Genomic DNA, 134,593 nt, shown 5'->3' with positions numbered 1-134,593 from the left:
GCATTTGGCAGCTCCCCTACCAACTTTTGTCGCATGATTTATCGGCGGGTGGGGTCGTTTATCACTTGTCATCTCGCCGGAATGTGTGACAAAGGGTATCATTATAGACAGGAGTAAATAAAAAAGTCGTTTTGATACTTGTTGTCTATGAATCCGTCTTGATTTTCGAAAACAGACTAAAAACCGATTTTTCACTTTTTTGATTCTTCGATTGTTATTCGTAAAATTCCTTTTTCAATTTTTTTATTTTGTAATTTTCGAATTTGCAAATTTTCGAATTTTCAGTTTTAGATTCTAGAATTTTCAATTTTTCGATAATTCAGTTTCTCGATTTTTCGACTTTTCGATTTCGGGGTTTCTGATTTTTTCGATTTTTTGCGTTTTCAATTTTTAGATTTTTTAATTTTCAAGTCGAAAAACAGAGAAACTGGAAAATCGAAAAGTTGAAAAACGTAATTTCTCAACTCCCAACCTTTCGATTATCCCAATTTTCGATTTTTCAATTTTTAGATCTTTCAGTTTCTCGATTTTTCCATTTTTGGATTTCTCGATTTTTCAATTATTTATAATTTTAATTTTTCAATTTTACGAATTACACAGGAGTAAATAAAAAAGTCGTTTTGATACTTGTTGTCTATGAATCCGTCTTGATTTTCGAAAATAGACTAAAAACCGATTTTTCACTTTTTTGATTCTTCGATTGTTATTCGTAAAATTCCTTTTTCAATTTTTTTATTTCGTAATTTTCGAATTTTCAAATTTTCGAATTTTCAGTTTTAGATTCTAGAATTTTCAATTTTTCGATAATTCAGTTTCTCGATTTTTCGACTTTTCGATTTCGGGGTTTCTGATTTTTTCGATTTTTTGCGTTTTCAATTTTTAGATTTTTTAATTTTCAAGTCGAAAAACAGAGAAACTGGAAAATCGAAAAGTTGAAAAATTCAAAAATCCACAAATTAAAACCGGAAAATCTAGAAACTGATAAATCGAGAAGTTAAAAACGTAATTTCTCAACTCCCAACCTTTCGATTATCCCAATTTTCGATTTTTCAATTTTTAGATCTTTCAGTTTCTCGATTTTTCCATTTTTGGATTTCTCGATTTTTCAATTATTTATAATTTTAATTTTTCAATTTTACGAATTACACAGGAGTAAATAAAAAAGTCGTTTTGATACTTGTTGTCTATGAATCCGTCTTGATTTTCGAAAACAGACTAAAAACCGATTTTTCACTTTTTTGATTCTTCGATTGTTATTCGTAAAATTCCTTTTTCAATTTTATTTCGTAATTTTCGAATTTTCAAATTTTCGAATTTTCAATTTTAGATTCTAGAATTTTCAATTTTTCGATAATTCAGTTTCTCGATTTTTCGACTTTTCGATTTCGGGGTTTCTGATTTTTTCGATTTTTTGCGCTTTCAATTTTTAGATTTTTTAATTTTCAAGTCGAAAAACAGAGAAACTGGAAAATCGAAAAGTTGAAAAATTCAAAAATCCACAAATTAAAACCGGAAAGTCTAGAAACTGATAAATCGAGAAGTTAAAAACGTAATTTCTCAACTCCCAACCTTTCGATTATCCCAATTTTCGATTTTTCAATTTTTAGATCTTTCAGTTTCTCGATTTTTCCATTTTTGGATTTCTCGATTTTTCAATTATTTATAATTTTAATTTTTCAATTTTACGAATTACACAGGAGTAAATAAAAAAGTCGTTTTGATACTTGTTGTCTATGAATCCGTCTTGATTTTCGAAAATAGACTAAAAACCGATTTTTCACTTTTTTGATTCTTCGATTGTTATTCGTAAAATTCCTTTTTCAATTTTTTTATTTCGTAATTTTCGAATTTTCAAATTTTCGAATTTTCAATTTTAGATTCTAGAATTTTCAATTTTTCGATAATTCAGTTTCTCGATTTTTCGACTTTTCGATTTCGGGGTTTCTGATTTTTTCGATTTTTTGCCTTTTCAATTTTTAGATTTTTTAATTTTCGTCGAAAAACAGAGAAACTGGAAAATCGAAAAGTTGAAAAATTCAAAAATCCACAAATTAAAACCGGAAAATCTAGAAACTGATAAATCGAGAAGTTAAAAACGTAATTTCTCAACTCCCAACCTTTCGATTATCCCAATTTTCGATTTTTCAATTTTTAGATCTTTCAGTTTCTCGATTTTTCCATTTTTGGATTTCTCGATTTTTCAATTATTTATAATTTTAATTTTTCAATTTTACGAATTACACAGGAGTAAATAAAAAAGTCGTTTTGATACTTGTTGTCTATGAATCCGTCTTGATTTTCGAAAACAGACTAAAAACCGATTTTTCACTTTTTTGATTCTTCGATTGTTATTCGTAAAATTCCTTTTTCAATTTTTTTATTTCGTAATTTTCGAATTTACAAATTTTCGAATTTTCAATTTTAGATTCTAGAATTTTCAATTTTTCGATAATTCAGTTTCTCGATTTTTCGACTTTTCGATTTCGGGGTTTCTGATTTTTTCGATTTTTTGCGTTTTCAATTTTTAGATTTTTTAATTTTCAAGTCGAAAAACAGAGAAACTGGAAAATCGAAAATTTGAAAAATTCAAAAATCCACAAATTAAAACCGGAAAATCTAGAAACTGATAAATCGAGAAGTTAAAAACGTAATTTCTCAACTCCCAACCTTTCGATTATCCCAATTTTCGATTTTTCAATTTTTAGATCTTTCAGTTTCTCGATTTTTCCATTTTTGGATTTCTCGATTTTTCTATTATTTATAATTTTAATTTTTCAATTTTACGAATTACACAGGAGTAAATAAAAAAGTCGTTTTGATACTTGTTGTCTATGAATCCGTCTTGATTTTCGAAAATAGACTAAAAACCGATTTTTCACTTTTTTGATTCTTCGATTGTTATTCGTAAAATTCCTTTTTCAATTTTTTTATTTCGTAATTTTCGAATTTTCAAATTTTCGAATTTTCAGTTTTAGATTCTAGAATTTTCAATTTTTCGATAATTCAGTTTCTCGATTTTTCGACTTTTCGATTTCGGGGTTTCTGATTTTTTCGATTTTTTGCCTTTTCAATTTTTAGATTTTTTAATTTTCGTCGAAAAACAGAGAAACTGGAAAATCGAAAAGTTGAAAAATTCAAAAATCCACAAATTAAAACCGGAAAATCTAGAAACTGATAAATCGAGAAGTTAAAAACGTAATTTCTCAACTCCCAACCTTTCGATTATCCCAATTTTCGATTTTTCAATTTTTAGATCTTTCAGTTTCTCGATTTTTCCATTTTTGGATTTCTCGATTTTTCAATTATTTATAATTTTAATTTTTCAATTTTACGAATTACACAGGAGTAAATAAAAAAGTCGTTTTGATACTTGTTGTCTATGAATCCGTCTTGATTTTCGAAAATAGACTAAAAACCGATTTTTCACTTTTTTCATTCTTCGATTGTTATTCGTAAAATTCCTTTTTCAATTTTTTTATTTCGTAATTTTCGAATTTTCAAATTTTCGAATTTTCAGTTTTAGATTCTAGAATTTTCAATTTTTCGATAATTCAGTTTCTCGATTTTTCGACTTTTCGATTTCGGGGTTTCTGATTTTTTCGATTTTTTGCCTTTTCAATTTTTAGATTTTTTAATTTTCGTCGAAAAACAGAGAAACTGGAAAATCGAAAAGTTGAAAAATTCAAAAATCCACAAATTAAAACCGGAAAATCTAGAAACTGATAAATCGAGAAGTTAAAAACGTAATTTCTCAACTCCCAACCTTTCGATTATCCCAATTTTCGATTTTTCAATTTTTAGATCTTTCAGTTTCTCGATTTTTCCATTTTTGGATTTCTCGATTTTTCAGTTATTTATAATTTTAATTTTTCAATTTTACGAATTACACAGGAGTAAATAAAAAAGTCGTTTTGATACTTGTTGTCTATGAATCCGTCTTGATTTTCGAAAATAGACTAAAAACCGATTTTTCATTTTTTTGATTCTTCGATTGTTATTCGTAAAATTCCTTTTTCAATTTTTTTATTTCGTAATTTTCGAATTTTCAAATTTTCGAATTTTCAGTTTTAGATTCTAGAATTTTCAATTTTTCGATAATTCAGTTTCTCGATTTTTCGACTTTTCGATTTCGGGGTTTCTGATTTTTTCGATTTTTTGCCTTTTCAATTTTTAGATTTTTTAATTTTCGTCGAAAAACAGAGAAACTGGAAAATCGAAAAGTTGAAAAATTCAAAAATCCACAAATTAAAACCGGAAAATCTAGAAACTGATAAATCGAGAAGTTAAAAACGTAATTTCTCAACTCCCAACCTTTCGATTATCCCAATTTTCGATTTTTCAATTTTTAGATCTTTCAGTTTCTCGATTTTTCCATTTTTGGATTTCTCGATTTTTCAATTATTTATAATTTTAATTTTTCAATTTTACGAATTACACAGGAGTAAATAAAAAAGTCGTTTTGATACTTGTTGTCTATGAATCCGTCTTGATTTTCGAAAATAGACTAAAAACCGATTTTTCATTTTTTTGATTCTTCGATTGTTATTCGTAAAATTCCTTTTTCAATTTTTTTATTTCGTAATTTTCGAATTTTCAAATTTTCGAATTTTCAGTTTTAGATTCTAGAATTTTCAATTTTTCGATAATTCAGTTTCTCGATTTTTCGACTTTTCGATTTCGGGGTTTCTGATTTTTTCGATTTTTTGCGTTTTCAATTTTTAGATTTTTTAATGTTCTAGTCGAAAAACAGAGAAACTGGAAAATCGAAAAGTTGAAAAATTCAAAAATCCACAAATTAAAACCGGAAAATCTAGAAACTGATAAATCGAGAAGTTAAAAACGTAATTTCTCAACTCCCAACCTTTCGATTATCCCAATTTTCGATTTTTCAATTTTTAGATCTTTCAGTTTCTCGATTTTTCCATTTTTGGATTTCTCGATTTTTCAATTATTTATAATTTTAATTTTTCAATTTTACGAATTACACAGGAGTAAATAAAAAAGTCGTTTTGATACTTGTTGTCTATGAATCCGTCTTGATTTTCGAAAATAGACTAAAAACCGATTTTTCACTTTTTTCATTCTTCGATTGTTATTCGTAAAATTCCTTTTTCAATTTTTTTATTTCGTAATTTTCGAATTTTCAAATTTTCGAATTTTCAGTTTTAGATTCTAGAATTTTCAATTTTTCGATAATTCAGTTTCTCGATTTTTCGACTTTTCGATTTCGGGGTTTCTGATTTTTTCGATTTTTTGCCTTTTCAATTTTTAGATTTTTTAATTTTCGTCGAAAAACAGAGAAACTGGAAAATCGAAAAGTTGAAAAATTCAAAAATCCACAAATTAAAACCGGAAAATCTAGAAACTGATAAATCGAGAAGTTAAAAACGTAATTTCTCAACTCCCAACCTTTCGATTATCCCAATTTTCGATTTTTCAATTTTTAGATCTTTCAGTTTCTCGATTTTTCCATTTTTGGATTTCTCGATTTTTCAGTTATTTATAATTTTAATTTTTCAATTTTACGAATTACACAGGAGTAAATAAAAAAGTCGTTTTGATACTTGTTGTCTATGAATCCGTCTTGATTTTCGAAAATAGACTAAAAACCGATTTTTCATTTTTTTGATTCTTCGATTGTTATTCGTAAAATTCCTTTTTCAATTTTTTTATTTCGTAATTTTCGAATTTTCAAATTTTCGAATTTTCAGTTTTAGATTCTAGAATTTTCAATTTTTCGATAATTCAGTTTCTCGATTTTTCGACTTTTCGATTTCGGGGTTTCTGATTTTTTCGATTTTTTGCCTTTTCAATTTTTAGATTTTTTAATTTTCGTCGAAAAACAGAGAAACTGGAAAATCGAAAAGTTGAAAAATTCAAAAATCCACAAATTAAAACCGGAAAATCTAGAAACTGATAAATCGAGAAGTTAAAAACGTAATTTCTCAACTCCCAACCTTTCGATTATCCCAATTTTCGATTTTTCAATTTTTAGATCTTTCAGTTTCTCGATTTTTCCATTTTTGGATTTCTCGATTTTTCAATTATTTATAATTTTAATTTTTCAATTTTACGAATTACACAGGAGTAAATAAAAAAGTCGTTTTGATACTTGTTGTCTATGAATCCGTCTTGATTTTCGAAAATAGACTAAAAACCGATTTTTCATTTTTTTGATTCTTCGATTGTTATTCGTAAAATTCCTTTTTCAATTTTTTTATTTCGTAATTTTCGAATTTTCAAATTTTCGAATTTTCAGTTTTAGATTCTAGAATTTTCAATTTTTCGATAATTCAGTTTCTCGATTTTTCGACTTTTCGATTTCGGGGTTTCTGATTTTTTCGATTTTTTGCGTTTTCAATTTTTAGATTTTTTAATGTTCTAGTCGAAAAACAGAGAAACTGGAAAATCGAAAAGTTGAAAAATTCAAAAATCCACAAATTAAAACCGGAAAATCTAGAAACTGATAAATCGAGAAGTTAAAAACGTAATTTCTCAACTCCCAACCTTTCGATTATCCCAATTTTCGATTTTTCAATTTTTAGATCTTTCAGTTTCTCGATTTTTCCATTTTTGGATTTCTCGATTTTTCAATTATTTATAATTTTAATTTTTCAATTTTACGAATTACACAGGAGTAAATAAAAAAGTCGTTTTGATACTTGTTGTCTATGAATCCGTCTTGATTTTCGAAAATAGACTAAAAACCGATTTTTCACTTTTTTCATTCTTCGATTGTTATTCGTAAAATTCCTTTTTCAATTTTTTTATTTCGTAATTTTCGAATTTTCAAATTTTCGAATTTTCAGTTTTAGATTCTAGAATTTTCAATTTTTCGATAATTCAGTTTCTCGATTTTTCGACTTTTCGATTTCGGGGTTTCTGATTTTTTCGATTTTTTGCCTTTTCAATTTTTAGATTTTTTAATTTTCGTCGAAAAACAGAGAAACTGGAAAATCGAAAAGTTGAAAAATTCAAAAATCCACAAATTAAAACCGGAAAATCTAGAAACTGATAAATCGAGAAGTTAAAAACGTAATTTCTCAACTCCCAACCTTTCGATTATCCCAATTTTCGATTTTTCAATTTTTAGATCTTTCAGTTTCTCGATTTTTCCATTTTTGGATTTCTCGATTTTTCAGTTATTTATAATTTTAATTTTTCAATTTTACGAATTACACAGGAGTAAATAAAAAAGTCGTTTTGATACTTGTTGTCTATGAATCCGTCTTGATTTTCGAAAATAGACTAAAAACCGATTTTTCATTTTTTTGATTCTTCGATTGTTATTCGTAAAATTCCTTTTTCAATTTTTTTATTTCGTAATTTTCGAATTTTCAAATTTTCGAATTTTCAGTTTTAGATTCTAGAATTTTCAATTTTTCGATAATTCAGTTTCTCGATTTTTCGACTTTTCGATTTCGGGGTTTCTGATTTTTTCGATTTTTTGCCTTTTCAATTTTTAGATTTTTTAATTTTCGTCGAAAAACAGAGAAACTGGAAAATCGAAAAGTTGAAAAATTCAAAAATCCACAAATTAAAACCGGAAAATCTAGAAACTGATAAATCGAGAAGTTAAAAACGTAATTTCTCAACTCCCAACCTTTCGATTATCCCAATTTTCGATTTTTCAATTTTTAGATCTTTCAGTTTCTCGATTTTTCCATTTTTGGATTTCTCGATTTTTCAATTATTTATAATTTTAATTTTTCAATTTTACGAATTACACAGGAGTAAATAAAAAAGTCGTTTTGATACTTGTTGTCTATGAATCCGTCTTGATTTTCGAAAATAGACTAAAAACCGATTTTTCATTTTTTTGATTCTTCGATTGTTATTCGTAAAATTCCTTTTTCAATTTTTTTATTTCGTAATTTTCGAATTTTCAAATTTTCGAATTTTCAGTTTTAGATTCTAGAATTTTCAATTTTTCGATAATTCAGTTTCTCGATTTTTCGACTTTTCGATTTCGGGGTTTCTGATTTTTTCGATTTTTTGCGTTTTCAATTTTTAGATTTTTTAATGTTCTAGTCGAAAAACAGAGAAACTGGAAAATCGAAAAGTTGAAAAATTCAAAAATCCACAAATTAAAACCGGAAAATCTAGAAACTGATAAATCGAGAAGTTAAAAACGTAATTTCTCAACTCCCAACCTTTCGATTATCCCAATTTTCGATTTTTCAATTTTTAGATCTTTCAGTTTCTCGATTTTTCCATTTTTGGATTTCTCGATTTTTCAATTATTTATAATTTTAATTTTTCAATTTTACGAATTACACAGGAGTAAATAAAAAAGTCGTTTTGATACTTGTTGTCTATGAATCCGTCTTGATTTTCGAAAATAGACTAAAAACCGATTTTTCACTTTTTTCATTCTTCGATTGTTATTCGTAAAATTCCTTTTTCAATTTTTTTATTTCGTAATTTTCGAATTTTCAAATTTTCGAATTTTCAGTTTTAGATTCTAGAATTTTCAATTTTTCGATAATTCAGTTTCTCGATTTTTCGACTTTTCGATTTCGGGGTTTCTGATTTTTTCGATTTTTTGCCTTTTCAATTTTTAGATTTTTTAATTTTCGTCGAAAAACAGAGAAACTGGAAAATCGAAAAGTTGAAAAATTCAAAAATCCACAAATTAAAACCGGAAAATCTAGAAACTGATAAATCGAGAAGTTAAAAACGTAATTTCTCAACTCCCAACCTTTCGATTATCCCAATTTTCGATTTTTCAATTTTTAGATCTTTCAGTTTCTCGATTTTTCCATTTTTGGATTTCTCGATTTTTCAGTTATTTATAATTTTAATTTTTCAATTTTACGAATTACACAGGAGTAAATAAAAAAGTCGTTTTGATACTTGTTGTCTATGAATCCGTCTTGATTTTCGAAAATAGACTAAAAACCGATTTTTCATTTTTTTGATTCTTCGATTGTTATTCGTAAAATTCCTTTTTCAATTTTTTTATTTCGTAATTTTCGAATTTTCAAATTTTCGAATTTTCAGTTTTAGATTCTAGAATTTTCAATTTTTCGATAATTCAGTTTCTCGATTTTTCGACTTTTCGATTTCGGGGTTTCTGATTTTTTCGATTTTTTGCCTTTTCAATTTTTAGATTTTTTAATTTTCGTCGAAAAACAGAGAAACTGGAAAATCGAAAAGTTGAAAAATTCAAAAATCCACAAATTAAAACCGGAAAATCTAGAAACTGATAAATCGAGAAGTTAAAAACGTAATTTCTCAACTCCCAACCTTTCGATTATCCCAATTTTCGATTTTTCAATTTTTAGATCTTTCAGTTTCTCGATTTTTCCATTTTTGGATTTCTCGATTTTTCAATTATTTATAATTTTAATTTTTCAATTTTACGAATTACACAGGAGTAAATAAAAAAGTCGTTTTGATACTTGTTGTCTATGAATCCGTCTTGATTTTCGAAAATAGACTAAAAACCGATTTTTCATTTTTTTGATTCTTCGATTGTTATTCGTAAAATTCCTTTTTCAATTTTTTTATTTCGTAATTTTCGAATTTTCAAATTTTCGAATTTTCAGTTTTAGATTCTAGAATTTTCAATTTTTCGATAATTCAGTTTCTCGATTTTTCGACTTTTCGATTTCGGGGTTTCTGATTTTTTCGATTTTTTGCGTTTTCAATTTTTAGATTTTTTAATGTTCTAGTCGAAAAACAGAGAAACTGGAAAATCGAAAAGTTGAAAAATTCAAAAATCCACAAATTAAAACCGGAAAATCTAGAAACTGATAAATCGAGAAGTTAAAAACGTAATTTCTCAACTCCCAACCTTTCGATTATCCCAATTTTCGATTTTTCAATTTTTAGATCTTTCAGTTTCTCGATTTTTCCATTTTTGGATTTCTCGATTTTTCAATTATTTATAATTTTAATTTTTCAATTTTACGAATTACACAGGAGTAAATAAAAAAGTCGTTTTGATACTTGTTGTCTATGAATCCGTCTTGATTTTCGAAAATAGACTAAAAACCGATTTTTCATTTTTTTGATTCTTCGATTGTTATTCGTAAAATTCCTTTTTCAATTTTTTTATTTCGTAATTTTCGAATTTTCAAATTTTCGAATTTTCAGTTTTAGATTCTAGAATTTTCAATTTTTCGATAATTCAGTTTCTCGATTTTTCGACTTTTCGATTTCGGGGTTTCTGATTTTTTCGATTTTTTGCCTTTTCAGTTTTTAGATTTTTTAATTTTCGTCGAAAAACAGAGAAACTGGAAAATCGAAAAGTTGAAAAATTCAAAAATCCACAAATTAAAACCGGAAAATCTAGAAACTGATAAATCGAGAAGTTAAAAACGTAATTTCTCAACTCCCAACCTTTCGATTATCCCAATTTTCGATTTTTCAATTTTTAGATCTTTCAGTTTCTCGATTTTTCCATTTTTGGATTTCTCGATTTTTCAATTATTTATAATTTTAATTTTTCAATTTTACGAATTACACAGGAGTAAATAAAAAAGTCGTTTTGATACTTGTTGTCTATGAATCCGTCTTGATTTTCGAAAATAGACTAAAAACCGATTTTTCACTTTTTTCATTCTTCGATTGTTATTCGTAAAATTCCTTTTTCAATTTTTTTATTTCGTAATTTTCGAATTTTCAAATTTTCGAATTTTCAGTTTTAGATTCTAGAATTTTCAATTTTTCGATAATTCAGTTTCTCGATTTTTCGACTTTTCGATTTCGGGGTTTCTGATTTTTTCGATTTTTTGCCTTTTCAATTTTTAGATTTTTTAATTTTCGTCGAAAAACAGAGAAACTGGAAAATCGAAAAGTTGAAAAATTCAAAAATCCACAAATTAAAACCGGAAAATCTAGAAACTGATAAATCGAGAAGTTAAAAACGTAATTTCTCAACTCCCAACCTTTCGATTATCCCAATTTTCGATTTTTCAATTTTTAGATCTTTCAGTTTCTCGATTTTTCCATTTTTGGATTTCTCGATTTTTCAATTATTTATAATTTTAATTTTTCAATTTTACGAATTACACAGGAGTAAATAAAAAAGTCGTTTTGATACTTGTTGTCTATGAATCCGTCTTGATTTTCGAAAACAGACTAAAAACCGATTTTTCACTTTTTTGATTCTTCGATTGTTATTCGTAAAATTCCTTTTTCAATTTTTTTATTTCGTAATTTTCGAATTTTCAAATTTTCGAATTTTCAATTTTAGATTCTAGAATTTTAAATTTTTCGATAATTCAGTTTCTCGATTTTTCGACTTTTCGATTTCGGGGTTTCTGATTTTTTCGATTTTTTGCGTTTTCAATTTTTAGATTTTTTAATTTTCAAGTCGAAAAACAGAGAAACTGGAAAATCGAAAAGTTGAAAAATTCAAAAATCCACAAATTAAAACCGGAAAATCTAGAAACTGATAAATCGAGAAGTTAAAAACGTAATTTCTCAACTCCCAACCTTTCGATTATCCCAATTTTCGATTTTTCAATTTTTAGATCTTTCAGTTTCTCGATTTTTCCATTTTTGGATTTCTCGATTTTTCAATTATTTATAATTTTAATTTTTCAATTTTACGAATTACACAGGAGTAAATAAAAAAGTCGTTTTGATACTTGTTGTCTATGAATCCGTCTTGATTTCCGAAAATAGACTAAAAACCGATTTTTCACTTTTTTGATTCTTCGATTGTTATTCGTAAAATTCCTTTTTCAATTTTTTTATTTCGTAATTTTCGAATTTTCAAATTTTTGAATTTTCAGTTTTAGATTCTAGAATTTTCAATTTTTCGATAATTCAGTTTCTCGATTTTTCGACTTTTCGATTTCGGGGTTTCTGATTTTTTCGATTTTTTGCCTTTTCAATTTTTAGATTTTTTAATTTTCGTCGAAAAACAGAGAAACTGGAAAATCGAAAAGTTGAAAAATTCAAAAATCCACAAATTAAAACCGGAAAATCTAGAAACTGATAAATCGAGAAGTTAAAAACGTAATTTCTCAACACCCAACCTTTCGATTATCCCAATTTTCGATTTTTCAATTTTTAGATCTTTCAGTTTCTCGATTTTTCCATTTTTGGATTTCTCGATTTTTCAATTATTTATAATTTTAATTTTTCAATTTTACGAATTACACAGGAGTAAATAATAAAGTCGTTTTGATACTTGTTGTCTATGAATCCGTCTTGATTTTAGAAAACAGACTAAAATAGTATATTATTAGCCAAGGTTGCAGAGCCAAGCATTCTAGACCGAGCGCAAATTAGAACCCGAGACGCGCAGCGTCGAGGGCTCTAAGGGCGAGGTCTAGAAGTGGCTTTGCAACCGTGGTTAATATACTATTTTTTTCACTAGTAGAAACCATAAGACAATAAACTGAAAAATAAACGTTCAATTTTTTGACACAACATGATTTTGTTTTGATTTCTAATCAAACTTAATCTAAATCTTCAACACAAAGAAAACCGTTTATATTTGTCGCTGAGTTAATCATTTTATCTTGTACCATTTACCAACTACCATGCGTATGCTCAAGTAATGTTTGTAGCACACATTTGTTCATTTTTTAAGAAATAATCACATCAAACATTGCGTACATAACCTCAATTTTTCTTTTTGAACCGGTGGTAGCAAAAGTTGAATTTGCTCCCTCTAAATGAGTCGACATTTGCATGCGTCATGGCTGCTAGTGAAAAAACTATTTTTCGTGTTTGTGACAATTATTGCGTCGCTATGGTAATAGCAAAAACAGCGTGCTAATTTTCCCCCGAATCAAAATCCACTTCCCTCTGCTTTTCTGACAGGTGCCAAATAAAATTCAAGTGTTTGTAAAAATTCCCCACGATGGTCTGAGAAAATGCTCTCCTCGAACTTTGCAATTGCGGTGATCACTATCGTCCTCCGAGGACTGTTGGACAGAATTTTGGCTGCCGTAAGTTAGCTTGTTGTCTCGACGTTTCTAATCGCCCTTCAGGTACAGACGCCCATTGTCAAAACTTCGTCCACCCCATCGTCCACCTCCATCGTCGTAATCTCTGGAATCCTGTTGTTTCTTTACAACCGTCTGGTCAAATCCCGGAAAATCCAAGTCACCTATCCGTCCACCACCCGAAGGAAAATTCTAGATGGACGCCTTCACCAAAAAGAGTAATTTTAGCGCCTATTGTGCTTCGTTACTCAAACTAGGTTTTGCAGCTCCAGGTCTTCCTCTGGAAGCGCTATAAGAAACCATCAAACATGGTCCCCGAGGAGGTTCAGACGCCGGTCTAGAAGCCAGTGCAGGAATAACCTCCTCCAGACCGCGAAAGAGTCTCTGGAGATGCTTCACGGCGACGACGTTTCTTCGTCCTCCATGTTTTCGAAGAGCGGCTGCTCGGAGAAGTGTCGCTGTAAAGACAGCAGTGTGCCTAGGACGGAGATGCCCGAGGCGTCTCCGAGCGTCTACAGCATCAAGTCCGACGGGGAAGTCCCCGACAAGGTCGAAGACAAGAGGGACGACCCCGCGAACCAGTTCCAAGGTTTCGGGGATTGCCAGTGGCAGGAGCACCAGAAGAATCCGCGACGAAGGAAAAGAACGCGGTCCACGAGGAAAACGAGGAGCGGGAAAATTTATTCCTCTTACTTATGATGGTGTTACTAAAATAAATTGTAATGACTGGTCTATAGCTGTTTTTTTTACAATAATAGCGTACGAGTAGCGTGTAGGAAAGTTGGTATTCACGTTTCGGAAATAAGTTTGTCCTTTTGTTGAAAAATTAAAAATTCGAGATTTTTAAATTTTTGTTTTTTTTTAATTGTTAATTTTTCGATTTTTCCGTGTTTCATTTTAAAATTTTTCGATTTCTCGATTTTTTTAGTTTTCGATTTTCATTATGATTTTTATTTTTCAGTAAAATTTTTATATTTTTCGATTTTCCACGTTGCTTTTTAATTTTTCGATTTTCCATCTTTTATAATTTTTCGTTTTTTCGATTTTTCAATTTCTCAAATTTTAATTTATCACTTTTTCAGGTTTCAATGTTACACATTTTCGACTTTACGTTTTTTTTTTTTTGGAATTTAGAATTTTGTAATTGGTTCATTTTTCAATTTTCCGATTTTTAATTTTCACTTTCTTCAGGTTACATTTTTTCTTTTCCAATTGTTAACCTTTTAATTATTCGATTTTGAGTTTCTTTATTTTTCAATTCTTCGATATCTCAATTTTTAAATTGTTCGGTTTTTCACTGTCTCTTTTTCATTTTTTAATTTTTCAATTTTTCAGTTTTACAATTTTTCGATGTTTCAGTGTTACAATTTTCAGATTTTTTGATTTTTTAAAATTTCACTTTTAAGAAGTTCGTCCTTTTTTCGAAAAATTAAAAATCGAAAAATCGAGAAAATGAAAAATTAAAAATAAAGTACTTCCAAGTATGTAATTCCAGGTTGTTTCGTTTCTTCGATTTTTTATTTTCTCAGTTCGAGATTTTTAAATTTTTGTTTTTTTAATTGTTATTTTTTTTATTTCTCCGTGTTTCGTTTTTGCATTTTTCGATTTCTCGATTTTTTGGTTTTTCGATTTTCATTATGATTTTTATTTTTCTGTAAAATTTTTATATTTTTCGATTTTCCACGTTGCTTTTTAATTTTTCGATTTTCCATCTTTTACAATTTTTCGTTTTTTCGATTTTTCAATTTCTAAAATTTTAATTTATCACTTTTTCAGGTTTCAATGTTACACATTTTTGATTTTACGTTTTTATTTTTTTTTGGAATTTAGAATTTTGTAATTGGTTCATTTTTAAATTTTCCGATTTTTAATTTTCACTTTCTTCAGGTTACATTTTTTCCTTTTCCAATTGTTAACCTTTTAATTATTCGATTTTGAGTTTCTTTATTTTTCAATTCTTCGATATCTCAATTTTTAGATTGTTCGGTTTTTCAATGTCTCCTTTTTGATTTTTTAATTTTTCAATTTTTCAGTTTTACAATTATTCGATGGTTCAGTGTTACAATGTTCAGATTTTTTGATTTTTTAAAATTTCACTTTTAATAAGTTCGTCCTTTTCTCGAAAAATTAAAAAACGAAAAATTGAGAAAATGAAAAATTAAAAATAATTTATTTCCAAGTCGTTTCGTTTCTTCAATTTTTTATTTTCTCAATTCGAGATTTTTAAATTTTTGTTTTTTTTTAATTGTTAATTTTTCGATTTTTCCGTGTTTCATTTTAAAATTTTTCGATTTCTCGATTTTTTAGTTTTTCGATTTTCATTATGATTTTTATTTTTCAGTAAAATTTTTATATTTTTCGATTTTCCAAGTTGCTTTTTAATTTTTCGATTTTCCATCTTTTACAATTTTTCGTTTTCTCGATTTTTCAATTTCTCAAATTTTAATTTATCACTTTTTCAGGTTTCAATGTTACACATTTTCGATTTTACGTTTTTATTTTTTTTTTGGAATTTAGAATTTTGTGATTGGTTCATTTTTAAATTTTCCGATTTTTAATTTTCACTTTCTTCAGGTTACATTTTTTCCTTTTCCAATTGTTAACCTTTTAATTATTCGATTTTGAGTTTCTTTATTTTTCAATTCTCGATATCTCAATTTTTAGATTGTTCGGTTTTTCAATGTCTCCTTTTTGATTTTTTAATTTTTCAATTTTTCAGTTTTACAATTTTTCGATGTTTCAGTGTAACAATTTTCCGATTTTTTGATTTTTTAAAATTTCACTTTTAATAAGTTCGTCCTTTTCTCGAAAAATTAAAAAACGAAAAATTGAGAAATCGAAAAATTAAAAATAAACTATTTCCAAGTAGGGTAATTCCAAGTTGTTTCGTTTCTTCGATTTTTTTATTTTCTCAGTTCGAGATTTTTAAATTTTTGGTTTTTTTAATTCTTAATTTTTTTATTTTTCCGTGTTTCGTTTTTGCATTTTTCGATTTCTCGATTTTTTTGTTTTTCGATTTTCATTATGGTTTTTATTTTTCAGTAAAATTTTTATATTTTTCGATTTTCCACGTTGCTTTTTAATGTTTTGATTTTCCATCTTTTACAATTTTTCGTTTTTTCGATTTTTCAATTTCTCAAATGTTAATTTATCACTTTTTCAGGTTTCAATGTTACACATTTTCGATTTTACGTTTTTATTTTTTTTTTGGAATTTAGAATTTTGTAATTGTTTCATTTTTAAATTTACCGATTTTTAATTTTCACTTTCTTCAGGTTAAATTTTTTCCTTTTCCAATTGTTAACCTTTCAATTATTCGATTTTGAGTTTCTTTATTTTTCAATTCTTCGATATTTCAATTTATAGATTGTTCGGTTTTTCAATGTCTCCTTTTTGATTTTTTAATTTTTCAATTTTTCCGTTTTACAATTTTTCGATGTTTCAGTGTTACAATTTTCAGATTTTTTGATTTTTTAAAATTTCACTTTTAATAAGTTCGTCCTTTTCTCGAAAAATTAAAAACGAAAAATTGTAAAATCGAAAAACTAAAAATAAACTATTCCCAAGTATGTAATTCCAAGTTGTTTCGTTTCTTCGATTTTTTATTTTCTCAGTTCGAGATTTTTAAATTTTTGTTTTTTTTAATTGTTAATATTTCGATTTTTCCGTGTTTCATTTTAAAATTTTTCGATTTCTCGATTTTTTAGTTTTTCGATTTTCATTATGATTTTTATTTTTCTGTAAAATTTTTAAATTTTTCGATTTTCCAAGTTGCTTTTTAATTTTTCGATTTTCCATCTTTTACAATTTTTCGTTTTTTCGATTTTTCAATTTCTCAAATTTTAATTTATCACTTTTTCAGGTTTCAATGTTACACATTTTCGATTTTACGTTTTTATTTTTTTTTTGAATTTAAAATTTTGTAATTGGTTCATTTTTAAATTTTCCGATTTTTAATTTTCACTTTCTTCAGGTTACATTTTTTCCTTTTCCAATTGTTAACCTTTTAATTATTCGATTTTGAGTTTCTTTATTTTTCAATTCTTCGATATCTCAATTTTTAGATTGTTCGGTTTTTCAGTGTCTCCTTTTTGATTTTTTAATTTTTCAATTTTTCGGTTTTACAATTTTTCGATGTTTAAGTATTACAATTTTCAGATTTTTTGATTTATTAAAATTTCACTTTTAATAATATAATATAATAATATAATATAATATATATATTTGGTCTCCACAGATACATATATGTATAACAGTATATAAGACAAGTCAAAAAGAAAAAAAAAAAAAAATACAAACAAAGAAACACTAAAACTAAAAATTAAAAACTAAACATTTAACAAGCAAAATAACAAAAAGACAAAATGATATTGTCAACATGCCATCAACCTTGAAAAAATTCACCTAGGGAATAATAACATTTATCTGTTAAAAATACTTTTAAATTTTTCCTAAATGATGATATTAACTGACAATTTTGAATATTCACTGGCAAGTAATTGAAAATTCTAACTCCCATACAATCAGTTGCTAACACACCAACATTACAACGTTTAAACGGAACATGAATCTGATGTTTTTGTCGGGTATTTACTTTATGTACGTTATGGACATACGTTAGATTATGTCGGTTTTTATAAATGTGAACACTCATTTCAAATATGTATAATGACGGAAGAGTCAATATATTTAATTTTTTAAAAAGGCTTTTGCAGCTTGTATGTTTACTTGCACCGGCAATTGTTCTGATGGCACGTTTTTGACTAATAAACACATTGGCTGCGCTTGGTGACCCACCCCATAAACAAATACCATACCTAATTCTGGATTCCACATGAGCATGGTATATATTAACCAATTGATCAATATTTAAAATTATCTTTAAATTTCTTAGAAGATAACACAGTGAGTTTAATTTTGGAACCAGTATTTTGGCATGTGACTTAAAGTTGAGGTTTGTATCTACCATAAGACCTAGAAATTTTATGGTGTCGACAGTGTTATGCTGTAGATTTGAACATTTGAGATCTATATACTTACAGGTGTTTTGGCGATTACGAAATCTTATAACTTGTGTTTTTTCAGAGTTTATATAAATGTTGTTGGTGGAAAACCAGGATTGGAGATTCGTCATTAAAATATTAACCTCTCTTTCTAATTGAACTTCATTGCGATCTGAAATTATAATCGACGTGTCATCAGCATATAAAACAGGTGATACATTTTTAAAGATGCTTTCAATGTCGTTTACGTAAAGAAGGAAGAGAATGGGTCCCAGAACTGATCCCTGGGGCACACCTACATCTATGTCAATTATGTTAGAACTGATTTGATTTTTAAAATTTTCTTTATTGGTATTCGGAATTACAACGTACTGATGCCTGTTCTCGAGGTAGGATACTACCCAATCCAAGCTATTACCTCTACATCCATAAGAGAATAATTTGGTTATCAACAGATTATGATTTACGCAGTCGAATGCCCTGCTGAGATCACAAAAGATAAGTTCGTCCTTTTCTCGAAAAATTAAAAAACGAAAAATTGAGAAATTGAAAAATTAAAAATAAACTATTTCCAAGTATGTAATTCCAAGTTGTTTCGTTTCTTCGATTTATTATTTTCTCAGTTCGAGATTTTTAAATTTTTGTTTTTTTTTAATTGTTAATTTTTTTTTATTTTTCCGTGTTTCGTTTTTGCATTTTTCGATTTCTCGATTTTTTGGTTTTTCGATTTTCATTATGATTTTTATTTTTCAGTAAAATTTTTATATTTTTCGATTTTCCAAGTTGCTTTTTAATTTTTCGATTTTCCATCTTTTACAATTTTTCGTTTTTTCAATTTTTCAATTTCTCAAATTTTAATTTATCACTTTTTCAGGTTTCAATGTTACACATTTTCGATTTTACGTTTTTATTTTTTTTTGGAATTTAGAATTTTGTAGTTGGTTCATTTTTAAATTTTCCGACTTTTAATTTTCACTTTCTTCAGGTTACATTTTTTCTTTTTCCAATTGTTAACCTTTTAATTATTCGATTTTGAGTTTCTTTATTTTTCAATTCTTCGATATCTCAATTTTTAAATTGTTCGGTTTTTCAATGTCTCCTTTTTGATTTTTTAATTTTTCAATTTTTCAGTTTTACAATTTTTCGATGTTTCAGTGTTACAATTTTCAGATTTTTTGATTTTTTAAAATTTCACTTTTAATAAGTTCGTCCTTTTCTCGAAAAATTAAAAAACGAAAAATTGAGAAATTGAAAAATTAAAAATAAACTATTTCCAAGTATGTAATTCCAAGTTGTTTCGTTTCTTCGATTTTTTATTTTCTCAGTTCGAGATTTTTAAATTTTTGGTTTTTTTAATTGTTACTTTTTTTTTATTTTTCCGTGTTTCGTTTTTGTATTTTTCGATTTCTTGATTTTTTGGTTTTTCGATTTTCATTATGATTTTTATTTTTCAGTAAAATTTTTATATTTTTCGATTTTCCACGTTGCTTTTAAATTTTTCGATTTTCCATCTTTTACAATTTTTCGTTTTTTCGATTTTTCAATTTCTCACATTTTAATTTATCACTTTTTCAGGTTTCATTGTTACACATTTTCGATTTTACGTTTTTATTTTTTTTTGGAATTTAGAATTTTGTAGTTGGTTCATTTTTAAATTTTCCGACTTTTAATTTTCACTTTCTTCAGGTTACATTTTTTCCTTTTCCAATTGTTAACCTTTTAATTATTCGATTTTGAGTTTCTTTATTTTTCAATTCTTCGATATCTCAATTTTTAAATTGTTCGGTTTTTCAATGTCTCCTTTTTGATTTTTTAATTTTTCAATTTTTCAGTTTTACAATTTTTCGATGTTTCAGTGTTACAATTTTCAGATTTTTTGATTTTTTAAAATTTCACTTTTAATAAGTTCGCCCTTTTCTCGAAAAATTAAAAAACGAAAAATTGAGAAATTGAAAAATTAAAAATAAACTATTTCCATGTATGTAATTCCAGGTTGTTTCGTTTCTTCGATTTTTTATTTTCTCAGTTCGAGATTTTTAAATTTTTGGTTTTTTTAATTGTTAATTTTTTTATTTTTCCGTGTTTCGTTTTTGCATTTTTCGATTTTTCGATTTTTTGATTTTTCGATTTTCATTATGATTTTTATTTTTCAGTAAAATTTTTATATTTTTCGATTTTCCACGTTGCTTTTTAATTTTTCGATTTTCCATCTTTTACAATTTTTCGTTTTTTCGATTTTCCAATTTCTCAAATTTTAATTTATCACTTGTTCAGGTTTCAATGTTACACATTTTCGATTTTACGTTTTTATTTTTTTTTTGGAATTTAGAATTTTGTAATTGTTTCATTTTTAAATTTTCCGGTTTTTAATTTTCACTTTCTTCAGGTTACATTTTTCCTTTTCCAATTGTTAACCTTTTAATTATTCGATTTTGAGTTTTTTTATTTTTCAATTCTTCGATATCTCAATTTTTAGATTGTTCCGTTTTTCAGTGTCTCCTTTTTGATTTTTGAATTGTTCAATTTTTCAGTTTTACAATTTTTCTATGTTTCAGTGTTACAATTTTCCGATTTTTTGATTTTTTAAAATTTCACTTTTAATAAGTTCGTCCTTTTCTCGAAAAATTAAAAAACGAAAAATTGAGAAATTGAAAAATAAAAAATAAACTATTTCCAAGTATGTAATTCCAAGTTGTTTCGTTTCTTCGATTTTTTATTTTCTCAATTCGAGATTTTTAAATTTTTGTTTTTTTAATTGTTAATTTTTCGATTTTTCCGTGTTTCGTTTTTGCATTTTTCTATTTCTCGATTTTTTGGTTTTTCGAGTTTCATTATGATTTTTATTTTTCAGTAAAATTTTTATATTTTTCGATTTTCCAAGTTGCTTTTTAATTTTTCGATTTTCCATCTTTTACAATTTTTCGTTTTTTCGATTTTTCAATTTCTCAAATTTTAATTTATCACTTTTTCAGGTTTCAATGTTACACATTTTCGATTTTACGTTTTTATTTTATTTTTTGGAATTTAGAATTTTGTAATTGTTTCATTTTTAAATTTTCCGATTTTTAATTTTCACTTTCTTCAGGTTACATTTTTTGCTTTTCCAATTGTTATCCTTTTAATTATTCGATTTTGAGTTTCTTTATTTTTCAATTTTTCGATATCTCAATTTTTAGATTGTTCGGTTTTTCAATGTCTCCTTTTTGATTTTTTAATTTTTCAATTTTTCAGTTTTACAATTTTTCGATGTTTCAGTGTTACAATTTTCAGATTTTTTGATTTTTTTAAATTTCACTTTTAATAAGTTCGTCCTTTTCTCGAAAAATTAAAAAACGAAAAATTGAGAAATTGAAAAATTAAAAATAAACTATTTCCAAGTTGTTTCGTTTCTTCGATTTTATTATTTTCTCAGTTCGAGATTTTTAAATTTTTGGTTTTTTTAATTGTTAATTTTTTATATTTTTCCGTGTTTCGTTTTTGCATTTTTCGATTTCTCGATTTTTTGGTTTTTCGATTTTCATTATGATTTTTATTTTTCAGTAAACTTTTTATATTTTTCGATTTTCCAAGTTGCTTTTTAATTTTTCGATTTTCCATCTTTTACAATTTTTCGTTTTTTCGATTTTTCAATTTCTCAAATTTTAATTTATCACTTTTTCAGGTTTCAATGTTACACATTTTCGATTTTACGTTTTTATTTTTTTTTTTGGAATTTAGAATTTTGCAATTGTTTCATTTTTAAATTTTCCGATTTTTAATTTTCACTTTCTTCAGGTTACATTTTTTCCTTTTCCAATTGTTAACCTTTTAATTATTCGATTTTGAGTTTCTTTATTTTTCAATTCTTCGATATCTCAATTTTTAGATTGTTCGGTTTTTCAATGTCTCCTTTTTGATTTTTTAATTTTTCAATTTTCCAGTTTTACAATTTTTCGATGTTTCAGTGTTACAATTTTCTAACTTTTTGATTTTTTAAAATTTCACTTTTAATAAGTTCGTCCTTTTCTCGAAAAATTAAAAAACGAAACATTGAGAAATTGAAAAATTAAAAATAAACTATTTCCAAGTAGGGTAATTCCAAGTTGTTTCGTTTCTTCGATTTTTTATTTTCTCAGTTCAAGATTTTTAAATTTTTGGTTTTTTTAATTGTTAATTTTTTTATTTTTCCGTGTTTCGTTTTTGCATTTTTCGATTTCTCGATTTTTTGGTTTTTCGATTTTCATTATGATTTTTATTTTTCTGAAAAATTTTTATATTTCTCTATTTTCCAAGTTGCTTTTGAATTTTTCGATTTTCCATCTTTTACAATTTTTCGTTTTCTCGATTTTTCAATTTCTCAAATTTTAATTTATCACTTTTTCAAGTTTCACTCTTACACATTTTTGATTTTACGTTTTTATTTTTTTTTTTTTGGAATTTAGAATTTTGTAATTGGTTCATTTTTAAATTTTCCGATTTTTAATTTTCACTTTCTTCAGGTTACATTTTTTCCTTTTCCAATTGTTAACCTTTTAATTATTCGATTTTGAGTTTCTTTATTTTTCAATTCTTCGATATCTCAATTTTTAGATTGTTCGGTTTTTCAGTGTCTCCTTTTTGATTTTTTAATTTTTCAATTTTTCAGTTTTACAGTTTTTCGATGTTTCAGTGTTACAATTTTCAGATTTTTTGATTTTTTAAAATTTCACTTTTAATAAGTTCGTCCTTTTTTCGAAAAATTAAAAAACGAAAAATTGAGTAAATGAAAAATGAAAAATAAACCATTTCCAAGTATGTAATTCCAAGTTGTTTCGTTTCTTCGATTTTTTATTTTCTCAGTTCGAGATTTTTAAATTTTTGGTTTTTTTAATTGTTAATTTTTTTATTTTTCCGTGTTTCGTTTTTGCATTTTTCGATTTCTCGATTTTTTGGTTTTTCGAGTTTCATTATGATTTTTATTTTTCAGTAAAATTTTTATATTTTTCGATTTTCCAAGTTGCTTTTTAATTTTTCGATTTTTCATCTTTTACAATTTTTCGTTTTTTCGATTTTTCAATTTCTCAAATGTTAATTTATCACTTTTTCAGGTTTCAATGTTACACATTTTCGATTTTACGTTTTTATTTTTTTTTTTGGAATTTAGAATTTTGTAATTAGTTCATTTTTAAATTTTCCGATTTTTAATTTTCACTTTCGTCAGGTTACATTTTTTTCCTTTTCCAATTGTTAACCTTTCAATTATTCGATTTTGAGTTTCTTCATTTTTCAATTCTTCGATATCTCAATTTTTAAATTGTTCGGTTTTTCAATGTCTCTTTTTTCATTTTTTAATTTTTCAATTTTTCAGTTTTACAATTTTTCGATGTTTCAGTGTTACAATGTTCAGATTTTTTGATTTTTTAAAATTTCACTTTTAATAAGTTCGTCATTTTCTCGAAAAATTAAAAAACGAAAAATTGAGAAATTGAAAAATTAAAAATAAAGTACTTTCAAGTATGTAATTCCAAGTTGTTTCGTTTCTTCGATTTTTTATTTTCTCAATTCGAGATTTTTAAATTTTTGGTTTTTTTAATTGTTATTTTTTTTATTTTTCCGTGTTTCGTTTTTGCATTTTTCGATTTCTCAATTTTTTGGTTTTTCGTTTTTCATTATGATTTTTATTTTTCAGTAAAATTTTTATATTTTTTGATTTTCCAAGTTGCTTTTTAATTTTTCGATTTTCCATCTTTTACAATTTTTCGTTTTTTCGATTTTTCAATTTCTCAAATGTTAATTTATCACTTTTTCAGGTTTCAATGTTACACATTTTCGATTTTACGTTTTTATTTTTTTTTGGAATTTAGAATTTTGTAATTGGTTCATTTTTAAATTTTCCGATTTTTAATTTTCACTTTCTTTAGGTTACATTTTTTGTCTTTTCCAATTTTTAACCTTTTAATTATTCGATTTTGAGTTTCTTTATTTTTCAATTCTTCGATATCTCAATTTTTAGATTGTTATGTTTTTCAATGTCTCCTTTTTGATTTTTTAATTTTTCAATTTTTCAGTTTTACAATTTTTCGATGTTTCAGTGTTACAATTTTCAGATTTTTTGATTTTTTAAAATTTCACTTTTAATAAGTTTGTCCTTTTTTCGAAAAATTAAAAAACGAAAAATTGAGAAATTGAAAAATTAAAAATAAACTATTTCCAAGTATGTAATTCCAAGTTGTTTCGTTTCTTCGATTTTTGATATTCTCAGTTCGAGATTTTTAAATTTTTGGTTTTTTTAATTGTTAATTTTTTTATTTTTCCGTGTTTCGTTTTTGCATTTTTCGATTTCTCGATTTTTTGGTTTTTCGATTTTCATTATGATTTTTATTTTTCAGTAAAATTTTTATATTTTTCGGTTTTCCAAGTTGCTTTTTAATTTTTCGATTTTCCTCGGAGAAGTGTCGCTGTAAAAACAGCAGCGTCCCCAGGACGGAGATGCCCGAGGCGTTTCCGAGCGTCTACAGCATCAAGTCCGACAGGGAAGTCCCCGAGAAGGTCGACGACAAGAGGGACGACCCCGTGAACCAGTGAACGAGGAGCGGGAAAATTTATTCCTCTTACTTATGATGGTGTTACTAAAATATATTGTAATGACTGGTCTATAGCTGTTTTTTTTTACAATAATAGCGTAGGAGTAGCGTGTAGGAGTGTTGGTATTCACGTTTCGGAAAAGTCGGGCTCCACTCTCTCTAATTCCGTTTTTTCCGCTCGACTGATCGCACTTTTATTTCGCACATAAATCTTTTAACGTGAATATTGGATTAGGCCTCCTACAAGGTCCCTAAATAATTGTGCGTTGCGCTATGTCGGTATATGAGGGTCGGGATTCCCCCAGAGACGGCACTGTTGAGCCGCTGCAGCAGGTCCTGCGGCTGACTTGACGTTCGACACCATGTTTACGATGGGAAGGAGTCGGGAGCTCCGGTCACAGATCCGGAATTCTCTGGAGGTTTGTGAATAGTGTAATTAGGGCCGGCCGGATTTTTTTAGCGCGAACTATGTGCGATAAATTCCGGTTTTGCGATAAAAAGGGGAATCGCGCCACTAAATCAAAACCGTAAGAAGTCGGCGAGAATCGGGCCGAGACACAAATAATGAAATAATAAAGCTTATTAAAAGCAGTACGTCGCATCGATTCAGGCTCCGGCCTCATCATCTGTTTATTGTTACGTGAAGAGTTTTCTCCTCGATTGCGCAGATATCCGTTTGGAGGATGGAGCGTACAATAACTTAATGGCACATGACTGGATCAAGCCGATAATTGAACATTTCGACGACATTAACGGATTATTATTGAAATTAGGACGGAATTATTTTGGGCTGGGATGGGTGACGCAACAAGTCGGGAGGTGCCGGATGGAGGACATTTGAATATGGAAATTCGACATGCAGGGGGTTAACTTTAAACAGCGCGGAATTTAGCATGCACATACATAATTATTCCGGAGGAGCAAGTGGAAATGGTTCGAGTGTGCAGCATAGATACACATAATTCAAACATTTTTCTCTCGTTGTGAATAAATAAAGTTGCTTGTTAGAAATCATTAACTGGGACAACCACATGACAGAAAAGCAAAGCGGCCGTCCCTCACTGTCTCCACTTGATTACATCGCAGTTCCACTGCTCAAAAATTTATATTTACCGACAAGCATACGTGCGATGTATCAAAACATAGTGCACGAAAAATTATTTTAAAAATCGAACGACATATATACGACCAAATTTATTAAATTATTTTTACTTTTTACCAGAGCGCACATCTGACAGTGAAATATTGCCAGCGGTGTGGCAGCAAATATGTCAGTATCGATAGCAAATCACTTTTAAACTCGCGTAAGCAGCGACAAATTTATAAGATAATAAAAATTTTGCGGCGGGTTTGAGCATGGGCTTTTATATATATAGAATTAATTAAATGGCGTCATAGGGTTTTTGGAGAGAAATTGTAGCGTTTGCGCTAAATCTGTGTTTTTTGAGAAAATAATTGGTTTAACGAATTTATGCAGTACTTGCCTCACACTCAGCGGTGATCTGGTACTTGTCAGGTTATGATGGGTCAGGTCAGGTCAGGTCAGGTCAGGTCAGGTCAGGTCAGGTCAGGTCAGGTCAGGTGGATTTTCCTTTTTGATTTTTCAGTTTCTCGATTTAAAACTTTTCAATTTACCAGTTTTGCAATTTTTTGATTATTAGTTTTCTCTCGATTTTTCGATTTTTGTATTTCACAACCTCGATTTTTTCCATTTTTGATTTCTATATTTTCAGTTATTTACATTTTCTAGTTTTTAATTTCCCGATTTTTTACTTTTTCGATTCTTTGATTATTATTCATTTTTTAATTTTTCAATTTCCCAATTTTTCGATTATTTAAATTTTTGAATTTTGAATTTTAGATTTTCAGTTTCTCGAATTTCCAATTTTTCGTTCACGATTTTTTGATTTTTCAACTGTTCGATTTCAGACTTTCTGATTTTTCCGATTTTTTGGTTTTTCGATTTTTCGAATTTCCAATTTTTAGATTTTTCATTTTTTTTAAGTCGAAAAATCGAGAGATTGAAAAATAAAAAAGTCGAAAAATCCAAATGTCCATAAAATGAAAAATCGCAAAATCTACAAATTGAAAATTCCAGAAATCGAAATTAGTGACTTTTCAATTTCTCGATCCTTCAATTATTCGTTATTGATTTTCCCATTTCCCAACTTTTTGATTATACAATTTTTAGATCATTCAGTTTCTTAATCTTTCAATTTTTTGATGTTTCATTATTCGTTGTCTCGGTTTTTAATTTTCCATTTCCCAGCCTTTCCATTATACAAATTTTATACAGTTTATAGATCTTTCAATTTCTCGATTTTTCCATTTTTTGATTTCTTTATTTTTCAATTATTTAAATTTCCCGATTTTTCACTTTTTCAATTCTTCAATTGATATTCGTAAAATTCCTTGTTCAATTCTTATATATTTCGCAATTTTTTGACTTTTCAAATGTTCGAATTTTCAATTTTAGATTTTCAGTTTCTAGAATTATCAATTTTTCGATATTTCAGATTCTCGATTTTTCGATTTTTCTACTTGTCGATTTCGGGGTTTCTGATTTTTTTAATTTTAAGGTTTTTCGATTTTTTGTGTCTTCAATTTTTAGATTTTTTAATTTTCAAGTCGAAAAACAGAGAAATTGGAAAATCGAAAAGTTGAAAAATCCAAAAATCCACAAATTAAAACAGGGAAAAGGCTTCAGTTTCTGGAATTTTCAATTTGTTGATATTTCAGTTTCTCGATTTTTTGATTTTTCGGCTTCTCCGTTTTATATATACATATTTGAGATTTACAATTTTCTGAATTTTACCATTTTTCATTTTTCGGTGTTTACATTTTTCGATTTTCATTTTCTCGATTTTTCAGTTTGTCGATTTCTTGATTTATGGAGATTTCCATTGTTCAATTTCTCGAATTTTTTGGACTTTTTCCTATTTAGTCTTAAATTTTTTATTTTTTTTTAATTTTTATCTTATTGATTTTTGGATTCTGGGCACTTTCGATTTCTCAATTTTTCGATTTTTCAACTTCTTGAATTTTCGATTTCTTGATTTCTCGATCTTTTATTGTTTCATTTCTCGATCTTATAGTTTTTTGATTCAATTTTTTAATTTTTCGATATCCCAATTTTTCGTCATTTCAATTTTTCAGTTGTTCAATCCTTCAATTTTCAAAATGTTGCGATTTTTTGATGTTTTAGTTCTTCAGTTTTTCATTTTTCGATATTTAAATTTTTTGTTTTTTTAAATTTTCTCCATTTGATTTTTCGGTTTTCAATTCAATTTTCAAAATTTTGATTTTTGTTTCATTTCTTGATTTTACATTCTTTAATATTTATTTATTTTTTTAATTTGAAGTACCTACATATTTCGATTTCTCGGAAATTCCTTTCGATTTCTGGGTTTCTGATTTTTTCGATTTTTAGATTTGGCGATTTTTCCTATTTTCAGTGTTTGGGTTTTTAATTTTTCAATCAAGAAATTGAATAAATCGAAAAGTTGAATTATCCACAAATTGAAAAACCGCAAAACCTAGAAATTGAAAAATCGAGAAATTGAAATTTGTGATTTTCCAATTTCTCAATTCTTCAATTATTCCTTGCCTCGGTTTTTAATTTCTCATTTTCCGATCTTCTGATTATGTAAATTTTCAATTTTTCAATTTTTAGATCTTTCAGTTTCTCGAATTTTTTCAATTTTTTGATATTTTGCGACTATTCGATGTTTCAACTTTTCAGTTTTTCGATTTTTACATTATCTGATTTTTGGTTTATCGATTTTTGGATTTTTCTTTTTGATTTTTCGATTTTTCAAATTTTCGATTTTTCAGTTATGTTATTCGTTGTTTGGGTTTTTAATTTTTCCATTTCCGAGCTTTTCGATTATATCCAACATACAAATGTTCGACTTTTCAGTTTCTCAAATTTTTTGATATCTCATTGCCACAATTTTTCGATTTCTTAAATTTTCGACCATTCGATGTTTCAACTTTTCAGTTTTTCGATTTTTCGATTATTAAATTTGTGGATTTTCCATTTTGATTTTTCGATTGCTCAGTTTTTGATTTTCCAGTTTTCAGATTTTCCGATTTTTGATTTTTCAAATTTTCGGTTCCGTCTTTCTCGTTTTCGGTTTTTCAATTTCTCTATCTTTCAGTTATTCAAGTTTTCAATTTTTCACTTTTGTTATTCATTGTCTTGGTTTTTAATTTTTCCATTTTCCAGCTTTCCGATTAAATAAAATATACAAATTTTCGAATTTTAAATTTTCAGGCCTTTCAATTCCCGAATTTCATTTCTCCAATTTTTCAATTTCTAACTTTTCGACCATTCGATGTTTTAAATTTTCAGTTTTTCGATTTTTCGGTTATTATATTTTTGGTTTATGGATTTTTGGATTTTCCTTTTTGATTTCTTGCTTTTTCAGGTTTTTGATTTTCCAATTTTTCGACTTTTCGATTTCTCAATTTTTCAAGTGTTCCTTTTCGTCTTTCTTGTCCTCGATTTTTCGAATTCTCTATTTTCCGATTATTATACAAAATTTCGATTTTTCGCTTCTGTTATTCGTTGTCCCGATTTTAAAATTTTCCCATTTCCCAGCTTTTCGATTACATACATGATACAAATTTTCGACTTTTCAATTTTTAGAGCTTTAAATTTCTCGAACCTTTTGATGTTTCATTTCCTCAATTGTTAGATTTCTTAATTTTTCGACTATTCGATTCATCAATTTTCGATTTTTTGATTTTTATTTTTGTTTTTTCCATTTCCCAGTTTTTTTGATTTTCCAATTTTCTGACTTTCCTATTTCTCGATTTCCCGATTTTTTAAATTTTCGATTATTTATTTTTGTTAGTGGTTGTCTTGATTTTTTAATTTTTCAATTTTCCAGCTTTTCGATTACATACAATATACAAATTTTGGATTTTTCAATTTTTCGACCATTCGGTGTTTTTCGATTTTTCGGTTATTAGATTTTTGGTTTATCAATTTTTTGATTTTTCTTTTTGATTTTTCAATTTGTCAGTTTTTCAAATTCTCCGTTTTTCAACTTTCCGATTTCTGGATTTCTTGATTTTTCAAATTTTCGATTTCGTCTTTCTCCTTCTCGATTTTTCGATTTCTCTATCTTTCGATTACTCAAATTTTCGATTTTTCATTTTTGTTATTCGTTGTATCGGTTTTTTAACTTTTCCATTTCCCAGCTTTTCTATCACATACAACATTCGATTTTTCAATGTTTAGACCTTTCACATTCTCGAATTTTTTGATATTTCAGTTCTTCAATTTTTCGATTTTTCGGTTTTTCAGTTTTTAGGTTTGTTAATTTTTTTATAGGTAAACCCGAAGAATTAGAAATTGAAGAATCGAGAAATTGAAAAAGCGCCAAACTGACATATCAGACAATTGAAAATTCGATAAACCGAATAGTTGAAGAAAAAACAAATTGAAAAATCAAGAAATTGAAAACTCGAAAATTGGAATAATCCAAAAATCCTTTAAAAACTTGCTAAAATATATTTAAAGCAGATAACCAACGGATAAAATGTCCTCTCAGCACTAAAACAAGCTTAATTCAAGTGTTTACATCGAAAGAATGTCACGTAGAAATTAGTTTGATTTGAATGAGTTTGTCTCCACAAAGCAGAGGATTAAGATTCATTCAATAAAGACGTATAGTCTCAATTAGTGGTAAAAACTATTATATGCTGTTAATTTTTTTGGAAATTTCGACGTTTGGGAAAAAATTCAAAACGGATTCGTACACCACAAGTATAAATGTATATTGTTATATAACATTTAAATCAAATAAACACAGAATTCTTTGAAATGACGTCATCAACTTGTAGGTTTGTATAATTACCTAGCCATGTACTATTTCTAATATACTACAAAATTTGCCAACAATCGGTCCAGTAATTTCGGATATTATGTGTCTAATATAAATTGATACAGATATACAGATAAACAGACGGAAATGGCAGATCACTTTTTTCGTGCTGTAGGGGTCATGAAACGTCAAGAAAATATGTATGGGTTATAGGGTCTATATAAGGGAAGTAGGTAGACATTTAGAGTAAGCGCAAGAAACACACTTGAGGGTAATTCGTTAAGAACTAGTGCAAATGACGCTAAATAGATATTTTTTAGAAATCTAATTAGCCCTTGATATTGAGGGGGTTAAATCTAGGATTAAGGTTTGTTTCCAAGATGTGTTGAATATGTTTGAATATTAAAAAGCGATGCACGTAATAGAATAAAATAATAGCGTTTGGGGGTTTCTTTTCGTTCGTAGGGTAGTTCGCCGCCCGCGTTTCGCTTTTCCACCCCAAACAGAGACACAACAGCGTCGCATTTGTTTACAAAGCATCCGGCGCCGTTTCTGTCCTACAGGTGTCAAAAAATCGTCCCGGAATCCTTCCAGTCCGTCTCAGCTGTTGATGTGGAGTCGCAAAAACCCCTGATGAGCCTTCCGAATACAAATTTAATATGAAACAGTAGCATTTTAATATTCAGCGTTCATATGTGTGCGACTTGTCACTCCGAGTCGCGTGCTCCAAGGGTTGATGACGTAAGACCCTCCGTCCAATCGGGCGCAAGCTCTCGCAGCGCGCCCTCTTCGCATTGGCCGCCCCCCGCGCCATGCAGGGCGGCCCCGCCCCGCGCCTTCCGCACCCCATTTCGGTCCTCCCCTAGCGGAGTTATTGAATTAAGCTTATCATTTGATTTCGACTTTGCAGACAGTCGGGTCTTCCGCGGTGCGCTGTTCTGGGAGCTCGCTTCGCTCGCTTCGCTCGAATCGCTCGCTGCGCTCGCGGCATGGACTACTCCTACCTGAACCAGAGCTTCGACTCCATGGGCGGCGGCATGGACCCGGGGCTCAACATGCCCTGCTCCTACGGGGACCTCACCTCGTGCAGCCAGATGTCGCAGGCGGCGTACCGCTACACGGCGGCGGCGGCGTCCATGGCGCGCTCGTACAACCCGCCCGGCGGCGGCATGGTGCACCCGGGGGCGGCGGGCTCGCAGTGCGCCGTGATGGGCGGCAGGCCGCACGTGCAGGACGTCCACCGCGCCTCCATGTTCCCGTCCTCGATGAACCTGCAGAGTAAGTACAGTTTCCGGGCAGCGCGACGCTCGTAGCGAAAACGGCACTCGGACGCCGCCTCCGGGAGCGCTCCCGGAGCCCGCTGGAGGCAGACTGACGGATGCCGAAGCCGTGCGAAAGCTTCTTTTTCTCATTCCGGCCATTATAAGACCATAACTCAGTTGTGCTTCGCTAACAAGGTTACACCGAGACCTTAGCCACTACGGCGGCCCCCACCACCGTTCAAATTAAATAATTTAATAGCAGCGAAAGTTTATTGTGAATAATCTAGTTTGCCGGCTGAGGATCGCCCTTCAGCCGGAGACGGAGAGGGACGAAGAAGCGGCTTTATTTGCTTGGGGAGCGGGGGCGGCGGACTTGTGTTTTGGATTTTTGAATCGGTTTTGGGGGGTTTAGTTTTTTGAAATTCGGTCGGGGGGTGAAAGGGAGACGACTGCCGACGCGTCGGATTGAGAACTACGACTTACATTTCTAAATTTATTATCAACAATTTTTCGACAAATTGTACGATATTTTATCGTTTTTTTGAATTAAATACTTAGTTAAAAATCCGGACGTCATAAATCGGGCGATTTTTTAAAAATTCATTGCTATTTTTGTCGTTGAATATTTTTAGTACCAGAATTTCGATGGTGGCGGCTATATTTAACGAAGACAAACGTGTCTGGTGGCTCTAAATTTTAACTTTGTGTTAAATTTTTCATACTAGTTTATAACCACGTACATGAAAATATTGGTGGATGCGCCGGGTGCACATAGTGCATACTTGTGTCCAAATTTACGTAAATGCTACTACTTTAAGTCATCGTAATTCTTCTAGAACTTGGAATTTTTAACGATAAATACTTTTTTTTGAAAAAATATTTTGAGATTTTGCGGCCGGTTTTTTCAAGATAAGACAAGTTTACGTGATTTTATATTATATAAAATTAAATTTATGAATCACAATTATATTGCACCGTTTTATTTTTAACCAGTTTTTAGTAAATTATGATTATAATAAATTTTTTGTAATATTTTTCTTAGCCGTCGCTTACTAAAGTCAAATTTTCTTTAATGAATTAGTGTTGAAACAGTGAATGCTTTTAGCATAAATAGTTAGATAAATTTTGTAATCACTAATTGAAAAGATTAATTATTTAAAAATGTGAATTTTTGATTTTTAATTATTATTAATCTATCTATAACTAGAAAATTAAATTTTAAAATTTGTGGGACTAACAAACCAGGAGGATATTTATTTTAAACTATTACAAATTTTTGAAAACTGCGTTTCTATTAGTTACTTAGTGGAAATATCTTCAAAATTTCGAGTTAGCTGCTTACCTGCATTTTTTTTTAATCTGGTACCACCTATACTTTTTTTGTAATTTTTATTTCGCTAATCTTATCTGCTACAAAATTATTTTATTTTAAGCGCAAAATGTCTTTGTTTTATGTTGTTTAGTAGAAATTATCAGTGAAAATATCGGATACGAAACTGTAAGTTTCTGGCTTCCGTCGGACCCAAAATAAATTAAACTTCAACTTTACGGATTATTTAAGATATTATACAAAGCTTTTTCGCAGCGATTTTAATATTACGATGACATAGCAAAATTCAACTATTTTTTTTAATAATTTTTTAAATTTCTATTAAAGTGATATAAAAAAATCTTATTTATGAGTTATTAGTATTACAGCAAAATTTAATATACAAGGTGAGTCATAGACCAAAATTGTACGGTTGTTTGAGGACTCTAAAATTATTTTTAACTATGCACTCTATATATTTTTACATATATTGATTGACTTTTCCTCAAGCTTACAATCATAGTTTATTTTTGAGATTTTGGTGCGATGTTGCCACGTTATTCCAATTTTCTAGAACTTTTGTAATAATAGAAATGTTCGAAAAAGAAGTGTCGTTAAGGTTATTTTTAACATCCGTGTTACAATATTTTGTGGATAGATGAAATTCACTTAAGATATGTTAATAAAACACAAGGTCTCCTATTGGAAAAAACCTAGAAATTGAAAAATCGAAAAATTGAAATTTTAATTTTATTATTTCCCGATTTTTCACTTTTTCGATTCTTCGATTGTTATTTGTAAATTCCTTTTTCAATTTTTCGACTATTCAAATTTTCAAATTTTCAACGTTAGATTTTCAGTTTCTCGAATTTTGAATTTTTCGATATTTCAGTTTCTCGAGTTTTCGTTTTTCAACTTTCGATTTCAGGGTTTCTGATTTTTTCGATTTTTAGATGTGTCGATTTTTCCGTTTTTCGATTTTTCGTATTTTCAGTGTTTTTCAATTTTTTTTAAAGTCCAAGAATTCAAGAAATTGAAAAATCGAGAGAAATTGAAATTTGTAATTTTTCAATTTCTTGATACGTTACCTCGGTTTTTTAATTTCCCATTTTCCAGCCTTACTATGTAAAATTTCGGTTTTTCAATTTTTAGATCTTTTAGTTTCTCGAATTTTTCCAGTATTAGAATTTTGGTTCATCGATTTTTGGATTTTCCATTTTGATTTTGCCATTTCTCAATTTTTTGATTTTCCAGTTTTTCGATTTTTCGATTTGTCGATTCCGTCTTTCTCGTCCTCCAAGCTTTTCGGTTACATAAAATCTACAAAATATCGAGTTTTCAGTTTCTCAAATTTTTTGATATTCCATTTCCCCAATTTTTCGATTTCTTAGCTTTTCGACCATTCAATGTTTCAACTTTTCAGTATTTCGATTTTTCGATTATTAGATTTATTTTCCAATTTTTCGACTTTCCGATTTCAGGGTTTCTGATTTTTTCGAATTTTAGATTTGTCGATTTTTCGGTTTTTTGATTTTTCGATTGTTCGTATTTTCATTGTTTGGATTTTTCAATTTTTTTTAGTCGAAAAATCAAGGAATTGAAAAATCGAAAAGTTGATAAATCCAAGAATCTACAAATTGAAAAACCACAGAACCAAAAAATCAAAAAATCGAGAAATTGAAATTTATGATTTTTCAATTTCTCGATTCTTTAATAATATTTATTCGTGGCCTCAGTTTTTTAATTTTCCATTTTCCAACCTTATTATGTAAAATTTCGATTTTTCAATTTTCAGATCTTTCAGTTACTCGAATTTTTCGATTATTAGACTTTTGGTTTATCGATTTTTGGATTTTCCATTTTGATTTTGCCATTTTTCAGTTTTTTGATCTTCCAGTTTTTCGATTTTTCGAATTGTCGATTCCGTCTTTCTCGTCCTCCGAGCTTTTCGATTACATAAAATCTACAAATTTTCGATTTTTCAATTTTTCAAATTGTTTGATATTTCATTTCCCCAATTTTTCGATTTCTTAACTTTTCGACCGTTCGATGTTTCAACTTTTCAGTATTTCGATTTTTCGATTATTAGATTTATTTTCCAATTTTTCGACTTGATTTCAGGATTTCTGATTTTTTCGAATTTTGGATTTGTCGATTTTTCGGTTTTTAGATTTTTCGATTGTTCGTATTTTCATTGTGATTTTTGAAACGATGTGATTGGTGTTGTGATGAATATATCAAAATTAACATATTCAACCCTTGAAAAAGTTGATGACGTCATCACAAATCGAAAATGTTAAATCAATTGTACCTTAGATTTAAAAAAATTAAAATTTCTAAACGTTTAGATAACAATAAAGTATGCATTTGCGTTAAAAGAAAATGAAATTATATTATTTTGGAAAAGTTGTTATTATGAGTATTTTTGATTTTTTATCAAAATTCTGGATGCCTAGGCAAAAAACTCAATACGGATTCATAAATTGCACATGTTATGTTTTTCTAATTTTCATTTTATTTTTAAATTTTTAAAATTTCTCAACTTTTCAGCTTTACGATTTTAGAATTCTTCCATTTTTTAATTACTGGATTTTAAAACTTTTTCATTTATTCGATTTTTCAGTTTCTCGAAATTTAATTTATCAGTTTTTCCATCTCCAATGTTACAGTTTACAATTTTGACGATTGCACAATTTTTGGTTTTTCCAATTTTTCGATTCGTGTCGTTTTTTCTTGTTTTCAATTTTTTGTTTCTTCAGTTTTTCGATTTTCCAGACACAGATACGTAAATTACACACATTTTTTATTTATCATGTTTCTTTCAACCTTTAAACGTTTGCAAGATTTCAGAACATTCGGTTTCGAAATTTCGAAGTTAAATTGTAAAATAATGTTGTTATATAATTTTGATTTTTTGCAAAAATCTGGATGTCTAGGGTAAAAATGCAACACGGATTCATAAACCACAAGTGCAGGAGTACCTTATTTCATAAAATTTTAATAATATTTACTATCGTAAATTAACCTTTGACAATTTTTAACATATAAACATAAAATTTGACAACAATCAGCCCAGTAGTTTGGAAGATTTTCCGTCTAATATAAATTGGTAGACAGACAGATGACCGATAGACGACAGACAGATGGAAACGCAGGACCTACTTTTTCGTACTCTAGGAGTCAAGAACACAGTCATTCGTCTTTAAAAAACAACTCAGTTTCCTCGAAAGTCACATATTTACTTGTTACATTCTTCTTCCGCATCTCTCATTTCCTATTTCTTATATCGCATTTCTATTTATCATTTTTCGTTTTACATTTCGCATTTTTCATTTCCGATTCTTCATTTCTCATTTCCCCTTCTTTTTTAATTCTCATTTCCGGCTGCGCATTTCTTATTTCTCATTCTGCATTTGGCTTTTCGCATTCCTAATTTCTAATTTTGCATTTCTTATTTCTCGTTTAGTATTTTTCATTTTTCATTACGCATTTCTTATTTCTCATTTCTCATCTCTTATTTCGCATTTATAATTCTATTTCGCATTTAGCATTTCTAATTTATCACTTTTCAAGTTTCATTTTGCATTTTTCATTGCCTAGTTCTCATTTCTCATTTCTAGTTTCTTGTTTCCCATTTCGCATTTTGTTTCTCATTTCGCATTCATTTGGCATTTCTGATTTCTTATTTCGTAGTTTTGTTTTATTAATTTTCATTGCACATTTCTTCTTTCACATTTCTCGTTTCTCGTCTGTTACTTCTCATTTCGCCTTTCGTATTTTTCGTTTTTGCATTTCTTTTTTCTCATTTGTTCTCTTTCCTCACTCCCCCTTCTTTTTCGTTTCTCATTTCCGATTTCGCATTTCTTATTCCTCATTACGCATTTCGCCCTACGCTTTTCACATTACGCATTTCGCATTTTTCATTACTAATTTGTAATTTCTCATTTCGTGTTTCGTATTTCTTCTTCCGCATCTCTCATTTCCTATTTCTTATTTCGCATTTCTATTTTATCATTTTTCGTTTTACATTTCGCATTTTTCGTTTTACATTGCGTATTTTTCATTTTCGATTCTTTATTTCTCATTTCCCCTTCTTTTTCAATCCTCATTTTTGGTTTCGCATTTCTTATTTCTCATTCCGCATTCCTAATTTCTAATTTTGCATTTCTTACTTTTCGTTTAGTATTTTTCATTTCTCATTACGCATTTCGCATTTTTCAGTTCTCATCTGTCCTTTCCCATTTTGTGTTTCGTATTTCTTAATTACGCATTTCTTATTTCTCATTTCTCATCTCTTATTTCGCATTTCTAATTCCATTTCGCATTTAGCATTTCTAATTTATCACTTTTCAAGTTTCATTTTGCATTTTTCATTACCTAGTTCTCATTTCTCATTTCTAACTTCTTGTTCCCATTTCGCATTTTATGTTTCTCATTTCGCATTCATTTGGCATTTCTGATTTCTTATTTCGCAGTTTTAATCTATTAATTTTCATTGCACATTTCTTCTTTCACATTTCTCGTTTCTCGTCTGTCACTTCTCATTTCGCCTTTCGTATTTCTCATTTTTGCATTTCTTTTTTCTCATTTGTTGTCTTTCCTCACTCCCCCTTCTTTTTCGTTTCTCATTTCCGATTTCGCATTTCTTATTCCTCATTACGCATTTCGCCTTACGCTCTTCACATTACGCATTTCGTATTTTTCATTTCTAATTTGTAATTTCTCATTTCGTGTTTCGTATTTCTTCTTCCGCATCTCTCATTTCCTATTTCTTATTTCGCATTTCTATTTTATCATTTTTCGTTTTACATTTCGCATTTTTCGTTTTACATTTCGTATTTTTCATTTTCGATTCTTTATTTCTCATTTCCCCTTCTTTTTCAATCCTCATTTCCGGTTTCGCATTTCTTATTTCTCATTCCGCATTTGGCTTTTCGCATTCCTAATTTCTAATTTTGCATTTCTTACTTCTCGTTTAGTATTTTTCATTTCTCATTATGCATTTTGCATTTTTCAGTTCTCGTCTGTCCTTTCCTATTTTGTGTTTCGTATTTCTTGATTACGCATTTCTTATTTCTCATTTCTCATCTCTTATTTCGCATTTCTAACTCCATTTCGCATGTAGCATTTCTAATTTATCACTTTTCAAGTTTCATTTTGCATTTTGCATTACCTAGTTCTCATTTCTCATTTCTAACTTCTTGTTTCCCATTTCGCATTTTATGTTTCTCATTTCGCATTCATTTGGCATTTCTGATTTCTTATTTCGCAGTTTTAATCTATTAATTTTCATTGCACATTTCTTCTTTCACATTTCTCGTTTCTCGTCTGTCACTTCTCATTTCGCCTTTCGTATTTCTCATTTTTGCATTTCTTTTTTCTCATTTGTTCTCTTTCCTCACTCCCTCTTCTTTTTCGTTTCTCATTTCCGATTTCGCATTTCTTATTCCTCATTACGCATTTCGCCTTACGCTTTTCACATTACGCATTTCGTATTTTTCATTTCTAATTTGTAATTTCTCATTTCGTGTTTCGTATTTCTTCTTCCGCATCTCTCATTTCCTATTTCTTATTTCGCATTTCTATTTTATCATTTTTGGTTTTACATTTCGCATTTTTCGTTTTACATTGCGTATTTTTCATTTTCGATTCTTTATTTCTCATTCCGCATTTGGCGTTTCGCATTCCTAATTTCTAATTTTGCATTACTTACTTCTGGTTTAGTATTTTTCATTTCTCATTACGCATTTCGCATTTTTCAATTCTCATCTGTCCTTTCCCATTTTGTGTTTCGTATTTCTTAATTACGCATTTCTTATTTCTCATTTCTCATCTCTTATTTCGCATTTCTAATTCCATCTCGCATTTAGCATTTCTAATTTATCACTTTTCAAGCTTCATTTTGCATTTTTCATTACCTAGTCCTCATTTCTCATTTCTAACTTCTTGTTTCCCATTTCGCATTTTATGTTTCTCATTTCGCATTCATTTGGCATTTCTGATTTCTTATTTCGCAGTTTTAATCTATTAATTTTCATTGCACATTTCTTCTTTCACATTTCTCGTTTCTCGTCTGTCACTTCTCATTTCGCCTTTCGTATTTCTCATTTTTGCATTTCTTTTTTCTCATTTGTTCTCTTTCCTCACTCCCTCTTCTTTTTCGTTTCTCATTTCCGATTTCGCATTTCTTATTCCTCATTACGCATTTCGCCTTACGCTTTTCACATTACGCATTTCGTATTTTTCATTTCTAATTTGTAATTTCTCATTTCGTGTTTCGTATTTCTTCTTCCGCATCTCTCATTTCCTATTTCTTATTTCGCATTTCTATTTTATCATTTTTCGTTTTAGATTTCGCATTTTTCGTTTTACATTGCTTATTTTTCATTTTCGATTCTTTATTTCTCATTCCGCATTTGGCGTTTCGCATTCCTAATTTCTAATTTTGCATTACTTACTTCTCGTTTAGTATTTTTCATTTCTCATTACGCATTTCGCATTTTTCAATTCTCATCTGTCCTTTCCCATTTTGTGTTTCGTATTTCTTAATTACGCATTTCTTATTTCTCATTTCTCATCTCTTATTTCGCATTTCTAATTCCATCTCGCATTTAGCATTTCTAATTTATCACTTTTCAAGTTTCATTTTGCATTTTTCATTACCTAGTTCTCATTTCTCATTTCTAGCTTCTTGTTTCCCATTTCGCATTTTATGTTTCTCATTTCGCATTCATTGTGCATTTCTGATTTCTTATTTCGCAGTTTTAATCTATTAATTTTCATTGCATATTTCTTCTTTCACATTTCTCGTTTCTCGTCTGTTACTTCTCATTTCGCCTTTCGTATTTCTCGTTTTTGCATTTCTTTTTTCTCATTTGTTTTCTTTCCTCATTCCCCCTTCTTTTTCGTTTCTCATTTCCGATTTCGCATTTCTTATTCCTCATTACGCATTTCGCCTTACGCTTTTCACATTACGCATTTCGTATTTTTCATTTCTAATTTGTAATTTCTCATTTCGTGTTTCGTATTTCTTCTTCCGCATCTCTCATTTCCTATTTCTTATTTCGAATTTCTATTTTATCATTTTTCGTTTTACATTTCGCATTTTTCGTTTTACATTTCGCATTTTTCGTTGTACATTGCATGTTTTTCATTTTCGATTCTTTATTTCTCATTTCCCCTTCTTTTTCAATCCTCATTTCCGGTTTCGCATTTCTTATTTCTCATTCCGCATTTGGCTTTTCGCATTCCTAATTTCTAATTTTGCATTTCTTACATTTCGTTTAGTATTTTTCATTTCTCATTACGCATTTCGCATTTTTCAGTTCTCGTCTGTCCTTCCCCATTTTGTGTTTCGTATTTCTTAATTACGCATTTCTTATTTCTCATTTCTCATCTCTTATTTCGCATTTCTAATTCCATTTCGCATTTAGCATTTCTAATTTATCACTTTTCAAGTTTCATTTTGCATTTTTCATTGCCTAGTTGTCATTTCTCATTTCTAACTTCTTGTTTCCCATTTCGCATTTTATGTTTCTCATTTCGCATTCATTTGGTATTTCTGATTTCTTATTTCGCAGTTTTAATCTATTAATTTTCATTGCACATTTCTTCTTTCACATTTCTCGTTTCTCGTCTGTCACTTCTCATTTCGCCTTTCGTATTTCTCATTTTTGCATTTCTTTTTCTCATTTGTTCTCTTTCCTCACTCCCCCTTCTTTTTCGTTTCTCATTTCCGATTTCGCATTTCTTATTCCTCATTACGCATTTCGCCTTACTCTTTTCACATTACGCATTTCGTATTTTTCATTTCTAATTTGTAATTTCTCATTTCGTGTTTCGTATTTCTTGTTCCGCATCTCTCATTTCCTATTTCTTATTTCGCACTTCTATTTTATCATTTTTCGTTTTAGATTTCGCATTTTTCGTTTTACATTGCGTATTTTTCATTTTCGATTCTTTATTTCTCATTTCCCCTTCTTTTTCAATCCTCATTTTTTGTTTCGCATTTCTTATTTCTCATTCCGCATTTGGCTTTTCGCATTCCTAATTTCTAATTTTGCATTTCTTACTTTTCGTTTAGTATTTTTCATTTCTCATTACGCGTTTCGCATTTTTCAGTTCTCATCTCTTATTTCGCATTTCTAATTCCATTTCGCATTTAGTATTTCTAATTTATCACTTTTCAAGTTTCATTTCGCCTTTCGTATTTCTCATTTTTGCATTTCTTTTTTCTCATTTGTTCCCTTTTCTCACTCCTCCTTCTTTTTCGTTTTTCATTTCCGATTACTTGAATGTAATCTATCTATCTGTGTAGATGTTGGAGTGAAAACGTGAAAATTTGTATTCCTTGTGCTTCAAAAGCTAGGAAAATCAATGTAAATGATTTTACAGATTTTTAAAAATCTTTTTTGTTATAATTTCGGTTGTCGAATCTTCAGAAAATAATTATTTTAATTTTAGGATATTTAATTAATTATTTGTTACATACTAAACAAGCACAGTATAATTAAATAATCGTTATAATTATAACAAATCAACTCTTTCAAAATTGTTTACATACTTTTTTTTTTTTTAATTTGGCGAGTGTGACGTACATATTTTAAGTGAGATTTACCTTGTAATAATAATAAGCATTTGAACATGACGTCATTAGTTTTTCGAAGGATATGAGTGGGATTTTAAATAACCTTGACGATTTTCATTAGTTTCTGTTTAAAAAAACCTCGCATTTTCGTATTCTGCACGTTTTAAGAGTTTATGAAAGCACGAAATTGGTGAAATTTTGTCGAAATGACCCCCTGAGGAGGTGAAAAAGTGAAATTTTCGTGCTCTCGCTCGGATTCAGTTTCTTCCGTGCCGCCGCCGTGCTGCCCCCGATTAAAGGAAGCTGCAGCCTTTGTCAAAGTCTGCTCTGTCATCGCCTTATGATTTTATAACGAAGAGGCGCCCACAAACCCAAACATCACTCACGAAATTATCATCACATCCTCTTTCGCTTTCTTTCGTCGTAGGCGCTCCGAGCGCAAACATTTACCCCTTGAAATAGAAAGAAAATAAACAGGAGGGGTGGAAATATGTAATTCGCTTTTCATTTGGCCGGATCGTTCGTCAAATTTTCTCTTCATCGGATAAAAGCGCATCGCCCGAAAAGGAATTTGTTTGCGCCACCAACAGTTAATTTCGGGAAGGGAACAATTCTTTACGTAAGAAAGGATGTCTGTCGCGGCCAATTTGCCAGGAAGTCGGACGGAGGAGGCATCCGATAAATTTAGGTAATTGCTCTCTGCGGTCAAAAACAGGAATTTTCGGAGGCGCGCTACAAATTGTCCACATTGTCGAGGATCGACTCGGAACTGAAAGCAAGATAAACCGAGGAGGAAAATTGATGTAAATGCGCATCGAATTTTTATCGTCGTTTTACTGTCGCAACATGTAGAGTAACTTTATGGTCGAAGGAACTTCTTTTATGGCTTGGAAGACGAATTTCTTTGTCTTTTGCCTTAAATATCAAACAATATAAATCTTTTATGCTCGGAGGACGATTTTTGATTTCGAGGCAGACGCTCGCTGCAGGAAAGGCGGACGAGGGACATTGTGAAAGGGTACGAATCTACGAAACTAACAATGGAGATAATTAAAAATCGACCCAAGTTTCAACCGTAAGCGATGCATTTTATATGGGAGAATTCGATTTCTACCGATTTCTGAACAAGTTGATACATGAATCTTACACAAATTGTCATAAAGTCTGTCATTCCGCTTTTATTTGTGTCAAAATTTGATTTTTATATATTAAAATTTCATAGCAAACCGAACTGATTCTAATAATGCAACTTTTACTGCACTAGTGGTTCAAAATAACTTTTATAATGAAGGTAAAAATTTACTTAATTGGAAAGAAGGAATTCTTCCTGATTATTTTGGTATTTTTTTAATAATTTCAGTATAATTCCGTTGTAAGTCGATTTTTTCCCGAATTTTCATATTTCTAAATTTTCATTTTTCTGCTATTTATCGTTTCATACTTTAGAATTTACTTCAGTTTTTCGATTCGCAATTTTACGAGTTTCTCAATTTTCAGAATTTTCAATTTTTGAATTTTTAGATTTTGTAATTTTCGATTAAGTTTCTCGAGTTTTCAATTTTTCGATTTGCGATTTTTCAATTTTTCATTTTTGTTTGTTTCTTCAATTTTACGAGTTTTCATTTTAAAATTTTTAATTTTTTCTATTTTCCAACTTTGGATGTTTCAATTTTTTGATTTTGCAATTTTTCGATTTGCAGTTTCACGAGTTTCCAATTTTTAGTTTCTCGATTTTTAGTTTTCCAGTGTTTCAATTTTTGTTTCTTCAGTTTTTCGATTTTCCATTTTTTTGATTTTGCAATTTTCGTTTTTCCAGTTTTTCGATTTTTCAATTTTTTCAGATTTTTTAGTGGAAAAATTGTAAAATTAAAAAAAAAATTAAAGAAAAACTTGAAAATATCTAAAATTGAAGAAACAAAAAGTTCAAAAATCAAAAGCTTAAAAGTGCATAATCGAAAAACCGATATATAGGTATTGTAAAATCGAAAAATTGAAAACGAAACATTGGAAAATCGGATAACTGGAAATTGTAATATTTCGATTTTCCACTTTTTCTATTTTGCAAATCGTATTATGATTTTTGAATTGTTTCAGATATTTTGGTTTTCGATTTTTAATTTTCCGATTTTCAATTTTTGAATTTTCAATTTTTCGGTTTTCTATATTTCGTTTCTTCTTTTTCGATTTTTAATTTTTCTATTTCTCAATATTTAATTTTTTAATTTTTCGATTTTACAATTTTGACGATTGTACAATTTTTGGGTTTTCCAGTTTTTCGATTCGATTCGATTTTTCTTCTTTTCAATTTTTCGATTCATCACTTTTTTCGATTTTTATTTTTTTAATGTTTCAATTATTCGTTTCTTCAGTTTGTCGATTTTTCATTTTTTTTTTTGATTTTTAGTTTTTCGATTTTTCAACTTTTCGGATAAGAAAAATGAAAAAAACTGCAAAATTGAAGAAAAATTGAAATTGAAAAGTATTAAAGAAAAACTTTAAAATATAATTATAATTTTTAAAATTTTTCACTTTTTCATTCTTACGATTATAGAATTTTGCAATTTCGCAATATTTAATTTTTTAATTTTTCGATTTTACAATTTTGACGATTGTACAATTTTTGGGTTTTCCAGTTTTTCGATTCAATTCGATTTTTCTTCTTTTCAATTTTTCGATTCATCACTTTTTTCGATTTTTAAGTTTCTCGATTTTTATTTTTTTAATGTTTCAATTATTCGTTTCTTCAGTTTTTCGATTTTTCATTTTTTTTTTATTTTTAGTTTTTCGATTTTTCAACTTTTCGGATAAAAAATGAAATAATTGCAAAATTGAAAAACTGAAATTGAAAAAAGTATTAAAGAAAAACTTTAAAACATAATTATAATTTTTAAAATTTTTCACTTTTTCATTCTTACGATTTTAGAATTTTGCAATTTCGCAATATTTAGTTTTTTAATTTTTCGATTTTACAATTTTCACGATTGTACAATTTTTAGGTTTTCCAGTTTTTCGATTCGATTCGATTTTTCTTCTTTTCAATTTTTCGATTCGTCACTTTTTTCGATTTTTAAGTTTCTCGATTTTTATTTTTTTAATGTTTCAATTATTCGTTTCTTCAGTTTTTCGATTTTTCATTTTTTTTATTTGTAGTTTTTCGATTTTTCAACTTTTCGGATAAAAAAATGAAAAAATTGCAAAATTGAAAAACTGAAATTGAAAAAAGTATTAAAGAAAAACTTTAAAACATAATTATAATTTTTAAAATTTTTCACTTTTTCATTCTTACGATTTTAGAATTTTGTTTCTTTTTAATTTTTCAATGCATTATTTTTTTCGATTTTGAAGTTTCTCGATTTTTAGTTCTCCAGTGTATCAATTTTTCGTTTCTTAAGTTTCAAAATGTAAAATTGAAAAATCAAAAATAAAAAAAGTTTCAAAGAGGAACCTTAAAAGCTCTAAAAATTGAAATCAAGAACATGAAAAATTTAAGAAATAAAAAATTCAAAAAGTCCAAAACCGAAAAAACCAAATATGTTTTGTAAAATAGAAAAATCGAAAACTAAAGAATTTTTTGGATTTTTTCTGTTTTTAATTTTTTCGATTTTTAATATTTGGTTTTTCGATTTTTCGATTTTTCAACTTTTCGAATAAAAAAATGGAAAAATTTCGAAACTGTGGAATTGGAAAATCAAAAACAGAAAAAACGAACATACATAAAATGAAAATTTTATAAAATCCAAAAATTAGAAATCAAGAAGTTGAAAATTGAAAAATTGAAACATAAAAATCGAAAAAGTGCAAAATCAAAAAACTGAATATGTATTCTAAAATCGAAATATCGAAAATTAAAGAAATCGGAAACTGAAAATCCAAAAATTGCAAAATTGAAAAATTTAAAAATTTTAAAATCAAAATTGAAAAATAGTATTAAAGAAAAACTTTAAAATATCTTAAAACTGAAATCAGGAACATGAAAAATTGTAGAAATAGAAAATTCAAAATTCGAAAGATTGAAAATTGAGAAACTGAAAAATAAGTATTGTAAAATCGAAATGTCAAAAGTTAAAGATGATGCAAAATCTTATAACTGGGAATTTAAATTTTTCGATATTTTACTTTTTTGATTTTGCAAATTTTGTAGTTTTTTCAGTGTTTTGATTTTTCGATTTTTTCAGATTTTTGAGTTTATGGAGATGCAATTTTTGGATTTTTCAATTTTTCGATTTTGCAATTCGTTTTTAACAAATCTTTGGTTTTTGAATTCTTTCGGATTTTTCAGTTTTTCAATTTTTAATTTTTAAACTTTTCGATTTGCAATTTTTCGATTTTATAAATTTTTGGTTTCACAGCTTTAATTTTTCATTTCTTCAATTTTTCAATTTTTCGATTGTTAATTTTTCAGTTTCTCGATATTTAATTTTTCAATTTTTCGATCTTTAAAATTTTGACGATTGTACAATTTTTGATTTTTTCAATTTTCGATTCCATTCGTTTTTGTTCTTTTCAATTTTTCAGTGCATTATTTTTTTTCTATTTTTAGTTTTCCAGTGTATCAATTTTTCGTTTCTTAAGTTTTCGATTTTCAATTCTTCGATTTTTCACATTTTGGATTTTCTTCAGTTTTTGGATTTTTCAGTTTTTTGGAAAAAAATGGAAAAGTTGTAAAATGTAAAATTGAAAAATCAAAAATGAAAAAAGTATCAAAGAGGAACCTTAAAATCACTAAAAATTGAAATCAAGAACAAGAAAAATTTAAGAAACAAAAAATTCAAAAAGTTTAAAACCGAAAAAACCAAATATGTATTGTAAAATAGAAAAATCGAAAACTAAAGATATCGGAAAATCGGGTAACCGAAAATTGTAATTTTTGGATTTTCCACCTTTTCGATTTTTCGATTTTTCAACTTTTCGAATAAAAAACTGGAAAAACTGTGGAATTGGAAAATCAAAAACTGAAAAAACGAAAATACTTAAAATGAAAATTTTATAAAATCCAAAAATTAGAAATCAAGAAGTCGAAAATTGAAAAACTGAAACATAAAAATCAAAAAAGTGCAAGATCAAAAAAACTGAATATGTATTCTAAAATTGAAATATCGAAAATTAAAGAAATCGAAAACTGAAAATCCAAAAATTGCAAAATTGAAAAATTTAAAAATTGGAAAATCAAAAATGAAAAATAGTATTAAAGAAAAACTTTAAAATATCTAAAAACTCGATCGATTGAAAATTGAGAAACTCAAAAATAAGTATCCTAAAATCGAAATGTCAAAAGTTAAAGATGACGCAAAATCTTGCAACTGGGAGTTTAAATTTTCCGATTTTTGACTTTCTCGATTTTGCAATTTTGTCGTTTTTCGATTTTCTCAGATTTTTGAATTTATGGAGTTTTAATTTTTAGATTTTTCAATTTTTCGATTTTAGAACTTTTCGAAATGGAAAAATTGCGAAATTGTAAAATGAAAAAATTAAAAACTGAAAAAACGAGAAGGTATAAAATGAAAACTTTAAAAAATCTAAAAATTAGAAATCAAGAACTTTAAAAATTGAAAAATCGTTAGATAAAAAATCGAAAAAGTGCAAAATAAAAAAAAAACGAAATATGTATGTATTGTAAAATGGAAATATCGAAAATTAAAGAAATCGGAAAACTGAAAATCCAAAAATTGCAAAAACGAGAATTTAAAAAAGTGGAGGAATTGAAACATTAAAGACTGAAAATCGAAACATGAAAAAAATCAAAAATCAAAAATTTTAAAAGTCAAAAATTTGAAAAAACCGAAAAATCTAAAAGTGTGAAGGCGAAAATCGAAAGATCCAGAAATCAAAACATCAAAAAAGTTAAAAACGTGAAATTTAAAAATTAAAAAAGCATTGAAAAGATGAAAAATTGAGAAGCTGAAATATTCCAAAACGGAAATGACAAAAAATTGGGAAATTGAAAAATTGAAAAAATCGGAAGATAAAAAATCGAAAAAGTGCAAAATCAAAAAAGAAATCTCTATTGTAAATTCGAAAAAATTAAAGAAATCGGAAAACTGAAAATCCAAAAATTGTAAAACTGAAAAATTTTAAAATCGAAATCAAGATAATGAAAAACCAAAAAACTGTGATATATAATATAATAAAAGAACCAAAAACGGATTTTCAAAATTATAAAAATTCACGAACTATTTCGATTTACTTTTAAATTTTAACACGAATTATATCTTGTATCCATTGAGTCACAAAATAAACAACAACTAGAAACGTGCTTGACCGACTCCAGCCTTATCAAACTTCACAAAAACGTGCCATAATCAGTCAAACCACAACCATGAAACTAACACCATACTTTTCAATTTTTCTCCTCAACACACTCGCTTCACCCAAAAAACCCAACCTTTCCGACTTCTTCCGATGGATCAAACCTACGACCAAAATCGGTACTACTTCACCCCCCAACTTCCACAAACTAAAACTTTGTTTTAGAAGAGTACGACTTCGTCATAGTCGGCTCAGGCTCAGCCGGCTCCGTCATAGCAAACCGACTCTCCGAAGTACCCCACTGGAACGTCCTGTTACTAGAAGCAGGCGATAAGGGCGACCTTTTAACTGAAATCCCCATGGTAGTAGCCCTCCTTCAACAAACCAAGTACAACTGGAACTACTTCATGGAAAAACAAGCCGGTGTCGCTCTCGCTTGCAAAGACAACCGAATGCCGTGGCCGCGCGGTCGAGCCCTTGGTGGTACCACCGTAATCAACTACATGATTTATTCCAGAGGAAACCGGTACTGCTACGATAAATGGGGGCGAACTAACCCTGGATGGTCGTACCAAGACGTCCTTCCTTATTTCATCAAGTCGGAGAACGCGGGACTCGAAAAAGCCGACTATAGGTTTCATGGAGTCAATGGGTACTTGAGTGTAGACGACGCGTACCAAACAAAAATCGCGGAGGCGTTTATCGGTGGTTTGAATGAGATGGGGTCGCCTACTATTGACTATAACTCGAATGTGTCTCTAGGGGTGTCAACGGTTCAAGCAACATTGTCGCAAGGGTTGAGGTTGTCAGTCGATAAAGCGTTTCTAGAGCCGGTTAAGCACAGACCGAACCTTCGCATTTTGACTAGAGCTTTCGTCACCAAAGTACTCATCAATCCGAAAAGCTTGCAAGCTTACGGTGTCGAATATGAGTGGTCTGGAAGAAAATTTAAAGCTATAGCTTTCAAGGAGGTTATTTTGTCAGCTGGTACTTTCATGTCGCCTCAGCTGCTCATGTTGTCGGGGATCGGGCCGCAGAAACATCTCCAACAACTGGGGATTCCCGTGTTGAAGAACCTCCCAGTTGGTCAAAACTTACAAGACCATTTAGCTTTTGCAGGATTAACTTTTACCACCCCCCAACCCGTGACGATTAAATTCACCGAGCTTTTCAAACCTTTGAACTACTTCAACTTGTTCAAAAATGGTAAAGGCCCTTTGACTACTCTTGGTGGAGTCGAAGACATAGCGTACATTCAAACCCCAAATTCCCCCTCACCCGACATCGAACTCCTCTTCGTTGGAGGCTCCCTGGCCTCTGACTATGGTCTTTTCATCCGTAAAGGAATGGGGATCACTGACGACATCTACAAGTCCGTTTTTGCCCCTCTAGAAAACACAAACACCTTCATGATCTGGCCGGTACTACTCACCCCTAAATCTAAAGGGTGTCTGAAACTTCGTTCCACCAACCCCCGTGACTACCCTCTTCTCTATGGCAACTATTTGACAGACCGCAACCACCAAGACGTTGGTACTTTTATTACCTCGATTAGAATCGTCCAAAGGCTGGGGCGAACCAAAGCCTTTAGGAAGTTTAATGCAACTTTGAGTACTATTCGAGTACCTGGGTGCACGCGGCACAAGTACGATAGTGATGAGTACTGGGAGTGTTGTCTGCGGTTCCTTGGCCAGACTTTGCACCACCAGGTGGGTACTGCCAAAATGGGGCCAAAGGGCGACCCAGAGGCTGTAGTCGACCATGAGTTGAGGGTGCATGGGATCAAGAAGTTGAGGGTTGCTGATTGTAGTGTCATTCCGTTCGCGCTGGGGGCGCACACTAGTGCGCCTGCTATCATGGTGGGGGAGAAGGCGGCTGACTTGATTAAAAATACGTGGAGGGAGGGGGTGTAAAGAAAATAAAATTAAACATTATTTACACACTTAATATATATACTCGTACATAAGTTCGAAAAATATATTTTTTTAATATTTAATAATTTAATTTATTTAACGACGAAGACTCGTGAAAATTGCTCTACTTAGTAACCTGGACCTTAGAAAGACGACCCCGAGTTCAGAATTGACCTAGAAGTTTCCTGTTTTTTTTTTATTATGCTACATGGAGAAAGAAGGTTATTTCCTGAAGTACAGGAAACACTGAAAAATCGAAATATCGATAAATCGAGAAATTGGGAAATTAAAAAAATATAAAATCGAAAAATTAAAATATCGAAAAACTGAAAAATTAGAAAAATAATTGAGAAATCGGAAACTTGAAAAATCGAAAAATCTAAAAATCAAATTTGAAATCAAAAATGGAAAAATCAAAAATTTTAAAATTGGAAAAACTGAAACAGAGATATCAAAGAATTGAAATATCTAAAATCTAAAAATTCAAAAATTTAAAATCGAAAAATTGACAAATCTAAAACCGAAAAGTCGAAAAAATGAAAAACCAAAAAATGGAATAGGTAATCCAAAATTTAACAAATTGATAAATTGAAAAATCGAACTCGAAAAACCGAAAGATCGGGCAATCAAAATATCAAAATATCTAAAATTTAAAAAATCGGAAAATTAAAATATTATCAAAATTGAAATGTTGAAAAATTGGGAAATCGAAAAATTTCCAAAATTCAAGTGAGAAATTGGAAACTTGAAACATCGAGAAATCCAAAAATCGAAAAGATGAAATATGTTTGAATTGAAAAACAGAGATGTCAAGGAAACGAATGAAAAAAACGAAAAATTGAAAAATTAAACTAAAAAATCAAAATTTAAAAAATTCGAAAAACTGTAAAATAGAAATGTCGAAAAACTGAAAAATCGAAAAATTGAGAAATCGAATAATATGAAATTTAAAAAACTGATAAATTAAAAAATCGGAAGATCGGGAATTCGAAACATCAAAATCTCTAACATTTAAAAAATCGCAAAATAAAATTTGAAAAATAAAAAAAACACATTGAAATATTCTTAAAATTAAAATGTTGAAAAATTGAGAAATTGAAAACTTGAATTCCCGATTTTTCAAGTTTTGAAATACCTATTAAAAAATTTAAAGTCAAAAAAACCTATAAATGGAAAAATCTGGAAAAAAATCCAAAAATTGGAAAATCGATTCATTGAAATCTCGAGAAATCGAAGAACCAAAAAATCTAAAAGTGGGAAGGTGAAAATCGAATGATCGAGAAATCGAAACATCAAAAAAATGAAAAATTCGAAATTTAAAAGTTGGAAAAACTGAAAAATCGAATAATTAAAAAACCGAAAAATCGAGAAATTGAAATATGTAGGTATTTCAAATAAAAACATAAATAAATATCAAAAAACGTAAAATCAAGAAATGGAAACATCAAAAACTCGCAAATTTTTTAAAACTGAATTGAAAAACCGAGAAATCAAGAAATCGAAATATCTAAAATTTATATTGGAAAATTCAAAATTGCAAAATTTTAAAAATTGAAGTATTGAAAAACTGAACAATTCAGGAACAAAAAAATTTCAAAACTGAAATGAAAAATTGAAAATTATAAAAATAGAGAAATCGAATAATCGAAAAATTCAAAATTGAAAAATTTAAAGTTAAGAAACTGACAAATCGAAAAATTGAAAAATCGAATTATCGAAATCTCGAGGAATCGAAAAATTAAAAAACCGAAAAACTTGAAAAAAGAAAAGTCAAAAATTTTAAAAATCAAAAAATTGAGAAACCGAAAAATCTAAAACTGAGGAGGCGAAAATCGAGAGATCGAGAAATCGAAACACTAAAAAAATAAAAAAAAAATAAAAATTCCAAAAATCGCATAATTAAAGCACGGATTTTCGAGAAATCGAAATATTTACTTTGATTAAAAAAAATAAGTATAAAAAAATATATAAAATCAAGAAATGGAAAGATAAAAAAATTGCAAAATTTTGAAAATTGGATTGAAAAACCGAAAAATTAAGAAATCGAAATATCTAAAATTTAAAAAAATCATAAAATTAAAATATCGAAAAATGAAGAATTGAAGAATTACAACATTAAAAAAAAAAACGGAAAGGCGAAAAACTGAAATAAGTGCACATTAAAAAATTTAAAATCAAAAAACCTATAAATGGAAAAATCTGGGGAAAATTGAAGAATCGAAAAGCCGAGAAATTGAAAATTCGAGAAGTCGAAAAAATGAGAAATCGAAATAGCCTAATCGAAAAATCGAAAAATTCAAAATTGAAAAATTTAAAGTTAGAAAATTGACAAATCCAAAAATTGAAAAATCGTATCATCGAAATCTCGGAAAATAGAAAATTGAAACATTTTTAAATCAAAAAATTGAAAAACCGAAAAATCTAAAAGTGAGAAGGCGAAAATCGAAAGATCAAGAAATCGAAACATTAATAAAATGAGAAACCCTAAATTTACAAATTCGAAAAATTGAAAAATCGAAGAATTAAAAAACTGAAAAATCGAGAAATTGAAATATCTAAAGTTTAACAAATTAAAATATCGAAAAAATAAAACATCCAAAAATCGCAAAATTTTGAAAATTGAAGTATTGAAAAACAACAAACAAATTCCAAAACTGAAATGGTGAAAAATTGAAAAATCGAAATATTGAAAAATTTGAGAATCGAAAAATCGAGAAACCGAAATTGAAAAATTAAAACATCAAAGAATGGAAAAAAAAGAGAAAACGAAAAATCGAAAAATTGAAAAATTTAAAGTTAAGAAACTAACAAATCGAAAAATTGAAAAATCGAATCATCGAAATCTCGAGGAATCGAAAAATGAAAAAATCGAAAAAGTGAAAAAAAGAAAAGTAAAAAATTTTAAAAATCAAAAAATTGAAAAACCGGATAATCTAAAAGTGAGAGTGCGAAAATCGAGAGATCGAGAAATCGAAACAATAAAAGAATGAAAAACTTGAAATTTAAAAATTCGAAAAATTGAAAAATCGAATTATTAAAAAACCGAAAATGGAGAAATCGAAATATGTATTTTAAATAAAAATAAATAAATAAATAAATATAAAAAAATAATGTAAAATCAAAAAATGAAAACATCAAAAAATTGCAAAATTTTGAAAATTGAAGTATTGAAAAACTAAAAAAATAATAAATGACGAAAAATTGGTAAATCAAAAAATTGAAAAATCGAAATATCGAAAAATTTGTAAATCGAAAGCCGAAAAATCGAAAACCGACTAATCGAATAAAAAAACGAAACATCGAAAATCGAAACATCGAAAGTAGTTGAAAAATCGAAATGGCCCAAAAGCCAAAAATCGAAATGTTAGAAAATGAAAAAATGAAAAATTAAAATAAAAGCCAAAAAAATGGAGAAATTGAACAATCGAAATCTCGATAAATCAAGAAATCGACAAACTGAAAAATCGAAAAACAGAAAATTGAAAAATTCTGTAAACATCGAAAAATTTAAAAATTGAAAAAACAAAAATGGTAAAATTCGGAAAATTGAAAATCCGAAATATGTATATCTAAAACGGAGATGCCGATAAATCGGAAGTTCGAGAAATCAAAAAATTGAAAATTGAGAAATTGAAACATCAAAAATCGCAAAATTTTGAAAACTGAAGTATTAAAAAACTAAAAAATGCAGAAACAGAAAAAATCCAAAACTGAAATGACGAAATATTGAAAAATCGAGACATTGAAAAATTTGAAAATCGAAAGCCAAAACATCTACAAACCGAAATTGAAAAATTTAAGCTGAAAAAACTGACAAATGAAAACATTGAAAAATCGAATCATCGAAATATTGAGAAATCGAAAAATTAAACAACCGAAAAACTGAAAAATCGAAAAATCAAAAAATCGAGAAAATCTAACAGTGAGAGGGCGAAAATCAAGAGATCGAGCATTCGATAGATCAAAAAAATGAAAAAGTTGAAATTTAAAAATTGAAAAGTCGAATAATTAAAAACCGAAAATCGAGAAATCGAAAAATGTACTCCAAAGTAAAAAAAATGAATATCAAAACATTTCGAAAATTGAATTGAAAAACCGAAAACCACGAAATATATAAAATTTAAAAATAAAAAAATTAAAATATCGAAAAATGAAAAATGGAAAATTTAAAACTTCAAAAAATCGTAAAATTTTGAAAATTGAACTACATATTGAATAACTGAAAAATTGAATTGACGAAAAATTGAGAAATCGAAAAATTGAAAAATCGAAATATTGAAAAATTTGAAATTCCAAAGCCGAAAAATCGAATAAATGACAAATCTAATTAAAAAACTGTAACATCGAGAAATGAAACATTAAAAGATCGAGAAATCAAGAAATGGACAAACCGAAAAATCTAAAAACTGAAAATCGGAAAATGTAAACACCGAAAAGTTTAAAAACCAAAAAATCAAAAATGGTAGAATTCAACAAATTGAAAAACAGAAATATCGAAGAACCGAAAATCGGAAAATCGAAAAATCAAAAATTTTAAGAAATGAAAAGTTAAAATGATCGAAAAATTGAAGAATTGACATATTAAAAAATCGCAAAACGGGAAATATCGAAAAATTGAAAAAAAATTAGAGAATCGAAAAATTGAAAATCACAAAATTGAAACATCGGTAAATTATGAAATCGAAAAATTGAAAAATCGGTAAATCGAACAGTTGAAAAGTCGAAATTTTAACAAATCCAAAACAGAAAAATCGAAAAAGCAAGAAATCGAGAAATAGAAAAGACGAAAAACCGAAAAATTGACAAATCCCAAAACTAAATCATCGGTAAACTGAGAAATCGGGAAATGAAAAGCCGAGAGAAGAAAACCTGAAGAATGAAAAAATTGAAAAATCTTAACACTGAAATATCGAAAAAATAAAATCGAGAAATTGAAAAACTGAAAATCAAGAAATTGAAGAATAAGGAAACTGAAATATCGAAAAATTCAGAAATCGAAAGTTGAATAATCGAGAACTTTGAGTTTTATTTGGGAATAAATATTTTATTTAAATAACAAGACATAAACTTAAATAAACTGCGTGTCAAAAGTTAGGGATATCGTTGAAAGACTTCTTTTTTTAATTTCGAAATAATTGAGTAGGCTTAAACTGAATTAATTTAAATATCCCCAAATTTTGACGAGCACTTTAACACAGAATATTAAAAAAAAACAAAATAAAAAAGTTACATGTGAAATTTGGATACAGAAATCGACATATTCGGACATATTTTTTCCAAAAATCTCGGTATTTCCGATAAAAATTCAACACGGATTCATAAACCACAAATAGAATAGTACGTTATCTTATAAAATTTAAACAACATTTACTAGTATAAAATCTGGAGATGACATCATTCCATCTCTGGGGATTTTCCACCCTAAAGAATAATTTTCCTACTAGAAAATTCCGTGCAATCGAACGGTACATGGCTATCTCGAGCCCTTTTAAAACGGTGAGTTCGTAATGTCGAAAAATATTCTTCGAGTATGACAGATTTACACTAGAAAATTGTGGTTTCCGGGTGTCGTCGCGGCCACAAATTGTTTACGTCTTTGCAAAAACCAGCCGCGACTCTGTTTCTAAAATGGCGCAGTTCTCGTTCACCGTAACCCGTATCCGAGCGCATCCTGCCATCTTAATAATTAGTTCCAGCAGCTCGCGTTTCACGCATTCTGCGGCCACTAACCGCTGCTGCAAAATTCATCCTGTGGTAGCTCTCACCAGCTATTAAACGTTCGGAATACATTTAACTCGACTAAAACCGCCTAGACCAGGTCGCAGGGTACGCCGGTTTTCAGTGGTGGAACGAGCATGATCTCGGGAAGTAAATAAGGGAACATTGGCGTTAGCCAGATTCTGAGGCGGACATTTTTCATTGCGTAAAGAAGGGAGAATCCTGTTGCGATCAATATAGGCGTTTCTTCCTGCTAAGTTCCTAGGCAGTTGGAATGGCGGCATGCACCGAAAGCGCGACAATTCCGCAGGAATGACGATGTTTGCAGGATTTTTTTCTTCCAGGTGGATTGCCTTATAAAGTTTATCCTGGCCATGATGGTGTCCTCACGGAGAAACGGAAACAGAGGAGGATAAGGACGACGTTCACGTCGGCACAGCTCAAGGAACTGGAACGGGCTTTCCAGGAGACGCATTATCCGGATATCTACACCAGGGAGGAAATTGCCATGAAAATTGATCTCACCGAGGCGAGGGTACAGGTTAGTCAAAATTGGGATGCGGACGGGAAATTACTAAGTATTTGTATTAAATTTTTCCCAATTCGCTTGGTCGCCGAAAAATTACAGGAGCGACAGCGCCGATTTCACGCCTCATAAATAAAAATTCCGGCCAAGATTAAACGTATTTGTTTCGGATAAGAAGTGTCAGCGCTTGTCTAGCTAGCCATTACGGAAATAGCTTCATTGAATTTCGTCTAATTGTATTATACGAATAATTTGACTAAAAGCCAAACGTTTATTGCAGTTGTAGAGTTAGACTTGCGCCAGTTTTGGGTCTTTTGTTAACGCTGCGAAACTTGTTCTTACTAATTCACAAGTGGTGATTTAATGAATATTTATAGGACTTAGAACGGAGATAATTAGTCACGAGGATGAGGTGTGGTCAGAAACAATTAATTTGTTGATTTGACGAGACTTGTTATAAATATGTTGCCAAATATTTGTTCTTTCGAAAACAGAAAAACTTGGAATTAAACGCTTGTGATTTGTCAGGTGCCCCCATAAAGCAAGACTTGCCAAAACACGGATAATTTCATTGCAAAGCGGACTGGTAAATTTAGCAAAAATTATTGCAAAATATCGTTCGCGTGCTGTTAAATTATAGTGTTTTCTTTACAGTTTTCGGTATTTTTTTGTAAAGTATTTTGCAGCTTTTAAATGCCATTTCACCTACTCTCCCCGAGGTATCTTCCAATCGTTTATCAATAATTGCTCTACTATATCCACCGACTGACTTAAAGGTCAGCCCAATGGTTTCTAATCTAGTTATACTTGTTTTAAGATGGTAAAATGGGTTTTTATATAAGCCAAATTATGTTTGAGATTCTTTTGTTGGAAATAGTATTACAAAATATTTCATTTAATTTAGAATGAAACCCATATTGTCAGAACAGGTTCTGGAGGCAATGGACCATCCCGGAAGGCTTTAATCCTGAAATGAGCTTTAAGAACTATTTTCTTTACGTTGGAAATTAAACCACTGACATTTTCATATTTATTCCGGATAACTTCAGCTACTAAACTTAAGGCGTAACCCAAACATACTACATGAATTAAGTTGGGAAAATATTTCCAGATGTTTGCCATCTAAATCTCGATGAAAAATGGGTAGAAATTTGAAGAATGGGGAACCATTAAAAAAATTCCATTTTTAAAACAGTTGATACATAAAAACAGGTTTCAGATGGTACATTCTTGCAGATAAATAAAGATTTTGCAATTAAGCTCCGCCCCTCAGCTCACGATGAATAAAACAAGTCGTCACAATTGAGATGAGGGTGGGTGGGCGGGGTTTGTATTTTCTGTTTCTTCCTTAATGTATTCACGTAGTTTTCTTTTCTTGCAAAACATAAGCCCCGCCCACCCACCCTGTCTCAATTGTGACTATTTTTATTTATTTGTCGTGAGTTGGGAGGGCAAAACTTATAAAGAAATCGTGTTGTTCAAAAAAAACTATATGTATTAAGTAAAAATTAAAGCCAAAATTAAGCCCCACCCACCCGCCCGATCTCATTTGTGATGAATTTTTCATTGGTTGTCAGACAGAGAGGCGGAGCGTAATTGCAAAATCCGTATTTCCCTACAAAAATTTCCTATTTTAATTATGTTTAAAGTTTTTTGTTTGTGAAGAGAAGACTACGTATTTTAAGAAAAATGTCAAAATATAAGCTAATTGCAAAAATATGGCGTGTTTGGGATCACGGAGCAATATTTTCTAAATATCTGGTGCAAAATTCGATTTTTTTTAATTTTTAAAAATTTCAATATCTCAGAGACCGATTCTGGAAAACCGGTTGGAGTTATTAAGGAAACGAATTCGGAAGTGAGTTCTAGAGCTCGAAATCTACAAGAAAATCTATTAATTAAGTTTAGAAAATGGTGAAAAATGGGTCGAAATTTGAAGAATTGGAAAAATTTCATTTCTAAAAAATTTGTCTAAAAATTTAGAAAAAATTCTCGACGTGCGGATGTTTCAGATGGTAAGTTCTTGTTGAGAAATAAGGATTTTGCAATTAAACTCCGCCCCCTGGCTCACAACGAATAAAAAAATCATTTACAATTGAGACGGCGGTAGGTGGGCGGGGCTTAAATTTTGCCGTTTTTTCTGAATATATGTAGATAAATAAATCTTCTTTTCGTGACAAGATATTTAAAACGTTTAAAATGGTAAATTTTTGTCGGAAAACCCGGATTTTACACTTAAGCTCCACCCCTTGGTCGGACAACGAATGAAAAATGTATCACATTTGAGGTTGGGGCGGGTGGGTGGGGCTTAATTTTTGAAATACATACTTTTTTTTCAACAACATGATACGTAAAAACATGTTTCAGATGGTAGATCCTTGTGGATAAATAAATATTTTGTAATTAAGCCCCGCCCCTCAGCTGACAATGAATAAAACAGGTCGTCACAATTGAGACGAGGGTGGGTGGGCGGTGTTTGTATTTTCTGTTTCTTCCTTAATGTATGCACGTAGTTTTCTCTTCTTGCAAAACATAAGCCCCGCCCACCCACCCTGTCTCAATTGTGACTATTTTTCTTTGTTCGTCGTGGGTCGGAGGGGCAAAACTTATAAAGAAATCGTGCTGTTCAAAGAAAACTGTATGTATTAAATAAAAATTAAAGCCAAAATTAAGCCCCACCCACCCGCCCGATCTCATTTGTGATGAATTTTTCATTGGTTGTCAGACCGAGAGGCGGAGCATAATTGCAAAATCCGTATTTCCCTACAAAAATTTACTATTTTAGTTATGTTTAAAGTTTTTTATTTGTGAAAAGATGACTACGTACATTAAGAAAAATGTCAAAATATAAGCTATTTCCAAAATATGGCGTGTTTGGGATCATAGAGCAATATTTTCTAAATATCCGCTCTAAATTCGAATTTTTTGCAATTCAGATGGTAAGTTCTTGTTGAGAAATAAGGATTTTGCAATTAAACTCCGCCCCCTGGCTCACAACGAATAAACAAATCATTTACAATTGAGTCGGCGGTAGGTGGGCGGGGCTTAAATTTTGCCGTTTTTTATGAATAGATAAATAAATCTTCTTTTCGCGACAAGATATTTAAAATGTTAAATTTTTGTCGGAAAACCCCGATTTTACACTTAAGTTCCACCCCTTGGTCCGACAACGAATGAAAAATGTATCACATTTGAGGTTAGCGCGGCGGGTGGAGCTTAATTCTTGACTTTTTTTCTTGACATACATAGTTTTTTTTCAACAACATGATATGTACGTAAAAACATGTTTCAGACAATGAATAAAACAGGTCGTCACAATTGAGACGAGGGTGGGTGGGCGGAGTTTGTATTTTTTGTTTCTTCTTTAATGTATGCACGTAGTTTTCTTTTCTTGCAAAACATAAGCCCCGCCCACCCACCCTGCCTCAATTGTGACTATTTTTATTTATTCGTCGTGAGCCAGGAGGGCAAAACTTTATGCAAAATATAAAGGAATCGTATTGTTCAAAGAAAACTATATGTATTAAGTAACAATTTAAGCCAAGATTAAACCCCACCCACCCACCCTTATCTCATTTGTGATGAATTTTTCATTAGTTGTCTGACCGACAGGCGGAGCGTAATTGCAAGATCCGTATTTCCTTACAAAAATTTACTATTTTAATCATGTTTTAAGTTTTTTGTTTGTGAAAAGAAGACAACGTACATTAAGAAAAATGTCAAAATATAAGCTATTTCCAAAATATGGCGTGTTTGGGATTACAGAGAAATATTTTCAAACTATCCGGTCTAAATTGGAATTTTTTGAAATTTTTAAAAGTTTCGATATTTCAAAGCTCCGCCTCTTGGTCCGAGAACGAATGAAAAATGTATCACTTTTGAGGTTGGGGCGGGTGGGTGGGGCTTAATTCTTGACTTTTTGTCTTGACATAGTTTTTTTTCAACAACATGATACGTAAAAACATGTTTCAGATGGTAGATTCTTGTAGAGAAATAAACATTTTGCAATTAAGCTCCGCCTCTCAGCTCACGATGAATAAAACAAGTCGTCACAATTGAGATGAGGGTGGGTGGGCGGGGTCTGGATTTTTAGTTTCTTCCTTAATATATGCACGTAGTTTTCTTTTATTGTAAAACACAAGCCCCGCCCACCCGCCCTGTCTCAATTGTGACTATTTTAATTTGTTGGTCGTGAGTCGGAGAGGCAAAGCTTTATTGCAAAATATAAACTAATCGTTATGTTCAAAGAAAACTATATGTATTTAGTAAAAATTTAAAACAAAATTAAGAATTAAATGTTTCAGATGGTAGATTCTTGTAGATAAATAAACATTTTGCAATTAAGCTCCGCCCCTCAGCTGACGATGAATAAAACAAGTCGTCACAATTGAGGTGAGGGTGGGTGGGCGGGGTTTGTATTTTCTGTTTCTTCTTTAACGTATGCACGTAGTTTTCTTTTATTGTAAAATATAAACCCCGCCCACCCACCCTGTCTCAATTGTGACTATTTTTCGTTGTTCGCCGTGAGTCGGAGGGGCAAAACTTATAAAGAAATCGTGCTGTTCAAAGAAAACTGTATGTATTAAGTAAAAATTAAAGCCAAAATTAAGCCCCACCCACCCGCCCTGATTTCATTTGTGATGAACGTTTCATTGGTTGTCAGACCGAGAGGCGGAGCGTAATTGCAAAATCCATATTTCTCTACAAAAATTTACTATTTTAATCATGTTTAAAGTTTCTTGTTTGTGAAAAGAAGATTACATATAATTAGAAAAATGTCAAAATATAAGCTGATTCCAAAAATATGGCGTATTTGGGATCACGGAGCAATATTTTTGAAATATCCAATGTGAAAATCGAATTTTTTGAAATTTCGATATTTCAAAGACTGATTCTGGAGAAACGGTTGGAGTTATTAAGGAAATGAAATCGGAAGTGAGTTCTAGAGTTCGAAATCTACAAGAAAATGTATTAGTTAAATTTCGAAAATAATAAATAAGTAAATAATATAAATAAATATTTATTTGCCCAACAGAAATAATGGTGAAAAATGAGTCGAAATTTGAAGAATGGGGAACCACGGAAAAAATTTATTTTTTAAAAAAGTTGTCTAAAAATTTAGAAAAAATTCTCGACGTGCGGATGTTTCAGATGCTAAGTTCTTGTTGAGAAAAAAGGATTTTGCAATTAAACTCCGCCCTCTGGCTCACAACGAATAAAAAAATCATTTACAATTGAGATGGCGGTGGGTGGGCGGGGCTTAAATTTTACCGTTTTTTCTGAATAGATATAATCTTCTCTTGTATTTTGTGTTTTTTCCTTAATATATGCACGTAGTTTTCTTTATTGTAAAACATAAGCCCCGCCCACCCGCCCTGTCTCAATCGTGATGAATTTTTCATTGGTTGTCAGACCGAGAGGCGGAGCGTAATTGCAAAATCCGTATTTCCTTACAAAAATTTACTATTTTAATCATGTTTTAAGTTTCTCGTTTGTCAAAAGGAAACTACGTACCTACCTATATTAAGAAAAATGTAAAATATAAGCTGATTCCAAATATTTTCGAAAAATTCGGTGTGAAATTTGAATTTTTTTAATTTTTTAAAAATTTCGACACATCAACGGCCGATTCTGGAAAAACGGTTGGAGTTATTAAAGAAACGGGGCCGAAGGTGAGTTTTGGAGCTGGAAATCTAATTAAAAAAAAAAATAGATGTGGCAATAACCATGTACTTAGGGCTATAGAAAATTCAGATTTTAGAATATAATAGACAGAATGCGCTCTTTAACAATAGCACTGCTAAAAGTCATCGACTCCTTGCCGGTCAAAACGTTTTAATAGTGGCACAGACCATTTTATTTCACTGTTTTTAAACAAAACACCGCTTTGTTTTCCTTTTCTGAACTTCCTGTTAAAAGTCCTTAGTTACATCCCTCCATTAAAACCTTACTTTCCGTTCCACCGATTGACAAAAATCGTCGTCGTCCAAAACCGCCCTTTTAATTTTGACCGTCCATGTTGCATCGTGTCGCCGCCCCCGACCGCCATGCCGCCCGCTGCACCGCCATCGCCGTCCCCGCACCTCGTCATCCATTAAACTCCTGATGGCGCGTTTTAGATCCAAACGACAATGAATAATTTGTGGGGGCCGAAACCGAAAGTGATGGAATTACTTTTATAGATATTGATATCGTTAGCTTTAATTTAGTCGGTTGTAAGAGGCGTGCTAGTGCACCTGGGTTTCCGTTGTTGGCCTGAATATTTCATAATCCGGGAGACCGCCGCCGCCCGCCGCCGCCGACGAAAAGTTAAATTGAGCACGCGTCGGAAGGACGAAATGAAAAATGAGGACGAAGGAGACCGTGACCAGATGGTCGCGGGGCTGGGGGTTGAGGAATTAATCCGGCGAGGGGGCGGCGAGTTTTATTCGAGGCGACATCCTTGGCAACAAGTTACAACGCCGACTTAAAATTCAAAACGTATTTTAATATTATTAATAATAGTAATAATGATAATGACATTATTAGAATTATCTTCAGATCTAACTAAGATCGCGTCGTCCCCTCGGTTCCCAGCCACCTTCCCCCGATCACGTGACCTGTAACCGTACCATCGCGCCTACCATGAAATGCCTTTGTCGCGGTGCTCGTGTTCCACACGTCTCCCGTTTCCGGCCCGTTGGGCCGGCGGGCGTCGATAATTGGCGCGATTTCCCCACGTTCCCATACTAATCAGAAAAAAAGGCGAACGAATCGGTCCGCTCGACAGGCGCGACGATTCCGCTGTAGTTCGGATGAGTAAATGTTTGATGTCGGAGTGGCTTTATAAATTCTTCGCCGTCCATCGGTTCCAATTAGGAGATGCGTTTGTAATGGGAAAAATGAGTCGGCTGCAAGGAAATCAAACGCATATATCAGAGTTAGAGCGCGCGTATGGGGCCGCGACCGCGAAATGGTTTGTGGGTAAAATAGTGACGAGAACTCGCGTCATTTAGCGAGTTTTATGGACCATACGCGAGCTTTATCTTTTCGGTCCCAATTCCCAGCGCCGCCCCGGGAAAGGATGCGCGTATGTGGAGGTGGATGCACGGCGTGATGGATGGCGGGTTTGACAACGGGCGACGGGGGCTGGGTGCCGAAAATTCGAGGCCCACTAATCATAATTCGGTGCCTAGTGGAACATAAGAGCCTCGGCCAGTGCGATTTTTCTAAAAACCGTTCATGGGTTTTTACACAAGCGTGTATGTAATTTTATTTTATTTGTCGAGATGAGATTAATCTTTAATTAATTATAATTAATTAAATTAGTCAGTAACTTTGTTAGTTGAAACAAACAATAGAGAAACATAAAATTAACCCCACCCACCTCCCCTTTTTTGATTAGATGAAGACTGAATTTTATTTGGTCAAGTGGTCGAATCTAATTAAATTCCTAATTTCGTTTAGTCACTCATTTTATTTGACGAACAGTGAATTTTATTCTGTAAACAGTGGAATCTAGACAAAAAGATAAAACTAATCCCACCCACCTCCGCTTTTGAATTTCGTTGGCTTATTTGATTAGATGAAGACTGCATTTTTTTATAAAGAGGTAGAATCTACGCTTACAAAATTCAAAGTGCCCCGCCCACCCACCCGGTCTTTGTTCTGATCGCTCATTTTATTGGGCATAGAGTGGTTTTTAGGTATTTTGATAAATAGTGGAATCTAGATAAAAATGTGAAACTAACCCCTATCTCGATTTCCCAATTTTCCGCCATTTCAGCTTTGGAATTCTTCCATTTTCTCGATTTTTTGGTTTTTCCAATTCTCCGACTTTTAAAATTAAAGATATTTTTTCCATTATTCAGTTCTTCCATATTTATATTTTCTAATTTTTCGCATTTTTGAGTTTTAGATTTTCCAATTTTTTGATGCCGATTTCTAGGATTTCTCGATCCCTCGTTTTTTTTACTTGAGGTTTTAGATTTTTCGGTTTTTTAATTTTTTTCAATTTTCCAGTTTTTCTATTTTTCAATTTTTCCATTGCTCGATTTATCTAGATTTCGATGTTTCAATTTTTGATTGTTCAATTTGTGGAATGTTCGATTCAATTTTTGGATTTTTTTTTAATTGAAATTTCTAAATTTTCGATTTCTCTTTTGATGTTTGGATTTTTCAATGTTTCAGTAATTGAATTTTGCGATATTTCGCTTTTTGAATTTTTTTGGTTTTTGGTTATTTTTTTTTATTTTCGATTTTTCTTTTGATGTTTGAATTTTCACAATGTTTGTCGATTCTTTGACTTTTCGGCTTCCGATTTTTCGATTTTCCGACTTTTCTAGGTTTCGATTTTAAAATTTTTCGATTTCCCAATTTTTCGCTATTTCGGTCTTCGGAATTTTTCAAGTTCTCCATTTGTCAGTTATCCGATTTTTCAATTATCCAATTTTTTAATTCTTCGGTTTCTTCATTTTTGGAAAAAAATTCCGGGTAGTCTTGTGGGACTATTGGTGTTTTGTCTTTAAAAGAGTTTAAAAGAGCCTCAAGAACCTTAGTGTATGGTTTTACAAATCTTTGGACCTATTGTGTTTTTAAATTTTGAAAAAAAAATTTCAACAGAACTTCCCTCGCCCCTGAAGTGCAGCCAAATAAATCCCATTTCTCTGAAAAATTATATATTTTTTTGCAACTTTTGTTTTCTGATAACCTCTATAAATTAAAACCAGTGGCGTAAATAACGCGGCCCCAACTTATTTGACTTGAATTTTTTCTTCAATGTTTTTCTAGTTTTCAGGTTTAAATTTTTCAATTTTTCAACTTTTCAATTCAATTTCTAGATTTTGCAATTTTTTGATTTGAGTTTCTCAAGTTTTCAATTTTTAATTTTTCCATGTGCAATTTTTCGTTTCAGTTTTTTATTGTCTCTATTTTACGATTTTTCAATGTTCCGATTTTATAATTTTTTGTTTTTTCAATTTCAAGTTTTTTCAATTTTTCGGTTTGCGATTTTTCAAGTTTCCTTTTTTCTTTCTTCAATTTTCCTATATCTAACTCATTAAATTTTTAGATTTTGCAGTTTTTCGATTTAAAATTTCAATTTTTGATTTTCAATTTTTAGATTTTTCAGTTTTTCATTTCTTTAGTTTTTCGAAAAAAACGAGAATGTACAAGTTATAAGTGACTTACATTAGAGGTTTCATTTTTAATCAGACCGAAGGGCGGAGTTTAATTGTCACATCAATATTTCTCTAAAAAATTCTACCCTTTTAAAAACTTATTAAAATGAGGATTTTGCAACTAAACTCCGCACTTCAGCTCACGATGAATAAACCACTCATTACAATCGAGAAGGGGTGGGTGGGCGGGGCTTATATTTTGTCCATTTTATCTTAACATACTAGGTCTTATTTTGTCAACAAAAAACTGACAACATGTTTAACTTTCCTGTTGTTGAAATAAAACTCTATATATTAAAAAAAAAACAAAAAACAAAAATTAAGCCCCACCCACCCGGCCGGATCTCAATTGTGATAAGTTTTTCATTCCTAATCAGACCGAAGGGCGGAGTGTAATTGCAAAATCCTCATTTCTCTACAATAAATTATATGAAATGTGTTTTTACATCAATATTTCTCTAAAAAATCTACCCTTTTAAAAACATATTTCATATGGCAATTTTTTTTGTAGAGAAATGAGGATTTTGCAAACTAAATTTCGCCCTTCAGCTCATGATGAATAAAACATTCATCACAATTGAGAAGGGGTGGGTGGGCGGGGCTTATATTTTGTCCGTTTTTTCTTAATATACGTAATCTTCTTTTCCCAACAAGAAACTGAAAACATATTTAACTTTCCTGTTGTTGAAAGAAAACTCTATAGGTATATTACGGAAAAAACAAACATTAAGCCCCACCCACCCGCCCCAAACTCAATTGTGACCAATTTTTCATTCCTAATCAGACCGAAGGGCACAGTTTAATTGCAAAAATCTCATTTCTCTACAAGAAATTATATGAAATACCTATGTGTTTACATAAATATTTCTCTAAAAAATTCTACCCCTCTAAAAACATATTTCATATGCCAATTTCTTGTAGAGAAATGAGGATTGTGCAAATTAAATTCCGCCCTTCAGCTCAAGATGAATAAAACATTAATCACAATTGAGAAGGGGTGGGTGGGCGGGGCTTATATTTTGTCTATTTTATCTTAATATACGAAGTCTTCTTTTGTCAACAAGAAACTGACAACATGTTTAACTTTCCTATTGTTGAAATAAAACTGTATATATTAAAAAAAAACAAAAATTAAGCCCCACCCACCCGCCCCGATTTTATTTGTGATGAGTTTTTCATTACTAATCAGACCGAAGGGCGAGTTTAATTGCAAAATCCTCATTTTTCTACAAGAAATTATATGAAATATGTTTTTACATCAATATTTCTCTAAAAAAGTCTACCCCTTTAAAAACATATTTTATAAGGCAATTTCTTGTACAGAAATGAGGGTTTTGCAACTAAACTCCGCCCTTCAGCTCATGATGAATAAAACATTCATCACAATTGAGAAGGGGTGGGTGGGCGGGGCTTATATTTTGTCCATTTTGTCTTAATATACGAAGTCTTCTTTTGTTAACAAGAAACTGACAACATGTTTAATTTTCCTATTGTTGAAATAAAACTATATATATTAAAAAAAAAAAACCAAAAATTAAGCCCCACCCACCCGCCCCGATTTCATTTGTGATGAGTTTTTCATTACTAATCAGACCGAAGGGCGGAGTTTAATTGAAAAATCCTCATTTCTCTACAACAAATTATATGAAATATGTTTTTACATCAATATTTGTCTAAAATATTCTACCCTTTTATAAACATATTTCATATGGCAATTTTTTGTAAAGAAATGAGGGTTTTGTAAACTAAATTCCGCCCTTCAGCTCATGATGAATAAAACATTCATCACAATTGAGAAGGGGTGGGTGGGCGGGGCTTATATTTTGTCCGTTTTTTCTTAATATACGCAATTTTCTTTTCCCAACAAGAGAATGAAAACATATTTAACTTTCCTGTTGTTGAAAGAAAACTCTATAGTTATATTACAGAAAAAAACAAACATTAAGCCCCACCCACCCGCCCCGAACTCAATTGTGATGAATTTTTCATTCCTAATAAGTCCGAAGGGCGGAGTTTAACTGCAAAATCCTCATTTCTCTACAACAAATTGTATTATAAAATATGTTTTTACATTAATATTTCTCTAAAAAATTCTACCCTTTTAAAAACATTTCATATGGCAATTTTTTGTAAAGAAATGAGGATTTTGCAAACTAAATTTCGCCATTCAGCTCATGATGAATAAAACATTCATCACAATTGAGAAGGGGTGGGTGGGCGGGGCTTATATTTTGTCCAGTTTTTCTTAATATAGGAAGTTTTCTTTTCCCAGAGAAACTAACAACATGTTGAACTTCTCTCTTGTTGAAAGAAAACTCTATATATTAAAAAAAAAACAAAGATAACGTTATTATACCGTGCCATTATTTTTGCGAAGATTTGAACGTTAAGCGAAAAAACTGAAAGCGGATTGGTGTACTAAATGGCGTCATTAAATTGTTGGTGGGGATGATTAGCCAAATTTTGGCTAGGATTTAACCATCTACATAATATTTCTAACATACATACAAAATTTGACAACAATAGGTCCAGCAGTTTCGGAGATTACGTGTCTAATAAAAATGGATACAGACAGACAGACAAACAGACAGATGGAAACGGGAGACTACTTTTTTCGTACTATAGGGGTCACTAAACATCGAGAAAACATAAGTGGCAATTCGTCCTATGGACTCGATTACTATACTTCCTTAGGTTCCTGGTTCCCGGTTTTCTTTCTGATCGCTCATTTTATTGGACAAAAAGTGGATTCCCAACCACCTCTGCCTTTTCATTGGCTTATTTTATTTATTCTGAGATCAAGATTGAATTTTATTGTTAGTAGCGGAATCTACACTTAAAAAAAATCAAAGTGGCCCCGCCCACCCACCCGGTTTTCGTTCTGATCTATGATTTTATTGGACAAAAACTGGGTTTTAGGTAAATTGATAAATAGTGGAATCTTGACAAATATGTAAAACTAACCCCACCCACTTCTGCTTTTGAATTTCATTGGCTTATTTTATTTACTCTGAGATAAAGATTGAATTTTACTGTGTCGAGTAGTCGAAAAAAAATTCAAACTGAGACTCCTTATGTTTTTATTTAGTTTGACAGAAATTGAAAAAATACCGGGTAGTCCCTTGTATTTTTTTAAAAAAGTTTGACACAATCTTGACAGCTTTTGTCTTGTATTTTTTAAAGAATACTAAAAGATCGTGGGGGCTATAACTTCTATCTTGTAAATGTAAATAATAAGTAGTATCACAGATAATCCTAAACCATATTTTTGGAAATTAGTAAATGACAGAACAATGAAAGAGTCTCTCAGGAGTTTGTTAAAGATGGAAAAAATATTTCCAACTTAGTATTTGATTTTAACTTTAACACCTCAGTTAAAGTCTTCTTGCAATCCTACTACTTACTATGACTAAATTAGGTTTTGGCGGGAAGACTATCAATTGGTTAACATCGATTTTATCAAGCATTTTCCGGTGTACCGCAAGGTTGATATTGTGGAGCTACATTGTTTCAAATTTTTATTAATGATTTGACACCTGAAGTTTAGCACTCTAACTCTTCTTAGGTTCTACTGACGATCTGAAATTATTCAGGACTATTCAATATTTAGACTTCAATTAGACCTAAATAGTCTGTAGCAATTTATTTCCATTGAATTAAAAAAAAGTCGTATAATTTCTTTTTTTAATATCAAATCGGTCTTGTGTTTTGATTACCAATTAGGGAAATCGTTAGTAATTTGTGTAAATGAAGTCAAGGATTTAGGAATCACTTCTGACTCCACACTTACGTTCAAGGACTATTTTTATTATATTTAGTTTACGTATATCATTGTAAATTGGGGTTTTCTCGACTCATTAAATTAAATTAAATAAAATTAGAATAAAAATCGGCGTTTCTGGCCTAAGGGCTCGCAGCGTGCCGTCGCCGTCCTAATAATAATGTTTGTGTTTATTAGGGCCTAATGCAAGTTTACGGGCGTTTATGGCCGCGTCGTAACGAGTGAGTGTGTAATGGGTGCACTTAGGGGCCATCTGCCGGCCATCCTCCCGACTGCGCCATACCTGTATTCAACATTTGTTTAATTTCCCCGTAGGTAGCACTCCGGATGGAAATAAATATTGGTAAATTGGTAGGTCGTTGGCGTGATGACCGGAACGCGATCCGCCATACCGGAATTTCTTCCGGTCAACTGTTAATCCGGTTAGTCGACGGTCTCTCGAGCGGCCCCACTTCACTTCCGGTGACCGCGGGCATCTGTATTCTGCATATACACGCCAATGTCCGCCAACTCGTAAACTATTCAAATGCCCATCCATCAGACACTGACAGAATTTATGGAGGTCCTAGCGGCGGGAAGTGACCGGAAGACGGTTGCCTAAGAAACGGACGACGGTCGGGACGTAACGATCTGCGTCTCTCCGTCGAACGAACAATCCTCGGTGATTGTTGCAAACGCGAGTCGCTTTTTCTCCAAATTAACACGCGTTGGCCGAAGCCCTCGGGTAAACACCGCGAAATCGTGTCGAAACCGTGCAAAAGTCCGCCGTAAATCACCGAAATATTCGCCGGTGTCAAATGTGAGAAATCGGGCGCAGTTGTCGGTTTCGGATCCAAATTCCCCGACTATTATGGAAAAGCTGCGCCGAAAATACCCGCTGACGTTTCGGAACTTTGTAATATCAAGATTATTATTATGTGAACGGGTTTATTTTTTTGGCAGCGCGCGGACGCGCCGTCGATGATGCCGAAATCGCTCCGGTTTATTTTCATTCGTCTTCGTTTTATTATTTGCTTTAAAAATACACTCGATAGTCATTACTTGTGGAGGATGGAGGCGACATGTGCAGGGACAAAGGGCGCGGCGTTACGCCTTTTTGACCGTGCGCCTCTGGACGAGGGAGGCGAAGGGCAGGATTCAATTGATCCTAATTGTTGCCGGTTTGACAAACAACGGGATACTGTGTCAAAGGAAAACAATAGGGCCTAACTGATCAATCGGGAACGGGATGGGGCGGAAGGGTGTCGCGGTGAGAGGGCAATATTTAGTGGAGTGGGTTTTTTATTAGAAAAAAGACGAGAGTTTAAACACACAAAGAACGAAAATTGGATTAATTAAACGAGCAGGATTCTCGACCTAACCAATTCCCCGATTTATTCTAAACACTGTGGTCTATACATTATTAAAACACTATAATAGATATATTCAGGATAAATAAGATGAGACAAATCGTGGACTGGTTTGACTAGAAATAGGGTAACAAGAGCGATGGAGATGCCACGAAGGAAAAAGTAATTGGTCTAAGGTTATTAAAGAGAGAGTTTCCCTCACCCCTGCAAGCAAACAATAAAACAATTCAGTTCCTTAGATTAATTATAAAGTTTGATTCTGTGAGACTTTTTCACACTAATAGAGAGACTCTAAGTCGTTTTCAAAAACAAAGCACCAGTAGTCCCCAAGATTTTATAACATTTCCTAAATAATATTACAACACAAGAGGCTTCCAAGATTTGTTCAAACTTTCTACAAAAAATGCCAAGGATAAATAAAAATAATTTTTTAAAAGAATACCAGGGACTACCCGGGATTTTTTCGTATTCTGTCAAAATTAATAAAAACATGAGGAATTCCAGTCTGAATTTTAATAAGCCAATGGAATTCAAAAGCAGAAGTAGGTGGGGTTAGTTCTACATTTTTGTCAAGATTCCACTATTTATCAGTATACCTAAAAACCAATTTTTGCCCAATAAAATGATCGATCAGAACGCAAACCGGTTGGGTGGGCGGGGACACTTCGCTTTTTTTTTAGTGTAGACTTGACAATAAAATTCAATTTTGATCTCAGAGTAAATAAAATAAGCCAATGAAATGCAAAAGCGGGTGTGGGTGGGATTAGTTTTAGATTTTTGTCTAGATCCCATTGTTTATTGATATAAAATCCACTTTTTGTCCAATAAAATGAGTGATCAGGAAGAAAACCGGGTGGGTGGGCGGGGCACTTTTTTGCAAACTTTCTACAAACAATACCAGGGACTGGCTAGGATTTTTTCAATTTTTTTTTCAAAATTAAAAAGCATACGAGGTCCCAAGATTTTTTTAAATTTTCTAACAAAAATGTCAGAAGCTATCCGGGATTTTTTGAAATATTTAAAAAATGAACAAAACGTAAAGAGTTTCAAGATGGTTTTACGCTGTTAAAAAAAAAACATCAGGGGCTCTTGAGGCTCTTTTAAACTCTTAAAGACAAAGCATCAGTAGTCCCCAAGATCTTTCCACATTCTCTAAAAAATAAAACACCAAGGACCACCAAAGTTCTTTCAAACTCTCTAAAAATACCAGGGCCTACCCGGATTTTTTTTCCAAAAATTAAGAAATCGAAGAATTGAAAAATTGCATAATCGAAAAATCGAATAACTGACAAATGGAGAACTTGAAAAATTCCGAATACGCAAATAGCGAAAAGTTGGGAAATTGAAAAATTTAAAAATCGAAACCTAGAAAAATTGGAAAAACCAAAAATCGGAAGCGGAAAAGTCAAAAAATCGACAAACATTGTGAAAATTCAAAAATGAAAAGAAAAATAGAAAGTTACGAAATTTTAAATAAAAAAAAATCGATAAATCCAAAAACCAAAAAAATCCAAAAAGCGAAACGTCGCAAAATTCAATTCCTGAAACATTGAAAAATCCAAACATCAAAAGAGAAATCGAAAATTTTAAAATTTATTAAAATTAAAAACAAAATCCAAAAATTGAAAAATCGAAAATTCCAGAGATTGAACAATCAAAAATCGAAATCTAGATAAATGAGCAATAGAGAAATAGAAAAATAGAAAAACTGGAAAATTGAAAAAAATTAAAAAATCCAAAAATCTAAAACCTCAAGTGATCGAGAAATCCAAGAAATCGGCATCAAAAAATTGGAAAATAAAGCTTAAAAATGCGAAAAATTGGAAAATATAAATATGGAAGAACTTAGTTTTAGAAATCGAAAAATTGGAAAAACTGAAAAACCGAGAAAATGGAAAAATTCCAAAGCTGAAATGGCGGAAAATTGGGAAATCGGAAAATTTAAAAATCGAAACATCGAAAAATGGGAAAATTGAAAAATCGGAAGCCGAAAAGTCAAAAAATCGACAAACATTGTGAAAATTCAAACATCAAAAGAAAAATGGAAAATTGAAAAAATTTAAAACAAAAAAAAATCGATAAATGCAAAAACCAAAAAAATCCAAAAACCGAAACATCGCAAAATTAAATTACTGAATCATTGAAAAATCGAAACATCAAAAGAAATCGAAAATTTTAAAAATTAGATTTAAAAAAAAATCAAAAAATTGAAAAGTCGAAAATCCCAGAGATTGAACAATCAAAAATCGAAATCTAGATAAATCGAGCAATGGAAAAATTGAAAATTGGAAAAACTGGAAAATTGAATAAAATTAAAAAACCGAAAAATCTGAAACCTCAAGGGATCGACAAATCCAAGAAATTGGAAAGTCTAAAATTCAAAAATGCGAAAAATTGGAAAATATAAATATGGAAGAACTGAATAATCGAAAAAACGGAAACTCAAAAAATCTTTAATTTTAAAAATCGGAAAATTGGAAAAACTGAAAAATCGAGAAATCCAAACAGCAAGAGATCTAGAAATCGAGAAATTGAAAAATCGAGATGTCGAAAAATCGAAAAATTTGAAAATCGAGATAGGCCAAATTGCAAAAACCGAAAAGTTAAATACTGAAGAATTTAAAATTTAAAAAACCGATAAATCGAAAAATCAAAAAACTGGAAAATCTAAAGAAAAATTGAAATATCGAGGAATGAATCGGAAATTTTAAAGCTTTAAAAATTGGTAAATAAAATGTTGAAAAATTGAAAAATCGAAGCATTAAAAAATTAAAAAATGTAAAATTTAAAAAATCCAAAAACTGAAAATCCAAAATTCAAGTAATCGAAAAATCGAAAGGCGAAAACTCAAAAATTGAAAATCCGAGAAACTCAAAAAGCGAAACATTGCAAAATTCAAAAACTGAAACACAGAAATTGAGAAATCGAAATTTTAAAAATTTTAAATAAAAAAAAATTCGATAAATCCAACGAATGAAAAATCGAAAAATCCACAAATTGAACGATGGAAAAATCGCAACATCGAAATATCGATAAATTGAGAAATCGAAAAATTCAAAAATAAAAAAACTGAAAAATCTAAAACCTCGAGTCGACATATCCAAAAATCGATAATCGAAAAATCAGAATTTAAAAAATTGAAAAAATAAAATACCGAATTGAAGAATTAAAAAATCTAAAGTTTAAAAATCGAAAAATTGAAAATCCAAATTTTAAGAAATCGAAAAATCGAAAGCCGTAAAATCAAAAATTGAAAAACCGAGAAATTAAAAAAATGAAACATCGAAATATCGATAAATTGAGAAATCGGAGAATTGAAAATTAAAAAAAAACTGAAAAATTTAAAACCTCAAGTCGAAATATCGAAAAATCGAGAATCGAAAAATAGAAAATTTCAAAAATTGAAAAAATAAAATATCGAATTGAAGAATCAAAAAATCTAAACTTTAAAAACCGAAAAATTGAAAATCACAAATTGAAAAACCGACAAATTCAAAAATGAAACATAGAAATATCGATAAATTGAGAAACAGAAAAATTGAAAATTAAAAAAACTGAAAAACTAAAACCTCAAGTCGAAATATCAAAAAATCGAGAACCGAAAAATCGAACATTTAAAAAATTGAAAAAATAAAATATCGAATTGAAGAATTAAAAAATTTAAAGTTTAAAAATCGAAAACTGAAAATCGAAATTTTACGAAATCGAAAAATCGAAAGCCGTAAAATCCAAAATTGAAAAACCGAGAAATTAAAAAAATGAAACATCAAAATATCGATAAATTGAGAAATCTAAAAATTGAAAAATAGAAAAACTGAAAAACCGAAAAATCTAAAACCTCAAGTCGAAAAATCGAGACTGAGAAATCAATATGCGAAAAATTGAAAAGCAGGAATATGGAAGAACTGAAGAATTGAAAAATCTTGGAATGCACAAATCTAAAGTTTCAAAAATTGAAAAATTGGATAATTAAAAATAAAAAACTGAAAAATCCAGAAACTGGAAAAATTCAAAAGCTCAAATCCCGGAAAATTGGTAAATTGAAAAATTCAAAAACTGAAACATCGAGAAGTCCAAACAGCAAGAAATCCAGAAACCGAGAAATTGAAAAATCGAGATGTCGAAAAATCGAAAAATTGAGAAATCGAGATAGGCCAAATTGAAAAACCGAAAAGTTAAATACTGAAGAATTTAAAATTTAAAAAACCGATAAATCGAAAAATCAAAAAACTGGAAAATCTGAAGAAAAATTGAAATAACGAAAAATTGAAAAAATAAAATATCGAACAATTGAAAAATCGAAACATCAAAGAATTAAAAAATCTAAAATGTAAAAATCGACAAACTGAAAATCCAAAATTTAAGAAATCGAAAAATCGAAAGCTGAAAACTCAAAAATTGAAAATCTGAGAAACCCAAAAAGCGAAATATCGCAAAATGCAAAAACTGAAAGACTGAAAAACACCAAAAGATACAGAAATTGAGAAATTGAAAATTTAAAAATTATAAATTAAAAAAAATTCGATAAATCCAACGAATGAAAAATCGAAAAATCCACAAATTGAACATTAAAAAAATCACAACATCGAAATATCGATAAATTAAGAAGTCGAAAAACTGAAAAATAAAAAACTGAAAAATCTAAAAACTCAAGTCGAAAAATCGAGAGATTGAGAAATCGAAGCATCAAAAAACTGAAAAATTTAATCTGCGATAAATTAAAAAGCTGGAATATGGAAGAACTGAGGAATTGAAAAATCGAGAAAATGGAAAAATTCCAAAGCTCAAATCCCGGAAAATTGGCAAATCGAAAAATTTAAATATCGAAACATTGAAAAATTCAAAAACTGAATCGAAACAGCAAGAGATCTAGAAATCTAGAAATCAAAAGTCGAGATGTCGAAAAATCGAAATAAGCCGAATTCGAAAAACCCAAAAGTTAAAAACTGAAGAATTTAAAACCCAAAAAATCGACAAATCAAAAAATCTAAAAATCCACAAAGAAAACCGGGTGGGTGGGCGGGGCCCCTTTGTTTTTTGTAAAAGTAGATTCGACCACTTGATAAAAAAAATTAGTCTTCATCTAATCAAATCAGCCAATTAAATTCAAAAACGGAGATGGGTGGGGTTAGTTTTAGCTTTTCGTCTATAGATTCCAGTGTTTATCGATAAAGAATCCACTTTTTGTCCAATAAAATGGGCCATCAGGAAGAAAACCGGGTGGGTGGGTATTTTAGATTTGATTACTTGATAAAAAAAATCAGTCTTAATCTAATCCAATAACCCAACGAATTTCAAAAGTGGGGGTGGGTGGGATTAGTTTTACCTTTTTATCTAGATTCCACTCTTTATCAGTATAAATTTCACTTTTCGTCCACTAAAATGGGAAATGAGTAACCAAAAGGAAAACGAGCTGTTTTAGTTAAAGTGGACCACTTGAGAAAATAAAATGCAATCTTCACCTAGTCAAATAAGCCAATGAAATGTAGACAGAACTTCCCTCGCCTCAGATTCTTTGAAAAATTGTAAAATTACATACTTAATTATAAAATTTGTCTCATAAAAATAGACGACAGACAGACAGAAATTGTCAAATTCTTCCAAAAACAATAAAACAACCGGGACCCCGAAGATTTTTCGCATTCTTGAAATACCTAGCTCGAACGTGATCAGTGACGTATTTTTAACCCATTACGACATCATCCCAAAAGCTAAAACCCAAGCCGCTGTGCATTCAAACACCTCTTACATCCATCCATGGCGATTTTTGGCAGATGTACGTGACGTATCTGCGTGGGTGGGAACTACGCTTTCATTGCCAATAACACTCATCTACTCCATGATTCACTTGAGTCCATGATTTATTTTTTGCACCCACTTATTAAAAAATATTCCAGTGATTAAGAAGTGCCGATATTTGCCAATCTGTCATTTTTCAAACGAGATAAATATTCCTCGTTCGAAAATAAACATTACGCTAGCGCCCGTCCAAAAATACACTCAATACTTGCCCATTCAAACGCTATTTTCGGAAACATTGTCCACTTTTATCTTTTTATTGTGCTTTTATTTCGATAATTGTGTTTATTTTTTCGGCCGCTTCGTGTCAAGTTCAAGCAGCTGTCATAAATCTGGACCGAATTCCAGCATTAACCCATTTTTTATGGGAGCGGTAAATGCAATCATGACAAGAATAGAAAGAAAAGATAAACATAACGCGTTCACACTCGGATCAAACGCTCGGGATTCCTGCGGAATGTGTCACGGAAAGTTTTTTGAATTAGCGCTGTGTTTTGAAAAAGCGAAGATCGGAGTTTATTTCGTCCGTCAAGCACCGCAGCCATAAATTCCCAATTTCCACTCTTCTCCTAATTGTCCAGAATCAGATCATGATCTCTCCGATTGAATTAGGCCCCCATATGCCTAAATGAAGTGCGTCCCGGTGAAACGGGACAGAAACAGAAAACGATAATGCGATTTGAAGCGAATGGTAATCGGCGGACCGGCAGACGGAGATAGACATTTATTTTATTGCGATTGCCAAAGCACAACTGCTACTAACACTCAGTCTAATCACTTCCCGTCACTGCACCAACATTGTCCCAATATCTGATGCATCCCTCGGTCGTATCTCTCTAATTGCGTTTTGGCGGCATCGATCTGGATTTTACGGACAATTATTGCGGAGTAATCGCGTTTGCGGCAAAAATATTTTTAAACCCGGAATTGCGAGGAACAGTCTGATCATGTTGTAATTCCAGGAGGCTGTTTTACATTATCGGCATATTCGTCATCTCGGCTCCCCGGCGGCTCATTTGCCGCCGCCCGGTAAGAAAACAGAAAAGCGAACAGATGTACCGGTGTTATTTTGTTTGGATTATCTCGTTCGAAAAGTAGCTGGTGGATTCTGGAGTATTTGTGCAGTAGATTAGCCAGACCGTAGGCTAAAAACCGTGTTTGATGACACACACATACATGAGCGAGGGACCGCCGCCGCCGCCACCGAGCTACGACATTTCGTATGCACTGTGTATTTAACAAAGTGACAAGGGAAACATGTGTATTAAAGGAACCTGCCCTCTTCCGCAATGTGTGAAGCGCTTAACGCGGCCTGTGTTGTTTGCTCTGTGCCGCTTTTGTCGGTGGTGGGATTCGAAAAATTCGGCCCCTAACCGCCACCTGACACAATAATCGAGGGGCGTTAGTGATTAATTGGGGTGCGAAAACAGACACGAAAAACAGATCTTCAGAAGGGGCACTTGGCAATCGTAACTGAAGAGCGGATTTTGGGCAAAAAGCGCAGGATTTAGACCTGAAAATGGAAAAATAGGCGCTTTAGAAGAGTTTTAGGAAAAAGAAATTTTACTTAAATCTGCAAAACAAATTAGATATTTTCCTAAATTTTCGGCGGAAAATTTTTCATTTTGTCTATTAAAGGAGAATATTTAAATTAGACTGATTTTGGTGAATAACATTAAAATTAAATAAAAAACGACAATTAATTTTTTCACACTGATCTTGTTTAGAAAGCCCAGAAGTGGTATTTTTTAGTTCCATGTTACATTTTTCTTCCTAAATAAAGGCCTTTTGTTTAGAAAATTTTCATGGAAAGGAGTTTTTCCATTTGTTGTTGATTTCGGATTAAAAGACGTGTGGGTGGGCGGGGAACTTTTATTTTTTTTATAATGAAATATCTTCATCGAGGCTGAGCTTTATAAATGACTGATCTGGAAATAATTTGCTTGCGACGAGGATAGAGACGATGTAGAATTTTTTTTAGTACTTTATCTCAAACTGAAAATTTTGACGATTTTTGAGATAATCAATATCAAATTTCAAAGCAGGTCTTTAATTTTTTAGTGTCGACAGTGTTTAGGTAAATACGCTATGGCATTTACGGTTCGTAACAACAAACAGTTTTCAAGATTTACAAAATTTTGGCGAATTTTGAAAAATTAAATAAAAATGACGCTTAACTGTGGCACATTTTTTCACACTGATCTTGTTTAGAAAATCCAGAACAGTTATTTTTAGCTTTGACAACCTCAAGATCTCAACATACAAGAAAATAACATCATTTCTTTTTGTTTGTAATGAGAAGATTAGTTTTCCCTTTTATTAAAAATTTTTTTAATGTCTAATGAACTCAAAATTTCGACTACCTGTACAAGAAATCAATGATTATTTCATATAAATAGTAAAGGGTTTTTGTTTAGAACAATTTCATGGATAGAAGTTTTTCCATTTGTTGTCGATATCGGATTAAAAGACGGGTGGGTGGGCTGGGAACTTTTATTTTTCTTATAATGAAATATCTTCATCGAGGCTGAGCTTTATAAATGACTGATCTGGAAATAATTTGCTTGAGACGAAGATAGAGACAATGTAGAATTTTTTGTTAGTACTTGATCTCCAACTGAAAATTTTGACGATTTTTGAGATAATCAATATCAAATTTCAAAGCAGGTGTTTAATTTTTTAGTCTCAACAGTGTTTCGGTAAATACGTTATGGCATTTACGGTTTGTAACAACAAACAGTTTTCCAGATTTACAAAATTTTGGCGAATTTTTGAAAAATTAAGTAAAAATGACGCTTAACTGTGGCATATTTTTTCACATTGATCTTGTTTAGAAAATACAGAACAGTTATTTTTAGCTTTGACAACCTCAAGATCTCAACATACAAGAAAATAACATCTTTTCTTTTTGTTTGTAATGAGAACATTAGTTTTCCTTTTTATTAAAAATTTTTTTAATGTCTAATGAACTCAAAATTTCGACTACCTGTACAAGAAATCAATGATTATTTTATACAAATAGTAAAGGGTTTTTGTTTAGAAAAATTTCATGTATAGGAGTTTTTCCATTTGTTGTTGATATCGGATTAAAAGACGGGTGGGTGGGCGGGGAACTTTTATTTTTTTTTATAATGAAATATCTTCATCGAGGCTGAGCTTTATAAATGACTGACCTGGAAATAATTTGCTTGAGACGAAGATAGAGACGATGTAGAATTTTTTGTTAGTACTTGATCTCCAACTGAAAATTTTGACGATTTTTGAGACAATCAATATCAAATTTCAAAGCAGGTCTTTAATTTTTTAGTGTCGACGGTGTTTAGGTAAATACGTTATGGCATTTACGGTTCGTAACAACAAACAGTTTTCAAGATTAATAAAATTTTGACGAATTTTTGAAAAATTAAATAAAGAATGACAACTAATTGTGTCACATTTTTTTACACTGGTCTTGTTTAGAAAGTCCAGAAGTGTTATTTTTTAGCTTTGACAACTTCAAGACCTCAACATGCAAGAAGATACATCATTTCTTTTTTTTGTAATGAGAAGATTAGTTTTTCCTTTTATCAACACAATTTTTAATATCTAATGAACACAAAAATTCGATTATTATACAATAAATCAATGATAATGTTACATTTTTTTTCTAAATAAAGGCCTTTTGTTTAGAAAATTTTTATGGAAAGGAGTTTTTTTTTTGTTGTAGACATCGGATTAAAAGATGGGTGGGTGTGTGGTTGGGGAACTTTTATTTGTTTTATAATAAAATATCTTTATGGAAGTTGAATTTTGTAGATAACTGATTTGGAAATAATTTGCTTACTACGAAGATAGAGAAAACGTAGAATTTTTTTTAGTACTGAGCTCCAACTGAAAATTTTGTCGATTTTTGACATAATCAAGATCAAATTTCATAGCAGGTCTTTAATTTTTTGGGGTCAACACTGTTAGGTAATTACATTATGGCATTTATGGTCCATAACAAACACTGTTTTCAATATTTACAAAATTTTGGCGAATTTTTGAAAAATTAAATAAAACTGACGCTTAACTGTTTCACATTTTTTCACACTGATCTGGTTTAGAAAATCCAGAAGAGTTATTTTTGGCTTTGACAAACTCAAGATCTTACAAGAAAATACATCACTTATTTTTTTTTTGTAATGAGAAGAATAGTTTTCCCTTTTGTCAATTTTTTTTAATGTCTAATGAACTTAAAAATTCGATTACCTTCAAAAGAAATTAATGATTATGTTACATAAATAATTAAGGGGTTTTGTTTAGAAAAATTTCATGAAAAAGAGTATTTCTGTTTTGTTGTAAATATCGGATTAAAAGATGGGTGGGTGGGCGGGGAACTTATATTTTTATTGTAATGAAATATCTTCATCGAAGTTGAGTTTTATAAATGACTGATCTGGAAATAATTTGCTTGCGACGAAGATAGAGACGATGTAGAAATTTTTGTTAGTACTTGATCTCCAACTGAAAATTTTGACGATTTTTGAGATAATCAATATCAAATTTCAAAGCAGGTCTTTAATTTTTTAGTGTCGAGAGTGTTTAGGTAAATACGCTATGGCATTTACGGTTCGTAACAACAAACAGTTTTCAAGATTAATAAAATTTTGACGAATTTTTGAAAAATTAAATAAAGAATGACTAAACTAATTGTGTCACATTTTTTTACACTGGTCTTGTTTAGAAAGTCCAGAAGTGTTATTTTTTAGCTTTGACAACTTCAAGATCTCAACATGCAAGAAGATACATCATTTCTTTTTTTTTGTAATGAGAAGATTAGTTTTTCCTTTTATCAACACAATTTTTAATATCTAATGAACACAAAAATTCGATTATTATACAAGAAATCAATGATAATGTTACATTTTTTTTCTAAATAAAGGCCTTTTGTTTAGAAAATTTTCATGGAAAGGAGTTTTTCTTTTTGTTGTAGACATCGAATTAAAAGACGGGTGGGTGGGTGGGGAATTTTTATTTTTTTTCATAATGAAATATGTTTATGGAAGTTGAATTTTGTAGATGACTGATCTGGAAATAATTTGCTTACTACGAAGATAGAGAAAACGTAGAATTTTTTTTAGTACTAAGCTCCAACTGAAAATTTTGACGATTTTTGATATAATCAAGATCAAATTTCAGAGCAGGTCTTTAATTTTTTAGTATCAACACTGTTTAGGTAATTACATTATGGCATTTATGGTCCATAACAAAAACTGATTTCAACATTTACAAAATTTTGGCGAATTTTTGAAAAATTAAATAAAACTGACGCTTAACTGTTGCACATTTTTTCACACTGATCTGGTTTAGAAAATCCAGAAGAGTTATTTTTGGCTTTGACAACCTCAAGATCTCACAAGAAAATACATCACTTATTTTTTTTGTAATGAGAAGAATAATTTTCCCTTTTGTCAATTTTTTTTAATGTCTAATGAACTTAAAAATTCGATTACCTTCAAAAGAAATTAATGTTTATGTTACATAAATAATTAAGGGCTTTTGTTTAAAAAAAAATCATGGTTAGGAGTTTTTCTGTATGTTGTATATATCGGATTAAAAGATGGGTGGGCGGGCGGGGAACTTTTAATTTTATTGTTATGAAAGATGTTCATCGAAGTTGAGTTTGCTTGCGACGAAGATAGAGACGATGCACAATTTTTTTTAGTACTTGATCTCCAACTGAAAATTTTGACGATTTTTTAGATAATCAATATCAAATTTCAAATCAGGTCTTTCATTTTTTTAGTGTCAACAGTGTTTAGGTGAACACATGATGGCATTTATGATCCATTACAAAAACATTTACAAAATTTTGGCGAATTTTTGAAAAATTAAATAATCAAAAATTTGATTATCTATACAAGAAATCAATGATAACGTTACTTTTTTTTCCAAATAAAGGCCTTTTGTTTAGAAAATTTTCATGGAAAGGAGTTTTTCTGTTTGTTGTAGATATCGGATTAAAAGATGGGTGGGTGGGTGGGGAACTTTAATTTTTTTTATAATGAAATATCTTTATGGAATGAATTTTGTAGATGACTGATCTGGAAATAATTTGCTTACTGCGAAGATAGAGAAGATGTAGAATTTTTTTAGTACTAATCTCCAACTGAAAATTTTTACGATTTTTGAGATAGTCAATATCAAATTTCAAAGCAGGCCTTTAATTTTTTAGTGTCAACAGTGTTTAGGTAAGCACATGATGGCATTTATGATCCATTACAAAAACATTTACAAAATTTTACCGAATTTTTGAAAAATTAAATAAAAATGACGCTTAACTGTGGCACATTTTTTACACTGATCTTGTTTAGGAAATCCAGAAGAGTTATTTTTAGCTTCGACAACATACAAGAAAATACATCATTCTTTTTTTGTAATGAGAAAATTAGTTTTCTGTTTTATCAAAATTTTTTTCATTGTCTCATGAACTCAAAAATTGGATTACCTGTCAAGAAATCAACGATTGTAACTTTTTTTTTCCTAAATAAACGGTTTTTGTTTAGAAAAATGTCATGAAAAAGAGTTTTTCTCTTTGTTGTACACATCGGGTTAAAAGATGGGTGGGTGGGCGGGGAAATTTTATTTCTTGTAACCGCTTTTTTGTAGACTTATTTGCCGTGCTCTTTTTTGTCCCTTTTTATTACCTTTTCTTTGTCACTTTTTGTATTTAATTTTTTGATTATTGCTTTGATCGCATTTTGGTTCCGGGTTTTGACCCCTTTTTTAGTCATTTTCAGTAACTTTTTTCTCATTTACTTAATTTTTTATCGTTTTTCATCAGTATTCATCTAATCAAATTAAGCCAATTAAATTCAGAATCGGAGGTGGGTGATGGGGTTAGTTTTACCTTTTCGTTTAGATTCCTTTGTTAATCCATAAAGAATCCACTTTGTCCAATTAAATGAGCCATCAGAAAGAAAACCGGGTGGGTGGGCGGGTCAACTTTATATTTTTGAAAGCGTCGATTCGACCACTTTATAAAAAAATCAGTCTTCGTCTAATCTAATTAACGAACGAAATTCAAAAACGGGGGTGGGTGGGATTAGTTTTACCTTTTTGTCTAGATTCCAGTGTTTATTATGATAAAATTCACTTCTCGTCCAATAAAATGAGTGACCAAAAGGAAAATGCGCTTTGAAGTTTTTTTTAATTAGATTCGACCACTTGACAAAATAAAATTCAACCTTCATCTAATCTAATAAGCCAATGAAATGAAGACGCGGAGGTGGGTGGGGTTAATTTTACTTGTCTATTGTTCTATTGCTTGTCAATATAAAATCCACCAATAAAGTAATAGGAGTAATTTCATTGGCTCTTAATTAAAGAAGAATCTCATCTCCGCAAATAGTGAGATTATTCTGATTTGTGGGTTTTATAGAATGCATTAATTTCGAGGTGTAGAATTCAGTGCTAATTACAACGTCTAAAATTAAGTTCCCTCGCCTCTGAAGTACATGAAAACAAATACAGATCTTCGCAAAATTGTAAGATGACATAAAACGTGTCATCTGTCAACAATTTCTTCTGCACCATTTTTTTTGTAAGTTTCCTTTAACCGCCTTTTTGTGGACTTAACTTTGATGTGCTCCTTGGGCCCTTTTTATTTTTGTTTGTTACTTGTTGTAGCTGATTTTTTGATTTTTGTTTAGTGGGTTTTTGACTCCCTCTTTAGTCATTTTTTTAATAAGAGCCGATTTCTCATTTTTTAATTTTTATCGTTTTTTGTGGCTTTTGTTGTGGATTTTTTATTCATCTTACATTGTATTTTTTTGGTTGCATTGTTTACGACCTCTTGTTCTGGAGTTTTTTGGTTTTTCTGGCACTTTTTTGTGGTCGCCTTTTTGTCATTGGTTTTGTGCCTTCTTTGATCACCTTTTCTTTGTTAAGTACTTTTTGTCTTTTTTTTGCAGCTCTTTTTTTGTTCTCGTTTTCTGTGACTTTTCTTTACTGTTGTTTTAACCGAATTTTTTGGATTTATTTGTTGTTTTCCCATATCTTGGGGCCTTTGTTATGGAATTTTTATTTCCTTGTTCTTTTGGGTACATTTTTTGCGACTTTTTCTCCTACAGCTTTCTTTTTGTAACTTTTTGTTTTGAGGATTTTTTTGTCGTCTTTTTTTGGATCTTTTTTTTCTCGGTCACTTTTTGTGAATTTTTTTGGCTTCTTTTTTAGAGCAGTTTTTTGTCCTCTTTCTGTCACCTCTTTTGACTTTCCTATTTTGCCGCATTTTTGTGGCGTTTACTCCTTGTTATCGCTTAACTTTTTGGTCAACTTTTTACTTTCCAAACGTAAACTAATTTATTTTTTCACACTGATCTTGTTTAGAAAGCCCAGAAGTGGTATTTTTTAGTTCCATGTTACATTTTTCTTCCTAAATAAAGGCCTTTTGTTTAGAAAATTTTCATGGAAAGGAGTTTTTCCATTTGTTGTTGATATCGGATTAAAAGATGGATGGGTGGGCGAGGAACTTTTATTTTTTTATAATGAAATATCTTCATCGAGTCTGAGCTTTATAAATGACTGATCTGGAAATAATTTGCTTGCGACGAAGATAGAGACGATGTAGAATTTTTTGTTAGTACTTGATCTCCAACTGAAAATTTTGACGATTTTTGAGATAATCAATATCAAATTTCAAAGCAGGTCTTTAATTTTTTAGTGTCGACAGTGTTTAGGCAAATACGTTATGGCATTTACGGTTCGTAACAACAAACAGTTTTCAAGTTTTACAAAATTTTGGCGAATTTTTGAAAAATTAAATAAAAATGACGCTTAACTGTATCACATTTTTTCACACTGATCTTGTTTAGAAAATCCAGAACAGTTATTTTTAGCTTTGACAACCTCAAGATCTCAACATACAAGAAAATAACATCTTTTCTTTTTGTTTGTAATGAGAAGATTAGAGTTCCCTTTTATTAAAATTTTTTTTAATGTCTAATGAACTCAAAATTTCGACTACCTGTACAAGAAATTAATGATCATTTTATATAAATAGTAAAGGGTTTTTGTTTAAAAAAATTTCATGGATAGGAGTTTTTCCATTTGTTGTTGATATCGGATTAAAAGACGGGTGGGTGGGCGGGGAACTTTTATTTTTTTTTAGTGAAATATCTTCATCGAGGCTGAGCTTTATAAATGACTGATCTGGAAATAATTTGCTTGAGACGAAGATAGAGACGATGTAGAATTTTTTGATAGTTCTTGATTTCCAACTGAAAATTTTGACGATTTCTGAGATAATCAATATCAAATTTCAAAGCAGGTCTTTAATTTTTTAGTGTCGACGGTGTTTAGGTAAATACGTTATGGCATTTACGGTTCGTAACAACAAACAGTTTTCAAGATTTACAAAATTTTGGAGTATTTTTGAAAAATTAAGTAAAAATGACGCTTAACTGTGACACATTTTTCACACTGATCTACTTTAGAAAATCCAGAACAATTATTTTTAGCTTTGACAACCTCAAGATCTCAACATACAAGAATATAACATCATTTCATTTTGTTTGTAATGAAAAGATTAGTTTTCCCTTTTATTTAAATTTTTTTAATGAATAATGAAGTCAAAATTTCGACTACCTGTACAAGAAATCAATGATTATTTTATGTAAATAGTAAAGGGTTTTTGTTTAGAAAAACTTCATGGAAAGGAGTTTTTCTGTTTGGTGTAGATATCGGATTGAAAGACGGGTGGGCGGGGAACTTTTATTTTCATTATAATGAAATATCTTCATCGAAGTTGAGTTTTACAAATGACTGACCTGGGAATAATTTGCTTGCGAAGAAGATATGGTTCGTGGCAACAAACAGTTTTCAAGATTAATAAAATTTTGAGGGGAACTTAATAATAATAATAATAATAAAATCTTCACACAGTATAGAAGGCATCATCCAAAATCGTCGATTGAAAGATTCTCATTACCAAGACAGAATGGAGGAAGGGGTTTCCAGAACTTAGAAAACTTATATCAGAGACAAATCTCAGATTTGAAGAAGTATTTCTTGAAACGAGCGGAAAGAAATGAAATGTTTCGCACCATCACAAGAGCAGATTTGAACCACACACCCTTAAATCTGTCGAACACCGAAGAAATCCACACCCCTCACACAATAGATAAAATAATAAGTGTGCTAAAACAAAAGCAACTACATGGAAAATTCTACAAAGACTTAGAAGAAAATCATGTCAATAAGAAGATGTCATTGATTTGGTTAAAAAAATCAAGTTTGTATGCCGAAACAGAAGGATTTGTGTTTGCTATTCAAGACCAAGTAATCAATACCAAGAATTATAGAAAATACATCATCAAAGATCCGAACATAAAAAACGACTGCTGTCGCCTCTGCAAAGCAAAACCTGAAACGATCCAGCACATAATCTCTTCTTGCAGCATCCTAGCACAAACTGATTACAAAGCTAGACACGACAACGCAGCCAAAATCATTCACAAAGAATTAGCAACACTTATGAACTTAATCGAAGATACGACACCCTATTACACTTACATTCCATCTCCATTCCTTGAAAATAACAAATACAAATTATACTGGGATCGCACAATACTTACAGACTTAAACATTACAGCTAACAGACCAGACATCATACTTATCAAAAAACACACGAACGAAGCCATTCTCATTGACATTGCTATTCCTAACACAAACAACATTATTCAAACATACGACACCAAGATTTCAAAATATCTACAATTATCGATAGAAATGAAATCCATGTTGAATCTTAAAAAAATTTCAATTCTACCCCTAGTTATCTCTAATGTAGGTGTAGTTCCAAATAGCTTAGTTGAGAATTTAAAGTCTTTGCATTTGAATGATTCAATAATTGTCAAAATTCAAAAAGCTGTTTTGTTAGGAACATGTCATATTGTTCGTAAGTTTCTTGAACAGTCTGATCATGTCAGTCAGATTAGATTAGCACCAGTAGGTCAGAATAGTGTAGGTCACTTTTCATGTGATGCGCGGATAAATGGTCGGTAGTTAGGCTAGACTTTTGGGGATGGGGTGAGATTAGAGAATAATAGCAGACTAATTTGTATGCTGTAATTCTAGAATCTCGAAAGTTGTTCTGTTAATCTAATCAATGCATATCATTACTTGGTCTTAGTACCCGTAATGATAGAAGTCTTGCCTGAATGCCGGTCATTTCCGGGTCAGTGGTGGGTCTTAATAATAATAATAATAATAATAATAAGCTTTATGGAAGTTGAATTTTTTGTTTTTTATGTCACTTTTCTTATTTGTTGTGCTCTTTGGAACCTTTTTATCACCCTTTCTTTCTCACATTTTGTATTTAATTTTTTGATTTTTGTTTTGGTCGCATTTTTTGTTCAGGTTTTTGACCCCCATTTTAGTCATTTTTTACAAGAGTCTTTTTCCCATTTTCTTAATTTTTTGTCGTTTTTCATCAGTCTTCATCTAATAATCAAATAAGCCAATTAAATTCAAAGGCGGAGGTGGGTGAGGTTAGTTTCACCTTTTCGTTTAGATTCCATTGTTTATCGATAAAGAATCAACTTTTTGTCCAATAAAATGAGTCAGCAGAAAGAAAACCGGGTGGGTGGGCGGGCCACTTTATATTTTTGTAAGTGTAGATTCGATCACTTCATAAAAAATCAGTCTTCATCTAATCCAATAAACCAACGAAATTCAAAAGCGGAGGTGGGTGGGATTAATTTTTTTGTCTAGGTTCCAGTGTTTATCATGATAAAATTCACTTTTCGTCCAATAAAATGAATGACCAAAAGGAAAACGCGCTGTGTGGGCGTGGCTACTTTGAAGTTTTTTTTAATTAGATTGGACCACTTGACAAAATAAAATTCAACCTTCATCTAATCTAATAAGCCAATGAAATGAAGACGCGGGGGTGGGTGGGATTAATTTTACTTGTCTATTGTTCTATTGCTTGTCAATATAACATCCACTTTTTGTTTCAGCCAATAAAGTGAGTGACTAATTTCATTGGCTCTTAATTAAAGACGAATCTCATCTCGGCAAATAGTGAAATTATTCTGATTTGTGTAGAATTCAGTGCTAATCACAACGTCTAAATTTGTTTGGACAGAACTTCCCTCGCCTCTGAAGTACATGAGAACAAATACAGATCTTCGAAAAATTGTAAAATGACATAAAACGTGTCATCTGTCAACAACTTCTTCTGCACCTTTTTTATTTAATTTTTTCTAAGTTTCCTTTAACCGCCTTTTTGTGGACTTATTTATTGTGCTCTTTGGGCCCTTTTTATTTTCTTTTGTTACTTGCTGTAGCTGACTTTTTGATTATTGTTTTAGTCGGTTTTTGACTCCCTCTTTTCTCATTTTTTAATTTTTATCGTTTTTTTGGCAGTTTTTGTGGCTTTTGTTGTGGTTTTTTTAGTCATCTTACATTGTATTTTTTGGTTGCATTGTTTACGACCTGTTGTTCTGGAGTTTTTTGGTTTTTCTGGTACTCTTTTGTAGTGTAGTTTTCGTGGACTTTTGTCATTGGTTTTGTGCCTTCTTTGATCACCTTTTCTTTGTTAAGTACTTTTAGTCTCTTTTTTGTAGCTTCTTTTTTTTTCTCGTTTTCTATGACTTTTCTTTACTAAGTATTCTTTTAACCGAATTTATTGTTCCAGTTTTTGAACCCATTTTAGTCACTTTTGTAGGGTTGTTTTTCTTATTTTTTTGGATTTATTTGTTGTTTTCCCATATTTTGGGGCCTTTGTTGTGGAATTTTTATTTCATTGTTCTTTTGGGTACATTTTTTGCAACTTTTTCTCCTAGAGTTTTCTTTTTGTGACTTTTTTGTCGTCTTTTCTTGGGTCTTGTTTTTTCTCTGTCACTTTTTGTGAATTTTTTCGGCTTCTTTTTTAGAGCAGTTTTTTGTCCTTTTTCTGTCACCTCTTTTGACTTTCCCATTTTGTTGCATTTTTGTGGTTTTTACCTCTTGTTATCGCTTAACTTTTTAGTCACCTTTTTACTTTCCGAACGTAAACTAAGGAAGTATAGTAATCGAGTTTATCAGACGAACGGTCCCTTTTATGTTTTTTCGAGGTTTCCTGACCCCTATAGTACGAACAATGTAATTTGCCGTTTCCGCAAAACCTTCTTGAGGTCGTCAAATGTTTTTTTTATGTGAAACTTTCTCGGAGGTCCCAACTTTTTTTTAATGTGAAACCTTCTCAGGGGCCCCAAATGTATTGTTTTAAGAATGTGTAACCTTCTCGGGGGTCCCAACTGTCTTTTCGAAAAATGTAAAACCTTCTCGTAAGCCCCAAATGTATTTTTTGTTAATGTGAAACCTTCTCGGACGTCCAAATGTCTTTTTTTTCATGTGAAACCTTCTCGGGGGCGTCAAATGTTTTTTTTTTAATGTGAAACCTTCTCGGGGGTCCCAACTATCTTTTTTAAAAATGTCTTCTTTTTTTCTATTATACTGTAACTACCTTTATTATTTTTTATTTATTGTTTTTACTCAATAGAGGTTATCACGAAAAAATAAAATTTTGTAAAATCAAATTTTATAATTTTTGAGAGAAAAAAAAAACAATCTCATGATCAATAATAATAGACAAATAGGCAGAAACAAATAGGTCTCAAATAATGCATTTGCCTGCCACCAAAATGTAAAGGAACCCGCTTTTTAATCATAACCCTTCGTGTGGTGGGCCCGAAGCCAAAAAACCCGGTCCACATTTGGTGTCAGCATAATGTAAAATCCCATAATGCGTTGTCAAATTTTCCCAATTTTAATCTCTCCATCCACTCGCCATAAATTCTTCGAACCACCTCCGGCAAACATGTTGCAACATCCAGGATTTTATGGATCCAAACCGAGACACTTTTACGGCCCCGCTCGTGGTAACATAAAAGACGAGCGCCATCTATGCATGCATAACCTGTATTTTAAATATTAATAACGGCCCTCGGCTCGGTCCATTGAAATCGTCGTGTTAACAGCTCTTCGCGCTAGAGGGTGGTTGGTGCATTATTGAAGTCGACGCATAAATATTGCAACGAAGAAAAAAAGCGGACGCCACTCAATTAACGCGAGTTTATCGGCAACACATGTTACCAAACATGACACGCACTTTTCTATTATCGCCCGCCGCGTCAGGGGTGGATTATGATGTAAGTAGCAAGTCCGTTTGCTATTGTAATGAATATTAAATCATTTCCACTCGGAAACGTACAGGACAAAGAGAAGCGCTAAACGGTAGGGGTCGCCAGCACGGGGTGGCGAACCGTAGGGGGTGCCTCGGGTTTATTTTCGTATTTTAAATGGATTAATCGGGGAGGGATGTCTTGTAATGTTGTACTGGGGGTAAATAACAAGCGCAGAATATTTCGTTTTGGAAAAACCAGCTATTTCTAGAATAGCGCAACTCAACTCGACCAAGTTATATCAGAGTAATTTGACCAGGAAAATTTTTGTTCTGTTTAAATTATAAAATGAAAGAACGATTGTTTCGGGTCAATCTAGCGGCGAAAATAAAAAATCAACTGCGTGTATATTTAAATTTAAACTTTGTCTCTCGTCCAATCCAAAAAATCTATTTACCTACTACACTTTCATAAAAAACTGCAGCACGTTTGTCTCGCATATTCTCGTCCAGACATTGCGTGCAAAGCTCGTAACTCTTAGCCCACGCCTATAGTTCTAAATTTTTGTCAAACTCTCCTCTTTTAATTATTCCTCAGCCAATGAGCGTTTTAATTTCGGAAATTCGCAGCGGTCACATTTAAATTCGTAATACCCCTTGATTAAATTTCGTAGAGCCCCTCCTCGGTGTCGCACTTTTTAATTTATGCCGTCTTTCCCGTAAACACAACCACCATAACTCACGAGCAGTTTTCGTTCTTTGAGCTGCAACCCTACTTATGAAGATTAACTAATGAAATGCATAATTTACGTAGAGAGAGGGATGATTTAGCGGCCGCTTTTTCTGGAGGAACGGGGTCATTCCGAACTAGCGAATCGACTGCTTCAAGGACGACGTTATTAAGCGAATCTATCGAAAGTCGGGTTTGGGTTCTCACGGTGGCGGCGCCCCTGGAGATCCACTTGCTAAATGGCACATAATGGGAGTGACGTATGTCGGGGGAGTGTAATGGAGAAAGTAATGCGCCGCCACTGTGACGAACGAATGGAAAGGAGGACGGCTGAGGTAGAACGCGATATGCTCCCCGAGAGATTTGCCTGAATTGTCACTGTAATTGTTTAATCGCTGGATCAAAATATCAACATGAATATTTTATTACGGCGCTGGGAATTAGCTGGCGTGGGAATGGAGACTTGTTTTTGGCAGTGTGGGGGCTAATAAGGGCCGGCATTAATATTAAACTGGCATTCCGACATGTCGATTTTTACTAATTTAATTCGGTTAGATGTTACCGTTGAATTAATTCGGCTGCGCGCCAAATTCGGAAACAGATAGTGGATAAATATAGTCGTCTAATTCACCAAGCAAAGTTTTAAGTGGGGATGATTAAATGTGACAACAATCGGTCTGGTAGTTTCGTAAAGGATAATGACGGATGTGTCATTCATTACAAAAAATTACGCTATTGTTTAATAGGTGGCGCTGTCGCTTTAAGTTTCTACTCTAACTAAGCCTTCTGGAACGTACATTTTTACTTTTTTCTTACTCAGTGTAAGCTAAGGAAGTATTGTAATCGAGTGCATTGGACGACGGGGTACTTTTATATTTTCTCGACGATTCTTGACCCCAAAAGTACAAAAGAGTATTCCGTTTCCGTCTGTCTGTCTATCTGTCGTTCGTCCGATTTTTTTTAGACAGATAACCTACCTTCAAACAATTTTTTGATATCATAATTTTTCGTTTTCTCATTTTCCTCATTTTTTCAATTTTTCAATTTTTCGACTTCCAAAATTATCGATATTACAAGTTTTCCTTTTTCGATTTTTCAGTTTCCCAACTTTTAATTTTTCGATTTTTCAATTTTCGAATTCTTAATTTTTCAAGCTCTGATTTTAATTTTGTATTTTCCCGATTTTTTAATTTTCATTATCTCGATTTTATAGCACAGTTTTTCGTTTTTTCATTTCCTTTATTTTTGTTCAATATTTCGATTTCATAATTTTTTGTTTTTTCAATACTTATTTCAAATTTTTAATCTTTTTTTTCAATTCCTTCACTTTCTAATTTTTTGCATTTCTCAGTTATCTGATTTTCCGATTTCTTTAATTTTCACTATTTCAGTTTTCCAATATTTCGTTTTCGATTTTAAATTTATCAATTTTGAATTTTTATTATCTCGATTTTATAGCCCAATTTTTCGTTTTTCAATTTCCTTTATTTTTTTCAACGTCTCTTTGGATTTCATAATTTTTTATTTTTGCAATATTTCAAATTTTCAATCTTTGATTTTTCAATTCCTCGACTTTCTAATTTTTAAATTTTTCAATTTTGCAATTTTTGGATTTCTGGATTATCCGATTTTACTTTTCAATACTTTGATTCTTCAATATTTCGTTTTCGATTTTAAGTTTATCAATTTTTAATCTTTCGATTTTTCAATTTTTCGATTACAATTTTTATTTTTTAATTTTTCAGTTTCTCAATTTTTAATTTTTCGGTTTTCAATTTGTGGTTTCCTCAATTTTTCAAGTTCTTGATTTTAATTTTGCATTTTCCCGATTTTTTAATTTTCATTATTTCCGTTGTATGGTACAATTTTTCGTTTTTTCATTTCCGTTATTATTTCTAGTTTTTTCGATTTTATAATTTTTCCTTTTTCTCAATATTTTCCAATTTTTGGGTTTCTCAATTATCAGATTTTCCCATTTCTTTAATTTTCACTATTTCAGTTTTCCAATATTTCGTTTTCGATTTTAAATTTATCAATTTTTAATTTTTATTATCTCGATTTAATAACCCAATTTTTCGTTTTTCCATTTACTTTATTTTTTTCAACGTCTCTTTGGATTTCATAATTTTTTATTTTTGCAATATTTCAAATTTTCAATCTTTGATTTTTCAATTCCTCGACTTTCTAATTTTTAAATTTTTCAATTTTGCAATTTTTGGATTTCCCGATTATCCGATTTTACTTTTCAATACTTTGATTCTTCAATATTTCGTTTTCGATTTTAAGTTTATCAATTTTTAATCTTTCGATTTTTCAATTTTTCGATTACAATTTTTATTTTTTAATTTTTCAGTTTCTCAATTTTTAATTTTTCGGTTTTCAATTTGTGGTTTTCTTAATTTTTCAAGTTCTTGATTTTAATTTTGCATTTTCCCGATTTTTTAATTTTCATTATTTCCGTTGTATGGCACAATTTTTCGTTTTTTCATTTCCGTTATTATTTCTAGTTTCTTCGATTTTATAATTTTTCCTTTTTCTCAATATTTTCCAATTTTTGGGTTTCTCAATTATCAGATATTCCGATTTCTTTAGTTTTCAATATTCGATTCTCCCCTATTTCGTTCTCGATTTTAGTTTATCACTTTTTAATTTTTCGATTTTTCAGTGTTTCGATGACAATTTTTTATTTTTCAATTTTCCCGTTTCTCAATTTTTAATTTTTCGAATTTTCAATTTTCCAATTTCTCAAGTTCTTGATTTTAATTTTGCATTTTCCCGATTTTTTAACTTTCATTATCTCGATTTAATGTCACTATTTTCCATTTTTAATTTTTCCAATTCCTAGACTTTCCAATTTTTAAAATTTTCAATTATCCGATTTTCAAATTTCTTTAATTTTCAATATTTCGATTTTCCTATATTTCATCAATTTTTATTTTTTCAAATTCTTAATTTTTCAAGCTCTTGATTTTAATTTTTTTTTTTCGATTTGGAATTTTTATTTTCTCGATTTTATAGCACAATTTTTGTTTTTTCGTTCCTTTATTTTTTCAATGTTTCTTTTGATTTTATATTTTTTTGTAGTTTTTTCATTTTTTCAAAATTTTGATTTTTGATTTTTCAGTTCCTCGACTTTCGAATTTTGAAATTGTTTAATTTTGCAATTTTTGGTTTTCTAAATTATCCCATTTTCCGATTTCTTTAATTTTCAATGTTTCGATATTCCAATACTTCGTTTTCAATTTTTTTATCAATTTTGAATTTTTTGGATTTTTAATAATTTTTCGATCCTTCAATATTCAAGTTCTTGATTTCCAGATTTTAGATTTTTCAAAGATTTCAATTAATATTTTTTCGTTTTTTCATTTTTGATTTTTCGATTTTATAATTTTGAACTTTTTCAATTCTTTGGATTCGAAAACAAATCGGAAAACTGAAACAACGAAAAGCTGCAAAATCGAAAAAAATAAAACATCCAAGAAATAAAGAAAGGAAAAATTGAAACTTTGAAAAAGTAAAAATCGGAAAAATTAATGAAAATTGGAAAATCGAAATATTGTGAATTCGAAAAATTATAAAATCGTGAAAATTGTAAAACCTAAAAACTGTAGCATGAAAAAATCGAACAAATTGGAAAATTAAAATCGAAAAATTGAAAAATCGAATAAATGAAAATGTTTAAAAATCTAGTAATTGAAAAATTGGAAAAGTAAAAGATTTTAAAAATTACTAAAAACTGAGTAATCGAGGAACTGAAAAATGTACAACTGAAAAAACGAAAAATTAAAAAATTTGAAAGTTCAAAAACCAAAAACTTGAAAACGAAAAAAAATTTCACGATGAAAAATCGAAATAATGTAAAATCAAAGCATTGAAAAATCAAAAAATTGAAAAATAAAGAAAATGAAAAACTGAAACGAAAAATTGAGAAAACGAAAAACTGATAAATTAAAAATTTGAAACTCGTCAAATTGTAAAATTTAAAAATTGAAACATCCAAAAATGTAAAAATGAAAACTCGAATTATATTTGGCAAAGTTGAAGAATCAAAAAATTATAAAATCGGAACATTAAAATCGAAAAATTGTGAAAATAAAGAAAATAAAAAGCCGCAACAAAAATTTCAAATCGAAAATTTGAAGGAACGAAGAAAAATTGAAAACTGAAAAATTACAATATCCAAAAATAAAAAAAAAATACGTTCAAAAAAGATAAAATTATAAAAGCAGAACACTCGAAAATCGAAAAATTGGAAAAACTAAAAAATAAAAAGTCGAACCGAAAATTTGAAAAATAAAAAAAAATGAAGAATTTAAATTCAGAACGTTGAAATACCGAATTAGTGAAAAAGCAAAGAAAATGAAAAACCGATACGGAAAATTGAAAAACTGATAAATTAAAAATTGGAAACTCGTCAAATTGCAAAACTTAAAAATTGAAACATCCAAAAGTTGGAAACTCGAGAAACTGAAAAATTTAAAAATGAAAACTTGAATATTTATATAATTTGGCAAAATTGAAGAGTCAAAAAATTATAAAATCGGAATATTAAAATCGAGAAATTCTGAAAATAAAGAATGTCAAAAAGCGAATAAAAATTGCAATTCGAAAATTTTAAAAAACGAAAAATTAAAAATAGAAAAATTAAAAAAGTTCACATTGAAAAAAAAAATGAAATTATAGAAGCAGAATATTGAAAAATCGAAAAACTGAAAGGACCATAAACTGCCAAATTGAAAAAAACAGAAAATCGAAAAAATTGAAAAACTGAAACTTTCAAAAATTAAAAATCGAAAAACTGAAAAGAAGAAAAAACGAATCGAATGAAAAATTGGGAAACCTAAAAATTGTGAAATCGAATTGAGTATTGGAAATCGCAAACTCCAAAAATCAAAAACTGAAAATTTAAATTATTGGAAAGTTTAAAAACTGGAGAATGGAAAAATTAAAAAATCTAAGATTCAGAAAATCAAAAATTGAAAATTCGAAAGTTAAAAAACCGAAAATTTGAAAAATCGAAAAATTGATAAATTTACTTTTAAATTTAATTTTAAAGTACTTATCTATCGAAAAATTGAAAACCGAAAAATTACAAAATCCAAGAATTAAAAAATCTACATTGAAAAAAGATAAAATTATAAAAGCAGAACCTTGGAAAACCGAATAATTGGAAAAATAAAGAAAATAAATAACCAAAACGAAAATCTGCATTCGGGAAATCGGGGACATGAAAAATTGAAAATCGGAAAACTGAAAACTTGAAAAATTATAAATTGAAAACTTTTGAATCTGCAAATCGAAAAATTGTGAAATCTAAAAACTGAAACATCCAAAAGTTTGTAAAATGAAAACTGAAAGAGTTGCACATATCGTGAAATTGAAAAAATAAAAAAAAAAATGAAAATTGAAAATCCCAATTGGAAAAATTGAAGAAACGAGAAATTGAAAAAATTAAATTTAAGGAAAAATAAAAATTTAATAAAATGGGAGCATTGAAAAACCGGGTAATTAAAAAATTATGAATATAAAATAGCCAAACGAAAAATTGCAAATCGAAAAATTTAAAAATTAAAAATTTTAAACTCCAGAAACTCAAATCCAAAAACTACAAGAACGATAAACTAAAGAAACGAAAAATGAGACGAATTAAATTGAAAAAAAAAACAAAAAATTATAAAATCGGAAATAAAAAATCGAAACAAAAATTGCAATTCAAAAAACTGAAAAAATAAAAATTGAAAACTCGAGAAACTCAAATAGAGAAATTCAAAAGTTGGAAAATTGAATCTAACAGAAAAATTTATAATTGAAAATTCGAAAAATCTCGAGTCGAAAATTTTAATAAATGTGAGAATAAAGAATCGAAAAATTGAAAAATTAAAAACAGAAAACTCAGGCAATTTTAAATCAAAAAAATATCAAATCGAAAAACTGAAGAAACGAAAAATGGAAAGAATTTAATCGAAAAAACAAAAACTTATAAAATGGAAAATAGAAAACCGAAACAAAAATCGCATTTCAAAAACTGAAAAATTAAAAATCAAAAACTCGAGAAACTCAAATTGAAACATCAGAAGTTGGAAAATGGAATACCTAATTGAAAAATTTAAACTCTAAAACTCGAAAACTTATAAATCGAAAATTTGAATAAATAAAAGATTAAAGAATCGAAAAATTGAGAAATTAAAAATAGAAAAAAACGAAAACTTGAAGTCAAAAAAGCTGCGGAAATGTTGATTTTAACTACATAGAGATTATCGGTGAACAAAAATCGCAATTTTTTTTATAATTGTTCAAAGAAGCGGCCTGTGTTGGGCTGTACCTCAGAGACAAAGTAAGTTCTATCCAACCAATTTTTCGCGATCGTTTCGGAGACAACCCCCATGCCCATATTATTCAAAACCCGATCGGATAAAGAAATTAGGCAAAAACTCGCCCACCCCCATCAGAATGTATGTCACATCCGACATGATTAGCCTCCTGTCGAATTTAAATAATCCGACCCCCGGCTGGTAAATGAACGCGATTGCAAAAATCCCCCCGAACCGCGTACATTCGCAAACCGCCTCCCGCCAGACACACACAGCCGCCGCCCCCGCGTATACCGAATGACACAATAAATAAAAGCAGAATTGATTACGCTGATTGCCTCGCGGCCTGCGTTTAACATAAATAAAACGAACACAGCGCTAAATTGTACGCGGGAGCAATTTTAATCGGGCCGCGTACGCGCGTAATTACCGGAGGGTGGCGGCGGCGGCGGCGGCATCATGCCCGCCGATGTTTATGAGTTCTTTAAATATTATTACACGGCACGGGTGATTGTTGTTTGCACAACGATACGGCTAATCATGCGTGATGAGGCAGTTAAGTGGCGCTGATTGATTCGGGGGCGGGCGCCGCCCCCGGCCCTTTTTCGCGATTTGCATGACCTTTCAACTCGGAGGGCTGGCGTGTCGGGCCCGCGACACGTTTCAACTTTTTCACCTAATATTATAAAAGCTGCATTTGACATAATTGTCGGTTTGAAATCCAGAGACTTTATTAAGCTGGGTAAGGTTAATAATAAAGTAGGCCCTGTGCGGATGTCGGGCGGCGGTGTCGCGTAAGCCTACGGAGATGTGACAGCCGCCGCAGGGGCGGCGGGGGCGGGCGCCGGACAAGAAAAGCCGCGTGGGTGCAACTGAGCGCTTCTTGCTTTTGCTAAAAATAACAGACGGGTTGGTTACTAAAAAACTAGTCTGAAGTCTGAGCGTCGTTGACTATTTACTTATATTGAAAACTGTCGAGTTAAGAGAGGCGACGTTAGCAGCGGGCGCCACCTGGTGGCCAGTAGCGCAATCACTACTAGCCGAATTAAATAAAAACGTAATAATGCACTTTTTGTTCCATCGATTCGGCTTTGTCCCCATTCCACCTGCAGCGCAGGTACCAACTGTAAATTAGCATGACGTCGACGGCCCGTCGAATCCAGCGAAGCGTTCACTCTCCAAAGTCTGTTGATTGGTGTTTGCGAAGGATCGTCTTGCACTGGTCGGTCCTGATTTCTCTCTGATTTGAGCAGACCGCTGTTTTATTGGCAGACAATTAAGAGTCATCGGTATTCGGCTCTCATCGCGCTGTTTACAAGTTTGATTGAACGGAGGGGCTTTAACAAGCCTTTTAAAAGGTCGCCCGGCCGACTACAAAGTATTGAAATATTTCGAATCAGCGATTTCCGATTAACGGACTTGCTTTTTACTTTGCGCGCGTAAGCTAAGGAAGTATTGTAATCGGGTCCAAATTTTACCAAAATTTTTTTTGGTAGGTATGGTTTCAAAACCGGAGGGCGAAGTTCAGGAAGCAGGAGAGGCTGGCGCAGCAGAAGGCGTCCAACAACACGAACGAAAACTCGAATCCGCCTAGTAACATCAAGGCGGAGAGCAACGGGAACACCAAGAACAGCCTCAACGGGAAGGACATCAAGCCCGGGTCGCCGCACTCGAGCATCTCGACGACGCCGAACTCCAACACGAGCAGCATCTCGAGCCACCAGTCTTCCAACGGGGTCGACGTCAAGCCGGTGAACGGAAATGGTAACGTTTTGCTTTAAATATAGATTTTTTTTAGTACTTGAGCGCCAACTGAAAATTTTGACGATTTTTGAAATAATCAGTATCAAATTTCAAAGCTAGTCTTTCATTTTTTAGTGTCAACAGTGTTTAGGTGAATATATTATGACATTTACGGTTCGCAGCAACCAACAGTTTTCAAGATTTGCAAAATTTTGGCGAATTTTTGAAAAATTAAATAAAAATGACGCCTAACTGTGGCACATTTTTTCACATTGATTTTGTTTAGAAAGTCCAGAAGAGTTACTTTTAGCTCAAGATCCCAACATACAAGAAAATACATCATTTCTTTTTTTTGTAATGAAAAGAATAGTTTTTCCTTTTATTAAAGCAATTTTTAAGGTCTAATGAAATGAAAAATTCGATTATTTATACAAGATATCAATGGTAATGTTACTGTTTTTTCCTAAATAATCGTATTTAGTTTAGAAAATTTTCAAGGAAAGGAGTTTTTCTTTTTGTTGTAGATATGGGATTAAAAGATGGGTGGGTGGGCGGGGAAACTTTTATTTTTATCATAATGAAATATCTTTATGGAAGTTGAGTTTTATAGATGACTGATCGGGAAATAATTTGCTTGCGACGAAGATAGAGACGATGTAGAATTTTTTTAGTACTTGATCTCTAGCTGAAAATTTTGGCAATTTTTGAGATAATCAAGATCAAATTTCAAACCAGATCTTTCATTTTTTAGTGTCAACAGTGTTCAGGTAAATATGTTATGGCATTTACGGTTCGTAGCAACCAATAGTTTTTAAGATATATAAAATTTTGACGAATTTTTGAAAAAATAAATAAAAAATTATGTCTAATTGTGTCACTTTTTTTCACACTGGTCTTGTTTAGAAAGACCAGAAGTGTTATTTTTTAGCTTCGACAACCTCAAGATCTCAACATATAAGAAAATACATCATTTCTTTTTTTTTTTGTAATGAGAAGAATAGTTTTTCCTGTTATTAAAGCAATTTTTAATGTCTAATAAACTCAAAACTTCGATTATTTATACAAGAAATCAATGATAATGTTACTTTTTTTTCCTAAATAAAGGTCTTTTGTTTGGAAAATTTTCAAGGAAAGGAGTTTTTCTTTTTGTTGTAGATATCGGATTAAAAGTCGGGTGGGTGGGCGGGGAACTTTTATTTATATTGTAATGAAATATTTTCATCGAAGTTGAGTTTTATAATTGACTGATATGGAAATAATTTGCTTGCGACGAAGATAGAGAACACATAGATTTTTTTTAGTATTTGATCTCCAGCTGAAAATTTTGGCGATTTTTGAGATAATCAACATCAAATTTCAAAGTAGGCCTTTCATTTTTTAGTGTCAACAATGTTTAGGTAAATATGTTATGGCATTTACGGTTCGTAGCAACCAACTGTTTTTAAGATATATAAAATTTTGACGAATTTTTGAACAAATATATAAAAAATTATGTCTAATTGTATCACCTTTTTTCACATTGGTCTTGTTTAGAAATACCAGAAGTGTTATTTTTTAGCTTCGACAACCTCAAGATCTACATATAAGAAAATACATCATTTTTTTTTTTGTAAAGAGAAGAATAGTTTTTCCTGTTATTCAAGCAATTTTTAATGTTTAATCAATGACTATGTTTCATAAATAATAAAGGGCTTTTGTTTAAAAAATTTAATGGAAAGGAGTTTTTCTATTTGCTGTAAATATCGGATTAAAACACGGGTGGGTGGGCGGGGAAATTTTATTTTTATTATAATGAGATACCTTTATGGAAATTGAGATTTATAAATGACTGATCTGGAAATAATTTGCTTGCGACGAAGATAGAGACGATTTAGTTTTTTTGTAGTACTTGATCTCCAGCTGAAAATTTTGACGATTTTTGAGTTAATCAATATCACATTTTAAAGCAGGTCGTTAATTTTTTTGTGTCAACAGTGTTTAGTTAAATACATTATAGCATTAACGGTTCGTAGCAACAAACAGTTTTTAGGATTAATAAAATTTTGACGAACTTTTGAAAAATTAAATAATAAATGACAACTAATTGCGTAACATTTTTTCGCACTGATCTGGTTTAGAAAGTCCAGAAGTGTTATTTTTTAGTTTTGACAACCTCAATCATTCTTTTTTTGTAAGGAGATTAGTTTTCCCTTTTGTCAAAAATTTTTTTAATGTCTAGTGAACTCAAAAATTCGATTATCTATGCAAAAAATCAATAATAATTGTTACTTTTTTTTTTCGTAAATAAAGGGATTTCGTTTATAAAAATTTCGTGGAAAATAGTTTTTCTTTTTGTTGCGGACATCGGATTAAAATATGGGTGGGAGGGTGGGGAACTTAAATACTTAATAATATTAATAATCTTTATGGAAGTTGAGGTTTTTGTTTATTATGTCAATTTCCTTATTTGTCGTGCTCTTTGGGCCCTTTTTATCACATTTTCCTTGACACTTTTTGTATTTGATTTTTTGATTATTGTTTTGGTAGCATTTTTTGTTCCGGTTTTTGACCCCTTTTTAGTCATTTTTTATAGGAGCCTTTTCCTCATTTTCTTAATTTTTTATCGTTTTTCATCAGTCTTTATTGAATCAAATAAGCCAATTAAATTCAAAAGCGGAGGTGGGTGGGGTTAGTTTTACCTTTTCGTTTAGATTCCATTGTCAATCGATAAAGAATCCACTTTTTGTCCAATAAAATGTGTCATCGGAAAGAAAACCGGGTGGGTGGGCGGGTCAACTTTTTATTTTTGTAAGTGTAGCTTTGACCACTTCATAAAAAAATCGGTCTTCGTCTAATCTAATTAACGAACGAAATTCAAAAACGGGGGTGGGTGGGGTTAGTTTTGTCTATTTTTCTATTGTTTGACAATATAGAATCCACTTTTTGTCTCAGCCAATCAAGTGAGTGACTAATTTCATTGGTGTTGAAAAATTGAAAAGTTGCCCAAAAATCCAAAAAAGAAGACAATTTTAGAAATTCCGGAAAAAGTCAATTTTTAAATGTCGTCAAAATTATTATATTTCATTTGGCGATTGTATGTAAAAATAAAAAAAAATCCGGGCCAAAGATCTTGATGATCTGAAGCAAAAACCAAAGCGTATTGAAATTCCTCATTCAAATTTTTCAAAAATTCGTTCTCTAAGTCAAATTTCTAAGATATCCCAAAAATTGCCAGATTTCAGTTTAGAGATTCTGCAAAAAGGGTGGGAATTTAGAAGTCAAAATCAATAAAAGAGAAAAATTCTGAGAGGCAGATTTTGACGAACCAACTCAAAAAATATTGCGTGTTGATAATTCCGGACCAAGATTTCAGGCAAATATCTAAAATTCGGGAGGAATCGAAACAAATATATTAAGAACTTGTTTAGAATTATTCCTGAAGAACTGGGTGTCCAAAAAATGATGAAAAAAATTGTGACTGCTCAAGATGATACATCTATCGGGGGAAATTAACCCCAAATCAATAAGAAGATTGGTGTCCGAAATATTCGGATCCAAAATCAAATTTGTAAAATGGTCAAAAATTCTCATATTTTATTTTGGGTAATAATTTTCAAAAAAAAAAAACTGGAAGTCGAAGATAACAAAAGAAATTATTGTGGAAATGTCAACGGCGCATGGGAAAAGCCCAAAATTTCGTACGTAGTAATTTCGAACAACTGAGCCTTTGACAAAATTGCCTAAAGATTCACAAAAAATTCCAGGTTATAGATCTTGACGAGCGAAACTAATAAGTAATAAACATAACGTATTAACATTTCCAGAACAAAATTTTTCAAATATTCGGTTTCAAATTCAAATTTTAAGATATCAGAAAAATTACCATATTTCATTTTGGCGATTCTGAAATATGATAGGAATATTTCTAGAAATGGAACCGAAAACAACTTCTCGAGGAAGAAACCAAAAAAGAATCTCTTCACAGAATTTTCGAACTTATCGATAAAAAGTCAAAAATTAAAAATTGAACTGTTGGCAAATTTGGCCAAAAATCCACAAAAGTTCTAGCAGGTAGATGTCGACTAGCGGACTCAAAAAATGAATGCTTGAAAACATTTTAGGAGCAATCGAAGCACTTTTGTTATAGATCGGAAAACCTGAGATAACAAAAATTGTGAAAAAATGGTTTCCCAAATATTCGATTCCTAATTCAAATTTTTATAACACCCAAAAACTGCCATATTTTATTTCGGAAATTCTAGAAAAAGGTAGAAATTTTCGAAGAAATGAAACCTAAAACCACTTCTGCGGGTTGAAATCAACAAAAGAATCTCTTTAGCTAATTTTCGAAGGCGTCCGGGAAAAGGTAAAAAAATTACAAATAGGAGAGTATTGAAATTTTTGGTGCAACTTTCTCAAAAATTCGTTCTTCCTCGGTTTTTTCATATCTGCAACCGTTTTTCCAGAATCGACCGTTAAAATATCGAATATTTTGAAATTTTCAAAAATTCGCATTTCGCAACGATTTTTTCGAAAATGTTGCTTCTTAACAAATCAACATGCTATATTTCTGGAATCCGCGTGTCGAGATCTACGTCCCTGAATTTTTTCATAATTTTTAGACAACTTTTTGAAAATTGAAATTTTTTAACGGTCCCCCCTTCAAATTTTGCAAAAATTTTGACATTTTCGAAACTCAACTAAATACATTTTCTCGTAGATTTCGAGTTCTAAAACTAAAATCCGGCCTCGGTGTTTTGATAACTGCAACCGTTTTTCCAGAATCGATCGTTAAAATATCGAAATTTTTGAAATTTTCAAAAATTCGCATTTCGCAGCAAGTCAAATTTGTAAGATATTCTAAAAATTGCCTCTAGAACTCAAAATCAACAAAAAAATTTCTTTGGAGAATTTTCGAAGGTGTTGGATAAAAGGTAAAAAATTTTCAAAGCTTTGCGATAAAATTTCAAAAATATTGAAAAGTTGAACTGTTGGCAAAGTTGCCCAAAAATCCAGAAAAATTCTGAGAGACAGATTTGGACGCAAAAAATATTGTGTGTTAATGATCCTCGCACCATTTTCCCAGAAAATTTTGGAAATTCAATATTCTACTTATTAGTATTACACTGCAGCAATCCAACATTTTGCCCTTTTTTCTTAATATGTGTAGTATAGTCTTCTTTTCACAATAAGGAAAGTAAAACATGTTTAAAATGGTACATTTTTGCCAGGAAATATGGATTTTGTAATTATGAAGCGGAGTCTAACTGCAAAATCGGTATTTCCTTTATACAAATTTTTCATTTTAAACATGTTTTAAGTTTCATGTTGTGAAAAGAAGTCTACACATACTAAAACACAAAGACAAAATGTAGGCCAGCCTACCCACCCTGTCTCAATTGTGATGATTTTTTTAACTGCAAAATACTTATTTCTTTACAAGAAATTATAAACATATTTTTGAGTATAGTGTTCAAAAAATAATATGTATATTAAGAAAACAAGGCAAAATATTATCCCCCCCCTCTCAACTGTGGTGATTTTTTTATTCTTAGAAACGCGTTTAAAATGGTAAGTTTTTGTAAGGAAATATGGATTTTGCAATTAGGCTCCGCCCCGAGATCTGGCGACGAATGAAAACTTCATTACTATTTAGATCACGGCAGGAATGGGTAGGGCTTAAGCAAAGATTAATCTTTGGCTTCAATTTTTTCTTAATATACATAACATTCTTTGAATAACACATTTTCTCAAAAACATGTGTTACATGGTAATTTCACGGTGGGAAATATATAACGATTGTGCAACTAAATTCCGTCCCCTTGGCTCTCGACGATTAATAGAAAAAAAATCATCAGAATTGAGATAGGGTGGGTGGGCGGGGCTACATTTTGCCTTTCTTTCTTAATATGTGCAGTCATCTTTTCGCAATAAGAAACTTAAAACATGTTTAAAATGGTAAATTTGTATAGGGAAATATCAATTTTACAATTACGCTCCGCCCCCGGTCTGACAACGAATGAAAAATCCATCACGACTGAGATTGGGCCGGATGGGTGGAGCTTCTCTTTTGGTTTTCTTTTTTAATTAATACATTTAGTTTGCCTTGTATAACACGATTTCTTAAGAACTTATTTCACATGGTAATTTCTCGTAGGAAAATAGTGATTTTACAATTAAATTCCGCCCCTCGACTTAACGACGAATGAAAAAAATCATCAGAATTGAGATAGGGCGGGTGGGCGGGGCTATATTTTACCTTTTTTTTCTTAACATACATAGTCATCATTTCACAACAAGAAACTGAAAACATGGTTAAAATGGTACATTTTTGTAAGGAAATATGGATTTTGCAGTAATGGGGCGGCGCCTAATTGTAAAATCCGTATTTCCTTATACAAATTTTCCATTTTAAACATGTTTTAAGTTTCATGTTGTGAAAAGAAGTCTACACATACTAAAACACAAAGACAAAATGTAGGCCGGCCCACCCACCCTCTCTCAATTGTGATGATTTTTTTAACTGCAAAATACTTATTTCTTTACAAGAAATTATAAACATATTTTTGAGTATAGTGTTCAAAAAATAATATGTATATTAAGAAAGCAACGCAAAATATTAACCCCGCCCATCCACCCCCTCTCAATTGTGATGATTTTTTTTATTCGTAGAAACTTAAAACGCGTTTAAAATGGTAGATTTTTGTAAGGAAATATGGATTTTGCAATTAGGCTCCGCCCCGAGATCTGCCAACGAATGAAAATTTCATTACTATTTAGATCAGGGCAGGAATGGGTGGGGCTTAAGCAAAGATAAATCTTTGGCTTCAATTTTTTCTTAATATGTATACATAGTATTCTTTGAATAACACATTTTCTTAAAAATATGTGTTACATGGTAATTTCATGTTGAGAAATATATAAGGATTGTGCAACTAAATTTCCCTTTGGCTCTCGACAATTAAAAGAAAAAAATCATCAGAATTGAGATAGGGTGGGTGGGTGGGGCTACATTTTGTCTTTTTTTCTTAGTTTGTGTAGTCATCTTTTCATAACAAGAAACTTAAAACATGTTTAAAATGGTAAATTTGTAGAGAGAAATATCAATTTTGCAATTACGCTCCGCCCCCGGTGTGACAACGAATGAAAAATTCATCACGACTGAGATTGAGACGGATGGGTGGAGCTTCTCCTTTGGTTTTCTTTTTTACATTCACGTTTCTTTGTATAACACGATTACTTAAGAACATATTTCACATGGTAATTTCTCGTAGGAAAATAGTGATTTTACAATTAAATTCCGCCCCTCGACTTAACGACGAATAAAAAAAATCACCAGAATTGAGATAGGGTGGGTGGGCGGGGATTATATTTTGCTTTTTGTTCTGAGTTTACATAGTCATCTTTTCACAACAAGAAACTTAAAACATGGTTAAAATTGTACATTTTTTCAAGGAAACATGGATTTTGTAATTATGAAGGGGAGCCTAATTGCAAAATCGATATTTCCTTATACAAATTTTCCATTTTAAACATGTTTTAAGTTTCATGTTGTGAACAGAAATTCACACATATTAAAACAAAAAGGCAAAATGTAGGCCCGCCCACCCACCCTACCTCAATTGTGATGATTTTTTTTGTTCGCCGTGAACCAAGTGGGCGGAGCTTAACTGCAAAATACTTGTTTCTTTACAAGAAATTAAAAATATGTTTTTGTGTATCGTGTTGTTCAAAGGATACTATGTATATTAAGAAAACAAGGCAAAATATAAACCCCGCCCACCCACCTCCTCTCAATTGTGATGATTTTTTTTATTCGTAAAAAGTTAAAACGGCTTTAAAATGGTAAATATTTGTAAGGAAATATGGATTTTGCAATCAAGCTCCGCCCCAAGATCTGGCGACAAATGAAAATTTCATCACTATGTAGATCAGGACAGGAATGGGTGGGCTTTAATTTTTTCTTAATACACATAGTATTCTTTGAAAAACACATTTTGTCAAAAACATGTCTTACATGGTAATTCTATGTAGAGAAATAATAAGAATTGTGCAACTAAATTCCGCTCTTTTGACTTTCGACGATTATAAGAAAAAAATCATCAGAATTGGGATAGGGCGGGTGGGCGGGGCTACATTTTGCCTATTTTTCTTAATATGTGCAGTCATCTTTTCACAACAAGAAACTTAAAACATGTTTAAAATAGTAAATTTGTATAGAGAAATATCAATTTTGCAATTAGGCTCCGCCCCACGGTTTGACAACGAATGAAAAATGCATCACGATTGAGATCGAGACGGTGGGGTTTCTCTTTTGGTTTCTTTTTTAATTAATACATTTAGTTTTCCTTGTATAACACGATTACTTAAAAACATATTTCTCGTAGGAAAATAGGGATTTTACAGTTAAATTCTGCCCCTCGACTTAACGACGAATAAAGAAAATCATCAGAATTGAGATAGGGCGGGTGGGCGGGGCTTATATTTTGCCTTTTTTTTTTCTTAACATACATAGTCATCATTTCACAACAAGAAACTGAAAACATGGTTAAAATGGTACATTTTTCCAAGGAAATATGGATTTTATTCCTATACGGCCGAGCCTAATTGCAAAATCGGTATTTCCTTATACAAATTTTTCATTTTAAACATGTTTTAAGTTTCATGTTGTGTAAAGAAGTCTACACATAATAAAACACAAAGGCCAAATGTAGGCCCGCCCACCCACCCTATCTCAATTGTGATGATTTTTTTATTCGTCGTGAATCAAGGGGGCGAAGCTTAACTGCAAAATACTTATTCCTTTACAAGAAATTAAAAACATGTTTTTGAGTGTAGTGTTCAAAAAATAATATATATATTAAGAAAACAAGGCAAAATATTTACCCCGCCCAACCACCCCCTCTCAATTGTGATGATTTTTTTTATTCGTAGAAACTTAAAATGCCTTTAAAATGGTAGATTTTTGTAAGGAAGTAAGGATTTTGCAATTAAGTTTCGCACACTTGACTCACGACGAATAAAAAAATCATCACAATTGAGATAGGGTGGGTGGGCGGGGTTTATAATTTGCCTTTTTTTTCTTAACATACATAGCCATCTTTGCACAAAAAAACTTAAAACATGGTTAAAATGATTAAAAACTCGTGTTGGATTATCTTTCTTTATATCTGCTTTCAAAAAAAACTCTTCATTGTGTCATTATGTTAGCAGCACAGTTATATTCTCCCCGGTAGCACCGGCGTATGTGGCGTTTAAGCACTGGCGCCACCTGTCGTCCGGTAGTTGTCGGGCCCTCTCCACCGCCTACTCGTCGTCTTAATTGCGGTTTCACGATGCACCTCGGTCTCACCTGTCGCACCGCACCGCTTTGCCTCCGCAATAAATAGCCTGGCGTTTTTCCAGGCGAAAAATCGGCGTCCTCCCGAAAAGTGGAATCGCCGTCCTTGCGCTATCGATTCAAAAATCACCTTCTGTCCATTTCGCGTATGATTGATTCAGCTATCGGTCAAACCGGATTAGGATGCATCCAATGGCGGAATGTAAATAGTCCGGGCGAAATTGGCGCGTCCATTCCGTAGACGCTCACAAAGGTCGACGGCGATGCATCAAAGCTCGCGCCGGCAGCGTTTTATGGAATCGAAAGAGACAATATTATTTTTATATTCGGGAGATAAATCTAGCAGCATCTGGCGAGCATCAGGACGCTTCATATGTGTTATTCATTCCCAATAAGTGGGAGGGTCCGCGCCCTCGCTCCCTCCTGCCGGCTGCAGGACGCTGGCAGCAGGACAGCTCGCCGCGCCATTCTGACATTTAATCTAGAAAATTGCCCGCTGCCGCTCATTTATTTCCATTACTGTCAACTCTTTAGTTGGAGCCCGAGGAACCGCTCGAGCCGGCAATCTGATGTCATATTACTTGATGAGGAGAGTTCTTCTAAGCGATGGAGTCGCAAATCGCGCGCCGATAATTAATTACCGACTATTTATGAAGAGGTGCGCAAAAAACGGGAGAACGGGTTCGGAGAGGACGGCCTACGGAGATTTATTGCCGGGGAACAAAAGGAGTCGATGGGAAATTTGCGGGGGTATTGGAGGCGACGGGAGGACGACGGCTACAGGGAAGAGGCAGTTGCGCGAATTTTATAAAAAATGCCGAGTTGCGGGGAGGAAATGGGATCGTTATTCAACGAGTGCATGTTTCGACACCTGCTGCTCACGGGTCCAAGAAAATTGCGAAAAATAGCAGATGAGGCGGGAATTGTGTCAAAATTGGATTCTGATGGCGCTAGATTAGCACGCAGTGATATATCTTTAAAAAAGACAGAGAAGCTAAATAGTGTAGTTTTTATTAGATACATAATCTCCGAAACTACTAAACCGATTGTTGTCAAATTTTGTACAAACATATACCTATTAGAAATAGCATGGAGATGGTAAAATCAATGGAATGACATTATCGCCAAAATTTACAATAATAGGTACATATATGCTTATTTTTTATTTTATAAAATAATACATTCGTACTTGTGGTGTATGAATCCGTTTGAGTTTTTACCTCAAACATCAACAATTTTGGAAAAAAACGAAATCAAAATCAAATCTTATAATTTTTCGTTTTTTAAACTTTTCGATTTTCAATTTCTTAATTTTTAATTCTTTCATGTTTCAATTTTTCAAGTTTTTGATTTTCAATTTTTGGATATCCGGTTTCCGATTTTCCTATTTCTTTAATTTTCAATATTTGGATTTTACAATACATACCTCGTTTCTCGATTTTGCTCTTGTTTGATTATTATGTTTCTCAACTGTTCCATTTTTCGATTCTTCAAATTTTCGGGTCTTTGATTTCCAATTTTTAGATTTTTCCAAAAATTTGATTTCATAGTTTTTCGTTTTTCACTTTAGGTTTTACAATTTTACAAATTTGCAATTTTCGAAGAATTGTTCAACCGAAAAATTGCAGAATCGTCAAAATTATAAAGTCAAAAACTGTAATATTCGAAGATCGAAAAACTGAAAAATTAACTTTAAAAATCGAATAAATGAAAAACTTAAAATTCAATAAATAAAAACTGAAAAATTTCACAATGAAGAAAAGGAGAATTACAAAATCAGAACATTGAAAAACCGAAAAATTGAAAAAATAAAGAAAATAAAAAACCGAATCGAAAAATTGCAAAGCGAAAAATTGTAGACATGAAAAATTGAAAAATCGGAAAATTAAAAATTGGAAAGTCGTGAAATTCCAAATGGAAAAATTGCAAAATCCAAAAATTGAGGAAACAAAAAATTTAGAAAATTGAAATAAAAGAAACACAAAATAATAAAATCGGAACATTGAACAATCGAAAAATTGTAAATGGACCGATTAAAAAACCGAAATGAAAAATTGAAAACAGAAAATTTCAAGAATTGAAAAATTGAAGAATCAAAAATTCGAAAAGCCTAATAAATGGAAAGTCGAAAATTTTAAAAAACTAAAATCGTAAAATTCAAAAAGTGAATTAGTTTAAAATTATTTTATTATTATTGTATATTAAAAATTAAAACTATAAAAATTGTAAATCAAAAATACCAAAGATAAAAATTGAAAAATCATGAAACTGAAAAATCTAAAATTGAAAAAATTAAAAATCAAATAATCTAAAAGTTGAAAAATCGAAAAATTGAAAAATTTCACCTTAAAAAAGGAAAAAAGATAAAATCAGAGCAATGAAAAAACCAAAAATTGAAAAAATAAAAAAAATAAACCGAAACAAAAGATTGAAAGTCGAAAAATTGAAGACATGAAAAATTGAACAAACGAAAAACTGAAAAATTAAAAAATTGTAATTACTTAAAAAACTATTATTGCATATGTAAACTGAAAAGTATAAAAATTAAAAAAAATTGGAATAAACGGAAAATTGAAAAATCAAGAAACTGAAAAATTTTAAACTGAAAAAACGAAAACTTAAAGTCCAAAAGTTCAAAATTGAAAACCCAACACATTACAAAATCCAAAAATTGAAAAATTTTACTTAAAAAAAAAGAAAATTTATAAAATCAGAACACTGAAAAACCGTAAAGGTAAAAAAAAATAATTAATTAAAAATTGCAAATGGAAAATTTGAAGACATGAAAAATTGAAAAATGGAAAATTTGCAAAACCTAAAATTGGAACATCTAGAAGCTGGAAAATCTGAAAAATGAAAAATTTAAAGATGAAATGAAAACTCGAAAAGTTGGTTGTCGTAAAATTGAAGAAACAACAAAAAATAAAAATTCAATAATTTCAAATCAAAAAATTGAAGAAATGAAAAACTGAAAAAAATTGGAATTAAATAAACAAAAACTTGAAAAATGTGTATTACTGAAGATACAAAAAAAGATAAATACAAAAATTCAAAATCAAAAAACTGAAGAAATGAAAGATTGAAGAAATGATAAATTGAAAAAATTGGAACTGAAAAACAAAATTTGGAAAAATGAAGAAACAAAAAAAGCGAAACGAAAAATTGCAAATCGGAAAATTGAAGACTTGAAAAACAATTAAAAATTGAGAACTCCTGAAATTGCGAAATCTGAAAATTGAAACATCTAAAAGTTGGCAAATCGATAAAAAGAAAAATTTAAATATGAAAACTCGAAAAGTGCGTGACATACAACTTAAGATAAATTCAAAAATTTCTAATCAAAAAAATTGAAGAAACGAAAGTTTGAAAAAATGAAGAATTGAAAAACTGAAAAGTCGAATAAATGAAAAAGCTTAAAATCCAACAATTGAAAAACTGAAAAATTCTAACATCGTAAAATTGAGAAAATGAAATATTAAAAGAAATATTGCTTATTTATAAAAATTTGAAATTAAAAATTGAATAAACATAAAATTGAAAAATCATGAAATTGAAAAAGTTTAAACTGAAAAAACAAATTAAAAATCTGAAAACCAAAAAATCACACAATCCAAAAATTGAAAAATTATAAAATAAGAACACCTAAAAACCGAAAAAGTAAAATAAATAATTAATTAAAAATTGCAAATCGAAAAATTGTTGACATGAAGTATCGAAAAATGGAAAAATTGAAAAATTAAGAATTGAAAATTCCTGAAATTGCAAATCGAAAAATTGCAAAATCTAAAAGTTGAAAAATCGAAAAGTTGGTTGTCGTAAAATTAAAAAAACAAAAAAAATAAAAATTCAAATGAAATAAAAGATGAAAGAAACGAAAAATTGAAAAAAAAATTAAGAAACAAAAAAAGCGAAACGAAAAATTGAAGACATGGAAAACTGAACAGACCAAAAAAACTGAAAAATTAAAAATTGAAAACTCGTGAAATTCCAAAATCTAAAAATTGAATCATCTAAAAGTTGGAAAATCGATGAAATTAAAATTTAAAAATGAAAATCCGAGAAGTTGTTTGTCGTAATACTAAAGAAACAAAAAAAGATAAATTCAAAAAATTAAAATAAAAAAAAATGAAGAAACAGAAGTTTTAAAAAATGAAAAATTGAAAAAATTGGAATTGAAAAAACAAAAATTTATAAAATCATACATTGACAAATTGAAAATTTGCGAAAATAAAACAAATAAAAAACCGAAACGAAAAATTGAATATTGAAAATTTGCAGAATTGTAAAATTGAACAACCCAAAAAAATGGAAAGTTGAATAAATGAACAAGTTTTAATATCCAACAATTGAAAAACTGAAAAATTCTAACATCGTAAAATTGAGAAAGTGAAAAATCATGAAAGTGAAAATTTTAAAACAAAAGAAACGAAAAATTAAAAATCTAAAATTTCCAAATTGAAAGCCAAAAAATTGAAAAATTTCACCAAGGAAAAAAGAAAAATTGTAAATTAGAAAACTGAAAAACCAATAAACTGATAAAACAAATAAATCAAAAATTGCAAATCGGAAAATAAAGGTATAAAAAATTGAAAACTATAAAAATTGTAAAATTAAGAATTGGAAACTCGTGAAATTGCAAATCGAAAAATTGCAAAATCTAAAAAGTGAAACATCTAGAAGCTGGAAAATTGAAAAAATGAAAAATTTACGAAAAATTGGTTGTCGTAAAATTGAAGAAAAGAAAAATGAAAAATTAAAAAATTTCAAATCGAAAAATTGAAGAAATAAAAAGTTGAAAAAATCGGAATTGAAAAAACAAAACATTGAAAGAATAAAGTCAATAAAATAGCGAAATGAAAAATTGAAAGTCGGAAAATTCCAGACATGAAAAACTCGTGAGATAGCCAAATCTAAAAACTGAAACATCTCAAAATTGAAAAATCGGAAAAATGAAAAATTCATAAATTTTAAATAAAAAAATTGAAAAATTGAAAAAACAGAATTGAAAAAACAAAAAATTATAAAATCGGACATTGACAAAATGAAAAATTGTAAAAATAAAACAAAAAAAAACTAAAGGAAAATAGCAAATCGAAATTTTGAAGAATTGAAAAATTCAAAAATCAAAAAACTGAAAAGTCGAATAAATGAAAAAGATTTAAAATCCAACAATTGCAAAGTAGAAAAAATGGAAAATACTAAAATTGAGAAAGAGAGATATTTAAAAAAATTGTATTGTATATTTAAAATAAAAAATCTATCAAAATTTCAAATCAAAAATTGAACAAACGGAAAATTGAAAAATCATGAAACTGAAAAACGAAAAATTAAAACTCTAAAAGTTAAAAATTGAAGTAAAAATTTCACATTAAATAAAGAAAAATTAAAAATGAGGACATTGAAAAACCGAAAAAATGAAAAAATAAAGGAATTAATAATTGCAAATCGAAAAACTCTAGGTATGAAAAATTGAAAAATGGAAAAATTGAAAACTCAAAAAATTGCAGATCGAAAAATTATAAAATCTAAAAATTGAAACATCTAAAAGTTGGAAAATCGAAGAAATGAAAAATTCTAAAATTTAAAACCAAAAAATTCAAGAAAGGAATGAAATAATGAAAAATTGGAAATTAAAAAATAAAAAATTAAAAAATCGGACACTGACAAATTGTAAAAATAAGCAAAAATGAACCGAAAGGAAAATAGCAAATCGAAAATTTTAAGACTTGAAAAATTGAAGTTTCGAAAAACTGAAAATTCCAATAAATGAAAAAAAATTTAAAATCGAACAATTAAAAAATGGAAACATTCTAATATTGTAAAATTAAGAAACAGAAATGTTTTAAAAAAGATTGCATATTTAAATCCAAAATGATAAAAATTGCAAATTAAACTGTGAACAAACGGAAAATTGAAAAATCATGACACTGAAAAATCTAATACTGAAAATATGAAAAATTAAAAATTTAACTGTTCAAGATTGAAGACCACAAATGCCAAAAATTGAAAAATTTTACGTTGAAAAACCGAAATAGTGAAAAAATAAAGAAATTAAAAATTGCAAATCGAAAACTTCTAAAATTGAAAAATTGAAAATTTGAAAAATAAACTTAAAAACTCGGAAAAATGAAGAAATGAATGAAATAACTTTCGACCAATTTTTTTACCCAAAATGTGTTTATTTTTGTCCCTCACTTTTACGACCAACTTTAATGACAAAATTGTGCCAACTACAATAGACTGCTAAACCCCAAACACCCAATTCCTGAAACCATAGAGCCTTCAATACCGCAACCTGAAATTTCATTTCGCCAAAAAATCTATCAAAAATACGACGAAGCGGAGCAAATTTACGATTCAACAGTAAGACTCCAAATAATCTATAAACTCCCAATTTCACAGCTTCGTTTAAGTAACACAAACACCATAAATTCCGGCAATTTTCTCCTCAAACTATCAAACCCATCGCGCTCTAAATCAGGCAGCCGTCCCATCCACCTGCTCTCAACCACTCAAAAATTAACCACTCCGCTCTTTGCAGGAAAACTCAGCGACGACTCCATCATCTCCAACAACAACAAATGGTCAATGAGCCCCCAATCCTGCAACACGGCACTGCTCGTCCACCAGGCCAACAAGGTCCTCTCGTCTCAGCCGTCACACCTCCAATCCCACCACGGCTCTCACGCCGCCGCCGCCGCCGCCGCCGCCCTCTCCTCCCCCTTCACATCGTTACTGGGCGCGAGCGGAGGGGCGGCGTCGTACCTGCTAGGAGACCATCTGAAGCCGACAGCTGCGGCCAACCACTTGTTTTAAAAAAAGCACTACGGTTTAGGCATATTTGTGTCCTTGCGACGCTTTCATGGGATTAGCGATTCAGATCAGAATAGAATAACCTGCACAACCTTCAATTATATTTAAACGGTGTTTATGTTCGCGGAAGCTAAGAATGGAAATTTTATGATTATTTTCCGCGGGTCTGGTGTTTTGTTCAGCGAGTGGCGGCTTTCAGAATTCGACGCAGGTTGTCATCCCCGCGACATCGCGACCGTTTGAACGCGAGGTCCGAGCGAGCCGGATGTGTTTGATGTGGCGTAGGTCAGTTTTGATATAGTAGCCGGCGCTTGGTTCTTGGATTCGCGAAGTAAAAAATCGCCGTCCTTCGCTTAAAATACGGATGGCGGCTAATTTTACCGTACGGACACCTGTACATTGTTCTTTTTCGGGGAGCCGCCGCTGCCAAGTTGGCCGTCCAATTTTTTTATCACTTGTTTGTACAAGTTTTGTTTATTCGAGGGGATAAATAAGGAGGGCAATTAGGCTAATGAATGGAATTGTTGCTGGTGGAAATCGGGGTCCGGTGAAAGCGTCCGCACAGTGGAAATCCGTCACACTCTAAATTGATTCGAATTATACGATTGGTATACGGATTTTCTTGAGTCTATATTGTACATAGGATATTGTATACTAAGGATTGTGTCTTTGTATTTTTTAAGTGACTGTATATTTGTACATATAAGAGGAATATTTGTGTTCATCTTAGCCGTGTAATTTTCGAGGTTGTTCACAGTATCATTCTACTTCACCTTCTAGTCCACTATTGTAATAATTTCGTGTAAAGCTAATAAAAATTAAAATTTGAAAGGCGTGTTGGCTGATTCACCTTCCCGGTTTTCAGGTGTAGCAACGAACAGCTTCTGTTCGAAAAAGTAGCTCAAAACATGCAGTTTTAATAAAAATATAATTTTGTGTGTTTTAATAAAATATAAATTTCAAGAATTTAAAGTTGACTAGAACTTGAAATACTCATATTTAGTAAGAAAAAATCAAAATTGTGTAACATTTTGCAATTTAACTTTGAAAATGCAAAACCGAATGCTCTGGAATCTTGCAAAAGTGTTAAAGTTATCGTAAATCGTTAGTCAAGATTTTTTCGTTTCTGCCCTTACCAAAATATGTTTGTCATTTTACAATTTTGCCGATTGAATTTTACTCTTGTATGTGTGATTCATGAATCCGTGTTGAGTGTTTATAGTAGATGTCCAGTTTTTTGTAAAAAAGTCAAAATTGTTAACATTTTACAATGTAACTGTGAATTTGCAAAACATAATGCTCTGAAATCATAAACGCTTTGAGGTTATAGGAAGAATGTTTCAATTTTCAGTTTTTTGAACATTTAGATTTTTTAAATTTCTGGATTTTGAATTTCTGATATTTCGAATTTTCGTTTCTTCAATTTTCGATTTTTCTTCTTTCGATATTTCGTTTTTTCTATAAATCGATTCTTGGATTTTCCGATATTTCGATTTTTGAATTCTTGATTTTTCGGCTTCTCGATTGCGATTTTTAGATTTTCGAATTTTGGGTCACTCGATTTTTGATTACTGAAGTTGTGGTTTTTTCGGTTTTGTGAATTTCCGATTTTCGGTTTCCCAATTTTCCAATTTTCGGTTTGTTCATTTTTCGAAATTCGATAGACTTTTCGACTTCCCATTTTTTAATACTTCGAATTTTCAATTTTTCGAATTTTCAATTCTGAAATTTCTAATTTTCAATTTGTCCATTTTTCAAATTTTCGATTTTTTGTTCTTCAAATTTTTATTTTTTTAATTTCTGTTTGTCGACATTTTGATTTTAGATTCTTCCTCGTTCAATATTTCGTTTTCTCTATATTTCGATCCTTAGATTTTTCTCGATTTGAGAATTTTGGACTTTTCAGTTTTTCGATTTGCGATTTTTAGATTTGCGAATACTTGATTCAACGAATTTTCTATTTTTCGGTATTCGAATTTTCAATTTGCTTCCGTTTTGATTCTAGATTTTTCAAATTTTCGGTTTTTCAGATTGTCGTATTCGAATTTTCAATTTTCGATTTGTTCGTTTTCGAAATTCGAATTTTTTACTCTTTACATTTTCCATTTCCGGATTTTTCGAATTTCCGTTCCTTCAGTTCTCGAATTTTCGACTAATTGATAGATCGAATTTTTCGATACTCCGAATTTTCAATTTTTTTAATCTTCAATTTTTGAAAATTCAAATTTTCGATGTTTCCATTCCTAGAATTTTGGATTTTTCGAGATTTGATTTTCGTTTTAAATTTCTATTTCTAGATTTTTCAATTTTTCCATTTTTCGATTTTTCAGTTTTTCAATTTTAGAATATTCGATTTTTCGTTTTTTCCGTATTTCGATTATTGGATTTTTTGAATTTTCGATATTTCGATTTTCGAATTTTTCATTTTTCAGTTTTTCGATTTTTCAGCTTTTTTACTTTAAAATTTTTTTGATTTCTCTAGTTTTCAATTTTCGAAACTTGAATTTTCAATCTTTCTATTTTGTGATTTTTTCTTTTTTCAGTTTATACATTCTTCAGTTTTTCGCTTTTTCAACATTTTTTAATTTTCTATTTCTGATGTTTTAAGTTTTCTATTTTTCGAATTTCGGATTTGTCGATATTGGAAATTTCAATATTTTTAATTTCGATTTCCTGATTTTTCAATTTGTTCATTTTTTCTCGATTTTTGGATTCTGGAATCTTCGATTTTTCGAATTTCGAAATTTCGTTTTTCCCAGATCTCGATTCTTGGATTTCCGATAACTCTGTTTTCGAATTTTTGATTTTTCGGTTTTTTTGGATTTTCCAATTTTTGGTTTTCCGAATTTTCGGATTTTTGTTTTTTCGAATTCGAGAAAATTTTAGTTTTTTTTCTATTTCTAACCTTTCCAATTTTTCCATTTTTGAATTTTAGACTTTTAATTTTTTTTTCTATATTTAGATATTTAGGATTTTTCGAATTTTCGATATCTGGATATTCGAATTTTTGATTTGTTGGTTTTTCGATTTGCGATTTTTGGATTTTGAATTTTCGATTTTCCGATTTTTTGGATTCTTCGTTTTTTCGAATTTTCGTTATTCGAATTTTTAATTTTTGATTTTTTGAATTTTCAATTATCAGTTTTTCCATTCTTGTTTTTCGATCTTTCAATATTTTTTTCTTTCCAATTTTTGAATTTTTAATTTTGCGATTTTTCACATTTTTTACTTTTCGATTTTTCGAATTTTCGGTTTTTTCATTTGATTTTCCAATTTTTCAATTTTTTTACTTCTCGATTTTTCGTTTAGAATTTCGTTATTGATAATATTTGTAAAACGAATTTTCTATTTTTCGATATTCAAATTTTGAATTTGTTTACTTTTCGATTTCTCGGTTTTTCAATTTCTCAGTTCTTCGATTTTCGATTTGTTCGTTTTCGAAATTTAAATTTTCAATTTTTTAGATTTTAATTCTTCTATTTCACGATTTTTCAAATTTTCGTTTATCACTTCTGGATTTTTCGATTTATTGAAATTTCGATACTTCGAATTTTTGAGTTTTTGAATTTTCAATTTTTGAAATTTTAAATTTTCGATTTTCCTTTTCTCGAATTTTAGTTTTTTTTCTAATTCTAGATTTTTGAATTTTTCCATTTTTCTACTTTTCAATTTTTCAATTTTAGAATTTTCGATTTTTCGGTTTTTCTATTATATTTCGATTCTTGGATTTTTCGAATTTTCGATATCTCGATTGTCGAATTTTTGATTTTTTGGTTTTTTGATTTGCGATTTTTGGACTTTCGAATTTTCGGTTTTCCAATTTTTGAAGTTTTTGTTATTTAGAATATTTGTTAAAACAAATTTTCTATTCTTCAATATTTGAATTTCCAATTTGTTTATTTTTCGAATTCTCGATTTTTCAATTCCTCAGTTTTTCGATTTTTCAAATTTTCAATTTGTCAAATTGTCGTTTTCGAATTTTCGATTTTCGATTTGTTCGGTTTCGAAACTTGAATTTTCAATTTTTTTACATTTTACTTTTTCTATTTCCCGATTTTTTGATTTTTCGAATTTTCGTTACCACTTCTAGGTTTTTCGATTTTTCGAATTTTCATTTTTTCAATTCTTGATTCTTTGAATAATTGATTCATAGAATTTTTCGATAAGTCGAATTTTCGATGTTTCCATTTCTTGAATTTTGGATTTTTCGAGATTGAGAATTTTTTTCTATTTCTAGATATTTCAATTTTAGAATATTCGATTTATCGTTTTTTCTATATTTCGATTCTTGAATTTTCCGAATTTTTGATTTTTTGGTTTTTCGATTTGTGATTTTTGGATTTTCGAATTTTCGGTATTCAGATTTTTGGAATTTTCATTATTTCGAATGTTTGATAAAACGAATTTTCCATTGTCCGATATTCGAATTTTCAATTTGTTTATATTTTACTTTTTCTATTTCCCTATTTTCCGAATTTTCGTTTTTCACTTCTAAATTTTTCGATTTTTCGAATTTTCACTTTTTCAGTTTCCGATTTTTTGAATAATTGATTCATCGAATTTTCGATTTTTTGAATTTTGAATTTTTCTATGTTTCCATTTCTCCAATTTTGGATTTTTTGAGATACGATTTTTTTTTCTGTTTCCATTTTTCGACTTTTCAATTTTAAAATATTCGATTTTTCGGTTTTTCGATTTGCGATTTTTAAAATTTCGAATTTCCTTTGTTTCGAATATTTGATTCATCGAACTTTGGATTTTTCGATTCTCCAGTGTTTCAACTTTTCGATTCTCCAATTTTGAAACTTTTCAAATTTTTTACTTTTCAATTTTTTAGTTTCTCTGGTTTTCAATTTTGGAAACTTGAATTTTCAATTTTTTACTTCGTGTTTTTCCCTTTTTTCAATTTTTACATTCTTCAGTTTTTCACTTTTTCAACATTTTTTACTTTTCGATTTTGTGAGTTTTCCATTTTTCGAATTTTGGATTCGTCGTTATTAGAAATTTCAATATTTTTAATTTCGATTTCCTGATTGTTCAATTTGTATCGACCTGTCGACTTCGCGACTTTTTGATTTTAGAAACTTCGATTTTTCGAATTTCGAAAGTTCGTTTTTCCCATGTTTCGATTTTTGGATTTTCCATATCACGATTTTCGAATTTTTGATTTTTCGATTTTTCTATATTTCATGTTTGTATTTTAGAATTTTCCGATTTTGTTTTTTAAAATCTTTGATTCTACTTTCTCGAGTCTTCTTTTTTTTCAAATTTTTGATTTTTCGAATTTTCGATTGTCCGAAAAATTGAACGAACCAAAAACTGAAAAACTGAAAATCTGAAAAACCGAAAAATTGAAAAAAAACGAAAATCCGAAAAATCGATAAATCAAAAAACCCAAAAACTGAAAGATCGAATACAAGAAATCGAATAGAAGAAATCAGAAAATCGAAAATTCGAAGAATTGAAATATCAATTCGTGAAATTGAAAAATCGAAAATTTGTACAACGTATGCAATCGAAAAGCTGGGAAATGGAAGAATTAAAAAACCGAGACGACGAATAATTGAAAAATGGAACAAGTGAAAAATCGAAATTTTGAGTAATTGAGAGATAGAGAAATCGAAAAATCCAGGACGAGAAAGACGAAATCGAAAATTTGAAAAATCTAGAGATGAGAAATCACAAAGTCGAAAAATCAAAACGAAAAATCCAGTTTTCGTTCGACAATCGAATTTTCAATTTTTTTACTTTTCGATTTTTCAACTTTTTTACGATTTTTAATTTCTTGAGTTCTCGATTTTTCGATTTTAGAATTAGATTTCGAGATTTATTTGGCGAGAGAAGTTCTGTCGAATTAATCTCCTACCATTTTTTTCATAAATGTTATATTTTTTGTGCCTACGACGTTTACATTTTTGCTATTTGAACCCAAATGTTTCAAGCGATATTATAATTTTGTGTTAAATTTTATCTACATGGTAGCATAGTGACCTTGATTATTATAAACTACCAGAGAATCGACAGAGCAGACAGACATTAATAGCACCAGTTCTCGACGACTGTGATCCTTATCAACAAGCAAATAAAGGCGAAAATTAAAAAGTGAACATAAATATAAAACGGTTGGAAGTAAATTACGTCGTTGTGTTATTTTTAGTTATATAATGATTAGTGACGCTAAGAATTAGTATTTTATGAAAATATTCAAAATGTATTTAGAAAGAAAAAATATAGATGTGATTTAAAACCCTGTTAGCCAACTTGTAACATATAAAATGAAAAAAAAACCCTGATAATTCATAAAAAATAAATTAAAAAAGCAATTTAATCTAGTTTTCGTAATCAACCTTGCAGGTCCTTTATCAACGAAAAAACACTTCAAAATAAATTTTTGGAACTAAAATGATTATTAAAAACCGATCATTCTGATTGTAAAATTGGAATAAATATTTTGGCCCACAACTGCAACCTTACAACAAACCCGGGCGAAATAATTTTGCATAAATATAGAACATCACCTGTCTAATAAGAATCCTAGGAAAATTTGCACCTGTGCTGCAATTTCCACAAAAAAAAAACAATATTTTCATGAATTTGCGTTTTCGAAATAATTATTATTTCTTAAATCGTACCTAATTAGACTTAAGTTTTAGTATTTTTTGGCTAAAAATAAACCCAAATAAATTACTTCAATAAAACGGTAAAATTATAGCCACCCTCCCACTCCCACAAACCCAATCAGTGACGCCGCATACTTCTAGAATATTTCTTGATAATGAAAACTGAATAATCTACTAAATATAGTGATACAACACTCCGTCACGCCGCATGGTGGGACTCTCTCCCTATAAAAGCGTCCCGACGCCTCCCAGCGTCAGTTTCTCAGTGTAGACCCTCCACCAAAATGTCTCTGGAACGCCAAGTCCGCGCAAAACTCGCCTCCAAACGCGACCCCCAGCAGGACAAGGAGGCGCAGGAATGGATCGAGACCATCCTCGGCGCCAAGTTCCCCCCAGGTGAGCTCTACGAGGACGTCATCCGCGACGGGACCGTCTTGTGCCAGGTCATGAACAAGCTCTCCCCCAACTCCGTCCCCAAGATCAACACCTCCGGGGGGCAGTTCAAGATGATGGAGAACATCAACAAGTGAGTATTTTTTTGTGTAAAAAAACGCGAAACCAACGCGCTTTCAGCTTCCAGGCCGCTTTGAAGACCTACGGAGTCAACGACGTGGACGTCTTCCAGACCGTGGACCTGTGGGAAAAGAAGGACATCGCCCAGGTGACCAACACCATCTTCGCCTTGGGCAGGCAGACCTACAAGCACCCGGAGTGGCCCGGCCCGTGGTTGGGCCCCAAGCCCTCCGACGAGAACAAGAGGGAGTTCAGCGAGGAGCAGCTCCGGGCCGGGGAGAGCATCATCGGGCTGCAGGCCGGGCAGAACAAGGGGGCTTCCCAGGCTGGTCAGAACATCGGCGCTGGCCGCAAGATCATTCTGGGAAAGTAATCCCGCTTTTCTAATTTCCACGAGGTTTTTTATTTGTTCTTATATGGAAGATTCTTAATAAATTTATTTATTTATAAGCGGAGTTTTACTGGCGATGTGGGTCGGAGGTGGGTGGTTCTAAATCCGAACCATTTCCATAAATATTGGGGACGCGTCAGGGTCATGTTTCGCGGAGCGAAAATAGAACGGAGAGGTGTCGATTTTTGTTTATTTGGGGGGCGGGAGGGGGGAGTTGTTTGGTTATGAGGTGTGAATTGGTTGCAGGGATTGTTTGGATGAGGAGGGTATTTATGGGGAAGTGCGGACAGGTTTCGATGTTGGGTGGAAAAGTGATGATTTGGGTAAATATCGAAAGAAAAATTTTACATTAATAGGAAAATTATGTGGGTGAGGATGTCGGCAATCGTGTAACGAAACGTTTGACCTGATTTAAAAATAGGTGACTTTTACTGCACTTTAATCATTTTTAGTACACGTGTCACTGGGAAAAAATGCAAATTGGACAGTAATATACAGGATGTGATATTTGTTATTTTCCCAGAAAGATGTTGTAAGTGTTGAAATAAAGCTATAGAGTACTTAAGTCCGTGACTTGACATACTGTAACATAGACTGATCAGTTTTCTGCCTGTGTAATCTGGGCTTTCAAAGTCAAAGGGGTTATTCGAAGTTTTCGCCAGACGTGAAACTGACGTTTATTTCTTTGGAATGAAAGTTTTATTACCTAATTTTATTTTTTCGTACCTTAATGACTGTGCGAACTTTATCGTGTTTTCTTTTCGATTCGTTCATTTATATTTATCTGACAGTTATTTTCTTGAAAAATTACAAAAAAATTAAACAACGATTTGTTTTGAGAATTTTAAGTATAATCTGTTAACAATATTTAGTGAACTCAAAAAATAAACACATAAACAGTCTTTCATTGTTTGCACAAATTTTCCATTTTTTTTGTATTTTAGGTAAGGTTTATGGCAAAATTTTGATAGAAGGGTGTTTCGACAGAAGTTCCTCACCCTTAAAGTAAAGCCCAATAAATTCAGCCTCTTAGAAAGATTATAAAATTGATAACCTCTATAAAGTAAATAACAACTTCGAAAAATCGAAAATCGAGAAAATAGAAAAATCTTCCAGAAAGCCAAAAAATCGAAAATTGGAACATCGACACGTAAAAAGTTTGACAATTCTTATATCGAAAAATCTACAATAAAAATATCGAAAAATAAAAAATTGAAAAATCGCAAAACTGAAACATGGAACCACGAAAAATTCGAGAAATCGAAAAGTAAATAACTGAAGTCTAAAAACTGAAGAATGTAAAAATTGAAAAATCCAAAATTTGAACTTTAATTTTTTTATTCTAAACTTTTTCAATTTCTGGATTATTCAGTTTTCCGAATTTCCGATTTTTCGAATTGTTGGTTTTCAATAATTCCATTCTCCCGATTTCTCTAGACTTTTCAATTTTTTTACTTTTCGATTTTTCGATATTTGAATTTTCGGTCTTTTTATTTTTCGATCTTTGAATTTTTTTACTATTCAATTTTTGATTTTTTGATTTTTCAATTTTTCAGTTTTTTTATTTTTCGATTTGATTATTTCTCGAGTTCCTGGTTTTCGCTTTTTCGATATCTCGATTTTCGAATTCTTAATTTTTGGGTTTTTGATTTGCGATTTTTGGACTTTCCAGCTTTCGATTTTACAATTTTTCGATAATCGAATTTTCATTTTATTTGGTTTTCGAATTTTGGAATTTTGTGAATTTCTCAATTATACGATTGTTCAAGTTTTAGATTTTTCGATTTTCGATTTTCAATAATTCCATTCTCCCATTTTTTAGCCTTTTCAATTTTTTTACTTTTCGATTTTTCCATATTCGAAGTTTCAGTTTTTCACTTTTCAATTTTTTGATTTCTCGAGTTTTCGGTTTTAGATTTTCGAATTTTCCAAGATTTCTGCTTTTGGATTTTTCGATTTTTCAATTTTTACATTCTCCACTATTTAGACTTTTCAATTTTATTACTTTTCTATTTCTCGAATTTTCAGTTTTTTCGTTCTTCAGTTTTTTAAATTTTCAGTTTTCTTAATTTTTGGATTTTTTGATTTTTCGAGTTTTTGGTTTTTAGAATTTTGATTTTTTTTTTAATATATTTCCATTTTTCGCTATTTCCAATTTTCGATTTTCAAATTTTCTATTTTTCTTCTTTCCATATTTCGTCTTTTCTATATTTCGATTTTTTGATTTTTCGATATCTCGATTTTCGAATTATTGGTTTTTCGGTTTTCCAATTTTTCGGTAATCGAATTTTCAATGTGTTTGCTTTTCGATTTCTCGATTTTTCAAATTCTCAATTCTACGACTGTTCAAGTTTTAAATTTTTCGAATTTTTGGTTTTCAATAATTTCATTCTGCCATTTTATAGACTTTTAATTTTTTTACTTTTCGGTTTTCGGATATTCGAATTTTCAGTTTTTTACTTCTCGATTTACAATTTTCCCGTTCTTCAGTTTTTCGATCTTTCATTTTTTTTTACTTTTCAATTTTTGATTTTTCAGGTTTCCGATTTTCGAAGCTCGAGTTTTCAATATTTCTATTTTTTTATTTTTCGATTTTTCAGTTTGTACATTCCTCAGCTTTTCGACTTTCCAATTTTTTTACTTTTCGATTTTTTGAATTTTCAGTTTTTTCATTCTACAGTTTTTCAATTTTTCAGTTTTCTTAAATTTTGGATTTTTTGATTTCTCGAGTTCTTGGTTTTTAGGATATTCGATTTGTGGTTTTTAGAGTTTTCAATGTTTTTAATTTATATTAACGATTTTTCTATTTTTCCATTTTTCGACTTCTCGGTTTTACAATTTTTAATCTTTGTAATTTTGAATTTTTTTAATGTATGTATTTCGAATTTTCGATTTTTCAAATTTTCAATTTTTCGACTTTTGATTTTAGAATTTTCTATTTTTCTTCTTTGGATATTTCGATTTTTCTTTGTTTCGATTTTTTGATTTTTCGATATCTCGATTTTCGGTTTTTCGATTTTCCAATTTGTAGAATTTTCGTTTTTTCGAATTGTTGATTCATCGAATTGAAACTACTGAACCGATTGTTGTCGAATTTCAAATATATGGTAAAGCACTAACCAAAATTTGATGACGTCATTACCAAAATTCACATTAGTAAATGATTATTTTAATTTTATAAAATATTTTTAAAATTTTCAATTTTTCCATTTCTAGAATTTTCGATCTTCCATTTTTTATTTTTTTAATTTAGTCTTTTCGATTTTTCAATTTTTCTATTTTTCGACTCTCCGATTTTAGAATTATCGACTTTACTTCTTTCGATATTTCGTTTTTTCTATGTTTTGATTCTTGGATTGTTTGATTTTTCGGTATCTCGAATTTTGAATTTCGGATTTCTCGTTTTTTCGATTTACATTGTTTAGGTTTTCGAATTTTCGGTGTCTGATTTTTGGAATTCTTCGATTTTTCGAATTTTCAATTTTTGATCTTTTGAATTTTCGATTTTCAATTTTTCTATTCTTCTGCTTTTTGATCTTTCAATTTTTTTTTTCTTTTCTATGTTTGATTATTCGATTTTTCAGTTTTTACATTCTTCAGTTTTTAGACTTCAATCTCTTTACTTTCGATTTCTCGAATTTTCAGTTTTTTCGTTCTTCAGGTTTTCAATTCCTCAATTTTTTTACTTATCGATTTTTCGATATTCGAATTTTTATTTTTTTATTTTTTAATTTTCAGTTTTTCCATTCTTCAGTTTTTCGATCTTTCAATTTTTTCGCTTTTCAATTTTTTTATTTCCCGAGTTCTCGATTTTTCGAATTTTTGGTTTGTGGAATAAAAAATTTCAATTTTTTTAATTTCGATTTCCCGACTTTTCAATTTCTCCACTTTTTAATTTTTCTATTTTAGAATTTTCAATTCTGTGATTTTTCGATATCTCGATTTTCGAATTTTTGATTTTTTGTTTTTCCAAATTTTCAATATTTCTACTCTTTAATTTTTCGATTTTTACATTCTTTAGTTTTTCGACTTTTCAATTGTTTTATTTTTCGATTTCTCAAATTTTCAATTCAATTTTTCAGTTTTCTCAATTTTTGGATTTTTTGATTTCTCGAGTTTTTGGTTTTTAGAATTTTCAATGTCGTTTTTGAAATTATTAATTTTTCGACTTTTCGGTTTTAGAATTTTCTATTTTTCTTCCTATATTTCGGTTTTTTCATTCTTTGATCTAGTTTTCGGTTTTTCAACTTCTAAAATTTTCTATTTTTCGAATTTTTGACTCATCGAATCGAAACTACTGGACTGATTGTTGTCAAATTTTATATGCGTATTAGGATTATCATGTGTATGGCAAAACACTAACCAAAATTTGGCTAATCCCCATCCTCAAAATGATGACCAAAATTTACATTGATAAATGATATTTAAATTTTATAAAATAAGATACTCCTCCAGTTGTGGTTTATGAATCCGTGTTAGATTTTACCCTAGACGTCTAAAGCTTTTGGAAAAAAATACAACTTTAGATTTTTCAAATTTTCAATTTTTCCATTTTTAGATTTTAAAGTTATCGACTTTCCTTTATTCGATATTTCATTTTTTCCAGGTTTCGATTTTTGGATTGTTCAATTTTTCGAAATCTCGAATTTAGAATTTTCGTTTTTCGGGATTCTTTGATTTTTCGAATTTAAGGTTTTTGACTTTTTGAATTTTCGATTTTTCAATTTTTCTATTCTCTAGTTTTTAGATTTTTCAGAGTTTTACTGATTTTTCGATGTTCGAATTTTAGTTTTTTATTTCTCGATTTTCATTTCTCCGTTTTTCCATTTTTCGTTTTTAATTAATTTCTCGAGTTTTCTATTTCCGATCCTCGAATTTTCGATCTTTATGCTTTTTGATCTTTCGATTTTCAATTTTTTCAGTCTTGAATTTTCTTTCAGACTTTAATTTTTTACTTTCCGATTTCCCGAATGTTCAATTTTTCCATTCTTCACTTTTTCGATTTTTCAATTTTTTTTACTTTTCGGTTTTTTGACTTTCCGGAGCATTTTTCTATTTTTCGAAAATCGAAAAGTAAAAAATTGAAAAATCAAAAATGGAATAATCAAAAAATAGAAAGATTGAAAATTCGAGTAACGAAAACTCGAGAAATTAAAAAATCAAGAAGGAAACAAATTGAAAAACCGAAAAATTTTCCAGAAAGTCAAAAAACTGAAAACTGAAAAATTTAAACGAAAAAAGATTGAAAATTTTAATATCTAAAATTTTTTTAATTTTCGATTTTTTGATTTCTCAAGTTTTCGATTTCCAATACTCGAGTTTATGATCTCTATGCTTTTTGGTTTTTTGATTTTTTAATTTTTACGTTATTCACTTTTCAATTTTCTTATTTTCTGATTTTTTCTATTTTTCAATATTTTTTTTACTTTCGACTTTTTGACTTTCCGGAAGATTTTTCTATTTTGTCGCATTTTGAAACCATTGTCGACTTTTCGGAGAATAGAAAAAATGAAAATTCGAGTAATCGAAAAGTTAAAAATTGAAGTCTAAAAACTGGAAAATGTAAAAATTAAAAATTCAAAAATCGAACAGTTGAGAAAAAAAATTAAGAAAGAAACAAATTGGAAATTCGAATCTCGGAAAACCGAAAATTCTATGAAGCAAATATACGAAAAAACAAAAATCCAAAAAATAGGAAAAGCAAAAATTCGAAAACCTAAAAATCGAAAAATCGAACGATTGGATACTTTGCATATCTTAGATATGATTTGGCAAAATTTTGAGCTGACGTCACAGTGTTTTGGGAGGAGATAAATTAAGTATTGTCACACTATTCTGATTTTTTCAAAAATCTAGACGTTCAAAGTAAAAAATAAATAACACCATGAAGGTAAAAATTTCGTAAAAATCCACTAGTTTCGGTGAACATCTTTGACAGATGACAGACACCAAAAACACGGACCCACTTTTTTTTGTTCTAGGAATCATAAAAACCCGAAAACCTAGCTTAAGTTAGCCTTAGCGAACCGACTTCTTAGGCCGTCCCTGTCCATTCAATCAATAATTTGACTTTTTCTTTATTCACAGTAACTGTGCTCCATCTAGTGACAATATCCCTAACTACTACACAAATTTAGCAGACCCCGCTCCTACTTTTACCGTTTCCAACTTTCAACCACCAGATGGCTCTCACTTTTCTCCCAATCCTATCCCAATCCTGCAACAGGACCAACAGGAATTCTATATTTATCCCCGGCTCGTGCCATTGTTCACATTTAACACTTCCTTCACTAAATCTGCTTTAATGGTCTCTGTCTTGTAAACGTCTGCGCCAAATTTAAAGCTTAATTACATTTATCTTTAATAAATTAAACACGAATCCGCTTGTTTGTAAATTAAAGCCAGTCCCAATCAAGTTTTCGAATTTATTTATTCAGAAGAAAAATTACCTACTTAACAGTTTGTCCACCCGTGTCTTTGATGTTGGGTCTACAAGGTTTCTGCTTCGAAAAAGGGTCATTGTTGTCTTTTCGCTTAAAGGGACAACTCAGAATGCGCTCATTGTAGTAATAAAGACTGTTGTCCCCACGACATTGGGTGTTACCGCCCTTCAGGTCGCAAGGGCACAGCTCCTCTTGCGCGCGGATTCCTTCAAGGGAGAGCAACCATAAAAGGGCAGAGAGGATCAGGAGCTTGATGAAGGTATTCTTGGACACCATGGTATGGGCAGAACAAACATTTGTGGGTTTGATGAGGAATTTAGACAAACGTGAGTGACATGATAATGTGTCAAATTTTGTAATTAATTGAAGAGTACTGTCAAAAAAAAGTCAAAACTAGTGAAAAAATGATAAGGAATTAGGCAATAAAAAATCTGGAGATGAAACTATTTATTCATAATTACAGCAAAATAGAGTCAGTTGGTTTAACAAGCTTCGTTCTTCACAATTCTTAAGTTGCTTCTCGCTTGCCCTTGTTTCTTCAATTCGCAGTTGAAGGTGCACTTGTTGGCGTACGTGTTTCCATCAGAGGCGCAAACGGGGGCGAAAATCCTCGAACACACGCAGGACTTTTCGGCTTCCACTTGGTAGCTCACCAAAATCAGGAAAACCGACACGAGGAGGAGACTTTGAAGTTTGTTCAGACCCATTGTGCGATATTTACTCTCAGTGACTAAGTATTGTCACAGCAAACAACAAATTTATACATCGATAGTAGATAAGATAGCGACACTCATGGTTTTACCCTAATCTAGAAGTACGTCTGAGTGCTTGTCGAAAAGATTATTTATGACCGTCACATGAGTAAGTCCGCTTTGTTTTTTCTCGATTGTTTATGTTTGTTGTAAATTTGTTCCATTTATTTTACGAGATCTGGTTTATATTCGACTTCGAGTAAAAAATGGGGTCGCCGAATAAAAAAAGCTACTCGGAGAGTTTAATTTCCTGTAAATTAGCACTAGGTTGCGAATTTGTCAAAAAAATTGGCAACGGCTCTCAAACTTTGAAAGCTACGTAAACACTTGCGTGGGTCAAAACTTACAATAACAGTGTTACACACTACACATTTTTTAAAGTATATATAGAATAGATGAGTCCCAAAATTTACGGTACGGCGGGTTTTAGTAATTGTTGGTTGCAAATAGAAAAATGAAAAAAAATTGCGAGATTGTTTTGTGTTTAATTTTAGTCGTCTTCTAGAATTTTTGGTGGTTTTGTCACAACAGGGAGCAGAAAGATAAATTTAACGATATCTTGTAGGATAAGGTGATTCAATATCAATAGTCTACGTTACATATTTCTGATTTTTAAACTTACTTAGTATGCGATAATGTTGAAAGAGTATGATAAATTTATACATTTCCGTAATTTAAGATAAATTGCATCAGAAAAGTTCTTTACGTTTTGATTTGTTACAGGTCAGTTTAATATTTTTGCTTCGCGGGGGAACAGCAAATAAAATGATATTTATAAATAGACAAAATAAAATATTCAATTTTACTGCATTTACGTTTTCATTCTCATTCTCGTTGAACATTGTCGTTTTCATTATTGTTTTTATCTTGGTTTTTATCATTCTCGTCTCATTCATGTTCGCATTTATTTTCGTTCGTTCTCTTTTTTTTACTTTCTTGTTCTTAGTTTTCTTCTTATTTTCGTTCTTCTTATCGTTGTCTTTTCCGAGCTCATTCTTGTGCTTCTTCTCATTCTTGTTCATTTCTGGTTTTCGTGTATGTTGTCATATTCGGTGTCATTTTCGATTTTATTATGGTTGTCATTTTCGTTCTCCTTTTCATTCTAATTTTTATTTTATTTGGAAATTTGGTTCTGGTTTTTGTTCATATTTTTGTTCTGAATCACGTTTTCATTCTGCTTCTCCTTCTCTTCCTCACTCTCGTTCTTCTCTTAGTTTTCATTATTGTTCACGTTTTTATTCTTTTTTTTTTCACTTGGGTTTTTAATAGGTTTACACTCCCTTGTTCCATATCATTCTTATTTTTGTTTTTCAAGGAATTTCCGTTTTCGTTTTAGTCGTTATTCTCATCCTAATTGTTGTTGTCAACCACGTTCTCATTCTTGATCTCAGTCTCGTTCTTTTCTTGGTTTTCATTCTTGCTCTTGTCTTCTTTCTTTTTTTTTCATTTTCTGTTTTTACTCTGGTTTTTATTTTTGTTCTACGTTCTTTCTCATTCTCATTTTATTTTTAATTCTGGTTATTTTCAGGGTTTTCATTCTTGCTCAAATCTGCTTTATTTTTTTTTGTTATTTTCTTTTTCCCTCTCGTCTTTATTTTTCTTGTGGTATTCTTTCTTATTTTTCTCCATGTTTTTGTTTATTTTCGCTCTCTTTCTCACACTCTCCCGTTTTTGGTTTCCTTCTCATTCTTATTTTTATATTTCACGAAATTTTCGTTCTCTTTCTAGTGTCTATTCTCGTTCTAAAACTTATTGTCAATCACGTCCCATTCTCACTGTTATTTTCGCTCTCTTTCTGGTTTTTATTCTTGCTCTCGCTTTCCTTCTTTTTTTGTCATTTTCCGTTTTGACTCTGATTTTTATTGTCGTTGCGATGTTCTTTCCCCTTCTCATTTTTACTTTACATGGATTTTCGCTCTCGTTCTGGTCTCTATTCTCGTCTAATTCTTGTTGCCAACCACGCTTTCATTCTTGATGTTATTTTAGATTTCCTTCTCGTTCTCATTACTCTCATTCTTATTCTCATTCTCCTTCTAATTCTAATTCTTTTGCTAGTTCTTTTCTTGGTTATCATCTTGTTATTTTTTGGTCATTTTCTTTTTTTTTACTCTTATTTTTACTTTCGTTGCTGTATTCTTTCTTATTCTCCTTCACGTTTTCATTTATTTCTGTTTTCTTTCTCACATTCTCGTTCTTGGGTTCCTTTTCATTCTCATTTTATTTTTCTTGGAATTTTCGTTCTAGTTCGAGTCAATCTAGTCCCTATTCTTGTTTTAATTCTCATTGTGAATCTCGTTCTTTTCTTGGTTTTCCTTCCTGTTCTTTTTTTTTCATTTTCGGTTTTTATTCTGGGTTTTACTCTCATTGCGATATTTTTTTTGTCAATTTTGCTATTTTCATTTTACATGGAATTTTCATGTGGTTAGTAATGTTCTCATTCTTGATCTCATTCATATTTTCAGTCTCATTCTTGTTCTTATTCTCCTTCTCATTCTTTCTCTCAACCGCATTTTCATTTTCGTTCTCATGTTCCTAATCATTTTCCTTCTCATTATCCTTTTCATTATCCTTCTCACTATTTTTTTCATTCGCTATCTCATTCTCCTTGTCATTCTCCTTCTCATTCTCCTTCTTATTCTCCTTCTCATTCTCCTTCTTATTCTCATTCTCATTCGCATTCTCATTCTCCTTCTCATTCTCCTCCTCACTTTCCTTTTATTTCTGCTTCTCATTTTCCTTCACATTTCCTTCTCATTCTCCTTCTCATTATCCTTTTCATTCTCCTTATCATTATTCTTCCCATTATCCTTCTCATTATCCTTCTCATTTTCCTTCTCATTCTCTTTCTTATTCTCCTACTCATTCTCCTTCTCATTCTCCTTCCTATTCTCCTTCTCATTCTCCTTCTTATTCTCCTTCTCCTTCTCATTCTCCTTTTCATTCTCCTTCTCATTTTCCTTCTCATTCTCCTTCTCATTCTCCTTCTCCTTCTCATTCTCCTTCTCATTCTCCTTCTCATTTTCCTTCTTATTATCCTTTTCATTGTCCTTCTCATTCTCTTTCTCAATCTCATTCTGATTCTCGCTTTCCTTCTCTCTCTCATTTTCCTCCTCATTTCCATTATCCTTCTCATTCTCCTTATTATTCTCCTTTTCATTCTCATTTTCCTTCTCATTCTCCTTCTCATTCACCTTCTTATTCTCTTTCTCACTTTCTTTATCATTCTTCTTTTCAAACGCATTTTCATTTTCCTTCTCATTTTCCTTATCATTCTCTTTCTCATTCTCTTTCACATTTCCTTCCCATTCTCCTTCTCATTATCCTTCTCATTCTCCTCCTCATTCTCCTTCTCATTCTCATTCTTATTCTTCTTCTCATTTTCCTAATCACTTTCCTTCTCACTCTGCTTCTCATTCTCCCTTTCATTCTTCCTCTCATTTTCCTCCTTATTTCCATTCTCCTTCTCATTCTCTTTCACATTTCCTTCCCATTATCCTTCTCATTATCTTTCTGATTTTCCTTCTCATTTTCTTTTTCATTCTCTATCTCATTCTCCCGCTCATTTTCCTCCTCATTTCCATTCTCTTTCTCATTATTCTTATCATTCTCCTTCTCATTCTCCTTCTCATCCCCCTTCTCATTCTCCTTCACATTTCCTTCCCATTCTCCTTCTCCTCCTTATTTTCCTTCTCATTCTAATTCTCATTGTCCTTCACCTTTTCTTCTCATTATCTTTTTCGTTCTCTTTCTTCTCATTCTCCTTCTCATTATCCTTCTCATTCTCCTTCTCATTCTCCTTCTCATTCTCCTTCTCATTCTCCTTCTCATTCTCCTTCTCATTCTCCTTCTCATTCTCCTTCTCATTGTCTTTCTCATTCTCCTTCTCATTCTTCTTCGCATTCTCCTTCTCATTCTCCTTCTCATTCTTCTTCTCATCCCCCTTCTCATTCTCCTTCACATTTCCTTCCCATTCTACTTCTCCTCCTTATTTTCCTTCTCATTCTGATTCTCATTGTCCTTCACCTTTCCTTCTCATTATCTTTTTCGTTCTCCTTCTTCTCATTCTTCTTCTCATTATCCTTCTCATTCTCCTTCTCATTCTCCTCCTCACTTTCGTTGTCATTCTGCTTTTCATTCTCCTTCTCATTTTCCTTCTCATTCTCATTCTTATTCTCCGTGACATTTTCCTCCTCACTTTCCTTCTCACTCTGCTTCTCATTCTCCTTCTCATTTTCCTTCTCATTCTATTTCTCATTTTCCTTCTCATTCTCAATCTCCTTCTCATTCTCCCTTTCATTCTTCCTCTCATTTTCCTCCTTATTTCCATTCTCCTTCTCATTCTCTTTCACCTTTCCTTCCCATTATCCTTCTCATTATCTTTCTGATTTTCCTTCTCATTTTCTTTTACATTCTCTATCTCATTCTCCCTCTCATTTTCCTCCTCATTTCCATTCTCTTTCTCATTATTCTTATCATTCTCCTTCTCATTATACTTCTCATTCTCCTTCTCATCCCCCTTCTCATTCTCCTTCACATTTCCTTCCCATTCTCCTTCTCCTCCTTATTTTCCTTCTCATTCTAATTCTCATTGTCCTTCACCTTTTCTTCTCATTATCTTTTTCGTTCTTTTTCTTCTCATTCTCTTTCTCATTATCCTTCTCATTCTCCTTCTCAATCTCCTTCTCATTGTCCTTCTCATTCTCCTTCTCATTCTTCTTCGCATTCTCCTTCTCATTCTCCTTCTCATTCTCCTTTTCATCCCCCTTCTCATTCTCCTTCACATTTTCTTCCCATTCTACTTCTCCTCATTTTCCTTCTCATTCTGATTCTCATTGTCCTTCACCTTTCCTTCTCATTATCTTTTTCGTCCTCCTTCTTCTCATTCTTCTTCT

General features: G+C 30.6%; 5 protein-coding genes across 5 annotated transcripts; all 5 read left to right on the top strand.

Annotated features, from left to right (window-relative positions):
* The first annotated feature begins 12,743 nt into the window (after positions 1-12,743).
* Positions 12,744-13,643, top strand: LOC135140982 (uncharacterized). Its single transcript, XM_064071746.1, has 3 exons — positions 12,744-12,914; positions 12,957-13,129; positions 13,178-13,643. The coding sequence occupies exons 1-3, from the start codon at positions 12,840-12,842 to the stop codon at positions 13,608-13,610; spliced, it is 681 nt and encodes a 226-aa protein (XP_063927816.1). The 5' UTR covers positions 12,744-12,839; the 3' UTR covers positions 13,611-13,643.
* A 17,636-nt stretch (positions 13,644-31,279) lies between these two features.
* LOC135140864 (paired mesoderm homeobox protein 2A-like) lies at positions 31,280-115,759 on the top strand. The gene is made up of 4 exons (XM_064071583.1): positions 31,280-31,568; positions 55,670-55,866; positions 98,604-98,871; positions 114,711-115,759. Exons 1-4 carry the CDS (start codon positions 31,280-31,282, stop codon positions 114,983-114,985), a joined length of 1,029 nt encoding a protein of 342 aa, XP_063927653.1. The 3' UTR covers positions 114,986-115,759.
* Positions 47,765-49,607, top strand: LOC135140769 (glucose dehydrogenase [FAD, quinone]-like). The gene is made up of 2 exons (XM_064071447.1): positions 47,765-47,873; positions 47,920-49,607. Exons 1-2 carry the CDS (start codon positions 47,765-47,767, stop codon positions 49,605-49,607), a joined length of 1,797 nt encoding a protein of 598 aa, XP_063927517.1.
* A 6,086-nt stretch (positions 115,760-121,845) lies between the features above and the next one.
* On the top strand, positions 121,846-122,565 carry LOC135140840 (muscle-specific protein 20). Its single transcript, XM_064071552.1, has 2 exons — positions 121,846-122,128; positions 122,176-122,565. The coding sequence occupies exons 1-2, from the start codon at positions 121,887-121,889 to the stop codon at positions 122,486-122,488; spliced, it is 555 nt and encodes a 184-aa protein (XP_063927622.1). The 5' UTR covers positions 121,846-121,886; the 3' UTR covers positions 122,489-122,565.
* Positions 122,566-132,552: 9,987 nt separating this feature from the next.
* Positions 132,553-133,559, top strand: LOC135140776 (uncharacterized; the record flags this gene model as incomplete). Its single annotated transcript, XM_064071453.1, has 2 exons — positions 132,553-132,745; positions 133,456-133,559. Coding segments are annotated over 2 exons (297 nt in total), but the record flags the coding sequence as incomplete, so codon positions are not given.
* Between the last annotated feature and the right edge of the window lie 1,034 nt (positions 133,560-134,593).

This window comes from Zophobas morio, unplaced genomic scaffold (assembly GCF_036711695.1).
Source record: "Zophobas morio isolate AGI-343-1 ecotype UQ-CSIRO unplaced genomic scaffold, CSIRO_AGI_Zmor_V1 ptg000041l, whole genome shotgun sequence".
NCBI classification, from domain to species: Eukaryota; Metazoa; Arthropoda; class Insecta; order Coleoptera; family Tenebrionidae; genus Zophobas; species Zophobas morio.
Note: the sequence above shows the minus strand (reverse complement) of the source record. Positions and strands in the feature narration are given on the sequence as shown.

Excerpts from the sequence above, each read along its gene's own strand:
- LOC135140982 (XM_064071746.1), top strand. The coding sequence starts at position 12,840 with ATGCTCTCCTCGAACTTTGCAATTGCGGTGATCACTATCGTCCTCCGA. Across the intron at positions 12,915-12,956 it reads TGGACAGAATTTTGGCTGCC|GTACAGACGCCCATTGTCAA; the intron begins GTAAGTTAGCTT and ends ATCGCCCTTCAG. Across the intron at positions 13,130-13,177 it reads GGACGCCTTCACCAAAAAGA|CTCCAGGTCTTCCTCTGGAA; the intron begins GTAATTTTAGCG and ends TAGGTTTTGCAG.
- LOC135140864 (XM_064071583.1), top strand. The coding sequence starts at position 31,280 with ATGGACTACTCCTACCTGAACCAGAGCTTCGACTCCATGGGCGGCGGC. Across the intron at positions 31,569-55,669 it reads GTCCTCGATGAACCTGCAGA|GTGGATTGCCTTATAAAGTT; the intron begins GTAAGTACAGTT and ends TTTTTCTTCCAG. Across the intron at positions 98,872-114,710 it reads CAAGCCGGTGAACGGAAATG|GAAAACTCAGCGACGACTCC; the intron begins GTAACGTTTTGC and ends CGCTCTTTGCAG.
- LOC135140769 (XM_064071447.1), top strand. The coding sequence starts at position 47,765 with ATGAAACTAACACCATACTTTTCAATTTTTCTCCTCAACACACTCGCT. Across the intron at positions 47,874-47,919 it reads CAAACCTACGACCAAAATCG|AAGAGTACGACTTCGTCATA; the intron begins GTACTACTTCAC and ends ACTTTGTTTTAG.
- LOC135140840 (XM_064071552.1), top strand. The coding sequence starts at position 121,887 with ATGTCTCTGGAACGCCAAGTCCGCGCAAAACTCGCCTCCAAACGCGAC. Across the intron at positions 122,129-122,175 it reads ATGATGGAGAACATCAACAA|CTTCCAGGCCGCTTTGAAGA; the intron begins GTGAGTATTTTT and ends ACGCGCTTTCAG.